Below are 121896 nucleotides of genomic sequence, written 5' to 3'. Positions count from 1 at the left end.
ATGTTTTGTATATAAGCAATGCTTTTTTTTTTAATTTTTACCATTCTTTTTTCTAAATTTCACATAGTGCTTCTTATTGTTTTATTTATTTATAAACTTTTATTTACTTTATTTATAACTTTATGCAACTATTTTATAATTATTTATATTAATTTAGTCTAAATATTTGTAAGCAGTTTGTTTTTTGTCTGACTTTCTTGATTTTCTTTTGCTTTCATTTTAACAATAATTTTAAAATAATGTTTTTGTTGTTGTTCTTCTTAATTTGCAGCACATACATCTTTATGTTTGTAGTTGTTTTTGTTTTTTTTTTTTGTATGCGCCGATTGCGTGTATACGTCTGCTTTTGTATATAAATTATTTACTTATCTAGTATACATACATACATATGTTTATTTTCTTTGAGTTTGTTGTAATAGTTGTTGTGTTTTTTGTTGTTCTTTCATTTATTTGTTTAACAAATTTAATGTTTTATTGGCTTTCTTGCCGATTTTCAGTTGCGCCGTTACCATTTACTGTTGATTTTGTTGTTGTTCTTATACAAACATCCCACACTTTGCAAGAAACGCTCGCGCGACCTCCACGCCCAGCCACCGCTCACTCGGTTCTTGACATTTGCTCTTCTCTTTCCTTCAAGTTGTTTCATGAATTAGTTAGTTGCGTTTTAGCCAGACTTAAACGCTTTTTTTGTTGTTATTTTTTTCTGATTTCTTTCTTTTTCGGCATTGTGTTAAGCGCTGAATTTTGTTGGTATATTTGTATAGATTCAATTTTATAAATATGTTTGGTTTTTATGCTTCTTTTGCTTCTCTTTTATACTTTATTCCTTGCACTCAATTTCTGCTGCAGCTTGTGGGAGTTAGTTGTTGTTGTTTTTTCATACTTTGTCTGCACTTTTTTGCACAAACTGTAAGCATAATTAAAAACTGCTTCAAATAATTTCTATGTACCGTTATCATTTCTATGTTTCTCAATTATAAGCTGTTCGCTATATATATATATATATATATTAAGTTATATATATTTATGTCCATATAACTGTACCGCTGCTACAGGTAGGCAATTGCATGTGTATGTGTGTGCATATGTTTGTATGTGAAAGTATGTGTGTGGCATGAGTTTTCTAACGGCTGTTTTGCGGTGAGCTGCATAACGGTTCATATTTTAACCATTTCCAGTTCCTTTGCCGCCTTTATGGTTAACGGTTGTTTTGCGTTGCTTATATTATACATAAATTGTTGCCTGCTTGGTTGCATTTTAGATTGGTGGTTGTGGTTTTTGGAGGTGATATACACATTTATATATACATTTACATTTATGTATATATATATTTAATAATTTTCTTTTTTTTAGGGGGAGGAGGGTGGTACTTCTTAACATTACACATCTTGGAATTTGGAGAGACGCGCACGCAAGTCCATATTTTCCTGTTTCAACTGTTCCACTTCTTGATGTAATGTCGAATTCTTCAATAAAAGCAAAAAAAACCACAAAAATGAGTAAAGATTGCATTAAGAAATATTTGACTGGCACTCACTTCTTTTTCCAGATATCTGGCACGCATCGCTATTTGGTTTTCCTTTTGGCGGCGTGCGTCACGTGATCGCTTGGCGGCAATGTTGTTCTTCCGGCGACGTGCCCAATATTTATCGTCCTTCAGTTCGTCGGGCACAAACTGTTTGCGTGATTTCTTGATCATCGGTTGCGGTTTGAGCTCTTCATCGGAGAATGCTCTGGTGCGCGGATCGAAATCTCGCCCCGACGATGCAAAGGAGAAAGCTGAAATGTCAAATACTTCAAGATTAACAATGCTTCACAAACTGTTCGTGGCAAACTAAATTAAGAGAAATGACAAAACGAAATTTATAGCAAGCAGTATTTGATAGGGTTAGGTGGACAATAAATTGTGCTTAGCGTTGGACTTATACGGGCTACAGTTAAAATTTTGTTTGGAAAACTCTTTCAACACTAAATCTAAAGCAAATGCTGGTCAACCAGAATTCTAAAAACATTACAAGTAACTTAAATTTGTTATAGAAATTCTAAAAATTATTAAATTCAATATACTTCTAAGCTAAATATAGTCATGCTCTTATTATTAAAAATTTCTGGTGTCTAAAAAAAAATTATTACACCCTCAAAATCAAACCTTTCGAGTTTTAAATTGATTGACTAAAAAATGATTTTTTTGAATTATTTAAATTTTATGTGCTCAGTGTAAATTTAAGCTAGTTCGGGGCGAGTTTTACGTAACACTTTTCTTAATAAAGTAATTTGTAAACTTAACAGTACGTAAACAATGCTGACTTGAAAGAAGTTCCTTGTTTTCTTCACCTCTTTTATATTCCTCTTAAAAATAACTTATCTTGAGATCGAAAGCAATAAGTCTAATTCAACTTTGCTTATTATTTTTCTAAGCTAAAACGATTAATTGGCTCAGCAAGATTTTCCTGACTAATTGCTAAATTAAAATCTCACCTTAGGAACAATTTATGCCAGTGACCTTTAAGCCAAGCCAATGACATTTCGGAGTGTATGTCTCAGATAGCTAAGTATTCACTTCAATTATAGGACTTTTGGATAGGATTGGTCAATTTTTACCGAGAGTCGTCAAAATTGGAATTTTTGCTTTAAGACTAACGATCTATTCTCTAACTACCTCGCTCTACCAATCTTTTTCTTGAAAACGCTCTCTGACTATCTCGCTCTATCTACCTTTTTCTACTTTTCTCTACCTCTCAATAAATAGCCTCTAACTAGCTCGTTCCATCGATCCATCTTCTCTTCCCTTTATGTATGTATATATTTTACTTGATAATACTCTATAACTCTTAATCTCACTATATCTCTTTCTTTGAGTCTTTCGCTCTCTCTCTCTCTCTCTGTCTATTTCAGTTATAAGATAAATATTGATTTTGTGCGCGTTGAATTCGCATAGTAATTTCAGTCTGACAATTTCGTAAATCATTTAGAACCTTTAAATTTTAATTACTTGCTAGAATAACAGGCACTACCTCAAGTATATAATGTACTTATATACATAGTTTAAAGATATGTATTATTTTTGTAAACTTACATATGTTAATAACTATTTATTCTATTCAAAAACATTTTGTATGTAATAGTTTTTTTTAGCCTTCTCTATACGACATTGGAAAATATCTCAAGGTAGGATTACTAATGAAATTTCAGCATAAAAAGGGAAAGGGTATTCAATCATAAAAAAAAAAACAATAAGACAATTTTTCAATAACACTTTGCATTTTGTTACTCACTTGACTCAGCCGGCGATGGTGGATTCAATGTTTCCGGACTTATACAATCCGATGGCGATGGGGAACGTTCACGCTTCGTCGTTATATGGCCGAGACCCAGCCCCAGACCAGCAGCATGGCCCAGCGAATCTGATCGATGCCCCAAACCACTTGAGTGTCCCAAATGGGAGCCGGGCAAGCCATCAGGTATATTGTTCTCCGACAAGAATTCATCCAAATCTGCATACTGTTTGTTGTTTATATATATATTTGTGGCAAGCAAGAAATAAGCAAAAGCAAATTATTGGCTGTTAATGGAAATTAATTTAAAATTTTGTGAAATATAACAAAAAATAAAAAACAACTTTTTTGAAAACATTCAAAATAGTTGGTATTCGTATTACACACATTTGCCGAGTGGACAAAAGAACACCCATATAATTTTGTTTATAAAAAAACGTAAGCGTAACTATTTTAGCAGTGAGCTTTAAGCAGCGATAGAACTAAAAAAATATGGAAAAATTAAAATTATTTATATTATATTAAACATGTAAGTGTGAGGCTAAGTGGTTGCTTCTGGGTTGTCGATATGAAGTAAAAAATAGCTACGTTAGAACTCATCCCTAAAACTTTTTGATGCTCATTTGATAATATTCCATAGGTATAACAGGTGGTAAGTTAAAAAAAAAAACATTCGTCTTCTAAGCCTAATGAAAGGGTTACTTTAGTTTGTTACCCATAGGGTTTTCAATTAAATTTAATAAAAAAATTAAACAGGTGGCAACACTTTTTTCAGAAAAGCATTCATTCTCTAAGTTTAAAAAGAAGATTGCTATAGTTTGTTTTCCATAGCTTTTATCAATTAAATTTGGCTAAAATTTTAAATAGGTGGCAACTCTTTTTTAAAAAAACATTCATTTTCTAAGCCTAATAAGAAGATTGGTTTAGTTAGTTACCTATCATTTTTATCAATTGAAATTAATGCAAACTTGAAACAGGTGGCAACACTCATAAAATATATTTTCATTCGAATTTTTGAAACTCTCTAGCTCAACACCAATAATTTCGAAACTTTTTCATTACTTATGTTTATCAAATTTACACAGGTGGCAACTGTCCGAAACTACATATATTTTCAGCACGCATTTTATATTTGTATATAGCTCAATTCGTATAACTCAATACCAATATTTGACTATTTCTTGGCTTTATATTTCTTTTACTTAAAATTTTCAAGTAGGTGACAACTCTACTAAAATATATTTTTAACTGAATTTCAGACCTTTTTAGATACTTGCTAATTTTCGATTTTTTTTTATTATGCAACTCTACTGACATATATTTTAAACTGAATTTTTAGACATAATCCATGCCAATAGTTGATCATTTCTTTCTATTATAATTATTTTACATACAATTTACAAATAGGTGGCAACGTTCTTCATAATTAGAATCGCGTAGGAAGCGGAGAAACAGCATTAAGCTTAATAAATTGGTGTTTTGAAATGAATTTCCAATAATTATGTACTCTACTAAATACCCAAAACTTTCACTTTAGTTTTTGGAGAGCCACAGCTCAAAAGATTTCAATTAAAACCAAACAAAGGTCCAAGTCAGAATTTCTCTATTACGTTTTAGCTTAAGCAGGCACATTATGCTATTTGTGGAAATCATAGAGCTTTCACCCAAAATATGATTACGTATTACTAAGCTTTTAATGAGCTTTCCAGTTTAGCGATTGCAAATTGTAACAGCTACATTTGTAATCAATTTTAGAGATACAACTGTTCTCATACAATGATTTAAATAGTTGTTTTGAAAGATTTGAACGCTCCACCTACTTTACAGTCGCCATACATTGAGATTCAAAGCGTTAATTGTAATTCAAGCACTGGGTTAGAAATTTTCCTTTAAATACGAATCAAAGTCTTATCACTTATAGTGACATGTAAATCCGTTCCATTATCAGCGTGATTGCCGCACTAACATCAAATTATATAACAAAAACCAACAACACCCACTTAGCATCAGAATGTCTCACATTTCGTTTGCGCGTGTTTTCGCTTTTTAAAATAAAGTCATCCTTAAGATAATAATTAAGTATTAAATCTCAAGCGCTGCATTAAGCAAGCTAAGAATTTAATGCAATTAAATCGCAGAAATGCACACAAAACATTTTAAATACAGTGCATACATACATACATATGTATATATACCGGTACTTTTCACACACAAAGAACACTCACGCTGCATTTATGTGAGTATGTATACATTGTAAGTAGGTATGCATGTGTATGTGTGTATTTGTTCTACTATTTGCATTCATCGGTGAATTATTTTATTTATTTTATATAAATTCCAATTTATTTACAATGCGAATTGCACTACGAAAGCTTGAAAGCTCATGAATTATGAAAAAGTAACACTGTGTAGTGGCTGTTTGTGTGTGTGCAAGAATGGTGAGTTCTCTGAAAGGCTTCTATTAAGGTCGTTGATCGCTAACGCACCGCCTTTTAGCAATTCCTTAAGTATTTTAATATTTAAAAATAGTTTTCCACACAAAAAAAAAAAAATTAATATTTTCTTCTCAAAATTATTTCAAAATATTTTGAATATTTTCTAAAAAGTACTTTTGATAATTTTTTCTTTTAATTTTTAAATATTTCAAAAAATGTTCCAAAAATAGCTTTTAAAACTTTTAAGAATACTTTTTTTTAATTATTTCAAAATCTTTTGAACATTTTCTTAAAAGTACTTTTTATATTTTTTGAATATGTTTTCAAATCTTTTTCGAAGCATTGCTAAATTTTTTAAAAAGTATTTTCAAAAAATTTTTTTCAAAAATTATTTTCAAAAAATTTTCTACATCTTGCTTAAAAATTATTCGATGATATTTAAATTCCAAAATATTTTCAAAGTTTTTAAAATTTTTAAAATTTTGCTGCAAAAGATTTCTAAATTACATTCAACAATTTTTCATATACATATGTTCAATACCTTTTCGCTTTTATTTTTTATTTTGTTAACAGTTTTTATAAAAATTTTCAAAACTTTTTGAAAAATTTATTTCCCTTATTCTTTTTAAAGTTTTTGTTTTCGTATTTTTTTCATATTTATTGAAGTAAACTTTTTCGAAATTTTTTTTTGCGAATTTATTTTCACAATATTTTTCGAAAATTTTTAAATTTTTTTCGAAGTTATTTTCAACCATTTTTAAAAATTTGTTCAATATGGTTTTTATTTTTAAATTTGCTGAAAATCTTTTCAATTTGTTAAGATTGTTTTCAAAAATTTTTCAAAATTATTTAAAAAAAATTTCTATATCTTTCAAATATTTTCAAAATTTTTCATATCATATTTAAAAAAAAAATTCTTTTAAACTTTTTAAAGGTTTTCACAAAGTATTTTTAGAAATTTTTATAATTGTTTTTCAAACTTTTGCGGTATTCAAACATTATGAACATTTTTCTGTTCTTTCAACAATTTTTCCAAAACTTTTGCATGGTCTTACAAATTTTTAATTTGTAATAATATTTATTCTTTATAAAATTATCGAAAACATTTGTAAATTTTTTTTTACAAAAATTTTGTAACATTTTTACAATGTTTTTCACATTTTTCCGAATTCGCCTTTAATATTTCTTTTCATACTTTTAAAATTTTTTTTTTTTAAATAACTTGTAGTTGTTGCAATTGTCTGTAGGCATATGTGTGTTGTACGCAAATTAGCATTTGAGATGAGACATTCATTTATGTAAATACGTATGTGTATGTAAATGTAAAGCACGCTTCACTACGCAGCAGAAATGATACTAACTTGTGTTACCTTAAGATCGGCATCGTATGGCAGAGCTTTGTCCCACAAATTCGGTCCGAGGAATGCGGTTTGTGCCTCCACATTCCAGAGATCACCCTCTTCTTTGTATTTGTCATCGCCGCAGATAACTTCTTTGCTATTCGATGAGGATTTGCCTGCAATGCAAAAAGGTAGTTGGCAGTGTGTATTATACAGCATGCTATAAGTTTTATTCAATACAAATTAATCAAGTATTTTATATGGAAAATGTAATTGGAAAGTGTGCAATTTCAGGCCTTAAATAATGTTTATATATAAATAAATTGTAAAAACTTGCACTTAATCAGTCCGATGACGTCTTCGTATAACTGGTGATTGCCACTTAAGTGTGTGCTTATCGCTCTAATATCATCATAAGCAGCTCGATATAAGTGATACATTTCATTACGACTCCTTGTGCAGACCGTTATTTATTTTAGTGTGTATTAACTGTCTGTGATTATTTGTCTTAACTGATTGTTGCCGATTGGCTAAAGATTTGATGATACTTCTAAGTTTTTTAAAATATAATAGAGTCTAACTAACAAGTGACTGACTTTAGTTAGGAGGTTTTGACGTCTTAGTCATTATCGTCATTAGTCTACAAAAACACTTGGCTAGAGTTATAAATAGCATGAGCTTTTGCGTATATTTTCTTTCTAGTATTTATTACAATTATATTTAGGCCATGTTCTAATAAAAGTTGTTTTTATAATACTGTCTATTTCGAACTACACACTTGAAATTAAATAATTTGTTCAAAATTTATAGCAACTTTTCTGTAAATGTGACACCCTTCCATTGAAAAGATAAGAACTTTTTGTCCTGCGTTAAATTCCTCGTGTTCTACAAATTCATACCTACAATTTCTATACAACAATTTCTTCATAAGTTGAGATCTCCAAGGTCTAATAGTTTTTCTTCTGGCAGTTAGCCATAAGTGTTTAAACGACTCTGCAAAAAATTGTATATATACTCGCAAGACACTTCTTGAATATTTCGAAACAAAAAAATATAGAAAATTATGCTACTCTTAACAAGAAAATCTTATCTGCATTAGATTATTTTTCGAAGAAACTGAATTTGAATTCGATTCAACGCCAACCTTTTGTTAGATTTCCCAGTAAATTTGAGGCTTGTCGCCGATTTAACAGACTTTAGCTCTTGAAAAAATGAGTCCGTTCGTTGCGAATGCAGGATTATGGTGGGAGAGACGTAGTTCTCTAAATTGGAAATTCAGTCCATTATATGACCCTATCGATAGAATCGTTAGTGAAATGAGAAGGGTGAAGAACGTATAGAAAGAAAAACTTGAATTTTCGAATGTCATTTACCGAATCTGATATACCAGAATCTGACGTACGACTGATTTTCTAGGAATTAAAGAGCACGAGCTCTGCAAAGGCAGAGATAAGATATGAAAATCTACGCCACTTGATATGAAATAAGTTGCATCATCTTTTATTAGGAAAATCTTGGTATTGGTAAATTGCCTATTGATAAGTAAATAACCAAAATATATCTACATATATATACATACAAATCTTTATATATAAAAATTACGTGTCACGTTGTTTATCCGCGATGGACTCCTACTTACTGAACCGATTTTAGTAAAATTTAGCACACTGCGTCCAGTACGAAAAAACTTTGAAGATAGGATAGTAAAAATCATAAATAAAAAATATAGTGAAAGCTCTATTAAATGGATGCTCTATTAAGCGGACTACTCTATTCACTGGACAGAAAGGCTGGTAACGAGACATTGAGAAAGCAGCCTTAAATTCGTTATTTCTTCGAATGAAATTTATTTGTATGAACATATTCAACATTAAACCTCAAGTACAATCACTTGGATTCTTATAACGAAAAAAACAATTTCGCCTTCATTCGTAAATAAAATTTTCACAGCATTGAATAGTTTATTATATGAATAATAGTATAAAATGTACACCACAGCAACGCGTGGCCGGATCCACGAGTATATATACATATATATATGTTATTTGGTTGAATTTTGGAGTTGCCACCTGGCTAAAAACGCATAGTTGGAAATTTAATGGAAAGCGTGCGCTAAATAAGAGAGATTTGAATATTAAACTAATAATATTATATTTTACACATGTGTATGTATTTTGTAATGGAGTTGCCACCTTTCGAAAAAACGTATTTTTTTTAAAACGTGCCTAACGGATATACAGATATTAAAGTACTCAATTTTAAATTATTTTAGGTAAATTTTGCAGCAGAGTTGCCACCTATTTAAATAATTTAAATTTAGAAAAATATTACATACAGCAGTTCAGTGAAAAAGACGAAAATCTTTTCAATATTGACATATTCGGTACAAATTATTTGCAATAGAGTTGCCACGTATTGAAAAATGCGCTTGGAGTAAGCACAGTTGCAAAATATGCATTCAAAAAATAATTGAATTAGCATTTAAAGTATTTTTTTTTGTGTTGCAGTACTTCAAACCCTGATTAAAAATAGTTTTTTTTTTTGGTTTAAAAATTCAAAAAAATATTAATCCCAAAACTTTATAAACTAATTAAAAAAATGTAATACTAAAATGAAAAAAATATTTAATCTCAAATCCGGATACAAAAATAAAAAAAAAATTTCCTAAAAACCGGATTAAGAAATTAAAACAAAAATTGAATACCAAAATGAAAAAATTTAATCTTAAATTCCGGATTGAAAAATAAAAAAAAATAATTCCTAAATTAGATTGCTACTATAACTATATAGTGTCAAATACCGTATTGAAAATTTAAAAATAAAAGATTAAGCCCAAATCTGCATTAAAGAAAAAAATTAATTTCAAATACCGAAGAAAAATAAAAATAAAAAATAATATAAAAAATTACTCTCAGGCCTATAAAAAAATAAAAAAAAAATTAAAAAAAAAAATTAAAAAAAATATAAAAAAAACAATTAAAAATTTAAATATGTACGAATATATTTTTTCGGAAATTAAATTTTTATTAAAAAAGCCGCTGCCTTGAGTATAATATTTCTTATATTGTTGGTTTTCTTTATTAAAAGAATGTTTTTATTTTAAAAAACGTGATACAAATTTTACTTGTACTTTTTTTATTGCTTAGTCCTTTCGGATTGTTAAATGCGGATCTATTTTTATGCACTAACTGACCGATATGGCACTTCAAATACCGATCATAATTGCTTAGGCGCTAGATAAAAAAATAAAAAGAAATAGCGATGATTGAAGTAGGTTAATAATTCAATAAAAGATGGCAAATAGCCACTTTAAATTAGCGCTAATGCATAAATCAAGACATTAACCGAAATGCGAATCGGCGCTAAGCGAAATAAGGCAAACGCAGGAGTAAAAGCAAAATACAAACGATGCATTTGCAAGCAAAATTGAAAAAATGCGCTGCAAATGCAAACATGCAGAAATAAACAACAAAAAGTAAATAAAAATTCACACAAAACAGTCAAGAGACAGCAGCGCCACGAACAGTGTAAATGCGCATGCGCAGCCATACAAACAATAACACGGCAGGCGCGCGGCGCACACCCTCCCAGCCACGTACAAGCGACGCTGCATATCAACACTTCACATGTGAGTCCAAAAGTCAGGCGGCAACAGCGCGCTGCAGAAAATCATTTCCGTATTCAAAAGTTACATCGTAAAGTACGACAACAACAAAAGCATTAACAAAAAATGAAAACAAATTTCGTTTGGCGCGGAGTGGGCTCGCTGTGGGTTGGTAATAAAAGCCAAATGACTGCACATACACGCAATACGCGCACATACATAAATATGTATATAACATACATATACACATATTTACAAACAACCACACACACACACACATGTGCGCTTGCAGAAAGCAATTGACCAAAACAAGGAAAACCAGAAAGCATGCAAGCGAAAATGATAAATTGAGCAAATGTGAAATAATATGTATATAAGTATTCACGCTTTTTGATATATGTATGTAAGTGTGTGTGTGTGTGTGAGCGGGCTCAAAGGGGGGCCATGCGGCACAATAGGCCATTGTAAAATCTGACTTGGGCTGACTTTCAGTTGAAAAAACGACGAAACGTTGCCAAGTGGAGTGTTGGAAAAATTACGGCTAGCAACAACAGTTGCAACAACAAAAGAAAACAACGAAATCAAATGGAAAATGAAAGTGAAATTTTTTTCGGATTTTTTCATCGCCTGGTTTTTATCGGTGCCAAAGCTTGTGTGTGTGAGTGTCTGTGTGCTTTGTTTACTTTGCGTGCCTCGCTATTTCTGAGCTTTCAAGCGGCCTGTGAGCGCGCTCAGTTAGTGCGCTTAGTTCGGCGCATGCGTGACCTATAACAATCGCGCGTCTTGCTATTTGAGTGTTTGCTGAAGTAATAAACAGACGAGTGTTATATTAACGCTGTTCAGCAGTTGAGTAAAAGCTTTCGGCCTCAACGAGAGCTTTTACCGCTTTTCGAGTGCAAACATTTTACATTGTCTTTCTTTTGGCTTTCTTGCCCTAATCTTTCTTCGCATTTTACTTTTAGCGCTCAGCATTTTTGCTCTGCTTCGTCTATAGTTTTCTCTCAGCAAGCTTATCATTACGAGTTTTGTGTATGGATTATCTGTGATGCGAATCTATTCGTGTGTGAAGCTAACGGTTTCAGGCGCTTATACTGCATACTTTATATACAGTTATACATGATTTTCATCCTCATACTCTTTTCTTCCTTTCTTGGTGCTTTTTTACGTCCAACTCTACAGCAGCTCTCGGCTAAAAACTTTTTTTTTCCGTTTTTTCCTTCTCTGTTCAACTCTGCTGTCTGCTGTAGTTTCAGCTTTAACTTCAGCTTCAGCTTTGGTTTCAACTTCAATTGCAACTCTGTATTCACCCTTTCGCCAGCTAAAAATTTCCGCTTTCTTATTCACTCTCACTTTCATTTGACTCCGTTGCGCTTTGGTCTTGCTTTGTTTTATTTTACCAACTGGTTGTTGTTGCTTTGCAAACTGGCTTTAACTATCTTATGCTTGTTACCGTCTTACTATCTCTGCTTTCTGTCTGTCTGTCTGTCTATCGGTGTATTACCAAATGTTGCGAAATCTTTGCTTGTCATTTGTGGTAAGTGTTACGATTGCAATTGAATAATACTTGCAACTTAGAAAATTGCATTCGCATTCATGCACGTTTGGTCGACTTCTGTTATATTTCAGGTGGAAATACAAGCATATTTTTAAGTATGTAAATATTTTTGACTTTGTATGGGAAGATTGGTATCCAAGTGCTCTTTCCATAAAATTTTTGTGAGTAAATGTCTAAAAGACTAGATTTCTCGTATTTCAATATTCTTCTCATACCAGCTTTAGTCCATTTTTGCATTGTAAAGTTATGCAGGAAACGATTATGAATTTTAAAAACTGATTGACCAAGTTCTCGAATGAATAACCTTAAAAGCATGAAAAAATCTTCTTTCAAAGTTTAAATCATTTACCCGCCTTTGACAGTTGACTCCCCACCCAGTCAACTGTTAAAGGCGAAGTTTGACGTTTGTCAATTAGAAAACCAGTTGCAGTCAAATTGAAATCGTACTGAAACGCTATTTGAACGGAGACATTTCAAATATTCCCACTTTTCTGTTTTGGCTACGCTTAAAAATGCTATAAAAGTAATAACTTTGAGGCGTTTTCACACTAGAATAAGTTGAACAAGATCTTAACACTGGTCCTATCTGCAAGGCAAGACAATACTCTGAAGTATTTCATGCTTTATGAAATTATTTTGGCAAACGAAGTATATTAATGTTTCAGATTTTGTCTAAGTTGCATGTTTTCCATTACAAAGGTTTAAAAAAACCACCATTATCGATGATACAGATTACAGCGATATCGTTTTTGTAGAGCGTTTGACTTTCGGCTGCAAAACAGGCTTCAGTTTAGGTAGGTATCTCCTCACTGTTGTTAAATATGTGCCCAGCGAGCATTCATTGGATATCTAAGATTAGGGAAAAGTCAGTGAGGGCGAGATTCAGAGTACATGCCTTCTATACTGTGTCATGGTAAATTTTTAAATTTTTGATATGATAGATACTCAGAACGTATGAACGCTTTTTGTGTTATTTACAGTAACTCCAAATATTCATCTAGCCCAAGAAATGGCTTAAATCGCTAACATTTTCACGTCACTATTTTCTACAACTTTCGACGTGCATTAACTCAGCAACAGTAGTTCATGAACTTAATCAACTTTTGCTGATGAAGTTCCATTAAGAACTAGTATACATAAATTGATAATATGCTGAATTCAATCGAAGTCGCAGATCACTCCAAGATAAATATCGCTAAGGTCATTCAAAAACAGTTTTTGTTCCGGAAGCTATTAATGCTGTGCACAAACTGATACTACATGAACGTAAAGTGATCTATCGTGGGGTTAAGACACCTATAAGCATTAGTGGAACTAGCATAAATTTAAGAATGCATAAACATTTGATTGCAGAAATTTTTTTTTTCTTCGTGAGACCTCACACAATTTGCTAATCGCTTAAGCAAGGATTGTGTTGATTGGTGAAAAAAATAATATAACGGTGCTTAAAAACACGTCTTTTACAAAGTGACCGATGATGAACCGTGGACTTAGGCGTATGAGTTCGAAAGTAAACAGCAGTCGACTGTATGGGTGTTTCAAGATGAGCCGAATCCAACAAGAGTAATTCACGAACGACGCACTTCCAAGCAAATATTTGTCTTTTTTTTTTTTGGTAAAGCTGAACATGTCGAAACCATACCACTGGAATATCGCAGAGCAGTAAATTCTGAGTGGTAAGGAACTAAAACCTGTTGCCTTTCAAAAAATCGGGAAAACCAACCGCCGAATGAATCAACTGCATTTTTGAGCACTCAAAATATCGATTTAATGTGTCATCCTCTGTATGGTCGTATCGAATGTCTACTTTTTATTCCCGTTCGTAAAAAATAAAGTAAGAGATCAACGTTTCTCAACACCTGAAGATGCGGTTGATGCGTTCAGACCGCATGCTTTGGAGATACTTCAATAAGAGTGGCAAAAGTACCTGGACAAATGGTTCAAATGTTTGCAAAAGTGTATACAACTTAATGAAGAATATTTTGAAATACAATAAAGCCTTACTTATAAAAGGCAACACCCATACCTTATCGCGTAATTATAGTCCATTTATAATATTGTTAAAATTGGGTTTAAATACAAAAAAATTAAAAGCTTTCTTTGGAGCCAAAATGCCTTTGAGTTGCTTTCGTAAGCTCTAATTAAAAATATTTTAAAAAAGCTTCCTCCGAAGTATGCAGAATATAGCTTGCTTTTCGAAGCTGTGCATTGAATATTTAGAAAAAGTGATTTTTTGTGTATTATAAAATACAAACGAAGGCTAACTGCAACTGAAAGAAATTTCTTTAAAATACATACATATATAGTATTTTTCAAGTTCTGAATTGACGAAAAGTAAAGGCCCTATTTGGATTAAGAAAGTGTAAGCTGCTTTTGAAGGTATTTCACTAAATATTTCAATAAGGTTTTCTTTTAATTTTATTAATAAGCAATTTTGTTAAAAATTTGCAAACGAAATTGCAAAAAAAAAGTTTGTTAAATGAAAAAATTTATCATTTTTATACTACGAGTTCCGCAAAAGTGAAAGCTTTTAAGTGGAAAAAGCTTAGTTTGCGAACGACTGTATTTTTTAAATGCTAGTGCGGAAAAGCTACTTATTTACTAATTAAATGAAACTTCTTAAAGGTTTCCGTAGAAAAATCTTTTTATAAAACTCATTTCACGATTTTTAAAGCTTTGACTAGCATAACAGCGCTGAAATTTCATTCCAACGCCCAAATAAATTTCGTGTAAAAATTGCTTTTAAGTTTTATATGCAAAATAAGCAAAGTTATAAAAATATTCATATATTCAAAAACTGTACATTTGGACATACACGCTTTTTGATTGGAAAATATGCAAATATCTCATGCCATATAAATATCTCCGTATTTATGTATATATTTCGCTTAATGCTAACATAAAGCCTTTCAAACAAGGCAATTAAGGCACTCATTTTAAACTTTCTCACTATTTAAATACAAAAAAATGCAAAAACAATAGCAATAACAACGAAACAACAAAGGCATAAGCAAAGACAAACACAAGCACAATGAAAGCAAAAGCAAAAGCAGTTTGCAGAAAAATTAAAATAACAACAACAACGCAATGCAAACAAACAAAAAACCAAAAAAAAATTACCGTTTGTTTTGCAAATGAAACCCAAAAATGGAGATTTCCTGCCTGAAAACAAAGAAGTAATAAAATATCGTAAATTAAAGAAATTTCACAAAAAAAAACACGGAAAATATTTTTGATGAAGAAAGAAAAATAAATAAAAATTCAAAAAATAGTTGGAGATGAAGAAGAAAATCGCCAAATATGCAAATATGAGCTTCAATGGAAGGTGGTGAATGAGAGTTGCCGAAATTTCTATACATTTGTGAGTACGTATGTATGTTTGAGTGTGTTTGTTGTATTAAGCAAAAACAATAAATAAAGAATAATGCGCACAGATTTACACGCCAAACAATATGTATAAAGAAGTAGAAGAAGAGATAATAGTAAACACTAAATGGCAACAATGAGGCGACACAGTTACAAAAGCTAAAACCCAAAACCAAAAAAAATAGAAAAAATAATAAATAAATGACTTTTCGCCGCAGAAATATGCACAAAAGATACACAGAGACTGCGCAGATTTTTTCATTGTTTTCCTGGTTGGTCGGACCTCCACTATATTTAGTAATTTAACACGCCATTTTGGTAATACAAGCGCCACGAAAAAACTAAAAAAACCTTAACTATGAATATTAATGTATGTATATATAAGATAAGTTTATATATGTGAATATATTTGACTGCTGATAACTTTTACTTTTATTTTCACTTTCACTGCGCACCTAAGCATGCGAGTATCAGAAAAAACAGTGTCCAAAAATGCGCCAAAGATGCTGAGCGAAGGGAACTGAGACAATGAGGAAGGGCCACAGCATGCAGCAAATGGCAACAGCAAGCAATGAAGCAGCGAAGAAGAAATGCTGGTGAACTGAATTTGTGTTATTTATGGACCCAATTTGGTGTGCATATTTTTAGCACACACTACAAAAGCAGCAGCAATTTAACCGCAGTTCAGAAAAAAGAAATGGTTGCGCATGTGCAGAAATGCCTCTCTCGTATCTTCGACAGAAGTAGAAGTTGCGAAAGTGAACTTAAAAGAAACGTCTTCGTTGATGCTTTAATCTTCCAACTGTATACAGATGTAGGCCATATATAGCATGTACAGTTGAAAATCAGACATCGAGACACTCTTAAAGTGCTGATGGCAAAACCTGAATCACATTAACCGAAGTTTTTGCTGCTTTTTGGGGAATCCAAATATGTACTTTTAGTATGTAAATAAAAATACGGGGTCAGCTGCTGATCGATTTCGCATTTGGGACGCATGAGATGGAAGTTTCGGAATATGTAAAAAGTAAAATTTATTTATAGCCAACAGTGATTTATTTATTTAAAATTAAGTACTTCTGCCTTTGGTTCTGCTATATTTACAGTATCCAAAATTTATGGGCTCCTTGTAATAAGAATTAACATTGGATCCGATATGTGTCTGACCCGAGATTACCACAAAATATTGTTAAGAGACAAAATGGGTTTATTTTGAAATCAATGTACTGTATAAGAAAAGAGAAATTTCGAGAAAATTCATTGAAGCCCAAGAAGACAAAAAACGCAACCTGATAGACAAAATTAGTATAATACGTTATGATATTCATTCTCAGTTCTTCTGTCTGATTTATATGTATGTGTGCAAGAACTGTCCGCTTGGTATTCGCCCAGTATTCTTCTGGGATCACGTGGTAAGATTCCATATTCATCTTCTAAGTCAAAAACGTTATGAGATAATCGAAGAATATATAACACAGATGATGAACTATCCTATCATCCCATTGAGGAACCATAAGAAAACATTTGTTTTAAAAAAGTGGTTAACCAGCACTAACGACTGATGTAAAAAATAATAATAATCGGAAATTATAACACCAATTTTAGAATTTATCATAGGTTATACTAACAGAAATCGGAAATAAAATTGGCAAATACTGAAAACATAGTATTTACTTTGAAAAGAGAAATGTTTTAACCTAAATGTCATGACTCACGTTGCTAGCAATATGAAGTTTAAAAAAAATACTTAGAAGAGGTCTTTGAAGAAATATATGTAATTACAAGTGATCTCTCAACGTTTTATGTTGAAAATGCTTACTCAATCCTTTTAAGAGAACTTGTAGCCATAGATCCGTTCTAAATTCGGAAAGCATCAGAAAACAGCAAATATAAAGTGTATGTAGAACGATTTAATCCTAATACTTTATTTATAACCAAAACCTCACACTATTTTAATGCGCTCACCAAAAGCAGCATTTGTTGGTGAATAAATAAATCCTTATTAAGAGATTGCACGAAAGCAAAATTTATTATTATAACATATCTTTTTCGTTTACATATATTTTATTTGTAAATTTTAGAAACTTTCGCGCTTTTGACCAAAAACATGCAAATTCAATGCAAATATGATTATCTGCTCATTTCCCGTGTCTTCAATAGGAAGCGGTACATTAAAGCGCCAACAAAAGATTTGACACAACAACAAAAAGAACAACCAAATTTATGGCTTATACACGCCAACAATAGAAACAAAGCACTTTATCTGCTCGCGTCATCAGCGAGTAGTTTGTGAAAAAGAGTGGAATATGCAGAAAAAAAGGCCGAGACAGCGGTAATTTTAACCGAATTTCGCATGCAATTAAAAATAATTTGCATAATTTTCGTAAATTTCGTAAATTTGGTGGCAACTAGCAACAACGCCTGCGCGAAAACGGAAAAAGAAAGGTTGGCCCGAAATTTCGTTGGCATTTTCACTTTCATTAGAAGCGCTCGAGTGGCACAACCGGTCAAGCGAGCGGTCATTTGGTCAGAAAGTGAACAAAAAACAACAACAACAACTAAATGCTATATGTTTGCATGTGAAAGAGCAGAAGTTAGCGCCAAGGGAGTGCTGCGCATGCGCGTAGTAGCAGCGCGTCGAACGCTCAACGCCGCTGGGACTACGACAACGCATTGTCTGCTGACGTTGCTCGCGTTAGTAGCCGGCGTTAATGATACAATATTGCGTGCGTAGATATGTGTGTGTGTGCTGAGTAAGTGCCCAGAAATAAAATGTGGTGGAAGTCAGAGGAGAAAAGTCAGAAAGCAATCATACCGAAATTAAAATAAAATTGTAATTTAAATCTTTTAAGCCGTTGCACATATACGCATACATACATAAAACATTTTTTGGTGTAAAAAATACATATGTATATACATACTTGTAAATTTGTGTTTGTATGTATTTCTTGCTCACTTGTAGCTTTTGTGCTCGTATTGGCATACTTATACTAATATGATATGCATACAGTCAGCGCCATAATTATATGTACACAAAAGCATATATGCATAATACATGCACACATCTATTCAGTTATCCATATGTATGTAGTTATATGTGTGTGTGTGTATGCGCTAGTCTGTTTTCATTTAGTAACTGTATTATTATGCTTTATGTTTCATATTAGTTTACTTTTGATAATTTTCATGCTGCCAGTCTGTCGACTAGCTACAACAACTAACAGCCAGCAACAACAACTACTGATATATCGGATTTTACTGGACCGTAGCAATAATGCGGAATTAAACTTTCACTTATTTAATGTTTTTTTCACATTTCAATTTTCTTGTTTTATTTTTTCCTGACTTTTTGGCGCTTTCGGAAAGTGTAGCATGTGAGTGTGTGTGCGCATGTGCAAATGAAATGTATTACATTTCTTGCTTACGTAATGTGAAAAAGAAAGGAAAAGTGTTCAGCGATACTGCACAGTTCTTTGAATGAGCGATAAGAGGTGGTACCTGTTGGCTATATAAGGCGCATAGAAGTTCATTATTATGTGTTCATTTGTCACATAATATATTTATATTTTATATTTTAATATAAATATACATACTTATATAATGATGTTATTATCATATTTGATTATTATTAATTAATATACTTAATTAATTAATTAAACTTGCTTAATTTTACTAATTTTTTATTATTCAATTTATTTTATTTTTTTTATGTAACTTCTTCCTCATTTATATTTTACTTTTAAAATTATTTTTTCAAATTTTTCTGTTTTTTTTATTAAAATAAATTATTATATTTCGTCAGCGTCACTTTAATTAAATAAAATATATTTTATATTTTTTTATTATATTTTATATATGTATGTATATTTTTTTTTATATTTTTTTTAGTAATTTTAAGTTTTAATGTTTTTATAAATATTAGTAAAATAATTTACTTCATATGCATTCTTATTAATTATTTATTTTGTTAATTATTTTAATTGTTTTGTTCTATTATTTTATAAAATTTACTTAACTTTTCTTAATCTAAATTTATTTTATATTTTTTTAGTTAACTTATTCTTAGTTTATTTTTTATTTGAAAAAATATCCTTCTAAAATTTTTGTATTTATTTTTAATTTAATTACTTTATTATACTAAATTTCTTAATTCAGTTTTATTTTAATTAAATACAAAACATATTTACTTTATTTAATTTTTTTGTTTTATAGTTTTTTCTTGAATTTTTATATTTTTTATTTCATTTTATTTAATTACTTATTCTTAATTTATTTTTTACTTTTAGAAATATTTTTTTTCCAAATTTTTGTACTTATTTTTACTTTAATTAAATTATTATACTAAATTTCTTAATTAAGTTTTATTTTAATTGAATAAAAAACATATTTACTTCATTTAATTTTTTTTGTTGTATAATTTTTTTATTTTTATAAACATTTTTTTAAGTTTTTGTGTTTATTTATACTTTTATTAAATTGCATTTCTTAACTCAATTTAATTTTAATTAATTATTAAAAATATATTTTCAAGATTTTATATTTTTTTATTTTATTTTTTGGTAATTATTTTATTATTTTCATAATTGTTATTAAAGTTTTGTTTTTAAATTTATTAATTTTTATTTCTTTGAGGAGAACTGAAAATATTTTACTTTTCTGTATTTTATTAATTTTAATTTAATATCATAACCAATAATCCAATTAATTTTTATTTCTTTAAAATATAATAAAATATTTAAAATTTTAATTTTATTTATTTTTCATATTATTTTAAATTAGTTTGTTTTTTATACTCTCGCAACAATGTTGCTAACGAGAGTATTATAGTTTTGTTCACATAACGGTTGTTTGTAAGTCCTAAAACTAAAAGAGTCAGATATAGGGTTATATATACCAAAGTGATCAGGGCGACGAGTAGAGTCGAAATCCGGATGTCTGTCTGTCCGTCCGTCTGTCCGTCCGTCTGTCCATCCGTCCGTCAGTCTGTCCGTCCGTCCGTGCAAGCTGTAACTTGAGTAAAAATTGAGATATCATGATGAAACTTGGTACACGTATTCCTTGGGGCTCCATAAGAAGGTTAAGTTCGAAGATGGGCCAAATCGAACCACTGCCACGCCCACAAAATGGCGGAAACCGAAAACATATAAAGTGTCATAACTAAGCCATAAATAAAGATATTAAAGTGAAATTTGGCACAAAGGATCGCATTAGGGAGGGGCATATTTGGACCCAATTGTTTTGGAAAAGTGGGCGTGGCCCCGCCCCCTACTAAGTTTTTTTGTACATATCTCGGAAACTACTATAGCTATGTCAACCAAACTCTACAGAGCTCATTTTTTTAAGGCATTTCCATATACAGTTCAAAAATGAAGAAATCGGATAATAACCACGCCCACCTCCCCATACAAAGGTTATGTTGAAAATCACTAAAAGTGCGTTAACCGACTCATAAAAACGTCAGAAACACTAAATTTTACGGAAGAAGTGGCAGAAGGAAGCTGCATCCAGGCTTTTTTTAAAAATTGAAAATGGGCGTGGCGCCGCCCACTTATGGACCAAGAACCATATCTCAGGAACTACTAGACCGATTTCAATGAAATTCGGTATATAATGTTTTCTTAACACCCTGATGACATGTACGAAATATGGGTGAAATCGGTTCACAACCACGCCTTCTTCTAATATAAAGCTATTTTGAATTCCATCTGATGCCTTCTCTGTATAATACGAGTATAAACATTAGGAACCAATGATGATAGCGGAATAAAACTTTACAAAAATACGGTATTTGAAAAATATTTAAATGACGAATAATGAAATCTCGATTATCACTTTACCATGCGAGAGTATAAAATGTTCGGTGACACCCGAACTTAGCCCTTCCTTACTTGTTTTTCTTAAAATTTTATAATATTTTAGTTTGCATAAAATACAAAAATAAAGAATTTTGCTTAACTTTATTTTATTCTAATTATTTTGTTGTGCCATTTTACTATTATTTATTCATTAATTTATATTAGCATTTGTTTAATTGATTTTCAAAACGTCCTGGTTTAATTTTTTTAAATTAATATTTAAATACTATATTTTTTAACTCAGTTAACTTAATTTAAATTGTATTGATTTTATATATTTTTGTTATTTTTATTTAATTAAATTTAATTATTCCTTTTTTTTAATCAAATCACAATTTCATTTGACTTTTTTATTTTTAATTCATATAGTTTAATACAAATATTTGTTTAAAATAATTAAATTTTAAATAAGAAATTACTTTAATTTAATTTTATTTTGTTTTATCTTTAATTTATTAAATTTGTATTATTTAATCTGATTCAATTAAACTTAATTATTTTTTCATGTTTAACCGTCTTACTTCATTTTTAATAAATTACGGTATTTAATTTTTTTATTTTTAAATTTTTGTTTAATTATTATTTTTTTATTATTAATTTAATTTCCTATTTTTTTAAATACATTTTGTTGCTAAAAATCTTCACTAACCCAACAGATCTCCCCTTCCACACATCTTGTATATACATGCATACAGATTTACATACTTACATACATACTTACATACATACATATATAGTACATATACACAAATCTCTATATGCCTTTCTTTACTCCACTGCTTACTCTTTACGACGAGTGCGCGTAATTGCCACAAAAAGTGTTACACTTTCTTGCCACACTTTTCCTTAACCATGCCAGTTCGCTTAGTTCATATGTGGCATACCAACACCAAGACCAACTGCATGTCATAACAAATGTGATGAATGGAGTGGCATGCAAAGCACATATGTACATATGTCATGTTGTATATGGAGTACAGGTATTTATTACACCATTTCACCAGTTGTTTGACTTGTTAAAGCAATGCCTCGTCTTGTTGTTATTGTAAATTTGTGGTTGCATGTACAACAAGCTTTCGCATGCAATATTACATAATCAGCTAGCGGTGATGAAAAGAGTTGCCATACAGACTTAAATACATACATGTATGTACATATATTGTAACATACATATTCCTATATATGCACGTATGTATACAGACATAGAATTGGTTTGTGCTGTTAGTGACTAGAAAGAATATGAAAATTGACACTGCGCATGCGCAGCAACTGTTGATTGATTTCAATGCAATTAATATCAATTACACGTACGTTTCAAGTTTTGAATATATTAACATTTCTCTGAGCTGCACTTCACCTGAGCAAAATTTGATGAAATATGTCCTTCCTTTATAAGTATGTATGTATAGTATGTACATATGTATGTACATATGTATGTATATCATAAAAATCTGTTTTCAAAATATTTTTTTTTTCATATTTATTGAACTTCGAAATTATTAAAACAGCACCTTAATATTGTTCTATTTTCGAAATTTTCGGAAATATTAAAAGTTTCGAAAATTTCAGAAATTTCGAAAATAAAAAAAAATTCGAAAATATCCGAAATTTGGAAATTTAAAAGAATTTCGGAAATATCGAAAACTAAAAAAATTTCGGAATTTCGAAAATTTAAAAGTTTCGTTTTTGGTCATAAAAAGCTGTTTTCAAAAATTTTTTTTTTTTAATTTTTTTTTCATATATTATTGAACCTCGAACGTATTAAAAGTACCACCCATCGAATTTCGAAAATTTAAAAAATTTCGAAAATGAAAAATATATCGAAAATTTGGAAAACTTAAAAATTTCGATAATTGCTACTTTTTGTTTCGGAATTTCAAAAATTTAAAAAAATTATTTGTGATAAAAATCAGAGTGAAATTATTAAAGAAACTAAATTTTGTTTTTGTACACTATGTATGTACATATGTAAACATAACTTCGTATATAAACTACGTACACACTTGTACATACATAAGTATTTTGTTGCTCGAAATGCAATTACCGTTCGAAACTCGTTTTCGTGTGGGAAAATATTCGATAAACGCGCAGACGACAACTGTGGAACAAACACAAACACTCACAGACACACACGCACGAGCACAATTATAAATAGCATTTCTTCGGCAATCAGACGGTGTGCGCCGTTTGGGCTTTTATTACAGTTATTACAGCAGTCGCTTCTATTTTTGTTGCATTTATTATTGTTTTGGTAGCGGCAAGGGGGGCTGCTAAAAGGGGCCGTTGGAAACTCTCACTTTCATTTCATTGCGATTTCAGGTTTACTCGTGTATGTTTGTTGTTGTTGTCGTTAATGCTGTCGCTGGCGCTGTCGTGATTATTATTGCTTTTGCTTTTTTATTTCGTCGTTTTCTTTGCTTTATTGTTGCTTTGTTTGCATTTTTACACCGCTGTTTTATCTTTTCCGGGCTTAGCGTGCTTACATACATACAAGTGTGTGTGTGTATGTGTGTGTTGTTAACTTTCTGTTTACCCGCCAAACTGGCTGACTCGCTTGGCTGGCTGCTTCGCTGATGCGCTGTCTGATTGCTCTTGCCACTGCTGCAACATTTTTTGTTGCTCTTGGTTGTCTTTGTTGTTGTTGTTGTTGTTGCCGTTTCTGATGCCGCTGTGATATCAGCGATGCTCGCACTGACATAATATTTGCAATTTTCTTTTCAAGTTTTATTTAATGCTTCTTATTTCATACATTATGTTGCAACGGAGCTTTCTTGTGGCAGGCGCTGCAGCTATGTAATAGCCACATGTATATACATACATATATGCGAGTGCGTGTGTTGTTTTCTTGAGTGCATTTAGACATATTTATAGTCGTGTACTTTCTTGTGTTGATTGAAGGTGGTAAATTGATTGTTTTATGACTGTTGAGTTACACTTGGACACAGAAATCTCAAATGAAATGGCGGATGTTTTGATAACACTGCGAACTTTATTTAACCGAGCAGAGTCCTAATGTGCCTTCAGACCGATACCAACCGCAGAACATATTAATTAAATGTTATTTAAGTTTTATATTATTTCCTTGCCTCCTAAGAATTTTAATATAAAAATAATATTTATTTTTTTTTACTTAAAAGAAAGTTAATTGGGTTCCTAATTGTATTTTTATAGAATTTTCAAAATAGTATGGGACTTCCCACTGTTTCGAAATTTCATAAGAATAAAACTAAAATGAATAAACTTTTTTCTTAGATTGCTAACACCTTTTCTATACTCGTGTGAAGCTTGATCTCGACATGTCAAAAAAATTTTATTTGACAGCTGTTTTTCAATGGAATAAAGGCTGGGGTCATTGATAATGTGAACCCATCAAAGGCTTGTCTCATGGCCAATGACGAGAACATCGGAAAAGTTACAAAAACAGTGTTGGAAAATCTTGTGTTCGTATCAGAGAGAAAGTAAAGGATCTCAATATCTTTAATGTGTTGACTCAATAAATTTTGATTAATGTTTCGGGTATGAAAATTGTCAATGTTAGACTCGCGCCAAAATACCTGAATATGTAGCAAAACCGAATAGATGTCGAAAAAGAGATGCTTGACAATATATTTGTAATGTAACCATCAGAACATCTAAGAAGACTGCGGTTTAGAAATATAACGTCGTTATAGTTAAACAATCGCGAATGGCGCTCCAAAGATTAACCGAAACCGAACAAACCGAAATTCGCTGAAATTCATTCCAGCCGAGGCTTGTAACAAACATACGAAAAGTGTATTTTGAAAAAGTTGTTTTTTGACAGTCCGGGTCATTTTTGATCAGGTGTCCAAAGTTCATTCCAGCCGAAGCTTGTGACAAATATACTAAAAGTGTATTTTAAAAGCACACATAAAGTATCTTTTTATTAAAATACGTGAAAAAGTAATTTTTTTTTACAGTACGGGTCAATTTTGATTAGGTGACCAAAGTTCATTCCAACCGAGGCTTGTAACAAATGTACGAAAAAGTAGATTTTGAGTACGATATTAAAGTTTATTTAAAAAAAAATACGTAAAAAAGTTATTTTTTTTACAGTTCGGGTCAACTGTGATCAGATAACTAAAGCTCATTTCAGCCCAGGCTTGTGACAAATATACTAAAAGCGTATTTTGAAAGCAAACATAAAGTATCGTTTTATTAAAATACATGAAAAAGTTTTTTTTTTTTTTGACAGTCCGGGTCAATTTTGATCACATGACTAAAGTTCATTCCAACCGAGGCTTATAACAAATGTACGGAAAAGTAGATTTTGAGTACGATAATAGGGTTTATTTTTATTAAATTAGTGAAAGACATTTTTTGGCAGTCCGGGTCATTTTTGATCAGATGGTACCGCTGAAAAAAATTGTATTGGTACAACTACACCAGCAGGAATAACATATGTTTTTAGCCAATCGACAGATCTTTATCAGAAAGCACTCTCCTTAACTGGAAAGCTCTTTTTTTCAGATTTCCCTTCCTTTGGTAAGCGCTTACATATGTAGCTTAAGCAGTCTTCGATTCGCCACTTCTCTGTTCGCTACCTCTATCTATCTAGCGAAACAAAAGTCTATAAGTAAAAACTTTAACTCAGTTAGTGAGTTGAATTCGGTGCAACAGAGCACACGAAAGCCTCAGTAAAGTAGTAAAACCAGTTTATGTTGTTCTTGTTCATGTTATATTTTTTTAACTGTCAAAGGCTATAAATTTAATTTATTGATTTTTATAACTTAAGAATTTATTAAAAATAAGCGCCCAGCCTATTTGAGAAGCCCGTATATAGTTTTCGTTCGCTCCTTTCTAATGACTAGTAAATCGAAGACTTCATTGAATTTATATATAGAATTTCGGTTGTAATTTATCAAGCTAATTTTTTGTTCCTTCAGCAATCTTTTATGTTGATATTTTAATAGCCTTAGCAAGTAAAAATCGGGACAGTATCCGATTTATGTGCCTTGTTTCAATAAGGTCTGCTCTTGTATGGTTTGTACACACCTCAGATGAGATTGGAGAATAAGAGTTTTGTAATTTGAAAAAATTTCTATATAACGAGTATCTACTTTCAAAAACAGCCGACTTGCTCTGCAGACTCACATGAAATGAGAGAATAACCCTTATTATTTCGAAATAATTTCTAGATATTCTTTCTAGGATTTCTGTATAGCCTTGAAACTTCAATTTAAAAACAAAAAAAAACATTATAATAATCTCAAATTAGTCAACTTTTACCATAAAAATAAATTTTCCGCACACGTTTGACCCACATTAGACCAACACACTTTCATAAAATTGGCAAAAATATAACATTTCTATCAGCTGATCCACGATTACAAACATACAATTTCCATTAAACCATTTGTAAATGGCCAAAATTAAAGCAAAAGTGAAAAAATGGTAAAAGTAAAGCTGAGAAAATACAAAAAAGTGCGGATAATTACAAAACCATAAGGAAGTGAAACGGTGTAAGTAAATAACCCACTTTTCGCACCTTCACTGCAGACAGATGAATGCCAGCACACACACATGTGCATATGTGTTCGTATGTGTGAGTCCAGGTAAACACGCGCCGCCACAAACGGAGCCAAAATAAATCAAAATGTGAGCAGTGAAGTATATAAAAGCAAAAACATTTGGTATCGAGACGCACTCACACACCCAAACATACAGGCACACGTACACACATGTAAGCGCTCACACACCATGACAACTTGACGATTTGCCCACTTGACGTCTCGATCGCTTGATGGTTTGATGACTTGATGGCTGATGTCTGTACAAAATTGGTGGCAACCGCATTATTGGCCACTTAAGCGCGCCGCAGCGTGCCGCGCCGCCGTCACACAGTAGCCCAGTTTCTTGGCTGCCACAAATGTTATTGTTTATTGTGAACGCGAAAATGCGAAGCGCAAAAGTGGAGTAAAATGAATTTTTGTAAATGCAGGCAAATGGGTAAAAGTAATTATGTACATACAGACATACATATATGGACACTTGCATACGCGATTTGTTGCATGCCTCAAATTGAGCGTGGCGTCTCCCACACTTAAACATATTATTTAATTTGAAAAACAAGGAAGTGTTGCACAAACGGCGCCTAAAGAAAGTCAGCAAATATGTAGTAAAGCCACAGAAGTCGTGATTTTTTTAGCATAAAAAGAGTTTTTTTTTTATTTGGTATGGTAACTACAAAAAGTCTAAAAGTAATGCAAATTATTATTATTATTCAGTTAAAAATAATTTTTGGCCCCTATTTAACCTCAGACTATTGCCGTCTAATTTTCTTAAGAGTCTATTCAGCACTAATGTCTATATATATCGGAGTTCCTCCACAGACAACTTCGGTCTCTATAACCGCCTTTCCATTCTACTCTTATTCTTTAAGAGATGAAGAGGATGTAAGTCGCCAGACCACTGCAGTATATTTCAAGCAGAGGTCTTTGTCAACGAGCTAGCCTATAAGGGATCACCAAACAGCTCCAGAGTTACACTTACGTCGAAAGCCAAGCAGCAATCAAAGTTTTAACCTCGTTTTGCATATCGATCAGAAGTATCTTGGAAAGCAAGGCAGCAGTGAAGTGTCTCGCAAGAGATTGCCAAGAGTGGTGTACCCGTTGTTACAACAAAGGTGATCAACATTGGATAACCTATACATTGCCTATACGACGAGTTGGATAGGTGTATGGCAAAGGAAATCATAATTCGATTGAACGACCTACCTGAAATTCCAAAAGTCATATGGAAAACAGTATATCGGAAATGTAAAAAGTTCCAGCTGGCACTCGATAGAAGAGACTTTGGGAACACTATTGAAATAGACACTAGTCACAGATGATAGCGAAACAAGCTTGCACCTGGGGCTGATAGATTGAGAAGACTGCAGAAAATGCCAAGAGCAAAGCCTCTGGGAAACAATGGACCATCTCTTTTGCATTTATTCTGCATTGGTAAGGCTACGTTTTAAGCATTAGGTGGCCCGAAGGTATGAGACACTGGAAGACTTGCCGATAGTGAGCCCGCAGAATCTATAGAAGCACTCGTCAAGTATAGGCATCTTAAAGGATAACTACACTTCATAGACTTCGTAAAGGGACTCGACTTGGTATCGCAAAGGACCAAAACTGCTCTATGTGTGGCTCATTATTCTACCAGATTACACTAACCTATATCGGATATCCGTTATTAAAAAGCGATTTTCTTAGTTTTACAAAAAACGTTTTATCTTTAATAGTTTGACTCAGTTTATCAATATAACCAAATATTAACTCTCCGTTGCATTATATTTCAGACTAAAGTTTTATTTTCAAAAATTGTTCGATCATTTATATTGGTTGTCAAAAAAGTCTTGCGGTATTTTCGCTAGTTGGCGCAGAAAGCGCTTAGTTCTAGTTTTCTTCGTCGCATCGGGTCATGCTATACCTTTTTGGAAGGCTCATTTCACGCGCTAACACGTGTTTGATTGATTGTCGTTTCTTTTAAGTCGTTCGTGAGTTATAGCGTCGCAAACATGGAGCAAAACAAAAAGAAAATACGGCATATTTTACAGTACTACTACGATAAAGGCAAAAATGCATTTCAAGCCGCCAATAAAATTTGTGCAGTTTATGGACCCGATACAGTTTCCATTTCCACCGCACAACGATGGTATCAACGTTTTCGTTCTGGTGTAGAGGTGGTCGAAGATGTGCCACGCTCTGGAAGGCCTGTCGTCGAAAATTGCGATAAAATCGCTGAATTGGTCGAAAGAGACCGGCATAGTGGTAGCCGTAGCATCGGTCAAGAGCTGGGCATGAGTCATCAAAAATTCATTTTAATTTCAATAAAAAAAAAAAATTCAATAAAAATACCGCAAGACTTTTTCGACAACCCATTATTTATCGAAAGTGTAAAAAAATTATTACTACACATCGTCACCTAAAATGCAGAACACGTAACATCACTTTTCATAGTTTTACAGACGAATGAAAACATTATACTAGAAACCACTCTACAAACCAAAATTGTAGTTTTGGTTATAAAGTAGTTATATATTGGTTATCACACACTCATATTGAAACAAAATTAGAAAAATTCCACAACGGATTAGTAGGTATTTATCTAAAATTATCAAGCAATAAACCCCATGTGTCAAGGAAGCGTCAACTAAGACGTTGTGTTTATCTGCACTGATAAGCGACCGAAAGACGCTCTAAATGCTATGTAAGTATCCGATGATAATGATCTGGCAGAACTAATGACACAACCGAATGCAAAAATTGTCAACAGCAGACATAAACACACAGCCAAAAAAATTTATTTATAAATAACAAAAAAAAAAATTAAATAAAAATGTACGTGGAAGCTCCACACAGCAGCAAATTAAGATTCGCCGCGTTTGCGCTTTTAGTGTGCGCTGCGCATGCGCCACCGCCAACCAGCGCGTCGCTTGCATGCTAACAAACTTCTGGGCAGCGGTTTGCATGTTAAAAAACACTTTCACTGATTTCGTATTTCGTTGTGTTGCCTTCGTTGGTTGATTGTTGTTGTTGCGTTGTTTTTGTTTTTACTTTTTTTTTGTACATGCTACCATGTACATACATATGTATAACGTTGTGCGCATGTGCAATGATTATATTGTGCTAGTTGTTGTTGTTGTGGTGCTTCTTTTTCTGGTTGGCAATTTGCACGTCGCCGCGTACGTGTTTGTTGCCAGCGCAAGCACACCAGTTGCTGGTTGTTGCTGGTGCGCCACATTTCTAAAAGATTATGCAACACTTTATAGCCGCTATAACTGACAGTTTTAGTGTTGTTTGGCTTTTTTGTTTGTTGTTGTTGTTGGTGGTGGTGGTGGTGGCATGGCTCATTACGCGAGCTCGGTGCCATAAAAAGACTCAGTGTGTGCATGCGGATGTGTGCGTGTTTGATAATTTTATGTGCAGCGAGCGTTAGAGCCATTGTTCCAACGCGTGTGTGTATGTACGTGTAACTGTACATGAATGAGCGCCCACTATGCTTCTGCCTTCAGCGATTCTTGCCGTTAACCCACACACAGTAGCGCGCTGCTTATCGGCGTTACCTTTTGACCGACCGCCACTCACGTACCGCCGCGTTCGCTTTGGCCAGCTTTGATTATTGGCGCGCAATTTTTTTCTAATCTAAAGTGTGTCTTTGTTTCGTTTTGCGCTTTGCTCGTCAGCTGTGCGCTGTCCCGCCAGTTATTCAGCGCTCGCATACAACAACAATAACAACAACAGCGCGCACAATTTGCCACTAATGGGCGCTTTGGCGATTGACAAGGCCCGTACGTGCGGTGGCGTGGTGGCGCGTATCAATTGCGCTCGCCGCTCGGGCGAATGTGACACCTTACAAGCTTGTTGGCTTTTTGGCGCGAGTGCGCGTTTACTGTTGTTGCTGCAGCCCATTCGCATTGTTAACAACGCGGTTACCCACTTACATGTGTACATATCTTTGCTTATATGTAAATAAATGCGTACGCTCATGCCGTTGTATGTGACGTTTGTTTATGCAATGTTTTCTTCTTTTTTGGCTTGCTTTTCTTCTTTCAACCGCTTGACTTGGTTTCAATTTGCAATACAACAAAAATAAAAACAATGGGTGCTCATTCCTTCCGCCGTTGTTTCTTTGGGTTGTACGTGTCTTTTGGTTTATTTGTTTTTTTTTTTTTAATAATTAATTGCAAATAATTCATTGCCAATAATTCTAAATACATATCAAGAGCAGAAATGTATGGCTGTGCCGTATTTAGATGCAGAAGAAGTTACATGAAGTTTGTCATGAAGTTGGTAACAACTAGAAGATCACCTTACAGACCCTATAAAGTATATTTCGCCACTTAAAATGCAAAATAACGCAACACCACTTTTTATTAGTTTACAAGCGAAGGAAAAACGATGTAATACATAGAAACCACTCGTATTGAAAAAAAATTTAATTTTGGTTAAAAAATGGTTATATATTGGTATTAGCTGTGACATATGTATGTAATATGATGTAGTGAATCGTAACCAATAAAAACGTCATTTTCGATTTTTTTGATGATATGTTGTTTTGCATTTTAGGTGACGACATATACATAAATAATCATACGCAAAATAGTCTCTGTGTTTTTGAGTTAACGATCTGCAATTTTGAACACATCCTTATCTACCCAAGAATCTATTTATTTGTAAAAATCGTCGATAGGGGATCACTATAGCATATAACTGCCATCCAACCTGATGGATCTGAAGCAAACCCTTGTATAGAAAATTTCTATATTTATATATACAATATCCGTATGAATATTTCAGTTAGAACTCATGTATCGTATAGCTGCCACATAAGTTAGATATTTTTATATCCGTTAATGTTATAGGATATTCACCTATGAAGTGGGTCGTAACTTGTTTACCGTAGTTTATGTTTTTGCTTGTTGTTGTTATTTTTTCTTTAATATATAAATTTCTTTATAATTGTCTCATATCGTAAACATAATTTTTTTTATAAGTTTCATGGGTTTCCGGGTTTCAAAAAATCTATTTTTTTTATTATCTTATTAAATTGTACAACATCTCTAGAATATTGTCGTAAACTTTCAAATTGATCTGAGTAATTGTTTCGGAAATACAGCCTTGAGAACTTGTACGCTCGACGCTAGCTAGGCTAACTGCGTCGTCTTTGAACTATGTTTTTGAAGTCAGATCTTCATGAAGTTTTCACAGGTCTTTGAGATGCAATTCTTAAAGACTTGGACGAAGTATTTTTTTCCGATTACATCTCGAAATTTTCATTGAAATGTAAAATTTTTTGTAAAAATGTCAGCGAAAAATACCATTTTCAGTTATTTTTCTTTGTAAAAGTTGTAAGTTAAGGTTTTAACTAAAACACGTAGTTTTTTAGTTTAGATGATCCTGTAAGCAGTTATCCAGCCAAACGAGGGCGCATCATTTTTCTGAGGGATCACCGGAAATGGCGTTGCAATGGCCGAGTTTAAAATGTTTTTTTTTTTTTTCAAAAATTTCAGAATTTCTTTGTTAATAGTATATGTTTGTAACAACAAAAAATCTGATAAAATAAAAAAATGTTTGAAAAAATGCTGTTTTTTACCTAAGAAGTATATACATATCTCATACATACATATATAGGAATATTTTCAAATTTTATTTGAATGTTCAGGATATTTGAACAAAAGTATTGTAGAGTGAACATGAAAGCTTATTATTGTGGAAATTTAATGACTTAATGAAAAAGTTATTGTTACTCAAGATCAAAGTGCAATCTTAAAGCGTTAAAGATAGTTTTTACAATATTTTACATTTTTGCACAAAATCATATTAAGAGCCCAAGGCTTACTAGACTTTTTTTGGATTTTTTTGTACGATATTTTCGCGATATTTAGTGAAATAATAAAATTTTTTCCTGGCCCACCCTAATATATATATTATGCATACATGCTACTGTATCTGTCGCTACTTTATTGTATTACTTTTTGAACTTGCAGCCAGGCTAGACTGTCTGTGACAGGGATTTGAATATTCTTAATTATATTTACCATAAGTATATATTTAAAATATATATATATATATATATATATAATTCATTATTTGTATGCTTGTATGTATGTATGTGTGCTTTGAACGTTTTATGCACTTGCTGGGTAAGTTTCTAGAAGCACATGTTCTACATACGCAATAATTTTTAAGAAACCCAAACAAGTTCGACACTCACATTGAAAATAAGTTCGCCAAGAGAAAAAAATCGTAAACATAAATTAGAATCGACTATGAATTAGCGTTTAGTGAATGCAATCAAGTCTTTTGATCTTAATTTGCAAAAGCGAAATCAAAGCAGACTGGTTGACGATTGTTAATTTTTTTTAAAGAAGTTAAATATAATATTATTATTATTTTTTTTTGATTTTTGAAATGTATGTATAAGTGTCTAAAGTCGAATAAAAATTAATTTTTTATTATATTTATTTTTTTTGGTTTTAAATAGTCATTATTTTAATAGTTTTATTATAATTACAAATATTATTATTATTTATTTTATTTGATTATTATTATTATTAATATTAGTATTTTATATACCAAAATGAAAGCGTTTTAAGCTGCAAAGTAGCCATTTATAATAAAAGTATATATACGTAAGTATGTATGTGCATATCGACATTTCCACAGGCGTTTATTATAAACAATGCGCGATAGTGGAGCGTGGCGAATATACAAATTCGGCAAAATGAGGAGTGGCTGATCGGCAATTAATTCGGTGAACGCGTTCACGGCGCCGTTGGGCATACAAATGACAGTTGTACGCTTTTTAATCGTTTTAAAAATGCTTTGATTTCATTTTTATTAAAAAAACAAATTGTTGCTTTTGCATATTCAATTCATAATAAGATGGCGATTATTGTCCATTATAGCACTTTTGAACAAAAGATTTTCAAATTGAAAGCGATAATGGAGCGCTGTGTTAATGGTTTCAATTTCTATTACACAAAAGCATTAAAAAAAAAATATAAACCAATTTTGCAAAAAAAAAATCTGTAAAATATAGGAACAACAAAATTCGATAAAAATTTACTTTCCACCTAGAAATTTTTGATTTCTTGAATGTATGTGTATATGTTTGTATGAATATGAATGTAGTCGATTTTGTTTTAAGTAAACTTTAGTTTTAATATTGTATTATTTTTAATTGTAATTTACTTATAATTTTAATTTGGATTTTACTTTGGTTTGTAATTATAATTATAAGTTTGATTTAGTTTCAAGTTTATTTTTAATTTAAATTTAAATTTTGGTTTTAATTTTAATTTTGATTTCACTTTAATTTTAATTTCAATTTTAATTGTGATTTTAATTTTAATTTTAATTGTGGTTTTAACTTTTATTTTAATTTACTTCTTCTTTTAATTTAAGATGTAATTACAGTTTGAGGTTTGGTTTAATTTTAATTTTGATTTCACCTTAATTTAATTTCAATTTTGAGTTTTACGCTAACTTTATCTTCTTTTAGTCTTAGTTTTAATTTTAATTTTAATGTTAATTTTAATCTTAATTTTAATTTTACAGTTAATTTTAATTTTTATTTTAATATTAATTTAAGTTTCTATTTTGATTTTGATTTTACTTTTAATTTGATTTTAAGTTTGATTTTAATTTTAATTTTGATTTTTTTTTAATTTTATTTTAATTTTAACTATATTTTAGTTTAATTTTAAGTTCTTTAAATTTTGATTATAACTTCAATTTTAATTTAATTTTCATTTCAATTTTAGTTTTAATTTTAATTTAAGTTTTTAGTTTAATTTTAATTTTAATTTTAGTTTTAATTTAATTTTCATTTCAATTTTTGTTTTAATTTTTATTTTTATTTTAGCGTTAATTTTAATTTTATTTTACTTTTGATTTAGATGTAATTTTAACTTTAATTTTAATTTTGATTTAATTTTAATTTTAATCTTAATTTTAATATTAATATTGGTTTTAATTTTAATTTTAATTTAAATTTTATTTTAATTTTAATAATATTTCTAATTTTTATTTAATTTAAATTAAAATTGTATTTTATTTTAATTTTAAATTTATTGTATTTTAAATGCCCGCGCTGCGGTTAACATGTGAAGGGTAGCGCAAAGTCCACTACATACATATGTATATGCATACATATGTATATATTTTACATAGCATGAAACAAGAAATCAGCAAAATTCGAGTCCAAAAATGAAATTGAAACTGAAACAAAAAATTCGTCAAAAAACTGCCGAAAAAGTGAAAGTTTTTATACGCTCGAATTTTTCAGATGATGTTGCTAAGTAAGCGGCGAGCCGGCGCTGCGCTCGCTTCGACTGCGTTCACGTCAACGCAGCAGCGTTAAAACCAGCAAGTTACACACACTCAGACTTATGAATTTTATATACATAGCTGCCTAGCATGCTGTGCGGCGCGCTGAATGGGCCGTCGCTGCGCATGCGCCGTAACGCGTCACCGCTTAATGAAAGTAAAAACGAATGATTGTTGCGAGCTGTCGCTTAATTCCGCTTTTAGTGCTTGTAGTTTTAAGGTCTTTCACGAATTTTGACTTTATTTAGCAGTTTCTTTCTTCGCCGCTTTTTTGTGTGCTGTGTTTTATTAATTGATGGCGCTGTTGTCTTGCTGCGCCACTGCGCCTGGGAAGCGCTGAAATAATGCGTACAAAGGGCTGCGTGACACGGAAAGCCGAAATCGTAAGCGCTTAAAATGATATACAACAAATGATAAGCGCGTTTCGGTGGCGCTCGCAGTGAGAGTGAGATATGTACATACATATGTGTATAGTGTATGTAAAAGTATAGGTAAAGGGTTGTGCAAAAAATCTAGGCTCGAATGAGTAATTATGCTGTCATTAACGGTAAAATTTTGCTAAATTATTTTTTATGTTTGCTCTTATAAAGGGTTTGAAATTAAGGTATATTAAGTAGAAAGTTTATTTTTTTTGATATTTCTTCTATATCATGCGAAAAAATAATGGCAAATTTTAGAAAATTACGGTTGCTATTATTGATTTGGCGTATTCGACGGCAAAGTGAATTTTATTTTAATTCAAGATTATTAAAGGTATTGCAAAACAAGTAAATATACTCAATATTAAAATATTTTTGAAAAGTTGCATGCGATAATTTTCTGATTTTTTGCTTTTAAATTTATTGCATGCGATAATAATTTATTATTTTATACCCCGAAGAGGATATATAAAGTTCGTCACAAAGTTTGTTACACCCAGAATGAAGCGTCGGAGAGCCTATAAAGTATAAACAAATGTATGCAAATGATCAGCGTGACAAGCTGAGTCGATTTACCCATGCCGGCCTGTCTGTATATAAACGAACTAGTCCCTTAGTTTTTGAGATATCGATCTGAAATCACTCACACGTCATTTCCTCACCAAGGGGCTGCTTTTTTGTCGGAACCACCGATATCGTAACCCTATATCATATAGCTGCCATATAAACAGAACGCTCAAAATGAAGTCCATGTATGGAAAACATTTTATTTGACGAGCTTTAATCCGCAAATTTTGCGTGAATTATTCTGCAAGGCAACGCTACAATTTCCGAAAAAGGGTTAAGATCGGACGACTATAGCATATAGCTGCCATACAAACTAAACGATCCAAATAAAACTCTTGTAAGGAACATTTTTTTATTGGACACGATATCAACACGATATTTGGCTAAAGTAATTGCTGAAGGCAACCGCACAATTTCCCAAGAAAATTGTTCAGATCGGTCCATTATACCATAGAGCTGTTAACAAACTAGCCGTTTAAAATCAGGTTCTTATACGGAAGTTTTTGTTTTTTTTTCTGAAGCGTAATATAGCTCCAAAGAGTTAAAGCTTTCCATGTTTTTTAAGAGATTATTTTTTATTAAACTAAATCATAAGCAATTTGCCCAGCTCCCAAACTCACTGCCTTTTTTGCTGTATTTATTGACACAAAAAATATATTTTTGATTGCAAAAATCCCCGCTAAATATTTAAATATATGTATGTATGTATGCATGTGCATTTGCGGTCACTAAGTATACATTTGAATATCAATACAAGCGTTTTATTTGCATACATGCATAGCAAGTGTTACGACTCTTCTATGTACCGGCGGCACAAACCAAACGCATTTGTTTCCTGTTTTGTGCTTGAAGCAAACTAGCCAAAGAAACAACAAAAATTAACAAAATAGGTAAAATAAAAAGTATCTAAGAACAATGCCGCTCAGCTTTGGTTAAATTGAGCAAAAAAATCGCATGCAGCACGTGGCTCTTGTGTGTTTCGTGCAAGCAACCATGTGCTCGTATGTGCAGCTATGTGCTCCTCGCTTATTCTCTGCGCTTGTTTTTTAGCACGAGCTAGCCTTAATCCAGCTTTGTGCCACTGCCTTCTTATGCCACAGCTTATTCTTGTCCACGTTTCACCTTTGTTTTGTGCAACCGATTGAATATGCTTAGACTGATCGTGACATTCGACAAAGTTCAGTGTCATTTCCTAGTTTCATGTTCTCAAAGTCTAGGTTGTTGCATTGAACGCCAAAGGTGTTGGCGGCTTTTAGAGGCGGTACAATCGATTTATTTGCAGAAAAAATGATATAGTTCTAAGTCGAAAGTATGCTAACAACATAAGTCGCTTATTTTTGCGAGCCTAGCGAGTTGCGATCATAAATACTAGTAAACAAATAATCACAGTCAAAATACTTCAAAAAATTAACCGGAAAGAAATGGGGGTGGAAGTAAATAATTGCAGCAAGATTAAAAAAAAAAACCAGGCAGATTTTGATGTGAGGTAAGTGTTCTTTTGCCACCTGCTTATCGCAAAAATTAACTTCTAAAACGGTTTTTAAGTAAGTGGTGCGTTTTTTTGCCACTTTTTTACAAAAAAATAATGCTCAGAAAAATATTTACGAGAGTTGAGTGTTCTTTTGTCATTCATTTGTCAAAAACATAAACTTCCGTAATGAATTTTAAGTGGGGTTAGTGTTCTTTAACCGTTCGCTAGCCAAAATATAAGTTAAACGATTCTTATGTAAGTTGAGTGTTCTTTTGCTACTCGCTTACAAGACAAATTACAAAATAATTTTAACTCTCATAATTTCTTTTTTGTCTTCTTTTTGTTTTGTCACTCGCTTATCAAAGAGACAAACTTTCAGAGGGGATTTTATGTGAGTTGCATGTTTTTTTGGCACTCGCTTACCAAAAAATTAATTCTAAAAGGATTTTGAAATGAGTTTGAGTGATTTGTTGCCACTCGCTTGCTAAGAAAAAACTGAGTGTTTTTTTCACTCCTTCTTCCCAAAAATTAAGTTCCTGATCGATTTGTATGTGCTTTGAGTGTTCTATTGCCACTCGCTTATCAAACGAAAATCTTCACAACGATTTTATCCAAGTTCAGTATTCTCTAGCCATTCACTTACAACCAAGAGCTATATTATTTGCCAAGAAATACTATAAATGGGGCTACCTGGGATAGGTTTTTATTAAAAAAGTATAAATATATTGTGATTATAATTCCAAAAGATATTAATTTCAAAACTCTATGACAAAACCTCGTATTTTTTTCCATAAAATCGCTGAAATTGTATGTATTACTTAAAAATTTTCTAATATTTCTACGAAAAAATTTTCGCGGTGATCAAATAATTCTTATAAAACATTTGAGAATCATATCGTAGTTAAGCTAAGGGAAAGAAATATCTCCAATTTTGTGGCAATAACTGTTATATTTTTAAGATTTTTTTTTCAACCTTAGAACAAATTATTTTTAACCGCTAATTAGATACCTGTCACGTGCAGTTCTTTACTAACTTCGAGTGGATATAAATATGAGGCGATCATGAGCGTGTTTAGTCGAGTGTGAAAAGTCATAAAACAGATGGCAAAATTATGTTCAAGAGAAAAGAAATAAATTGAATTGCTGAGTGACAAAATTTAGATAACTAAAGTCAAAATTGTGCAAAATTTAATATTTCACTTTTCGCGTAATATTTTTTCCCATTTGAAAGGTATAGCACATAGTTGAACTTGTGGAACACTAGAATGCTTGGATGTTACTTCACACCGCGTAGCACCCATGAGTATAAGTAACATTTAAAATTTATTTCCCACTTTACGAAGACGGTTTTGCCTGGTTTGGAGGCTATAGCTCGCAGTTGAGCTTGTGGAACACTAGAAGTCAATGAAGACATTTTAGACTGAAAAGCAGTCATTAGTAATTATAAATTACTACTTAGCTTGTTCTATAATATTAAAATTATAAAAATTAAAACTTATAGCGACTCGTTAATGTAATTACCATTGAGATATGAGGCATGTTGCTTCCACAGCTGTTGCACTTGAAATTGCGTCCAGCGGTTATTATCGTCGATATTATTGTTATTGCCATTTGTGTTATTATTGTTGTTGCCAACACCATTGGACACATTGCCGTTGTTATGCGTCAAGCCCGCGCCGTTGCTACTGTTGTTATTGCTGTCGTTTGCATTGCCGCCATTGCCATTGCTCTGAGCGTTCTGACCGCCGCCGCCCATAATGCCCACCAAGCCGTTCAAGCTCAAATTGTTGTTCGGCGTCGCAGGATTATTATTATTGTTGTTGTTGTTGTTGCCAGCATTACCACCACCAGCATTGTTGATAGCAATCAAATTGGCGGTATTGCCAACATTCGCCAGCACATTGCCATTGCCGATGCCGTTGCTATTGTTAATGTTGTTCATGTTGTTGATGTTGTTCGCCGCCACAGCGACCACCGCCGCCGCGGCATTATTCACATTCGCCACATTCGCTAAATGTTGCAAGCGATGATGCAACAGCTGACTGCTCGGCGGCAAACTGCCAACCAAATTGTTGCCCAGCGTATTGATCGTCTGTTGCAGCTGTGTGTTGGCAACATTTTGCATTGTATTGCGCAGATGCAAATGCACATTGCTGCTCAAGCTATTCACCACGTTCGTATGTACGCTGTTGCTCGTATTGCTGTTGTTGTTGCTCGACGTGTTGTTGCCGTTGCCATTGCCATTGCCATTGCTTGCCGGATTGGCGGCCACAGCGGCTATGCTGTTGACAAGATTACTTGTGCCCACCAAATTGCTGCCAAGGCTGCTGACAGCGGCGGCAGAGAGACCAACATTACTGTTGGCGCCACCAACAACACTGCTGCCAACACTGCCGCCGCCCGCGGCTAACAGATGTGGCAGATTGTGTACGACTTGGAGTGGCAATGAGCTGAGCGGCGGCAGCGCGCTTGTATGACTCGGCGACTGCAGATTGCCAAGCAGTTGTTGTTGTTGTTGCTGCTGCTGCTGTTGTTGTTGTTGTTGTTGTGCATGTTGCACATTCTGCAGCAGCTGCAGGTGCGCCTGATGCTGCTGCTGTTGGTGTTGCTGCTGTTGTTGTTGTTGCTGCTGTTGCGCGCTCTGTAGCGCGCTGTGTGTTTGGTGCGCATGCGCATTGCCAATTTGTAGCGCTTGCGTTAGATAATCCATGCTAAGAATGCTTGTAAGTGCGCAAATTCATTCATTCATGTGCAAAGCGGTGCGCGCGTGCAATGGCGTGAGTCGGAGTGCGCGTGCGCACGTGTTAAAGTTCTGGTAGCGGCTAAATTGTCGCTAGCTTGTGCGCATGCGCAGTTGGAAAGGCAGCGCACGTCTGGTGGTTTTTGTAGTTGTTGCTTTTATTTTTTGTTGTTGTTGTTTTCTGTGGCTTTGTTTTTAATAATTTTCTTTTTGTTATAATTTTTTTACTTTTATTTTGATTTTTTTATTATTATTAAGTTTTTATTTTTTATTTTTCATTCACTTTTCTACTTTAGTTTTCATTCTTTGTTGTTGTTTTTTTTTTTTTTGATTTTTGCTGTGTACCATTATGTATGCTTGCGCTTGCTACCGGCTTCACTTTGTTGTTGTTCTTTTTGCTTTATTTACTGTTTTTATTTTCATCCAATTTATTTTTATTTTATTATTAATTTTTTGCTTCATTTACTTTTTACTTTATTTACACATCACCGGGCCGTTTGCTTAGCTTGCGCTTGTCTGTATGTCTTGCCGCTTCGTGCTTGCCAATTCTAGTCTGCATAGCATTAACAACAAGCATATGCGCCACGCGAACACTTGTTCTAGCTAGCTGCGAGCTATTGTTTGTTGCTGGCGCGTCGTGCTGCTGAGTTTTTGTTGTTTTATTTTTATTTATTTTTTAATTTTTTTTTGATTTTTTTTTAATTTCTTTTTGTTCCTTTATCTACGAAAATTGCACCTGAACTTGTGTCTCTGTATTCTTTATATTATTCGGCTTTATTTGAGCATTTCAGCTTTTCTTGTGCAGACACATGTTTTTAGTTTTATTTTCAAATATTTGCATTAATTTGTTTCCTTTATTTGTTGTTGTGCTTTATTTGCATGCCATTTAGTTAATGTGCCGTCCAAAAATTTTAATAACTAATTTAAATTTATTCTGTTTATTTTTAAGTTTTTTTTTGCATACAAATTATTTATTTTATTATTTTTTTTTTTTCATTTATTCTAATTTTTTTTTGCCGTTTGCTCACTCACATCACGAACGGGCATTTGTTCAGCTTTTTTTTCACTTTTTTCTTTTGTTCTAACTGCACTTTTCTGTATTATTTGTTCTTCTAATTTTTTTCGACTTTTATTTTTATTTTTCGCGAAATAATCGTGCTTTCGCATACAAATGAGATCCTCGGACGGCAACTTGCCGTGACTAACTTAAATTTAGAACAATTTACTTTTATTTTATTTTATTTCGTTTGATTAATTTGGAATTTGTTTTTCCTCCTTGGCTTCCCACCTACTGTCACACTCAATTGTATTTCACTTGCTCAAAATAGTTTATCTCAGCCCTTACTGTTCGCCGTTTTCCGCCTTCAACTTGCACTTGGCATTTGCTTGCGTCACTACCTTGGTCTAGGGCAAGTGCTTCGCCGCGTACATTTCAATTAGCTGAGATCGCCTGGTGTTAAGAAAAAGTCTGACCTTGAGAATGTATCACTAACCGCGCACAATTAGACGAAAGAACTTTTAGTTATTCGCTATTCTATTTGTTTTCACTCAGATCGTTACGCTCTCAGGCCGAGCAGTGCGGTGTTTGGTGATCGCGCGCCGCGTTTTAGCTTCGCCTATCGACACAATTTGCTTCACTTGGCCACGCTCAATTTGGGTTTTCTTTTTTTTGTAGTTTTTTCGTGCTTTTATGAATTCTATTCTTTGTTTGTTTACTTTGCTTTGCTGCCTCTTTGAAGCTAAGCTGACTGTGTTGCATTCGCGACAAGGTTGATTGTTTTGTTAGCGCTATTTTTTGTACGATTCGACTGTTGTTTTTGTTGTTAATGTGGGTGCCGATTTTAGCGCTGAGTTCAAACGCCAGTTATCACTATATCATTTCTTAATCACACAGAGTTGCTTATCTTGCTTTGTTTTGTCGATTTCGTCAATTGAATTGGCAATGCTTCTAAGCGTTTGTTTTGTACTAAGGCATAGAGATCTTTAGTTTTTTACTTTAAGCCAACACACTTAACACATATGCACTTCTTCGCTATGTACAACTTCTCACGTCCACTTCACCTGCTACTTCGAATGTTGCACTTTAACCGACGCATATCACGGGGATTAGCGCTAATAACCGTAATTTTCTTTTTTTATAAAACACTACAATTGAGTTGGCGCTTAATTTCCGCAATCGCTGCTCGGTCTCAACTGATAAGCGCACACTTAAGGATCATTGTTTAGATAAAGACTTTCACAAAATTATGAAATCAAATTCGTTGGAAAATAACTGTCACCGTTATCTACACAAAAAGTGATTGGGAAAAACTGAAGTGAAGATGTTTTACAGCAAATTTCCCGCACTGTCACCAAACTTTCGGCCACTTACAGGCTACAAACTAAGTATTAACGTGTTACCGCGTTGCGGGCTCTGTGTTCGAGTTCGATATCGCGTACGCGTTCACGCTGTCGCTGCTGCCGTTCGATCTTCCGCAATATGGAGCTGGAACCGGTGCCGCCGGAATACGAATGAAGAGTGAGCGCACGTTTGCACACCGCAAACCCACCGAAAACGCGACGCTCAAACAAAGCCAAACACAGCGCACAGGCGTCGATAAAGACAACGCGGCGGCGTTGGTAAAGGTAATGGTAATGCTGTTTCTATTGTTGTTGCTGGTTTGCGAATGGCTGGCTGGTTGTGCTGTTTGTTGGTGTTTTAGCGCAGAGCGCGCTACCGTCTGTTTGCTCACAAGCGCTTGCTTTCCAGCTTTTCACTTTCGTTGGCTTTGTTGCTGTGCTGCCTGTTGACTGTTTGGCTCTTTGGCTTTGCGCTTTCCTGGCCTTTCGCTCGCAAATCAGTCAGCCATGCAGACAGCAGCTAACACGGCTAGTTAGTCAAGCCATCAGCCAGCTTGTCTGCTTTGCATTTCTTCTTTCACACATTTTACTCGCTCCACACTACAAAGCGCACAGCCACTCGTGGCTCGCTTGAGCTTTAACGCCGCGCCGGAGTGCTGTAGTGTGGCTCACAACCAGTTTGAGCCAAGCGCATGAGCTGTGAGGTAGTAGCCAGCTTGTAGCGAACGGTAAGACATCTGCGTCACATATTTCGTACTTCCACATGTTCAACGCCTGGATCGCTCGGTTGTCATGTATACATATATATTTGAGAGTGAGCTTGCGTGCGGTTGTGCACTTTATTTGGCCCAAGTGCTGATAACTGTGTGGCTATTAGAGTGTGGTCTGCAAGTAATCATGTTGTTGCAACTTCTTTCTGCATTTCTTCCAAGTCGATCCTGCTGCATAAATATATACACACTTCTTCTTTATATGTAGGCATATACTCATTGCATCGTGAGACGCTTCTCATGTACTCGCTTGAGTACAGCGGCACGTATACGTGATATCTATTTTTGCGCGCTATTCGCCACGCTAAATTGTTGATGTTGTTATTGTTGTAGTTGTCGCTGTATTGTCGCGCGCTGCATGCGGAAGCGCATGGCTGGTGTTGATTTCTCACTTGTTCAGATATTCATTTCATGTGTTTGGATGTGTGCTCGCTGTTGTTATTTTTTGTGTGCTTTTGCACTTGAGTCTTTTTACTTTGGTATTTGCTTTGCTTCTGCATTTTCTTTCGCATTTGCTTTTGTTTTGACTTTGCTTTAGCTTTTCCTTTTCGCTTTGCTTTTCTCGGCGCCGTTTGCACACATTTTTTTATTTGCATCTTCGCACTCTCACTCTCTTTTACGCCGCACTCACTCATTCGCGTGCGCTTAATCCTCAAGTGAGTGAGTTTTCTGCTTTCCGTGAAGCTTTTTGAGCGTGTTTTTTTAAATTGATCGTCGTATGCAATTAATGAGAATCGGCTTAATGGCATTTTTTAAGTCGCGCTATTAAAAGTGCGCATATTTTAATTGCTGCTTCGTTGAGGCGCATGTCGCGGAGCTTTTTTCTTGAGTTCTTTTTTTTATTGGCATACATTTGTGATAAGCAACATGCATGCCCTTTGTTGCTGACACAGATTTGTTTTCTACTTAACTTCTAACCTATCCCAATGGTAATTACAGCCATAAGTTGCATTTTATATAATTAATGGGTTTTAGAAAGATTTCGTGGCAGTAGCGAAGTTTATTAAGTGTAATGAAACTACATACATATGTATGGATTTAAGCATATTTAGATACTATAAAATCACCGATTAAATTGGCGAAATATCTTAATTTTCATATGAAAAATATATCATAATTTTGTTGGATTATAAACAAAAGGTGTGATCTTAACACAAATCAAACGATAACTAGCTCGAAATTTTGCTACCTGAAAGCCAGCTTAGACAAAAGTCACTCTGTTTGAATGTAGAGAAATACTTATATGCCTATAAGTTAAGTAAATCTGACGGAGTTACATATTCGTGATGGTTACGGACGCTAACAGGCTTACAGATAGATCTTTGAATTCGGTCGTTCGATCTCTTCCCTAAAATCCTAAAGCATATAGTCCGCGGAAAGAACTAGAACTAGCGAACCTATCCATTGTCTGTTTGCATTCTGCCCTTGGACTTTTGGATCTCCAATGAGCACAGCAAGCGCTGGTTAACAGGCAAAACTTTTTTGGCTGTAAGATATCTCTGACCGAGAGTAAACCCAAGAGGTCAAGTCACTCTTCACTGCCGTCCTACTATATGAGGCATGGACGATGACAACATCTGATAAGTCGGCGTTACAAATTTTCGAAAGAAAGCTTCTGCGGAAGATTTATGAGCTGTATGTGATATACGACATTGACATTTTTCAGTGAATTAAGGGGGTAGTCTCATGTAATCACTTCGAAAAATCGAACTACTTTTTTTTCTGGGGACTACTTTGGATTTAAAAAAAAAATATTAAAAATGTAAAGAACGAAAAAAATTTATTTCTGTACATTTCAAAGTACAAATAAAAATATATTAAAAAATTAAAATGATTGAATTTTGTTGTCGCATAAAAAAAATTTTCCTAAAAAGTGGTAAAATGTATGCGTTCACATGAGAGTACCCCCTTAAGACGAATTGGTCGATCGATGAGAATCTGGTTATCAAACTTTAGCAGTTTATGGGTAACACAAAGGACAAATTTTCTCTCTCCAAGTGAGATTCTTTAAATTTGGTTCAACGCCACAATCTAACATAACGTACATATATGTATATTTTGCTGTGAGTATAATATAGAAATTAAAATCTATCAGCTATACACGATAGCATTGCTATGTCAAGCGGCATTAAAGGAAGTGGAATTTACTAAGTCTATTTGTAAGGCAGACTGAGTGCACAAAAACTAGACTTTGTCAATGCATATAACGCGTGAGTTAATATATTATTATTTATATATCCTATGTCTTCGATTCGCCACTTCTCTGCTCATGAAGTTAGCGCTTAGCTCTTCAATACAAGAAGGTAAGCATATTGTAATTATTTTCCATTACTGTTCTTTGAGTTACTTCAGTTGTTTTTCGATTCACCACTACTCGAAACATAGCAAATCGAAGACAGCCAAGATTCTGTGTAAGAGTTTTCACTCCAAAAAAAAATTCAAAATTTCAGTACTCTCTGGTTAAAGAAAAAAAATATTAAAGACAAATTAAGGTCTCCGAATTGAACCTTATTTCGACTAATGTTGCATTATTTTTATTGTAATTGAAAAAAAAAATTAATTAAATATTTACCATGTTCTTTTTATAAAGTGTTTGCGAAAATTCACTTTCATATATCTTTAAGTGTAAATAATAATGAATGAGTTCGTCGATCATGAAATTGTGTTGATTATAACATTCGGGTATTTAGTTATCACTCAGCTTACCTGCAAAGAGAGAGACCGAAATAATTTGATTAGTAATGATTACTTTATTAAATACTGGATTGTAATGAAAATTCAAATATAGTCACCTAAAATCCATGTATCAACAAAAAATCCAAATTCAGTTTTTTATTAGTTTCGATTCTGTACAACTTATTACATATATGTAGCATAAAATTTTCAACTTCCGCTGTCAGATATAACCATTATATAACCAAAAAATAACCAATATATAACCATTTTATAACCGAAACTCAATTTTTTTTTGCAATATGAGTGGTTTCTATTACATCGTTTTTCCTTCGCTTAGACTTATGAAAAGTGGTGTTGCGTTATTTTGCATTTTAGGTGACGATATTTCACATACGAATAAGTGGTGGTAAGCAAAAAAGTCGATATACTATATATATTTTTTTAAATTTCAATATCAAAGTATACAGTTTTTAATAAAATAAGTCGCTTCCTTGGAAGCTAGATAGCAAAAACATATTATGAATTGAAGAAGATATAATTTTGGAATGTTTTAAAGAGACCAAAACTGAAAAACATATACCCCTTATGCTTCAAGAAATTTGCCAGAAACAGGCAATAGATTTACTTCCAAACTATTTTTTTCTGTTTAAGGATTTCAGAGTAAAAAAAAAAGATGACAATGACAAGATTAAAAGGCAAAAGAAGACAATTAAATAGTTTCAGGGACAAAACTTTTCAAGAAGTCCAAATATAGTGTATCAATATTTTGAGAAAATGAGAAAAAATACTAAATACAGCTGCATCGAATCGATAATACCCTACACAGGTGCATTTATATTGTATTGAAAATGTATAAAAAGATCATAAAAATGAATTTGATCGGTCAGTTTGTATGCCGCTACTTACTATAATGGACCGATTTTAACAATTTCTTCAAAGATTATAGCGTTATCTTAGAAAATAATATGTATTGAATTTTGTGAAGATATCTTGTTTGAATTTTATCGGACATTTTGTTTGGCAACTATATCCTATAATGATCCGTTATCGATTTTGCCATATGCGCAGCTTCTTGGGTAGAAAAGGACGTGTGCAAAATTCCAGATCGATTTGCCAAAAACTGAGGGACTTCTTCCTTATTGGCGTAGACACCGCTTACGCGGTTATAGCCGCAACTGAGGGACTAGTTCACATATTTATTTATTTATTTATTAAAGGAAATACAATTATGAATAATTATACTACCTATAAAATATAACAGCACTAGCGTCAGGGCCTTCGGCTGAGAGATTAAATTAATTTGTAGTTCACGTATATACAGATAGGCGTACTTAAAGTCGGGATTTGGTTAAAAAATATGTACTTGTATTATGACTTAACATGAACGAAAAATACTGCTAGCAACAACAACAATGATACATAAAATGACAGCCTCTAAAAACATCAAGCTCACACAATAAGGCGGGAAAAAAACCAATCTCAAATAATAACATATATTAACCACAACTTTAACGCCGTTGCTAACTCGACTTGAAGATCACAAGCTATAAATCACAAATGAAATCGAAAGCATTACAGCAACAACAATGCTACAAACGAAAGTATAAGACTATGCAGAAAGCCAAAAAACACGGTTACAAAAAACTGGCAACTGTTTAAATAAACAAAAGAAACAAGACAATAAGACGGGTACAATATGAGTTAAGCAGCCAAAAAAACTACACAAAAATTCAGCCGAAAGTTGTAACACCCAAAACAAAAAACCTAAAAACAACGAAGCTGCGCAGTGACCGCCGCAGACCTGCCCTGCTCCAAACCGCAACGGCGCAGCGCAACGCTGACGCCGACGAGTTGTGAGCTTGCCAGCCCCTTAAGCCAGCAAAACCAACCGAAATTCGGAGACAGCAACAATGCTTGCGCTGTAGGCGCTGCCGCAAGTCGCCGCCAACCACGCAGACTCACCAGCGTTCACTTCCTTATAGCGGATAAAACTCAAATAATACGAAAATGCATATATTTATTTTTGGCACTTTTGCTTTGACACCTCATTCGCATGCGATGCTTTTACTTAAGCCTGCCATTTGGCTTCACCTTTCTTTTTGGTAGTGAAGCATTTTTGTGGCTTTTTGTTATATTTTGAATTTCTCTCTTTACTAATTTTGGTTATGCAGTAATAAAAATGAATCAAAAGATGAGGCCACAAAAAAGCAATTTTTGAATATTTAAAAATTTTGACTTATTCGCTTTTTAATTGCTTTTTATAGTTTAGCTCTCTTCTTGTGACCTTCGCCCGGCTTTGTTGTTGTTAGTACGAAATGAACGCTCGACTCGTTGGGTGCAAGTTGAGCTCAGAGTATAGTCAGCGCAGAGTGCAGTCAGTCATGTCCTCTCACCTGCATTGGGCCGGTCTTGGCCGGTCAAAAGTGCCAAAAAGACAAAGACTTAACCAGCAAGTAGTCAAAACAAAGAGTGTATGCATGCAGATAAGCCAGAAATGAAATGAAAGTTTCATAAATTTCAGAGATAACAAAAAGCATAAGCGACACGCGCGGGAAATCCAATAAAAATGTTAACATACAAATATTTATCGGTATTTTCATACACACATACTCTTATAAATGGCTTTTATTATTTTTGTTAATTTTTTTTATAGCCAATATGGTTACAAAGGAACCAGTTAGTGCCTGCAGCCATGTTTAGCAGCTGAACTGCCATCTGAGCCATTCAAATGACCATAAGTGTCAAGCTGGGGCCAATTATTATATTATCAGCAACAACAAACAGCCAAAGGTATAACGAAAGTGATCAGTAATCGATCAAAATAAAGAAGACAAAAAGAAATGAAGTGAAATATGGAAATCAGCTGTGTACTGGATTAATATTTTTTTGAGAGATTGAACCATTAGTAAAATTTTATGTTCTTCTTTTTACGAAGTTATCTTCCAAAATCGCAATATTTTCTTTCGAAGTTCGAATTTGAGCTCATTGAAAAAAGTTATTTCGATACCACCATCGGAACTACCCGGAACTACCCATATTGGATCACTTTAGCGTGTGGCTGTCATACAAACAAAATAATCGGAATGAAGACATTGTATGGAAAGCTTTTTCATTTAATGAGATATCTTCACGAAATTCGGCACGGATTATTATCTGAGGCAATCTTGCAAGTTTTGAAAAAATTGTTCAGATCGGACCAGTATAGCATATAGCTGCCATACAAACTGAACCATCTAACTACAGTCCCCGTATGAAATACTTTCTTTATTGTCAAGATAGATTCACGAAATTTGGCATGACTATTGTTCAAGGCAAAGGTTTTGTAATCTATAAAAAATTAAACTGATCGAACTTATATATCAAATTTCATAGATGTCGTACAAACTGACCGACTAAAATAAAGTTCTTGTAAGGAATCTTTTGTATATGTGAAGGTTACTAAAACTTTGGTGTAGAAAGTTCGGAATAATACAGGAAATCCAGAACATGTTGACAGAGTTTGAAGACGTAAAACTTAAATTCTAAAATGATAGGTTACGTTAGGTAAATAAGCTGATATCTCGTGGGGCCAAGAAAAAACCCATTTGGATATCTAAAGACGCCTTGTGCTGCTATTTTTGAAGTAGATGCATACCTCGCTAAAAGAAGCTGCACTTTGGAGAAGTATATTTGCTGCTTAAAATACACTAGAGTGGCTAAATTGGCTGAGACTCCTCCTCTAATCTTACTCTTGAGCTGGTATCCATCCATTAAAATAACTCACTGAGCTTCTTTTCCAGCAAATCCGGCTATAAGTGGATATACATAAGTGTCCTTTTCGAAGATATGTAAATGGTTAAGATGCCGCTGGGAATAGGTGCTGTGATGCAAGTTATCAGAAATGCAATTTATGTTAGAGCGGATTTTGGAACATCTCTCTCTCTGCGATTCTTAATGTATCCAGCTTCCCGGAGTCTCATAGCAACCATCACAGCACTCAATCTGCCGGCTATATCCACCGGTGCTTTATGTAGAATGACATTATTTGCCAATTAGCTTTATATATTTACAGTGCAATTTCTAATATTGATTTTTTTCTAATTTTAGAACTGTGGTAACTTTATTCTGTGACTATACGTTAAATTTATGAACTATGCTTAACGACAAAGCTATGAATAACTTGGTAAATATAATGTCTCACACACTATAAATATATAGCTATGTATTCACAGCTAATTTTCAATCAATTATTTGTAATAGATTTAATCTTATTGATTAACCGTTGTTACCCTATTCTATAAATAATTAAAAGTATGCAGACCTATACATGCATGCATATAAAAGTTTAGTTGCAATTTTTCTAATAACCGCAAAATTGTCAACAGCACATCAGCGGCTAGAAAAGCTTGCATTGAAGCAGAATTTCAATTTGAAAAGTAACTAATCATATTGATGCATTTTAATACATCAACCGAGAGAAGCCTAAACAGCAGCAAATACCAAATTATGCCATGAAAAAATCACAAACAAAATCTCGTTAGAATATACCAACATATGCCGAACCAAAAGGCATCGATAGCCTACAGTGCGCCGTTCTATGGCACAGCCTTTCTTCTGCGAGAGCTCATATGCTGTTCATATCGCTTTTGAATTTTTTGCCGGCGTTGGTCATTTTGTTAGCTCAGGTGGCTGGCATTGCTGGTCAATGCATTCGCGCGCTTCTGCCAAAATGCATTTGCAGTGACAGAATCCTCAAAAAATAAAAAAATAAATACAAACAAGCACTAACAATAACAAAAACGGTGACATTTAAGGTAGTAGGCTCTATACTTAGCGAAGAAGTATTACTCATATGAGGCTTTGGTCGGTACGAAAATAAAAAAATATATGTACATACATTAAGGGGTTCGTCATGGAGCCACCGGCTTATAATAATATTTAGTCTTTTGCATATTATAAGAGAAATAAAAATTTGCCAGAAATTTATGTATTTTTTGATATTGAAAAAATTAAATTGAGCCTAAAAAATAATTTAGATTTTTAAATAATTTAATTACCTTTTTCTACACCATTTAGACAATATACAATCAATATATGTATTGAAATCACATTTATTTAGATTTTTTAGTATTTTTTTTTAAGTTCATTCGCTTCTTTCATTCTCGCATATTGAAAACCATACAGTCTCGAACTGCACATTTGCAAGTCAAATTGGGTATGAAGTAGTAATATACAAATGTACAGGTACATATGTATAACATTCATATGCCATTCTTAGCGTCGAAGCATTAGTGCTTTATAATTGACATTTTTATTTGCCGTGAAAATGCAAATGAATTGCGAGCGTTGTAAGGGCAATGTTTTACCTAAGCTCAAATATAGTAGACTCACTTCCTAACTAAAACTCCATTATCAATTTTTTATAAATTTTATATTGCCGATTTACGATTTTTTTGTAAATTTTTTAGTTTACATTTTTTGATACATTTTTGGTTTTTCTATATTTTATAAATTTTTTATTATCTATTTTTTTAGTTTAACATTTTCCATTTTTATTAATTTTATATATATATTTTAAAAATTTATAAAAGTATAAAATAAAAATTTTTAAAAATAGAAAATAAACATTTTTTTCATGGAAAATATACAATTAAAAATAGTATAATCAAAAAATTATAAAAAACATAAAAAAAAACATTTTAAATAAACAATTATTTTATTTTCTACATTTTATATAAATTTTTTTATTTTATGTTTTTTTTTTTATTAATTTTCAACTTTTAGTTTTTTATAAAGCTTTTATTTTCTATTTTTTATAAATTTAATTTTTTTTCATAAATTTTTGTTTTTTATCTTTTTTTAATTTTTTCTTATTTCCGTATTTGTTTTAATTTTTACTATATTTTCTATTTTTATAATAAATATTTATTTTTTTTTATTTATAAATTTTTATAATTTTTATTTTAAAATTTTATTAAATATTATATTTACCATATTTATAAATTTTATATATATTCTTAAAAATTTTTCTATTTCTATATTTTTATAAGTTTTTTATTTTCTGTTTTTATTTCAATTTTATATAATACATTTTTTTATAAATTTGGTATATTTTTAAAATTTTCTGTTTTTTTTTTGTAATTTCCAATTTAATATTTTTTTAAATAAATTTTATGATTTTTTCTTCTTCTCGCAAATGTTACGCCATAAATCTTATATGCATTGTCTCCTAAAATTCACCTTTCATACACTCACGTTTTCGTTCATCAATTCATTATTGCCATTCATTGACTACCATTCGCTAAATACCGACCTTCCGACCGAACCATCTTTTTACGATTTTTGTTTTTGCCTTTTCCATAACTTTACGACATTTGCAAATGGGCAAATCCTGCCGTGACGGATAGTGCATTAAATGTGACGAATTTCCAGAAACGTTCCGCTTCTTGCTCTATTCGACTAATCAGTGAACCATTTCATTTAACAGAAGCACCTAAGTACAGCACAAACACACATGCATTGCGGCTACTCGGAAGCAGCTAAAAATATTCTAAATAAATATTAATTAGTGGAAGAAACTGTAAATGCGATACGTGAAAATGTAAAGCGAGTCTCTTCACTGTCTACTCATTATTACTGTTAATTGATTCAGAATGATGGGCTGATAAGGAAGTAAAACGTTATAGTCACATAAGAATGACTTCCGTCAAAGAAGAAAGGTATGAAATAGAATATTACTAAAATCACTTTCAGCAGTTATATAATTTTTTACAAATACATATTTCATATTTGGAAACTTTATGAATAAACAATTATGGACTGCGATATTTTCTCGTGCCGATAAAGAGCTCGCCGAAAAAAAATCTTCTTATATGCTTTTTCGTTACAGAAAATTACTCTCCATATCAACGAGTGTTGAGATATATCTAGAATAGATATATATATATGTATATATTTATATATGTATATAGAGGTAGAGTAAAGATATATATATATATATATATATATACATACATAGAGATATATCTAGAATGTCGAAAACTCTGACTTTTAGAGGATCACACAAAGCTAAGATATCTCTAATCTAGCCATACCTCTGTCTTCTCTTGTCCAGCGGATTTTTTTCTTAATTTTACAACCTTCACGGTTGTATCAACGATGAATGTAGATAGCGATGTACATTGTTCCTTATCGATTATATGTAGTTTGATTATTTATTATTGCTTCTAAAATAATTATTACTGTTTGATCCAAACTATTTTTAGATAATAAAGATGAGAGGGATCAGAAAATTAAAGCGGTCAGCTGATTAAAAGGATTGTGAAGGTTTTGAAAATTCCAAAAATTTTGTTTTTTATCTCTCTGTCTCTCTGTCTATATCAGTAATGATTTTTTTAAGTATAATCCTTTTTTTTTAATTTTTGTATTTTCAAGCAGAGAAATACTTCTAACCGCCAGGCAGCTTTTGTTGGAGGTATTCCAAGAGATCGGCTGCGTTATCGATGGGATTCAAAATGTCCAAAAATTAATCCCCAATTATTAAAGTAAATTAAATTCTATAAAGTTCACATTTTTTACAGTTTATTAATTAAATAAAATGGATCTTAAAAAATTTACGAAAAAACGCGTAACCCCCTTAAAACGCATGTAGAAGATTAAGCAGATTAAAGAAGGGTTCTACGTTGTGAAATCAGAAAAATTGTTTTTTTTTTTTAATTTTTTTGCAGAGTCACATAGACGCGTGTTTCAAGAATCCGTACTAAAATTTGGCAAAAATATTGAGAATTTTTACTTTAAAAAATATTTAGTAATAAAAAAGTGCAAAAATTGATTTTTTTTTCAAAAGCTCTTAAAGTTTACATTTTCTTTGCTTTTTCCATAGTTCTTATATCACAAATGCGAATAAGTGTACAGATTTCGAAAATATTATTCGTTTGCTTTAAAAATTTTATGTAAGGGCGCTATGATTTGTAGTATAAGGCCGTGTCGCCAATGCCCTACCACCATTGTCCGGTAGCCACCTTCCCTCCTCTTAACTTGGATCATCAAAAAAATTATTATAGCTTCAATGAAATTCTTTCGCCACTGAGCGTAGTATTCAAGCTTTCACCTTTTAAAAAAGCAGGTTTTCTAGCCAACAAGGTATAATTCGTCCTTAACTCGGAGGCCCAATCGCAATGCTAAAAATCTAACAGTCATCATAAAAGAACAAACCGCCGATTACTACAATATTTTTCAATATCAAAATAGAAAATTTACGATTAAATCACATAGACGTTAAGCTTAAATCAAATTATGATTACATACATTTATGCTAAAATTAGAGTAGTCTAGTAATACAATTATGCATTGAAAACACTTTGCAAAAATAATTGAATGCCAAGGTGTTGCGGTCATTATCACGGCGTATGAGCGGAAGAGCTATTATATATATATGTATATTACACATGTGTATACATATATGTATGTAAGTATATGGCTAAGTATACGCTATAAATTCTCAGCTTCAGCTCGCATAAGCTAACATAAGTGCGTCATAAAAATGCTCTGTATAACACTGCGAGCGAAAATTGGATATTTCAGATTCAACAATTAAATGCCGCAGCTAAAGAGCGCCAGCTAGTCAAGTGATATTTGTTTGTTCATGGGTAATTATAGTATATACTATATATATGTATATACATATACATATATATATATGTATTATAGACAGCTATACCTATGTATAAGTATATTTGTGTATAGGAGCGTACGTGCAAACGCAAATGCAATATCAAATACGGATCACGTGGGGAAAAAGGTGAGTAACGGCTGATTAATTAAAATGCAACGCTGACAGCCACAGCGGGCGGCGACTGCGACAGCGCAGTCAGCGTAAACTGCACCAGAATGCAGTTCTAGTGATTGCAATTGAGAGCGTAATACAAATCTAATGATCGCTAGAAGCTGTTAGACGCTCATCGCTCGCAGAGCAAGCGAGAGAGCGAGTGCATGTACATTCAGAGAGCAATTTAAGCATTAAAATTGATATTAGAAAAGCAATTCAAGCGGAGAAAAAATAATTTATAGTAAATATAATTTTGTTAAATGCTCCTTCGGTATTTACCTGCATTGCCGGGTGCCTGAAAGCGCGCCTTCAAACTGTTCAAATGACTTTGATGCTGCTCGTTGGCCATGACAACGGCCGCCACAGCGTTAGCAACATGTTGAACGGATGCGGCAGCAGCGTTTGCATTGCAGCTGCCCAAATTGTTGTTACCGCCACCGCCACCACCGCCGGAGACCTGTGACAGAGCTTGCGAATCGGAGGAGTTACCGCCGGCGCCAACACCGCCGTTGCTAGAGCCACCACTGCCACCACCGCTGCCGCCACCATTGCCAAATTGGCGATGGTAATGTTGCTGGTTTTCATTGTAGAGGCGCTGGTAGCAGGATAAGGTGGGTATTGTCCATGAGTTATTGGTTTTGTAATGGAAATTGCCGGAGCCGAAGATCGAGTGTGGGTTGGTGTTGGCGGTGGCATTGGATGCGGCAGCGGCGGCGGCCAAATTTTGTGTGAGTGTTTGGCTAAGTGCGGACAATTGGTTGTGGGCGGCTGCCACTGCGGAATGCTGATGTTGTTGTTGTTGGTGGGAGTGTTGTTGCTGTTGCTGTTGCTGCTGTTGTTGTTGGTGCTGCTGCTGCTGCTGATGGTGCTGGTGATGCGATTGCTGTGTATGTTGCTGCTGCTGCTGTTGGTGTTGTTGTGTTTGTTGTTGCTGCTGCTGATGCTGATGATGGTTATGTTGTTGTTGCTGCTGCTGCGCTTGCTGCTGCTGCGGCTGGTGTGAGTTTTGCTGTTGCTGGTTATGATGCATATGTTGTTGTTGTTGCTGATGATGATGATGTTGCTGCTGCTGCTGTTGATGCTGTTGCGCCTGTTGCTGCTGTTGCTGCAGCTGCTGTTGTTGCTGTTGCGCCTGTTGTTGCTGCATATTGTTCCATTGTGCTGCTGCGCTGCCATTACCGTTACTATTCACCGATTTCGACGAATCAATGCTGCTAACGCTGCTGCGATTTCCCTCCATCGATGAGCTGGTCATGCTGCTGCCGCCTTCATTGGCGCTGCTATCACTGTTGTTGCTGCTACTCATAGCAGCAGCGGCATTCGAATTCAATTGCTGAAAATATTGATTCAGCGCGCTGTTTGCATGCTCCTGGAAGAAGCTGTTGCAAGTGCTCGTCTGCGACGTCATGTTGGCTGTGGCTGTTGTGCGCAACCGACGGCGACTGTGAGCTCTAAGTGTGCCTTAAGTTAGCAACCGAAAATGTTTAAGCCAACACACAAGTTTTGGTTGTTATAATTATTATTATTGTTGTTGTTTTTTCTGTAAAACGCAGTATTTAAGTGTTGCAAACTATTAGAGCGCCAATAAGACGCGCGCGCACTAGTAGTTGTAAACCAGAGTTGAGGTTGCGTATACGCCTACGCGGCTCGCACATTTTTCACGGTGAATTTGTTGGGCGAAGGTACGCAAATTTACTTTATTATTCCTTTGTTTTTATTTGCTTTTAAGCGATTTATTTTCACTTTTTGCTTTATGTTTTTTTAAGTGCTTTTTAAATTTGTTGTATTATCACACTGAACACATCTGGAATCATGTGCTATAATTTTGTTTCTTATATTAGAAAATTGTAGAAATTGACCAACAGTGTTGCCACATAATTAAATTACGCCACAAGCCACGAAATAAGTGTGAATAATGAAATAAGAAGCACTGAAACTTTCATGTGTGTTAGGAGTTTATGAGTATGCTTTGAATTTGTGTAGCCTACCCGCAGGCGCTTTTATTTGGAAATTTATGGAGCAGTGTGAAACGATGTCTTTGGTTTATGGTTGATGAATATTAGACCATTATGCAATATTTTGGGATCAAATTAATGTTAGTATAATTTATTATAATGACTCAGTGATTAGGTTTGAACGTAATCGCAACTTTTGGAGAGAAATTATAACTTCAATTTAAAAAAAAAATATATATATTTAGATCAACTTGTACCCTAGAAAATGTATCACATTAGGCTTTATAGCATTGTAGAGATCATTTCATGACTCACAAAAAGTTTATATTACGGGTTTTTGAATCTTTTTTAGATAAACTTGAGCTTTTATATGTTACATGAAGCTTTTATTATTCTATATTTAAATTTAATTGTCTTAGTAAGATTCTCAGGCTTAATGAAACAGCGATTTTTCATATAAAATAAACTTATAGACTCATAAACGGATTTAATAATAAATTTTATACGAAGCTTTTTCATTTAATAACAAGGAAAGAGCTTTAAAAGCTTTGACTAATTTTACAGCGTTCATAATAAATTTCAGTTGAGCCCTTTAACACTTAATACCTGCCGTAATTTAATTTTATTAACGCTCTTACAAAGAAGTGAAAGCTCGCAAGGCTTTCAACGAGCTTAAAAGCTCAGAAAACATTTTTTTGTTTTATTTCAGTTGCAGTAAAAATTTATATAACAGTCCAAGATAAGAGTAACTTCTATAAATCATGAAATGATTTGCAGTTAACTACTTTTGCTTCTACTAAATAAATGTAGAAAGCTCTGAATTGCTTTGGTAAAGGTTATAGTGGCGTTAAAATTTTTGTGTGCTTAAATTGAACCAAAAACTGTTAAAACTTGTTTAAATGGCTTTTTAAAAATATTTTTTAAATTTTTTTATGACTTTTAAACTTAGCAATTATTCAAGCAACTACAACAACAAACCCATAAAAAGTTCACTGTGAATTTCACAAGCCACCCACAGTGTTCTCATGAAAAAAAACCTACAATCCGAAGTGATCGCGTGCCTCTCCATGTGAGGTGTTCTAATTGACTTTTCTCCACATTTATAATTATACTTTTAAGTCTATAAAGAATGATGATTCGTTTCACAAGGTACAAAAACAACGAAAACCACAACAAACAGTAAATCACGCTACAAATAAATAAAAAATGTATTATTTGTAAAGCAATATAAAAATCTGCCTATGCGAGCGTGTATATCTGCTTCAAGCGATCGTCAAGCGAGTAGGCTGAGTAGTATATATAACGCAAAAACAAAAAAAACCGATAAAAAGTGTCGTAGTTGCGGTCACGTTGCAGCTTCGCTCTTCACTGAACTACTAATTGCAAATCATCTTGTTTACTTTTTTTAAATGAAGTGACGCATATCTGAAATGGGCCTTTTGAAAAATGTATTTCGGATGAGTTGTTGTTGTATGATTTATGCACCCCGATACGATACAATGGCCTCTATTAGTTTCAGAATGTTTGTATATATGATTCTATATATGTAGGTATGTATGTGTGTTTGCTTATTTGCATTTTCTTAACGCTGAACATAAAACAAAGCAAAGCAAAAACTTTTTCCAAATACGATCCATAACTTAAGAGGTGGATGATATGCAAATTAAATAATTGCACTCAATTCCCTATATGAAGTTGTGTCGTTCCAGCGATGAAAACTTAAGTTAAGTTACGAAGTTGATCTCTAGCTTTGCTATTTTGTGTGTGATCGTCGTTTGCTCAAAAATATCAAGTTTTCGGTTTGCTTTTGTTATTATTATTATTTTTTGCCCGCTCAAGAGTTGAAAATAGTTTTTCTTTTTCACTAAATATTTAGTTTATTTTTATTTTTTCCATTGCTGCGCGAATATTTTTATCAAAATTTAAAACACTAAATTTTAGTATTTTCGAAAACTAATTTCGAAATTTTAGGCTTAAATTTGATTTTTGTTTTACTTTTATTATATATTTTTTACACTTTTGAAAAAGTAGTGCTTATGATTTTTTAATATTTTGCATTTATTTATGAATATTACTTTCGCATATTATTTTCGAAAATTTTATTTTGCTCTTGTTTTGATTATTATCCGTTTGCCTCACTATTAAGTATTGAAAAAATATGTTTTCGTTGTATAAATATTGAATTTTTTGTTAGAAGTTTGGAAATTTTATTTTCGAAATTTAATATTGAAAATTTCGTAAAATTGCTTTTACATTTTCTAAGTATTTGCTTACACTTTTTGTAATTTTTTGAACTAAAAATTTGAAAGTAAAGAAATTTCGAACATTGTTTTCGAAAAAATTTGTTTTTACTTTCTAAGTATTTTTTACACTTTTTGTAATTTTTCGAACTAAAATTTTAAATTAAAATAACTTCGAACATTATTTTCAGTTGACTTTTGTTTTTACTATGACTTAATTTTTTACACTTTAGCAATTGAAAGTTTTGGCTTTGTATTTCAATTACGAAACAGATGTGACTTTTCAAATGAAATTTATAATGTTTCAAAATATGTTTTTGCATAGTTTTTAATAGAAAATAACTTATTTAATATTTTTCTTTTTCTTTTTCCTTAATTTTTTTTATTTATTCTTATCGAAAGAGTATTTTAAATACTGTTCAAAATTTTATTTAAATACTGCACAAGATGTGTTGTACATTTTAAGAATATTGCCATTTTTCACAGAGCGTTTTAGTTACATTTTCATTTTAAATTCCAAAACATGTTTTTCAGTTTTCGAAAAAATTAGTTTTATTTCAGTGAATTTTTATTAAACTTTCACACCATGAACAAAAATTTTCATAATATCAAATATTATTGTGTTTTGATAAACAAAATCATTTCAGTTTGAATATCTATTGTTTTTCTTTTTTCAAATTATTTTTCAAAATCGTTTATCAAAATTTTCGAATATTATTATCAAAAATTTTCAACAATTTTTTCGGTATTTTTTCAATATATTTTTAAAATTTTTTTCAATACTTTTTTCAATTAGTTTTAAATTTTTTTTTATTTTTCAATACTACGTATTTCCACATCCAAGCGGCTAAACAAAGCAATTCGTATTTTTTCCGTTTTTCAAGCGTTATCCACAGTTTTGTAAAATTCGCACGAAAATCACTCACACTATTTCCACAGATTATAATTTATTCCACACAAAATTCTGGGAATTACATTTCGAGCACACTACATAATTACATTTCCACTGAATCGCATTGGCGATATTCAGATGTATGCATTTCTTTCTTTTCTAAATGATATATTTGATATTTTACATAAAACGTTTCCACCGCTGACCGGTTGCTTAGTCAAGCCAGCACTTCTATGCAAGTTTCGAGATTTCTAAACAGTGCACAAATGCACACACACACACTCGTTTGTTTCGAGAACGTTTATGTTCGAGCGTCTCAACACATTCGGCCGATCATAATTGGCGACGGCACTTGAATATTTGTCAAGCAAAAGTTTCTTGTGTTTTCCGCGATTTAATTTTCCGCTAAACGGCCAAACTACCGTATGTCAATTCGTCAAAGTGAACGCGAAACGACCAAATGCCGGCCTCAGCACTAGCACTGGCTCGTCGTAGTCACCCAGGCGGGCTAGCAGCCTGGCAAGGCAGCAAGCAGCGACCGTCAACGGCAAGCAGCCAACGCAGCCGCCGAGCTGGTACCCGGGCAGCAGGGTAGAACAGAGCGCTGGAGCACTGTAGCACTGGAGCGCCAAAGCAGCGCAGTGCAACTGCAAGCCACCCAAAGCGCAACGCGGCAGCAGCACATCAGCGGCAGCGTTACCAGCTAGCATGCGGCCGTACAACGTGAGCGCCACTTTGCTCCAACAAACAAATAAGAACCGAAGAAAAGCAAAAAAAAAATCATTGAGCCCTATGAAAGGGTAGCTAAGTGAGGCGGTGGCGGGATGATGAGGGCGCTTTTGTACGTACATTTGTATGGCGTGTACATTTGTACGAGCGCAGCGGCAAAAGCAAAGCGCTCATTGCATTAGAATGCACAGAAAACAACAGCTAGGCATATATAGTAAACATGTGTATATATGCATGTATGTCTGTATATTTCTGTGACACACTGTACAAATGGAATAATTTGCGAAAAGCAACTATATCGTCTAATAAGCGTTTGCAAAATAGCTATGTAAGTAGGGTATGGTAGCATATTGAAGAGCAGCGTGTGCATAGCAACGCATAGGGCAGACATAGCATGAGTGCAATAACAAGACAGCCGTGCAAAGTACAACAAATAATATGCAAAAGAGGCTGTCCGTAATCAGTTCGAAAGCGTGCCTTTTGCATTTGGGGGTTGTTTCCAACACATACGAGTACATTAATGTATTTATGTGCTTTAGTGTTGGTGTTTTTGTTGGCTTTGGATTTGCCGTGTTGCAGGCGATATCACTGGCTACTCGTTGTGCTCATGCGCACACAAATCACTGAAATACTGAAACACGCAGCAACTGGTGTGATTGTAACGGTCACGAAGATATTTATTAAGCGAAAATTAATTGAAATAAACTACATATAATTTGTGAACAAATTTGAAATTAAATAAATTAAATATTATTTATGAAGATTAACCAATTTATGTATATCAACAAATTTTTGTATATTTATACTAACAAATAAATATACTAAATGTGCCATTTTGGTCGACCACTTGTTGCTATTTTTGCGCTAGAGACATTATTCCATTTGTGTAAATCGAAATTTCCAGAACGGAAACGAGCGAACCATTGTTGTGCTACGCGAACGGATACAGCATCGTCTCCGTAAACTTCACAAATTACATTGGTGGCTTGCGTGACATTCTTCCCTTTTTTGTACAAAAATTTTCAAAATATAGGGTATTTTTGTCATTATTTTCAATCATTTTTGAACACCTAACTTGTTTCCCTTTTCTTTTTTCAAAACTTCCCCGAATTAATTTTTTTTTTTTGATAATTGAAGATTAAAATCTCTTTTCAACACTATATGACACATGACACAATGTGATTGATAGCACTGAAGAGTAGTAACTGCAACGACATCTATTGACAAAATACGAAAAGACTTTTTCGACTACTAAATAAAAATATATACAAGTATAGTATAGTAAGTTAGATTTAAAAGTCTATGTCTGTAGTCTGATTTACTTGAAGTATAGGCAATCGTGGATTTTAAAATTATTTGCCATTTGTGAACAAAATTCATAAAATATTATTAAAATAATTGGAGCACGCTGTGGGGTAGTAAATGCCGGACTGCTGTTTCAATGAACTTATTTGTAGGGGTTTTAAGTTATATTCTTCAATCAGCGTTTTAAATTTTCAACGGTTGCTAGTTCTTTCTGGTAGACTATGAGTTAGATTTATATCATGCTTTCTTCTTGAATGTCCCAAAACAAAAACGCCTTGCATCTTTCGGAAAAACTAGCAGAAATAAAAATTGAATGTTAAAATGATTCTCGTTAACTTCAACGTGCTATACCGATAATTGAAATTAGACACTAGGAGTTTTTTTTTGGAAAGAGCCTTCTTTAGCAGTGCCAATGACAACCTTAAATTCACAGAAAGTTGCCTGTTTTTCAAAATTTAACTTTACTCGTCCTTAAACTAAAGGAACTCAACGTAATCATTTGGCCGTCATCAAAGCTGCATGTTGCCATAATAAAATCGAGATATGTTGAAAAAATAATAAAGTACAAAAAGGAATAAGTTGACATACTTCTGCAACTCTGGTGGTCGATCAAGGATATTGAGTGACTATAATGCTTGTCGTAGAGCTTGTCCAAATTAACCCCAAAGGAGGCCAATCAAGTCACTAACAAGCCAACCAGTGAATGGACGGCCAGAAAAGCTTTGAAAAATATTGTGTTAATCACTTCTATTAAGCAAAAGAAACCTGTGTTTACCAAAAAAAAAAATATTGCTTCACGAGCCCAGTTCTGTCGGGAACGCAAAAATTGGTTAGTTGAGGATTGAAGACGGGTTCTGGTCTGATGAAATGAAAATCAAACGTTACCTTTTTGATGGTACAGTAAAGTCATATTATTCTCATCGACCCAACGAGCAACTCCAACAACATCAAGTTAAAGAAACGATGAAACATGGCGGCGATGGTTTAATGTGAGCATGTTTCAGTTGGTGGAACGTCGGTACAATACATAAAATATGCGGAATAATGAGAAAGGCAGACATTCTTAATATTTTACAAACATAAATATTTGCCTGAATTTGTCGCTCAGAGTACATACCCAATAGAGGAAATCGTATTTGAACGTGATGGATATCCGAAGCATACGGCTAAAATAGTAAAAGAGTAGCTTGAAAATCAACTATTTAGCCCTTTGAAATCGAATTGAGAATTTGGAAATATTGTGAAGCGAACTCTGTGCTAACACGATTATCTCCCAAAAAACTTGAATGAGCTTTGGGACGTGACAAGATAGCCAAGACAAATATTCCTCGTAACATGTTCGAAAAATTGGTGGAAATTATAATAAAATCAATAAATGGCGATTTAAAAAGAAACGATCTTTAGTCAAAATATTAAAACATTAAATTTCTAAACACTAAACACTACTGCGTACTCAAGTTGAGGTGCATAAACAGCCGACCGGTATTGCTCGTAACTGCATGTGCACCAAACTTTACTCAGCTGATAGAATTATAATTTAAATATGCTCGAATCTCCATCAAATACTTTCATAATTATTAAACCAATGTTTCAACGGAAGATTTTCTGGGAATTCAGGTCCAAATTATTAAAAGTTTGTAGCCAAATGGTATAATATTGGGTAGTCGAAAAAGTTTTTTCGTATTTTGTTAATAGATGTCGTTGCAGTCGTATATATCCAGTTTTACCAATCAAATTGTGACATACCATATAGCGTAAGAAAAGTGAGATTTCAAGCTCTTTATGACAAATAAAAAAAAGGTTGCGGCTGTTCAAAAATAATGAAGAAATTCGCTATATTTTGAAATTTTTGTATAAAAAAGGAAAGAATGCCACGCAATCCACTAATGAAATTTGTAAAGTTTACGGAGACAATGCTGTATCCGTTCGTGTAGCACAACCATGGTTCGCTCGCTTCCGCTCTAGAAATTTCGATTTACACTGACGACATAATGTCTCTAGCGGAAAAATAGCAAAAAGTGGTAGATATTTTTATTTATTTATTAGTATACTATAAATATAAAAAAAGTAAAAAAGGTGAAGTTTGATTAGAAATACGAAAAGATTTTTTCGACTACCCAATATATGCTGAAACATCCACCAAATACTTTCATAATGATTATGCCAATGGTTTAAAGGAAGATTTCCTGGGAATTTAGATCGAGATTATCAAAAGCTGTTAGCGAATATACAAACAATATACAGAAAATGTTATTTTTATATCAGTCTAATATAGAACTGACTGGCAATATGAGTAAACTTATCTAATTAAACAACAAACACAATGTCTAATGTAATACTCTTGTAAATAAACTACTAAATTCCCACCAAATGTTTACTTTTATTATGTTCCCAACGTCTAATGCAATAAGAGAAAGTGACGTCTTTGAAAAAAAACAGTAATATCAGACTAAAAATAAAAGTGGATCGTTAGTTTTAACTATTCCCACCAATTATGTGTGAGAAAACCGCTTTCAACACAAACATAGATCCACGAATGTACAAATATATGACGTATGACGCCACATTAGAAGTACATTTGCACAAATAAATGCAATAAACAAGTAAAAACTAAAAAATACACAAATAGCCGCAATCGACTACGCGCTGCAAAAGAATTCGAGAAGCGTTAACGTGCAATCGGCTTTGGAGCTTGCAACGTGAATAAATTGGCAGCATAAAAAATTGTTTTCTTTCAAACTCATTTACAAACTCATCAAAAATGTAGGGAAAATTCCGTAAAAAACAAACGCACAAAAGCGCCGCGTACATACTTAACGGCATTCTTTCCGCGATTCTCACATTTCAAACGTGAGCTAAAACGGCCAACAGAGCCGGATACGTGTCTACCACATGTGAGATGGAAATAGCCGAATAAGACTCGAGCGCCGATGACGACAATGTGGATTTTCGATTTTTTATCAAAGAAAAATATAAAAACAAAAATATAAAACACAAAACCGAAACTGCAGTGGCGGCTAATTGACAACACAATAACAACAACAAATTGTGCGAATAAATAACATGACATTACAGAATGCAACAAGCCAGCATAAAGCCAAACAAATAACAATAATAAACGCGCAGCAATAAACGTCAGCGCCAACGGCTCTGCCGCGCGACGAGCGCCGAGCGCTTTGTGGAAGAGAGACAGCGTCGCACACACGACTCACCTACGCGCTTCGGCAAAGCAAAGCAATGGCAATGAGCTAATGCTGGTGCTTGCGTTGGCAGCACACCGTCGTCATTGTAGCGCAAAAGCACGCAGCAGTGCAGTCGGCGCAGCAAGTCACGTGGATTTCGCTGTGACCTAAAGCCCATTGTCTGGGAGCGCCAGTCGTTCTAAGCACGTGTAACCGACACATTCAGCACACCTCCTCCACGGCGCAAACCACAGTCACACACACAAACACATATGAACATCCGAACTCGCACTATCGGCTACTCAGCCAGAACGTCGACGCTTCGGGCTGTGCGGGCTGCGGTGTTGCCTGTGACGCAGCGGTGAGAACAAATGTGGCTGCAGCAGTGAGCAGAGTGTGGCAGTAACGGCAATTAAAGCAATCTCTACGGCAACTGTAAATGTGTTTAAATGGTGGTGAATATACGCAGGGGCTGTTGGATATGAAAACAAATACACTGCAGTTGACGATCGGTAGTGCAAATAACTACTGGCTGACGTATTTGGACATAGAAAAGAGCGCCTATAAGTGTTTTCGAAATTACTTTAATGCAATTCATTTCAAAGCAATTGCTCTGAGCTGAGTAGAGAAGAGCAGAGACGTGTTGTTGATCGATTGCTACTGGAGGCTTTTGTATGAGTGCACGATAGTCGTATGTCATCGTGATGTTGCCCGAATACCTACATATTTGAAAGTAGTATATAATACTATTATTTTCGTTTTCTTCAAGTTTTTGTAAAAGAAAAAGCAATGGGCTTATAGTACTTGAGCAAATCAAATACTGATGATGGTGCAAATTATTCACCATAAATAAAGTACTTCTGCAAATATTAGAAAAACAAAACGTGAACCTCGGTTGAACAAAAGCTATTATATAGTTCACAGATGTATTTCTTATAGCATAAAAGAGCTCAACAATTTTTATCTTGATTTTAATAGTTCAGTTTGTATGAAAGCTTACGGGTTTTTCAATAGGGGCAGCAAACGAAGGTATATTTTTCCCCGCTCTTTTAACATTTCTCTTCAGTAAGATTAGCCACTTCATCATGAAAATGTATATGGTACGATCCAACAACGAGTTGAAATTATTAAAATTTTATACCGAAAGTCGAAGTCAGTGGCCTCAACTTTGAGAGCGCTACGTCCAATTTATTGTCGTCATAATCGTTCTGTCAGACAACTGAGCGTCTAGTGGAAACATTTTAGTTCACAGGCACATTACAAAATATTCACGAAGTGCCGTAGTGTCGATAATATTGCTGCTATCAATTGAGGAAGACCCAAATCAGTCTCTCACAAGTCGTTTTCAATCGTTGGGCGCTTCTGTGACGTCGTTGTGGCGAATTTTTGTGAACTGATCTTGGCCCACATTCTTACAAGATCACATTGACGCCAGAACTGAAGCCGCTTGATCACCAGAATCGTCGTACATACATATGTTCGTGAATTGGCCAGAGCCAACTTGAAACTGATCGAGATTTTCATCAAAATATCATCTTCAACGATGAAACTCATTTCTGACTGAATGGCTTCGTCAATAAGAAAAATATGCGTTATTGGTCAGGCAGCAATCCATACGTTCTCCATGAGTAACCATTACATCTCGAAAAAATTACGGTTTGGTGCGGTTTATGAGCCGGCGGCGTCATTGGGGCGGTTCTTCTTCCATGATGATCAAGACCGGCTCGTTACTGTGAATGACAATCGCTACCGCTCAATGATAACCGAATATTTTTGGCTCAAATTGGATGATATAGACTTGGGTAATATGTGGTTCCAATAAGACGGCGTCACAAGCCATACAACGAATGTCACAATCTTTTTATTGAAAACCAAGTTCAGTGAACGTGTTATCTCACGGAATTGTCCAGTTAATTGGCCACCACGGTCGGGCGATTTCATGCTGTTGGATTATTTCCTGTGGGCCTACGTCAAGCCACCGGCGATGGATGAACTTCGTACTAAAAGCCATCGAAAATTGGGTTCAGCGTCTGCACTGCAAGCGTGTCTGCGGTGGCCATGCAAAAGAAATCGAATTCCATAAATAATGGCATCGACTGTACTTTCACAGGAATAAAGTATTTCATTGATGTCCCTTTTTTGTTTTGTTTAAAAAAACCTTTTGTAGCGCGCTTATTGAAAAACCCGTTATAAGTTTTAATAGACCGTTTTGAACAATTTGCTCGGAGATTGTAGCGTTGCCGAGGATAATAACACATTAATAGTACCATGAAAAATTTTTGTCAAATTTGATTGCTCAGCTGTATTGCAGCTAAATGCTGTTGAATCTATTCAGATAGTCGTTCTCTACATTTGAACACCTCCCATTATGAGATCACTCTAGTCTGAGAATAGTTTAAGTTCTTAGTAGATGTTGGTATAACTTAGGAGAGGTCACAGTGCAATCCTCATTTATTTATCAATCTGGCTAGACATGTTTCGTCATTTACAATGTGATCTCAAGTGGCATATGTACATATTTTTAGAGCCTTCAGTATACATCATTGATTTTGCTTGCATTATCTATCTGGTATCAGAATACAGTCCGATGTTTTAGAATATTTAAGGTTTTAAATAATGAAGTTCACCCTGTTTCCAAAGAAAACGGTAAAAGGTAACCAATTTATAGGTTTTTCGTTTTTAAGATATTCTCCGGTGAACTCGAAAGATTCTAACATCGCGTTCGTAGAAGCTGTACATTAGGTTAGGTTAAGCTATGCTAATCTGGTAGGCCAATGAGCCACGCATAGACCGGTTTCGGTTCTTTGCGATACCAGATGGAGTTCAGTTAATAGATCCATGAGGAGTAGTCATCTTTTAGGATGCCTGCGCTGGACATGCATTTTTACAGAGCTGTATAAAACGAATGTAAGACACCAAAGGGTTATAATCTAAGCTAACAAAACCGTAATTTGTGCTTAAGTGAAAGCACTGTGCATAAGGCTCTACAGTTGCCGATGCGTTTGATTATAGATTGAGCATTTGGAGTGCTAACAGAAATGTATAATCCATAAGCCCCACTGCTTTCAATTAATACTGGTCTAAATATACATAAGTTATGTAATTTGGTGCTACTATAAGATAAAATGAAATAATAAGCTTACTTATTTTAGCGAAAGTCTTCAGTTTGAGCTTCCATAACACCTCAGCAGCGTAAATTAGTTCCAATAAAATTTGCTGCACTCCACATTGGTCAGTTACAGTTTGATAAAGCTGAGATTAATTCCAATAATATAATATTTGGGCTTCATAAAAACATATATATATATATATATATATATGTATTAACGAATGTACACATATTTTTGTCTTGTTTTGTAGGCGCTTGAGAAAACACCCCAACCTACGACAACGCAGGCTTATAACTTTTTCGCTTCCAGGTGAATATGAATTACACTCTGCAATATTTTTATTAATTAAAGAAACTCATCAAGTTGATTTCCAATTCCGACTTTGTCGAAGATATCAATTGCAGCTAATTACAATATAGTACACGTAGCGGGTACACACACATATCTATAACCACAGAGTTAGGTACTTACATGCGTACACACCTTTCCTGAAGCGTTGGCGCAGCGGTATTAAATTTCCAATTCGTTTTATGTTGTTGCGACTTTTTCCTGTATTTTTTTTGTTGTCATTTAATTTTTTTTTACTCATGTTTGCTGGTGTCTTCACGTTTTTCCGCAACTGATAGGAAATATGAATCGGCGCAATTGTTTGTTTGGCAGCAAAAGTGATTTTCATATACACTATATACTTGTAAATATGTATAGCATATATATATATGAATTTGTAAATATGTATATATAAATATGAGTACTCATATTATACTATATTTTATATCGTGCATGATTTGAAATATGACACAATTATATGTTTGTATGTGTGTCTACTTCGTCTCCAATTTAATGTTATGTCTATTTTTATGCCAATTATTCCGCCAAAATAGAAATTTTTCACAAGCCCTCGTCTTACAAAAACAATAATAAAGCTATATAAACCTTTTTTTAATTTTTCTAAAATTTCTATTTTATTATTAGTTTATATATATCTACGTCTGTGCATAAACTCACGTGACCATACAACTAAACGTGACAGCCAATTTCCATTACAATTAAATACAAAGTATTATTTTGATTTTTAGTCTATAATTGCTGCAATGATTTGGAGTTAAGTGATGATACAAGCGTTTGGTTTTACCGCGTGATTTCGTCAGGTGTCGTGGCAATATTTACATTTGGTGGGGATTTACTGCTGCTAGTTGGAAGTCACAGCAGATGGCTAAGTTAATGAATCTTATATTTTTTAGACATAACAATTAGTATAAAAGGGTTTCAATCGAAATATGAAGCTTGAAAATGGAAATTTGTAAAAATTTGAGTTTATGTTCGTGGTTTCAGAGAAAACTTGAGAACACGTTATAGGGGTATGAGTTTTTTTTTAATAAAAAAAAAACATTTTGTTGTTGTTGTCGTTGTAATTTTTCCGCAAATAGCTCTCTAACCAACACATTCAGTAAAAATAGTGTATTTATCAATTTTGATACAAAAAGTGCTAATAGCAACATTACATTACAATAATCAACCATATCATATCTGAATATCTGATGAATTGATCTAAGCACAATAAAAGTAATGCTAGACAACTTACGATACTCTTACACATAGTTTTCTTTAGAAACATTAATAATGTTCGGAATAGCAATTACGACAGTTTCGTCCCGCAACACTTCTGAGAGAGCGTTTGACAGCAAAATACATTTGTTCGTGACGTCATAAAGAAGGCAGGGGAAAGCTTTGCTTATAAATAACCGTTTTTTCAAACAGCTGGCTTAAAATGAGATAATACTTTTTAAATAATTCATAATGAACAGGTTTATTTCCAGAATTTAGGTGAGATAAAAATTATCCACAAGCCATTATTGAGACGCCGTCGCATTCCCAAAAGCTCCCTTTTTGTTGTGCTCTACAGACGAACAGAAGCATTTGTTAATATTAATTTTAGAAATGAAGCCGGTCATAATATCACTAGGAAAACTACGAAGCCAAGATTAATGACTTTTTCGTACCTGAATTGAAGAAAGTTGATATAAGTCACCTTTGGTTATAGCAAGAAATTGAAAAAAAACTTTTGGTGAGCGCATTTTCTCGAGTCCTAATGTCTGCGGCCCCCAAGTACGTGCTATTTAACACCGCTGGACTATTTTTTGAGAGGTTTTGTGCAGTTGTTTGTCTACGCAGACAAGCCCGAGACGTTTAACGCCTTGGAAGAGAATGCATTGGAAGAGCCATTGAAGTCATATATGTATATGTAGTAATGCGCCTCATTCTCTTCCAGGGCGCTAAGACGCCCAATTTTCGACTACATTTTGCAGTCTCTTCCTCTTGTCAAGGCCTCAATTGCTGCAAAATATAGTCGAAATCTGAGCGTCTTAGCTGAAGATTATTATTCAAGCCAGCTACGGTGGTCATTAGCTCGAAATCATTTTCAAAACATAATGGCAAATAGCTTTATAATAAGACTAAATTCTTGACAAAAACATTAAATTATATCCATTTTGTTTCTGCTTGAAAAATCCAGCCTTTAATATGAAATTTCGACAGTTATTTTCCCTTATGACGTTGCGTGTCGTAATTTTGTTTCTATTCCCTTAAAGTCGGGTGGAAAATCTGGGTTGGCAATAAACATTGACAATGCAAGTAAAAATCTCGTCTTGCTATTTAATTGCAGTAATGCCGGCAGAACCTGGACTAGAATTAAATGCCTTCCGAGGTGACTCCGTAAAATGCCTATATCACTCTTTGTAAATAGAGTTTACATCGAACATTATTGAAAGCTTATCAAACGATGAAAAAATGATCTAAGAACTGAAATTACCCAAACAAATACATATTCCCAAGAAACAATCAATTATTCAAATTAAATTTCTTATTAACTAAGGAAAGTTTTAGTCGTTCGGTGTAAATATTTAAAAATAAACACGATGCTAAAGTGTAAATATATGCCTTTTCCCACATTTTTTTTATACCGCCAAAGTAACATCGGAAAATTCCATTAACATTTCAGCTTTCAGCCAAGAACCCAGCACAACTTTGAGGCTGCGAAAAAAAGTAACGCTTGCTGAATAAGCTTACACGAAAAAATGTTTAAACACACTTGTACCTGTGCCAGCAGAAGCTTTAGCTCACTTGCCAGTGCTACTTTTCGACGCCCGCTCGCAGCCCTCTAACTGTGAGTCACATTCGCTGTACACGCGACAAGCCGCTAACCAGCGAACCAGCCAATCAACAAAACCGCTAATCGACCCTGCTGACATGCGAATATTTCAATGTACACACAACGGTACAGGTGTTTGTCGCAGCACACAAACAAAATGCTTTTTCTGGATATTAATTAGACGAAAAGCTTATCAGTGCTGGTTGTATGAAGGCGCATGCGCACGTTTTAGTACGTCATCTATATGTATGTAAGGTATGTAGAAATTCGGTACTGTTGAAAACTTCAACTTATAGGAAATTGATGTAAAATGACAGTAGAGTTTGGTTGGATTATGATTTGGGTTTTTTGCTGCACGGCACTGAAAATATTTTGGTTACTAAAAACGGGTTTCAATGAAATTCAGTCGTGAAGAAATTGAAAATTAGTCTATTAATTCAAATTTCAGTGGCTCATTTTCAAAACTTCAACAGACATTTTATAAACGCAGTTTAGTTTGTGTAAAATTTGTAGTTAGAATGTTTTTTGTCCACTATAGACTGCAAAAAGTAACAAGATCGATACAATTAAAGTCATGAAAGAAAGATTAGGTCTAGTTGTGTGAATTATTGGTTTCTGCGAAGGGATAATATTAGTTAAAGCCAAATATCTCGAAAGTCATAATAAAGAATGAATGGGAAACTATTAGCAGTTTCAAAACAAAAGCTTCCATCTCTGTCGTCCATAACATCACGGCCTAATACTCTTTTCTGTGAAACACAATATAGAAAATTAGCGGAAAAAAGTAGTAAGCGATATTTCTCTCCCTCATGAGTGAAGATTGAGCAATTTACATAGACACAAAGTCACTTATGAAACCTAAATTGTTCCATATCGACACCAATTAATGATGAAAACAAAAAAGCTACAATATTTTGGTGCATTTTTAAAATTATAAGCCTTGGATTGTAATTTATGCCCATTTTAGTGAAGATATCTCGTCAATAAAAAATATTCCATACAAGTACTTGATTTTAATCGGTCAGTTAGTAAGGTAGCTTTGTGATATAGTAATCCGGACTGACCAATTTCTTCGGACATTACAATATTACCATAAATAATAATCCGTGCCAAATTTCTTGAGGGTATCTCGTTAAATTAAAAATTTTTCCATACAAGCTTTTGACTACGCTCGTTCAGTTTGTATGGCAGCTATATGATACATTTGATATCATCGGTTCCGACTAATGATCAGATTCTTGGTGAGAAAAGAAGGTGTGCAAGATTTCCGATATCTCAAAAACTGAGAGACTAGTTCATGTATGTATATACAGACGGACAAACGAATGGACTGGCTAAGTTAACTCAGCAACTAAATATACTTTAAAGGGCCTCTACCGTTTTCTTTTGGTTGTTAGGAGAATCGTGGCAAACTTAATAAGCCCCGTTCAAAACATGATCTCATCAAGATGGGACCACGATCTGTACAGATCACTAGGTTAAATCCTTCAACAAGATCATAGGACATCAAAAAAACGTAACTCATGAAAAAGAAACTAATCTGTAAACTATCTAAAATATCAAGAAACTCTCGCCAGAGAGCTACTTTCTATATGAAAACGAACACAAGTATAATGAAATAAAATAAATCATCAACGCATCATCATAAACTCGTCATCATTGCCAATTGGTGAACACTAATGTGACAAATAATTGGAGTACAAAATCGAATTTAACTAAACTATATTGAAAGAAATAACAAAATCGAACAAAATTGCCAATTGATATATGCAGAGCCACCCACCCACTAACGCGCAAACTACCAATAACTTAGACGCGGGTAATGGCGAGGAGAGGGTTGGAACGCCAGCACTGAAATGCAAGCAGTGGTTGCGCGTGTAAATTGCACACAAACACAACAACACGAAATTCCAACCAACAGCCAAAGACAAGATAGCCAAGAACTGAGCGGCACACACTCTGAGCGTAAAAGCAGCGCTGCCAGCGTCACTGCGAACAGCACTGCATTGTAGTCAACGTCGACAGCAGGCGACGGCACACATTCCAGCACATTTGTTATTGCCGTGCGGCAAAGCTGTTATCACGTTTCGACAACACGTGCTTTTCCCCAACCAAAGTGTTTGATTACGAAAGGAGAGACTCGCACACAAACCCCAAAATGAACCCAACTGAGCTGAACAAATTCATTGAATAGACGTGCAGGCAAACATACATACATACAGTCATGCATGATACATTTACATTCATACATACATACGTGTATTGTTATATATATACATATATCTTTTCTCATACATATATACATACATATATAAAGACTAGCAAACGAGCGCCTGCAGTACACAGTCCGAGGAAAGCACAAATGTATGCCGACTACAAAGCAGCGCTGCGCCCTCGCATCAACATCTTTATATATGTGTATGTATGTGTGCATGTATGCAATGAATGCGAAAATCTCAATGCGTTCAAATTGGCGAGTGCAAGTGACGGCAATGCGAGCACGAGTGCGATTGGCAGGGGATGTGCGATTGCGGCGGCGCGCGGTGCGCAGCAATAACAATAATAAGTATGCAATAGCAGAAATAATTGTAAGTATGTATGTTGATATTGATATTGCTAAGAATAATAGTGTTTAATAATAGAGCGAAACAAGTGGAAATGAGCTAATTGCAAGACAAAGTCGATAGACAGCTATATAAATACCTATAAATACATGCATACATACATACACACATACATAAATACATACATATGTGTATAGAACTATGTGCCTATAACACAAAAGCATATATGTAAGCATGTATCTATAAATGAACATATATGTTTGTGAGTTTGTGTTTGTGCATTTGCATGTGGCAAAACAATACCGCTGTCACTTTTTTGCTTTTTTAAGTAGAAAATCAAAACAAATAGTAGCCAATCTCTATTTAAATATGCGCATATCCCTATGTAAATATGTAAGCGTTTGTATGGGTTTGTTGTTAAAAAGCGCACATTTTATAATGAAATTAATAAAATAATTTATAGGAAAGTGCAAATTCGAATGGAAAGGCAATTCAATGGTAGAACACGTGTTTCAGGGCGATAACTCTATGAAAATGACTAAGCATAATCGATCCGCTTATCAAAAAAGAAATAATATATACCGACACTTTTGTTTAACGGTAAGAATTCGTCGCACTTGAGCCAAAATAAGAGGTTATGTTAGCCACTATCAATACAAGAAAGTGTTTTTCATGAATTGGCTTTCTATTTAATAATTAAAAAATTATGTATTTAATAAACAACGACTAATTTTGAAAAATTTCGATTCCCTTGATACCGTGGCCGATTTTCAGCAGGATCTCGTAAAAAAATTGTCTTGCGGTGATGAAGTTTTTTCTGCTTAAAATTATCTCAAATCCAAAAGTCAAAAAACTTATCACTGAAGATGAATACAGGTAACGGTCGCAGCATTAGTCAAAATTTTGTTTTTTGCCAAAAATCGCTCCTTCCCCAAAACAAATTTATTTTGAAAAAATTTAGAAATTAATATTTGAAAAAATTTTTCAATGAATTTTGAAATACATTTTATACATTTTGAAAAAATTTTTAAATAAATTTTGAAAAAATATTTAAATAAATTTTTCATATTGATTTTGAAAAAAGTTTTAAATAAATATATAAGTAATTTTTTTTGAAAAAATTAATTTTGAGAAAATTTTTTAATTCATTTTTGAAAAATTTTTAAATTAATTTTGAAAAAAATTGTAAATAAATTTTTCATATTAATTTTGAAAAAAAGTTTGAAATAAATATTAAAAGTAATTTAAAAAGTGAATTTTGAGAAAATTTTTTAATCCATTTTTGAAATTAATTTTGAAAAAATTTTTTAAGTAGTTTTGAAAAAAAAATTTTAATTAATTTGGAAAAAATTAAAAAAAAAAAATTGGCTTATCAGTGCATTTCAAAATTCGAAATTATAATTAAAACCCTCTCGGCTTCGATTATTTTCTGACAAATGTATCTAATATAGTCGTGTGAAACAGAAAATTAATCGGTCCAGCAGTTTTAAAGATATTTCCCTCATCTGCTGTCAAAACAGCGCTTCGTGAAAAAGTGTTAAAAATTGTAAAAGCTGATTAATCGGCCAATTGGAAACTCAGTCTGACACATAGATGGCGCTACTAGAATGATATCCATATGACTTTTAGTTAGCCGCAACCTACAAAAGGTGCTTGTATGAATTAAACACCTAGCAACTTCTGTTATTGTAAAAAAAATCAATTAAAAGGTATTTCGCGTGTTTATAAAATATTGCTTTTTTAAGATACAAAATACAGTTGAAACAAAAACTTGGCTTGATAACGAGTTTCCGGCCACAGTGCCAGGAAAAGCAACCATCAAGGATGGATTTGTTAAGGTTAGACGTGGTAAAATGAAAACCGCAGACGGTGAACGCCCAAAAAAAGGTTGTTGCTGACGAAAACATCAAAATTTACAAAATAGTTTTACAAAATAGTTTTGGATGACCGCAGAGTGAAGACTCAAGAACTTTAAATTGTACGTGTAATAATCACATCATTTAGGAATATTTGCGTATGAAAAAGCTCTGTGAAAAGTGGGTGCCGTGCGAGCTCACTTTTGACCAAAACCAATGAGTAATGGATGATTCGAAGCAGTGTTTGGAGATATGTATTGAAGTTTAGTAAACCTGAGTCAAATATATGTGACAATAACTGAAACATGGCTCCATTATTTCACTCCGAAGCCCAATTGACAGTCATCCGAGTGAGCTGCACACGATGAACCCATTCCAAAGCGTGGAAAAACGCAACTTTCAGCTGGCAAGTGTTATTGTTCCGATAGAAGAACGAAATTGCCAAAAACCAGTCGCATTTGAAGAAAAATAAAGTGTTGTTTCACCAAGCCAATGTCACAAATCAGTAAAAACCATAGCAAAGATTCCATAATTGGGCTTCGAATTGCTTTCGTATCCAACGTGTTGTCCAGAGCTGGCCTCCAGCTACTATTTCCTGTACTCATGTCTCAAAAGGATGCTTGTTGGGAAGCAGTTTTCGTCGAATGAAGAATTGATTGCCGAAACTGAGGCCTATTTTGGAGCAAAGAACAAATCGTGCTACAAAAATGATATCGAAAAATTAAAGGGTCGCTATCAAGGTGATGAAAAGAGCTATGTTCAACAAAAAAAATCGAATTTGGTCAAAAAATGTGTTTTACCATAGTAAGCCTAGTCTTTTCAATTAACCTGCTAATGTAGCTAAATACAGGTAATGTTCGAAAAATAACTCAAAATGGCGCCTCCGCCAAAAGAATAATTTTTTATGAAAAAACTTACATTTCACTGTGTTTTAAAAAATCGAAATTATTCGCCCTTTATACATATGTACATATGTAAAATGAACACAAAGATTATACAAGTGAAGTTGAGTGAGGGTTAACTGATCTAAGCGTTTTGCTAAATGGACTTTAATTCTTTAAACTTATTTTTTCAAAATTTGTAGAGTTTTTCCTTGTGAGGTCTACCCGCTTATCTTAATAATAATAAATCATTCAATTAGTAACTAACTTTAGTAGCGCATGATATAGTAAATTGTACTTTGCATACTATTTTTATCATTTTTGTTATTTACATATGTAAATTTTATAATTTATATTTTTATTCATAACTATTTAGTCGAAGTTAATATAAGTTAAGAGGCTATCACTTAACTAAAGGCTTTTCTAATTATTATAGTATTAAATCGTTAAATTATTTTTATAATGGATGAGAACATTAGCTGAGGGTCTTAGTCCGGTGCAAATGAACAATAATATTTACAAAGCTAATCGCATCATTTGTATGGTTACACAATTACCCCTGATTCTGCTTCTGTTTTAAAGCTAGGTGTTAACTTGCAATTGTGTGGGATAGTAACATATAATAACAATAGAACCTTCGGAGGCTTATTACAGTTCAGTTGGATGAAGCTTTTTAAGTTCTGAAAAACTCATGGTATTAGCCTTATAACGGTAAAACATACTCGGAAGGGAGAGTTAAAATTAAACTATAGGATTGTATTTAATAGCGTGGAAATATTTATAAGGTTCTGAACATAGTGTTTGAGGAGATGAAAACAATCAACAAATTACACTATTTTGTAGTAATTTTTAAGACAATCCTTCATGGTCCGTGGAGCAAGAATTTTAAAATGGTGACTAGTTATGGCGGTGTAACTATTTATGCTAAGCTACTAGACGCGATATAGATTGTAATAGAAATATTCTAAAACAATTTCATAGAACAAGCGCTGATTGGATGCTTTGTCTATAAAAATTGTTTGTACTTGAGGATTTAAAACACCCTGGGTCATTGAAAAATAGTATTTTTCAAGATTTAATTCCGAAAAAAGTTACAAAATCTATTTTTTTTTTAGATTTGAAGCAATTGCTATAAAAATGGTTCATTGTACGGCTGAGGTCATGCCTGTAATGAGAGATATCTTTAGTTATAAGTAGCATTACAAAGCAAGGGTTGAGGAAAAGTGGCAGTCGTAAAGATAAAGTTTTTCCGAGGACCGAAAGAGAAGACTGAATTATTCATTGCTACAAAAATATCATCGAGTTTTTGTGAACTTAACCATTTACATCTGAAAACCTAAGTTTAGCTTTCCCGAAACTTTGTCAGTTGCTTTAGAAGTTGTTGCTGGCTTCTTAGAAAAGTTTATGATAAAGTATGGGCACCGCTGAGAAAATTTTGGTTAGGTATTTGCTCGCTTCGAATAATCGATGCTACATATTTAGTTTTTATAAGCAGGCTATATATTCAGTATCCTGGACTCATTAGTTCAAAAGGGTTCCAGTATCACATTTCTCGTACAAATTTAATATGGGAAAGGCTGCTACCTATGTTTATGAGAAAAGTTAATTCTCGAATTATTTTTGATATTTTTTCGACTATTTTAAAGCTTGTTCAAGCTTTAGTATGTTCTTTAGTTCAGATATTTACTTAATTGATTTATTATTTAGACTATATCCTCTTGTGAATGATTTCAGAAATCTGAATATCCGATTTCTTAACAACGTAAAATTTTTAGTTATTCTTTGACTTCTTCAAAAAAAATTTCCCAAAAAAACCCATTTTGACTAACTTGTGAGTGAGACTAACCTATTTAGCGATCTTCTAGCGAGTTTATCTGTTATAGGTCACTTTTTAACCTAAACTCACATTATTTATATTTACTCCAAAATATATTTGGAATCAGATTCGATAAAAAAAATACTAAAAAGTTTTGCAACTCGATAAATATTGCAGTTAGAAATCAAAAACTAAACGAATCATACGAATACCTAGTCAAGCAAGCGGTAGGCCAACAGCCATTCATTGATTTATTAATTAAATGTGTATGTACGTATATTTGCATTTTAACACAAGCGTATCAATGCACTAGGCTTTGAAATAAATTCAGTGTGAGTTGAAGTCAAAATAAGACTGGTTACTTAAGTGATGAAAATGTAACTAGTTTTAGACTAGTTAAAATTTTTATTGGGAACATTGAGTAAAAGTAATAAATGAAATATTTTACATAATTTTTCCTGTTAAACTTTACCATACATATACTCTATACTATATAGCTTCATAATTCCAAAGTATTTTTCAAGGAAGCATTTTTTTAACTAGTTTCTTGCCTCTGTGTGAAAACACCCAATAGTTCGCCTGTGTATTAAAATATAGTTCCATAACTCATAACTACGTTTGAATTTCTATTCTACTACCATTGTACCACAGTTAAACAGTAGTTTGCTTCACAGGCCTAGTAGCACCTCAATATGTACTACTTCCCTGCTAGTTTCAAATAAATCAAATTTACTATACATTCACCCATTCAATAGCATGAATGTGCAAATCTTTATTATTTGTTCTTGTAAATTTGTATTGTTGTATATATGTATGTATGTCATTGTATCTCAGATTTGAGTAGTGCGACGAAAATAAATTTACACGAGAAATGCAAAACTACGTCAGGGCAGCAACGGCACACCTCTGCGACATGTGACCGAAGAGGCGGATAAAAGCAACAGCAACAAATACAACATTATATTATTAGGCTTAGCACAACTATTCGCAAATTGGCAACAGAACAACAACAGCAGCTAGCTGAAAACGGAAAACGTCTAGCGACCAGTCACAGAGGCAGGCGGCCGGAGCGGTAGCATCAAAGCCGCATTGACGTAGACCGAGTAGGGGAAAGTTTAATTTAGGAGATCGTAATAAATTCATTGCTTTGTCTAAGTGTGTGTATGTGCAGTTGATGACCATTAGCGAAAGTCTGATGGATCGTTGCTCATCGGCTACTCAGAATATATTCTCAATTTATTAATAAAAATAAAATTAAAATTAATTTATATTCAAAAACTAAATTAAAGTTGTATATTTAGTAGTAACATTTTATAAATATATTATTTTTATTTTTATAAAATTTTTCTCATTTTGTTAACACGCCCCCTGGCTACTTGATTTCCTTAACTGCGGTCTCCCACAAAATTATTAGCTGCTTGCAGCTTTGGTTTGTTTTATTTATTTTTATAAAATTTATTTATAGGTGAGTATATACAGTTAGTTCGCTCGCAGCTTTTATTCCCGCCATTACTAACACTAACAGTGGAAAGCTTTCGCATGAGCTTTACCACACCAAACGGTTTAGAATATATTTACATAGTAGTTGCGTTAGTTCACGACAGAGTGTGTTGTGCCAGCTGCTGTTATAACGGTGACGAGAAAAAATGTGCACTGAGCTTTTCGAGGTGAAAGTGTTGTCAGTGTGGATGAATTTTTCCCAGTTGAGGGAATTACATTTCGCTTTGACTATTTTAACTTTATTTATTTATAAAGGTCGCTGTTGATAGAAGATCTGTAGAAATAAACATTTATACATATGTACATACAAGCAACTATATGACACAGAAAGACCTTATTGATTTAGTGGATGCACTAATGAACATTTCTGTAGAAATAACTGAAGGTTTTGAGATTTCTTTCATTGTCTTTTCACGGTTGAAATCGACGTGGAAGTGCTATTGCTCAATTATTGCAGAAAAATATCAAAACGGGGTTGTACAGTAGCGAGATAAAATACAACAAATTTCAGTTCAAGTCTTAAGTTGTCCTAAAACAAGTAAAACGTTAAACTCGGTTGCATACAAGAAGTACCAGGTTGTTCAATAAGTTTTGACGTTCAATAAGAGAGGGCTACTAGCCAAACATTTTTTTTTTGTTGGTACACTCTTCATATGAACGTATGTGAAGTTTCATTTCAATCTGTCAATTCATTCTTTGTTTACCAGCCATTTAGTGTCGCTGTGTCATAGTATTTTTTTACAATGGAAAAAATTCAACATCGTGCAGTGATAGAATTCTTAATTTGGAAGGTGTAGCACCAAAAGAAATTCACGAACGAATATTAAAAGTGTATAATGATTGTTTACCTACAATTAGAACAACAGGTTGCTGAATTTGAACGTGGTCGTGAAAGCCTTGAAGACGATCCACGTGAAGGCCATCCAAAAAGCGCATAAACACCAGAAATCATAGCCAAAATACAGGATATGGTTTTGGAAGATCGTCGATTGCCTGAGAGAGATTTAGTAGAGGCTTTACATATCTCATTAGGCAGTCATATTTTAAGTGAAATTTTGGGTTTTAAAAAGCTGTGTGCATGTGCTGCATTCGCTAACAATGGAACAAAAACATATTGGAATGCGACTTTCTCAGCAACATTTGGAGCGTTTGAAAAAGTATAAAGTGGATTTTGTTGCGTCAATTCATCACTAGGGATGAGACCAGGGCCTATAACCATAATTCTGAATCAAACCTAGAGGCTAAAGAGTGGTGTGAACCTGTTTGTTCCACTTCGAGTTCGTGTACGAAAATCGGCCAAGAAGATTATGACATCAGTCTTTTGCGATGCGACAGGAATTTTGTAAAGGGATTACTTGCAAACTGGTAAAACAATTAATTCAGAATATTATTGCAACTTTTGAGTCAATTGAAGGAAAAAATTCGTGAAAAAAGACCCGGTTTGCAGAAGAAAAAACTCTTTTTGACATTTTGACAGTGCCTGAAATCCATGAATTAAAGTTTGAATTATTAGAGCATCCACCGTAATCAACAGATTTGGCCGCCAGTGACTTCCATTTGTTTCCAGAACTCAAAAAATGTTTGCGTGGCAAGCGTTTTTCGTCAAATGAAGAGGTCACAACGGCTGTTGAAGAGTATCTTGTTGAAGAGTATCTTGCTGACCTTTCGGATTCCCACTTCAGGAATGGGATCCACAGATTGGAGGATCGTTGGAGCAAGTGCAATAGTGTTCAGAGAGATTATACTGAATAATAAAGTATATTTTAGTTTTCTTATCAAACGACAAAACGTATTGAACAACTTGGCATATTATAAATTATTCACCCAAAGTGTTCATTTTAGTCTTCTGCTTCACTTAACATATTCTGCTACAATTTCCGACAACACCCTGAGAAAAATCTATTAATCCATGTATTAGTTAATACGAACAGCCATTATGACAGGTAATTTCTTCCCCAAGCCTTAACATGATAAGAGTATAAATGGCAATTAATATTTTATTACCGGAAACTAATGCATAGAGCAATAACTGTTATAACTTAGTTCAACTATTAAGAATTTCCACACAATTTATATTATTGTAGTTATTGTGTCTGCTGACAAAAGTTCATACCTACAAAAAGAAGTATTTTTCCAAAGAATACAATGCATTATTCCACTTTATTATAACTGAGAAAAGGCGATAAGATATGAGTACTTAAAGAGAAATTTATCAACTTCAATTTGATTGGCCGATAATATTGTTTGATTGATTAAAGTGTAAACACACGGCGAGCAAACAAAAAAATATAAAAAAGTGGCAAAGAATGAGATGTTTAACATTCCTGCAACTAAGCATGATGAAGACATGGACTTGCTTGATATATTTATGGTGAGATATGATGATATACTATGTATGTATTTAATATGGTATATATGTATATATGCATGTGTACAAGCGCATGATAACTACCGTTAACAATGACAACTTTTGTTAAAAACACCTTGCAGACATTGGACTTTCACTGGCGGAAAGAATAATGACAAACTCATAAAAGCTGATAGCGTTCGCAAAGTGATGTGAAATTGTATGTGGTTTGAGGGTATTTTGTATGGATATTGAGAGCATTAAAGCAAAGTTTATAATAAAAAGAACGGAGAGTGGACATATGAGTTCGTAATGTACAATTATTAAACAAAAAATATCTAAGTGGCTGCAATATGCTGGTGAAATGTAAAGTTGAGTCATTGCGAATATTCAACAGTCTTAGAATTGTTCCATAACTTCTTCTCATCAAGAAGTTAAGAAAATTATTAAAATGTCCCTCTCCTTTTAAAATTTATGAGAGTTGACCGAATATAAGGAGTTCATAGGAGCTCATCACATAAGTCATTGACAAGTGATCATATTTTCCTGGAATATGAAAGGATAATTATTTAAACGTGATAAGTTGGAATGACTTTACTAGAGATCTTAAAGATATGATGGTCAGAACTTTTCCAAGATTTTTTTGTTTGATATCGAGGATAAAAATGTGAAAATTTCCGGAATTTCTCGATTAACTATCATAGTTTTTCATATTACAGGCAATTGACTCACTGTTTTCAGACCAGTATTCTTACTAACTCAACCTGTGTCGAATTCATCTAGTGCATATATCAGAACTCGACTTTCCAGGAGCCTGCTAAACAACTGAAGACTCAGCTCAGCATCTACGCAAAAAATTATGTATACTTGACTTAGTAAAACTAATCGAACCTGTAAGTGGTCAAAATTAGTCATATGCATACATGCTGTAGAAGGAGTACCAAGCTTTATAGAAAGTTAGACCTCAAATTAATCAGTAAATAAGGGTATTATAACTTCAGCTGTTATGTAAGGCTGCCATAAACGATAGAAAGCGTCGAGGTTTCAAGCAATATACAGTATTCTACACCAACTGGTTGAAAGAGCTATATTTTTGGATCGACTAAAGGAGCATTTTGCTAAACGATGTTCACACAATTCGATTCCAAGCAACTCTGGACTCAATCACAAAAGCAGCAGATGGATGGAAGGCCATGAAGCCCTTGAATTTATACTATATACTTATGTGTGATTATATGTCAAGCAATTTGGTGCCAGAATTGAATTCAAACTTCAGAGCTCATAGCACAATCACTTGAACCTTACTTAAAGATCCAATTCATTACTGCTTTAAGACAAGAAAAATGATTGTTCAAGTACCTGATGATCTTCATTAGGTACTTGCGCACTTTTTTGATAGCTTTGAAGACATGTGTATGTACATACATATTCAATATTCCAGACAGTCTACAAAAGATATACTCAAGACCTAACCTAACATTCTTCAGCAAACACTTATTCGATATGCTTGTAAAACACTTTTTATAAGAGAGAAGCAGCAAGCAATTCTATTAATTTCCATTACTGTAATTATTTACTTCCTTCACATTTATTTAAATTCTATCAGTCATCAAGCAACTCGCGCATATTGCGTTGTGTCTAATTTCATTGAGAAAGCAGTCATTCCTTCTATTCGACGCATTTTATTATTTTCCACCGCTCATTCCGGCTGCCAGCGGAGAATTGGACCGCTTAGCGTTTCAGCGCAAATTGTGCGTTAGCGCTACTTCGCCGGCTTGCGTAGCGCACAAACATACATACACGCGCGTACCAGCCACGAGCAGATATTTCATTCAGTAGCGCAGCGTCAGACAATTTTTCAGCCTTTTGACGATTTCATGTTTGATATTTAGAATGAATTAAATGCGTGACGCAGGCAACAACACACGCGCGCACACAGACATACTCGCGTTGTATAAATAATTGCAGAGAAGAACAACTAAAATAATAGGCGCACATTCTATGGCTATGGCGTGTGTTGCGAATGAAGGCAACAAAACTTGCTAATGCTCAGACGCACAAGACCACGCGAAAAATTAGCTTTGCTGACTAAGAGTTTGAGTGAAAAAAAAATTTAAAAATAAAAAAACTAAAATTATAAGAATAACTGCATGAGGTAGTTGGGGGTATGTTTAAGAAATTTTTACACATATGTACAAACATACATTTGCATGTGTTGCCAGCTCTCTGTGAACTTTAAACTTAGTATAGTATAAGGTATAGTGGTATAAGGCTATAAACACTGAATGATTATTTTATATATCACTGACAGTCATACCAACCTAGTCTTACTATTTTTTGTCCACAGTATGAATTTTAAAATTTTCAGTTCTAAACATTTAAATTTCTAATATTTTAAATTTTTCTTCTCAAGTATAATGTCATACAAAAATAATAATATATGACTAAAGCCACTAGCAAGAGTATGCGCACACTAATTTTCGTCTTTATTAAAAAACTTAAACTTCTCAAAGAATAGATAATTAAAATTCCCAGTTTTATTTTGTTGCTTTTAGTTTTTCCAATTTTCCTCCAATTTTAAATTAGAATATGTTTTGTTGTCACAAAAAATTTCCAAGTCAATTACATCAATGTGTCCTCAACAGTGCCACAGTGACTCACAATAGTATACGCGCACTAGTTTCGTCTGAATAACTCTTAACATTTTCCAAGTCTACTATATCCTCAACAGTGCCACAGTGAGTCATATAAATAAGTCCACAATTATATCGTCTTGAATAAAAAAATTAGAAGTTTTATTTTATTTTTCATTTAAGAAACTAAAAATTTAAATTTCTTTGTGACGCCCCAGATATATATGTAAGTATATCTAATACATTTAGTTGGCATATGGTTAGTTAATCGCTTGGGCAAAGTTATTTGTAAATTCTTTGAACTACAAATTGTGCACAATGGAGCATTGAAATAATCTCAAGTGTTTGCATTTCGATTGCGAAAGAAATGGAATTTTCGAAAGTTGCTGCCAAATATTTTCTGTAACTTATAACAACAAATTGAGGGTAAAATTGGAATCAAACGTATAAAACTAAAAACACATATTTTGAAATTATTTGCTAAAATGTAATTGAAATACAAATTTTTAAAACTAAAAATACATATTTTGAAATAAAAATACATATTTTGAAATTATTAAAACAGAAAAATAAAAAAAAATATTTTCTTGGCATTTGGAAAAGTGAAAGAACTGAAATATCTTTTTCAATGTTATAAAATTTGTAGACTTGTGTACGCCTAACATAATAATATTAGTAGCTGAATTTTTCAAAACTTTTGAAAACTACTCTTGATTTTTGAATTTTTGAAAAGTCCATTTATATGAAGTGAAATATTGAATGCAAAGTTTCTAGCCATTTAAAATATTAATAGTATAGTGAAAAAATTTTTCGGAATCCAGTTTCTAAATATTTCACAAATTTTAGAAACTTTTGAAAACTCATAATTTTTTATCGAGTTTCTAAGTTAAGTTTTAAGTCATTCAAATTAATATAACAATTATACAAATTTAAATTTTTTACAGAAATTCGAAAATTTTAAAAACTCTTATATTTATTTATTTTTTTTTTGAGTTCCTTAATGTATTATAGTTACATAAGAAACAAGTTTAAGTCACTTAAATTTAAGAAAACACTCTAAAAAATATTTCATGGAACCCAATTTTTGAAAATTTCTTTAAATTTAAAAAATCATAATTTTTTCATTCGATTCCTAAACAAACTTTTGAGTCATTTAAATTATTAAAACAATCAAAAAAAATTTTAAATCTAATTTTTGAAATTTTATGCGTTTTTGAAAATGTTGAAAACTATTATTTTTACTAAGTTCCTTAATGTAGTTACGTCAGAAAAAACTTTAAGTAACTTCAAAATATTTCAACACTATAAAATATATAATATGGAATCCAATTTTTTAATTTGTTATACATTTTTGAAAATCTTGAATTTTTTATCGAGCTCAAAAATATAGTAAAAATAGAAAATAAGCGTTTAATTCTTTTAAATTATTAAAAAATACAGTCTAAATCAAAAATGTTTGAATATATTTTTTAAATTTTTTTTACAAATTTTTGAAAATTTTGAATATTTTGATCGAGCTCAAAAATACAGTAACTTTTTAGTTTTTGTATATTATTATAATAGTCAATCTAAAAAATGTTTTAATTTTTGTAGAAAGTTTTGAAAATTTTGAAATATTGTATTGAATAGAATTTTGAGAAAAGAATAGAAATTGTATTTTTCGAAATAAAAAAACAAAGTAGGATAAAACTCAGAAGAAAAAAATAAAATATCAAGAATTGAAAGGAAAATAATTTACGGGCGATCTCAGATCGGGCAGAGGAAAGGGAGGCATGATAGAAGTTTTATGAATTATTAACGGTTTCACGCGGCAAAATAACGAGTTCCATAGAAAAAAGTCATATGACACAGTTGGAGGTAAGAAAAAGATCTATAAGTTTTGTATACCGACTTATCTCAAACCTCAAAAATTCTCACGTTAAAAAGCGAGTCCTCATTATTACTCCTATACCATGAACACTAAGGTGTTTTTTTTTTTTTTGAACTATTCATTTTTTTTAATCCCATAATGAAATTTCCTTGGAAATACCCTAAAAAAATCCCTGAAAATTTGAGCTCTTAATATTAACATTAAGGACTGGACCAAGGCATGTAAAAATTTTACATTAAAAATACACGACAACTATGATTTTTTAACTTTAAATTTTTATAGCTCAGAGGCATTTTACGGCATCGCTTTGATTTTAGACACATACTTGCATTCCTCAGAATTGAACACTCTACAAAAGTGTCCATTGCGACAAAATCGAAACTTACACCGACGAGGTAGTACGGGGCTCTAAACCTGATTTTTCCAAGAATTTTGCATTTTTTTTGTATATAGCTCGTAAATGACAAGAGCTATAGAAGAAACGTACAGACTTGAAGGAAATTTAATTTGCTATAAAAAAGGTCTGAGGTCAAAATCGCCGTAATTAATACTTCTCGAGATATTCGGCTTTTTAAGTAAGGCTTTATAGAATTTTCATAGATGGTATGTAATAGAAAATCTAGTTCATGAAGGGAAAGCTTCTTATTTGACGAGATATCTTCAAATATAAAAAAATGTTCAGACCGAATAACTATAAAAATGTATATCTCCCATACAAATTAATCAATCAAAATCAAAATAAAAACCTTTTTCTACCGTTAAAGCTATAAAAAATGTGAAGGGTATTATACCGTCGAAGCAGTCGAACTTAAAAATGATAGCTTCTTAAAAACTGCAAAATATTATAATTCACGTTTTTAGAGCACAGGCTTCACAAGCAAGCATTAAGGCTACTAGCGCACCTGTGCGTATGAGTAACATTTTCATTGTGGCGCCGTCATAATAATACACGCATTGCAAATACAAAATTAAATACCAGGCCGTAACACTTAATAGTTCTTTTTACGCAGTGCAGTAAGTTTAAAGTTCACTTGCAACGCGTTGAAATTGCAATTTTATAGTTTGTTGCAAGCGCCGCACTAGCGCTATGTCATGGCAACAAAAGCGCGCCCACGCAAACTGTGAAGTCATCACCAAATACACACCTGGAAGGTTAACGGTACATTAATATATACATAAGTCTATGCTCATAACAATAGCAGCAGCGCATTTGAAACCAACAGCAACAACAACAGTTGAACTATGACCTTTCAGCGTTAGAAATGAATTCGTAATTAGCGCAAAGTAATGCCTTGCACTGCTTGCATTTGCAAAAGCGCGCCCACAGAACGAGTGAATTGTGAAATAGTTGCACTATAACGGAAGTATATGTATATATGTAGCTATGTTGTATGTGTTGGTGGGCTAGGTGCAAAAACAATGCACTGAAAAGCGCTGCGAAATAAAAGCGCGCGACGCGCTTTAAATCGCGTTGTTTTGCAATCTTTTCTCTTCACTAATTTTATTCGGCTTTGCTTTTGTTTTTCATTCACCCCGCAAACCAAGTAAAAAGTAGTAAATATGTATCTATGTGTGCGTGTGTGTGGCTGTGTGCGAAGGGGTTGTGCAAATTTTCACAAATAATCATTAAACTCGATTACATCATGGCGTTGGCTCTAACATCGTATTACGCTAATTATTACTGTTGTTCTCTACTCGCTGAAGCATTGTTTACGAGCGTTTTATTCCACTGCCCGTACATATACAGTATATATATGTATATATATGTATGTGTCAAGGTTTTGTTATCTTCCGTGACTTGGCGCGCCTGCAGGCGTTCCGTAGCGGGCACTGGGAGTGAAGAGTGCATTTAAAAATGCATTAATTTGATGAAACAAATAAGTGCGTCTTGTATGTGTATGTGCTCATTAGGTAACCGCACAAACTCCCTTGCCAGCGTCCAATTGTCTATCGGTCTAAGCGGGTGAATGATTGACTTGCTGATTGACAGTGAATACTGCTGGTTGGTCATTTTGCAGTCCATTTTATTGCTGCACAGCATGACTGGCAATCAGCGTTGCGTTTAACGGCTTCTAAAATGCATTTCATGGCATTTGCGAAATGGATTGGTGAAATTTTGATATTTGTAGAATTTTTGTTCGCAGTTGCCGTTAATATTGGTGGCGTAATAGTTATTTTTGGAGATATCGGAGCTAATGACATCAGTGGTCTTACAACTTTTCCAGAAAAAAGTTTAACGCACAAAAATTAGTTGAATGGTAAATATTTTAAATATAGACACTTTGTATCTGGACAACAAAGGTATCTGGACAAAAACGCATGGATTTATGAATGGGATGTCGTGCTCTAAAAATGAACGAAAACCGAAAAAACGAAATTCGCTGAAGGCACTGAAAGCTATCCGAGGCTTCTAAAAAGTACATGGAATATTGGATTAAGCGTGGACATGCTTATCAACAATATTTTTTTTTTGTCAATTCCTTAAAATATTTATTTTTTTAATGTTAATCCGGGTCAAATTTGATCATATGGTATTGACAATACTCTTTAGAAGAGTAAGTAGATTAAATTTTTAGTCACCGACATTGCATTGTTTTAAGTGAAGTTATTTACAGGCCTAATCAAGGTGAGATCTGCCGCTAAAAATTACTAAAACATAGTAATTTTGAGTTCAATGCAAAACTGAGAAAGGGTTATATTAAAAAATTGACTTGAAACAAATATAAACACATTTGGCAAACACGATGACATGATATATTCAATGCAGAACAGTAAAACATATGTTCATTCTTCAAATTGTGGGTCGCCTGTTCCTCATTTAGCTTTCTAAACTATATCGACTAAATTTGTCAGCACTGATATGAGTAAAAAGTCTATAAGAGAACGTTGAATAATATCAGTTTTTTTTCTATTCCTACGGATATTGCACTTTTGCTTTGTAGAATAAGTTATGTAAAATGTTGATAAAATATCTCTTCAAACGTAAACGTTTGCCGAACACGCATTTGATTCCGATCATTCAATTCATATGAGAGCTATATGCTATAGTAATCTGATCTGATCAATTTCTTCGGAGATTACATCATTGTCTTAATTAATAACTTACGCCAAATTTCGTGAAGATATCTCATCAAATGATAACGTTCCCCATATAAACACTTTATTCCTTTAGTTCAGTTTAAATACAAGTATATGTTACAGTGGTCCAATATCGGGGGTTCCGACAAATAAGCATAGTTAGCATAGCATTTGATGAGATAAGGACGTGTGCAAAGTTTTAAGACAATATCTCAAAAACTAAGGGACTAATACATATATACAGACAGGCGGTCATGACTCAACTCGTCACGCTAATCATTGATGCTATGTACACTTTAAAGTGTGTCTGTTTGGTTTTAGAAACATAGTGGCAAATTTAATATACCGTTTTCATGGTATAAAAATATACATAAATCTTTAAGCATGACAATTTGTAAAATCACAGACAACTGAAGGCGTTTCCTTTAAGATGCTGTACTTTATCACTTAATTTATTCTATTTTATATCGCTTTACTTTATTATTCAATTTTATTTGCTTATCGCTGTCTTCAGTAATTCAGTATAAGGCCCAAAAATTAAATAAAAATTAAATAAAACACTTGCGAACTTGGACTCAAAATATATTTTGAAATATTTTATCCGATGGAATATATAAAAAAATATTGTGTCAAATTATCTTTACTTAGAGAGTACTATCTTTGCAACAACTTTGCTTCAACAAACCCCACTAAAGGATTTTATGAGAACTTTCTTGCAGCGAAAATAATTTCGGAGATTTTAAAACACATGAGGAACTTCTATGGTTGAAATAACTGTATATTTTGTTAAGGTGGGGATTTCTTCCAACATGTTATAGGACTCACATGTTATAAGAATCAATTTCTATATATAACAAGTAACTATCTAGTAACTAGGGATCACATAGCGCACATAAAAAGAAAAAGCTTGGGATCCGTACAAAAAAGTACTCGTATTTAAATCTAACAAAGATCGGAGGTATTTAATATAAGCAAATAACTTTCACTTAATTTTTTCTCTTAAAATTATCTTAGCCGCCGAATCAACAAAATCTATAGAAACTTATTGATTATATATTCTTAGGCATAGTTTCATTGGTAATAATATATTGAGGTACCACATATATTAACAGGATTCAAAAAATTAAAAAAAAAAAATTTTTAATTTTCAAGTTGATCCAAATAATAGTTTCGGAGATGCAGCTAAACTAATGTCGCGAATTTTTCACTTAAATTTTTATTTTTTTTGTAAGTAAGTTAAAGTTAAACACGCTCGCTTCTTTTTTCCGAGGGGTCACCGGAAATGGCGTTGCAATGGCCGAGTTTAATTTTTTTTTTTTAATTTCACAATTTCTTTGTTAGTTGCGTATGTTTGTAACAATAAAAAGTTCTAATAAAATAATTAATTTTTATATGAGAAAAATTTTGTTGAAAAACGGCAGTTTTTTAACCGAGGAAACCCCCTCAATAAGTACATCCAAAAGTGTTCTGTATTCATAACACAATAATATTTTTAGTTATTCCAGACATTCGACAAAGATAGTAATACTAAAAATTTTAGAATTCGTAAACATTAACACAAGATGTCATAACAACTTGCTTTATCAAGCAATTTTCTGAAAAAATACCTTACCATTTTTTATATTATACCGGAAGTACAATATTCAACCGATTAAGTATGCTTACCTGCAAGAAAAAACAAAAATAATTATTTAGATTTAAAATATTTAATTTTTATTAAGTAAATGAAGGAAATGGCAAGTGTTGTTGTTGCTATACAATTTCTTAGCGAGATAGCTGTCAAATCAGTTGTAATAAAAGTGCACAGATATGGTTGACATTTATAACACTGCAAAAATACATCGGAATGATTTTTCAATATCTTGGAAACTTCTAGTTCTGTGCGGCGAGCTTAAGCTTGCCTTTTTTACAGTGAAATATTATCGAAGTGTTAGGCACATTTCTGCTATGAAGAACGAAAATAAACAAGCTAAGACAACAAGCAGTAAGCACTATCCAGGCTACCTTGCGCTCAGAAGGAAGTTGCTGTCTGATGTAGTGTGCTTACCGAAAGCATTATTGCATCACATCAACTTACAACTGAAGTTGGAACAAATATAACGTCGAAGGTGAGGGCTACCGGCAAATGATGCGCGACTGTATAGTTCTCCAAGTGAATATAAGTCGTCTAAAGCCGACTATTGTGGAAGGTAAAATAACGCTACGACAAGGTAGTATTTATAAAGGTAGTTGCATAACCGAAATGCTATGAAAGTATCATCAGTATCAGTAATAACCTGTTCAAAATAACAAAGAAAAAATATCGAAATATTTCATTCAATTTCAACGCTTACATACATACAAATTACTCTGGCAATCAGCTGATTATACATTCATGTATCTAAAATACTTAACACAATTGATAAATAGATAAATGCCGTCATGTCGTGCGGCTTTACAAGTCATGTATTCATTTGCAAGTGAAAGGTTTTGCAATTTCGCGCAATACATGCAATTTGTTGTACTCATTTATAACGGTATTTTATTTTAAATAGCAGGTATTAGAAAAAAGTCAAGCAAAACATGTCAATTGTCAAATTTCGTAATCGTTTAAGTACAAATGAAAATAAATGAGATATTAAAAATGTTAATTGATTTGTGGCAGGATAGTCGGACTACGAAAATAAATAAAATAAATGTGTAAGGAAGCTTGTATTGGCGAGTTAAAGCAGATGTGAACACCTGTTTACTTGTAAGAGACTAACAAAAACAGCGAGAACTTAGTGGAAACATAACAAATTACAGCGTGATATAAGCAAATACACAGGCAAACAAGTGCAGACTTTCATATATGTATATGTATATGCATGTATATGCATACACATGGTACACACATATACATATGTATGTACATATGTATCTTAATCTGGTTAAAAAAATCCTATAATCTTTTTTCGCTTAGTACGCTGAAACAAAGGTTTTTAGACACCTCTAAGAAAGTGTTTCCAAGCCTTACGGTTTTCGATTTTTTCTTATTGCCAGTTAGAAAATTTCAAATCTCGCTTCCAAAAAATGGTGTAACAATTTCTTTTATGAAATCATTATCTTAAGATATATGGAGTTAACGTTATGCATAAAGCGCACTGAGCCTTCAAACAAGTGCGTTGCTCATACGCCGTGGAACCAAGTAAATGCTCAGTTGTGAAGCCTCACTTTAACTGCATATAAATTTTTAATGTGCTGATTTATGAAAAAATCATTGAGACCTTTTTTATAGGTCTAACATTTTTGTACTAGAAAATAAATTCATATTCAGAGTTGTAGGTTTACTTTTTTAAGTCAAAATATCAACAACATCTCATGTTATATCCGTGCACATTGCAAAAGAAATGTAATTTAGGCACGATTTAAATATAAAATAAAGAGTTTCTTTATAGTGGATAATGCTTCTTAGGACAAAAACTGAAACCTCAGGGGGCGTAAACAAAAAAAACTACTTTTGAAATAACACACACCCTAATATACATACATATACATATGTATATAGCATATGTTTATAGCAATATTTAGCTGTAAATGCATTCATATATTAATAAACAAATGATTCGCTGTTGCAAATTGCATGCACAGGCGCACATATACAGATAATATCTATGAAATACACAAACCAACACACACACAGCCGCAAACGTCATTATTGCAAATATAGCGTTGCATGTGACCGCCGAATAATCAAAGCAAAAATGAAAAAAAAAAACAAATCTTATTTATTTTCACAAACATTTTTGCTTTTAAAAGTACTGTTGTTGTTGTTTTTGCGCTGTCATTTGTACATTTTCGTAATTAAACTAAAATTGGTGATTTCATTAAATTAGCGAAAACCGCTATGCTTAATGCATTTGCACTCGCCCGATGGCACCAAAGTGGCAAGGGAAGACAAACAGCGGCGGCGACGGTTTGAAGAAAGCAAAACAACAACACACATTAAACAAATATCAACAATAAATATGCAAAGGAGCTACCTTTGTGTGACGTTGGTGGCGGTGAGACGTTGGTGGTCGGCAGGGAGGCTGAGTGTTGCCTAAGGAGTGACGGTGCTTGGGGTTTGGCAGTCATATGGCGAGCATTTTGCATTTAAATTTTGAAATTTTGCCAATTATTCCGAACTATTTATAAAAATGAAAACAAAAGTTTTTCTGCTGGCAAAGCAAAAAACACACACACAAACTCACACACACAAAACAAATATGAGTGTGCAATATGGCAGCGGCACGAATATAAAGGATGTGCGAGTAACAGTGCTTTGAAAAGGCAAAAAGTCAACATTGGAATTTTAACTTAATTTTCCACTAAAGCGCACACACACGCTTGCACATACAATGAAACAAATGTGCTTTGCGAAAAGTCCACAAAAGTCGCTTGTAAAAATTGACAGTAAAAGGCGAAGGAAATTTGGAGGAGTTAGTGGCCTGACACATAAATTAAATGCTAAGCAGCTTTAAGCCATCTAATGCTGACGTTCGTAATCTGCATTCTGTGAGTGGCTCGGCAAATTGGCCAAATGTGCGCCAAATGGCAACCATTAAAGATGAATAAGCTCGCACGGTGTGTATGTATGTGTGTGTAAGTTGGGCATAAAAACGGAAAATAAAGTGAAATCTGGCAATAACAGTTCGTTAAATATAACATGCAGGTAGTGCGTGCACTTTAAGCAAGGATTAATGTTCATAAATATGGCTTCATATATATTTTAGTGGGTAGTAAAGGAAATTTTAAAGCTGAGCAATATATTTTTTATGAATATTTAAAAAATTATGTTTTTCACATTCATCAGAGCAGCTTTATTATGAGAAAGCAAGAGATATAACATTACAATTTTGGAATATTTAGACGAGTTCGGCGGCTTCGCGCCGTTACAGTTGTTCATTGTTTAAGCAATGTTGCCAACAACATGTTAGTTTAATTGAAATGACGGAAAGGAGCGTTTTAATTGTTTTAACTCAATATGCATTTCTCTTTTCAAAAATATTATCTTACAGTGTTATTTATTGGTTTGTATCACTATGAATGAGAGATCGAAAACTTGCAGTTCATCAACTAAAATCAGCATAAGAAAATCATATTCATCAAACTGTGTGTTAAAATTATGAAATTCAAAGCAAATATTTTATATTAGAAGCGTGGTCTGGTACGAAAAAATTATTAAAATCGGTGCACCCATTTATGTATTATAAAAATTTTTTTTTCATGACCATATGTATTTCGGGGAATATGTGTCTCATCCAAATGAAACTCAAGGAAAATCTTTTTCAGATAATAATACAACGCCTCATATTTAAATGGTCATTTATTCCACCGATTTAACCGGCCTTGGAAGCACTTTTCACACGCACTTTTTGAGATGGCCTTCAGCTCCTTCAGCGAATTTTGTTTTATCTCTTCGATCGATTGAAAACAGGTTCCACGGAAAGGCAATTTCAGTTTGGGGAACAAGAAAAAGTTACACGTAGCCAAATTTTGGTGAAAATGGTGATGCTATTTATTGCGTTTTTGACTTTAAATTCAGTCACAATTGTGACTCGATGCGAATTGCATTGTGTTTGTGTAAAATCCATGGATCATTCATGCAAACGCCTCAATACGACCAAGTAGCACTTCTTATTGATCGTCTGTCCCTCCGGAACAAATTAATGCTGCAGCAAACCACGCATATCGAAGAAAACAATTAGCATCAACTGTTTTTTGATTTTTTAGTGGTTTTGGCGGCCAAAAAAGCGGTTTGAGGTTCTTTTTTTTACCTCTATTCCGATGATTCTTGAGTTGTTTGCATGTCAAACTCATAAATCTATGTCTCGTCGGCAGTTATGATGCTCTCCATGAATGTAAAAACGGAATTCCCAATCAAGCATGTCCAAAGATACCTGTTTATGTTATATTTATAGAAAAAAAAATTCAATTCGAGACGAGTCGAGCAAGAACGCGTTTCATACCCAAAATATCCACTAAAATCATTCGAAGGACTCGCTTGCCACCTCTCTAACACATGCCTGACGATTTTTTTCAAGCACCATATCTTTCCCCTTTATAACATTTTCACCATTTGAAAAGGTCGAAGATCGTCCAGGCATGTCTGCAACACCTGATCTCTCGGCCGTCTTTGTACCACTCGCAGGCTTGTGCTTTTGGATAAAACAGAATCGCCGTAGGCCTTTTCCAACATTCGCTACGATTCCGCACACGAAATTTGGTTAGATATATAAAAATTTTTAGACAAATTCGATATTTTTGTCTATTGTACAAATCGCAACTCACGACCGAGGTGTATCGACTTAAGCAGCAGCAAACAAGCTAGATATATACGTCTTTCTAACCATAATGTGATATGAACTTTAATGTTGATTGTATCAATCGTATGTTTTCCTACTACAATACACTTAATATAGTATTTGTAATGATTTCAAACTCTCTGGTTAACATTTTTCCCTCTTATCCCCAACATATTGAATTCCATCCATTTGGTTCAGTTTATATTGCATAAATCTCAATAGAAAACGTCTAAGCAAAATTAAGCTGGAGCGTTTCGATTAGCAATATGTCATCTTATAGTAAAAATATGGGCACATAACTTTAAATTATTATATTATTATTTTCCCAATAACATTAAAATCAAATAAGAATTATTGCAATGCTAAAAACTCGTGAAATTCCATAGTTATAACAATCTATATCAATGTCTGTGTTTCGTTCAGTCAAGTTCACATTGTTGTGCTAATAGAGAGATAAAACACAAAATAATTGAAATTTAAGAACTTTATACGCGTTTTCATTAAGGTGATGCACAACGAGGCATTTGAGCTAATTTTGTTATTTCCATAAGTAATTAGTAGCAAAAATAAATTGACATTAATTTTGGGTGTTTTATATTTAACTCTTATTTTTAATTTTTGATTTTAAGTGAAAATCAGAATTTTTTGCTTTTCTTTTGTCATATATAGAAGCACTTATAAAACAAATTATTGCCAAAAAATCACAACGGTAATCATTATAATATTCATTATTTATAAAATCACTTCTAAGGCAAGAAAAAAATGCTTTGTCCTAAATATTATTTTGTATTTTGCTAAAAGAGACAGAACCTACCCAAATGCTACCTTAATTATAACCAAATAGATAACAAAACCGGCGACTTTGTAAATATCATCATACGATGTAACCAAAAAATTGTAATGTCTCGCATAGAAAATTGTTAAAAAAGACGGCATAAAATACCCTTATGTGTGTTTTCCTCTTTCCAGAGACAGAGCTAACCACTATATTGAAGTTTTGAAGAAAAATTAACTAATTAAATTTGAAAGCAAAATTATATCTTAGCAATGGTTGTATTCTATATGTTTTTAAAGAGAATTGAGGAATTTAATATTGTTATAAGGAAAACCACTTTGATGAAGTGTAACTCAGTTCTTGATATGTTTAAGGGTGGAGCCTGCTTTAGAGGCTTAAAAGAATCGATTTTTTTTAGGAATTTTTTGGGAGGGAAAACAATAATTGATTACAGCGAAACTTCTAGGGTTTATAGTTATATATTTATCATCATTCACAAATTTTTTAGATACGAAATCTTTGATGTTCTGCCTTTGGGAAGCATTTGCCCTATGAATCTCGCATGTGCATTTGTCGAACGGCGGGCAGAATGCAGGTCGCAATTTTTATTGGAAATAAAAAATTCAAAGAGATTAATATTTTTTAATAATCTATCTTCTAGTTAAACTACGAAAATTCCAAAAAAAAGTGAAATTTTACAAATTTAAAAAAAATTATAAAACGTGGTTTTTGAAAAAAAAATTTATGTTCAAACTTAACTTAACTCAGTCTTTTTTAGTTTAAATAGAAGATAAGTTAATGCCAAAGATTATTTTTAAAGAGATTTAAGCAAAAAAAAAAAAATCGATTTTTTGAAGCTTCTTAAGCAGGCTCTCTCCCCTTAAGTCCTCTACTATTTTAATGTTTTAACAACACATTATTATAAGTAATAATTTAACGTTATTTCGATTCAAAGATAAAAAGTAGTTATAATAAACAGAAATATTTACAAATATTTTAAAATCTTAATAAAAATAATTTTTTTTTTAATTGCGCAAATCCGATGCCTTCAGGCCACAACTCTCATGCCACCAGATGCAAATAGATCTCATTGTTCTGTAGATACATAGCACCGCACATCACTAATACACTCGAAATATGCCAGGAATGTGCGTTGGCGACGACGTCAGCATCGAAGCACAAACAACATTTTCGTGCTGACGTATCACACATATACACGCATATGTATATACATATGTGTGTGTAGTTGGCTACATAGTTGCAAATAGATTTGCAAATGTTCTATTACTATTCGATTAACCTCAACCCCTTTAAAGCATTGCAGATACAAAAGTATGTTTGTATATGCATATAGTCATAGTCAGAATCACAGTTTAATCGGGCCTAGTAAGATAATCGAAGAGCAATTGCGTAGCTAAGTTGCAATTGCATTGTTAAAAACGGCAGCGGGTGATGAAGAGCATTGGTGTATGTACATATATACATATATATGAAAGTGTGTATCAGTCATATTTACCCAGCAATATATTCAAGATATGTGGTCAGCCTGCATAAGAGTGAAAATAACCACTTGAACTTCACTGCATTTTGAATTCTGGTTCATTATGGGAAGTGATGCCTACATTTCGGCGCATTGGTAATAAAAATATTTAGAGGTTATATGAAGAAAAAAAAAATAAAATATGACTCATTGGATGAAATTCGCTTAAAATATTTTTTTTAGAATATTCGAGAGTTAACAGTTTTTCGTCGCATATAAATTGGGGTCTATTCGGGTACTTAATTAGATCGGATATATTTCTGAAATAACTAACAACTGCATGCCCGACGATTAGACCCAAGGTGTGCTTTACCCAAACCTTAACAAGAGAGACCCCACAGTCTGCGCCAATTGCCCTGGGGTAAGCCTCCTTAATATCGTATATAGGGTCTTATCGAGCGTTGTGTGTGAAAGCCGAAAGCCCACCCTCAAACAAAGACGTTGGACCCTAACAGTTCGGCTTTAGAACTGGAAAATCTACAACTGACCAGATATTTATCATTGGCCAAATTTTGGAAAAGGCCCGTGAAAAGAAGATCGACACATGCAACCTCTTCGTCGATTTTAAAGCCGCCTTCGACAGCATGAAAGAAACTGCCTCTATGCCGCTATATCTGAAGGTGGTATCCCCAAATACGGCTATATAACCTTGAGCAACACCAAAAACTCCGTCAGGATCGGTAAAAACCTGTCCGAGACGTTCGATACCAAACGAGATTTCTGAAAAGAGAACTTCTTCAACCTATTGCTGGCAAAGAAGAGCTGTACGAGATATAAGAGTCAGCGGCTGCGCTGGCTATGTCATGTTATCTGGATGGAAGAGAGCACTCCTCCACTCCATTGGAAAAATCAGGTGGAGAAGAAGGGTTTTTCAATTAAGTATAACACCAACAATTAGACTGATATTTTGCCATATAAGAGAAAATAGGAACTAGTCCATAGCTTTTGTACCGTCATATTTATTCTATGCAGTGTTTATTCAATAATGTTTTATTGTTATGTACGATTAGATATACATGAAATGTGTACATAACAAAACATATCTCGCATTTTTTTGTTGCTGACAAAAAATGTCAACATTCCCAGCAGGAAATTTGTAGAAGTCGTCTTTTGCCTCTTTATTATTTCGACATTTTAAATATTACTAAATATGTATAAAATGATTATATAAAGAAATTTAAAAAAAAAAATATTATAATATTAAAGGAAATAACTACGTATTTTATTTTATTATTATACTTATTTATTATAGTACACTAAAATATCGATTTGAAAACTTATATTATAAATTTTGAATACTTTGTGAAGTTATTTTGAAAACAAGTCGTTGAAATGCTGTATGTAATTATATTTAATTCAACAAAACCAACAAATTCGGAAGAGTTTATAATTCTCAAAATTTTCCTACTGCACCACCCGCTGTTGCGAAAAGTTGCAGCTGTACATAGCTGTTCGCATAGCTGCCACATTGCACGCGCTATTGCTGCTGCTAAGCGTACAAGCGTTGCACGTCTAATTGAATTGCCAACGTGTGTTGCCAACTGCTTCGCTACATTCCCTGGCAACGCACATAACTAAAAACAATGGCAAGCAACTGCGTACGCGGCGCTGGGAAGGGGAGCGCAAATGTGCAAACAATTTTGTATGCGCGAACGAAGCAATTTGCTATTAATTTGCACATTTAACGAGCGAATACTGTAAAGACACCCTGTGGCGCTATGGATCTTTAAGCAGAAAAATGCGAAGATTTCTGTTGAAAGATCGATTGATTGACTGTTTGAAAATTGCATTATTCATAAAGAAGATAGCACAACAATGGTTCGCTCGCAACCACTCTGAAAATTTCGAAATTTCGATTCACTGATGAAATAATGTCTCTAGCGGAAAAATCGCAAAAAGTGGTCAACCAAAATGGAACATATTTGTTTATTTATTTATTATTATAAATAAAAAAACAAGCTGAATTTTTATTAGAAATATGAAAAGACTTTTTTGACTACCCAATATTACTTCACTACTAGGTTATGTTACCTGTATTTCTAACTATAATGAACTCATCACTACATGGGATTTCTCTAGTGAGCGTGTAGGTATCACTCAACTCTTTAGCTACTTGTTACTTTCAATTTCTTTTTTTTTATTTTTTCCTTTCAATTTTATTTATCACTTCACTTTTGCCTTTATAAAAACATCTACAATAATATTCCTAGAATATACTACTTACTACCGTACTTCATATCGGTAACTAAAAGTCAGAAACCGTAATCAATTCTTCGTAACTTAGCTTCGTAAGTACATATAAATATTTATATTCTGCCTTAAGCATGCCGAAGTACTCGTAAAGACTTGTAGCTACCGCAAATACTTTAGATATGAAAGGGATAAGTCACAATATCTATTTAACTTAGCCGCACTTTAAATAAACAGGAAAGCTGCTAGACAGAAAAATTGCGAGTAAAAGTACCACAAGAATGCAGGGTAATCCCAGTTGAACATAAAGCCACACATAATTAGTGTTTATCAAATGTAATCTAGAATACATATTTTTAAAATATGTCTGCAGTTTAGCTCTATACAGCAATAGACGTTGCCAACTCTTGCTAAGTCCAACCATGCATACTAGAGAAATACCTGCAGATAAGCAAGTAAAGTAAAACCAAAAAGTCAAGTTATTTCTTCGAATTTAATATAACGGTTTAAGTGCTCAAATATTCGCAAAATAAATATTTAATTAACTCAAGTAATTCCCAAGGTCTGGCCATGTTTGACTTAACAAAATAAATAAGTCGCATTTTTGTTTCTTCTGGTTTTTATTTTATTTTTAAACAATAACTGTAGATAATTTATTTAATGTCTGAATCACCATGAGAGCTCTTAAATCAACTTTACAGCTGAATTTTACGCTTGCTTCATATTAGCGAGTACCAAGAAATATATTCTAATAAACAATATTTAATACAGATATTTACCTACATGTATGTGAGTGTTTGCAAAGTCGACGAATATGCAAAGTCCAAATTGAATAAGTAAAGCTTACTAAGTTCTCGAATATGTTACTATAATAGTGACTTCTCAGTTCATTCCATTGCAGTTTGCTCTCTAGAAACAAATGCAGCTGAAAGCTGAAGGCTATTGTGGCATATAATTTAATGTTAAGGCCAAGTATTTGGCTTTATTATAAAGATAAGGGTTTGCCAATACGTTTTAAAAATTATTTCGGGCAAGTGACCGCCTGGATTGAATAATTTCCAATCTAGAGGCCGAATTTTCCAACACTTGCTGCAGCAATTGAGACCGTATGTCACCAAGAACGTGTGAATTTGTTTCCGTGTATATTTCCACTAAAGCCGTAGGTGGGTGACTTGACTACATTAATTACAATTCCGCCTTATTGTAGGCAACATTATATCTTTTATGCCATTTTTGAATAAAAGTATACTAACGTCAACAAGTATGGCCGCATTAAAAACCTAATGTCTAAAATAAATATGAACGAAATTTTATAATAGAAGACTAACCTTGATAAATCCGTTTGTTGCAAGTTTTCACTTAAACACATTAGTAGGTGTCTTGGCTAAATTATTTACAAATCCGCCTTATTGCAGGCAACATTATATTTTTTTGCGCTGTTTTTTGAATATTTTGAAGAGAATGACTAATATTGTACTAATGTCAACTGTAGAAAAAGTGGTGAACATATATTTAGACCTCGTTCGAAAAATTAATTGTAGAAAATAATGTTATTCGACCAGATGGAGAAGGACCTGGATACACTTGGAATCTTCAATTAGTGCGGAACAGCGAAAAGGAAAGGAAAATAAGAATGCTATTCGAATAATAGAAAATAATAAATTCTGAGGTCTTTCTATAAATATGCGACTGTTGTAATTTCAACTCTGTAAAGACGTACAATTCCTTCAAAACTCAAAAAACATGTTATATGCTGTAAAACGTGATCTAATTAGAAACTATGAAAAAAACAAAACACGTTAACTTAGAACCATTCTTGTATAGAAAATAGCCCGGAACAATTAGCTCCAACAGTTTATCTTTATACATGCTTTTCTCGAAACAGCTTTTTCGAATTTCCTGCAGTGCTAACTCGAAGACAATTGATATGACTATCATGAATTTTTTTTCTGCCTCTTCTGTATATAAGTCTATAGGTTGTTTGGTCTGATCATAAATTGAATATTGGCAGGTCAAAAACGACCAAATTTTGGGATAAAATTCAATCTTATAATTAAAATTTTTAATTACTTCTTTGATTATGGAGAATGTCTAATGATTTAACAAGTGTTTTTTATTACAGTTCACTCCACGGAGAATCTCTGAATCACTGCAGAATTGGAGTGCCTTTTTCAGCACCGTCACTGATCTCATACAACTCAAAAAATATTTAATTTTGTTTATAAAAAATTCCACTCTGTATTGTTGAAACTTGTATAGATATTCTATATATTCCCAGAAAATTGCGAAACAATCGATACAGTAGTTATTTATTGAAAAATTTCCAAAAATCGATGTTGGTTTACGCTATCATGCTAGGCCTCTTAAGGGGTAAATTTTTAAAAGAGTCGATTGGTTTTACATTTTTTTAATGTACATATATCTATGAATACACTCACAAAACATCATATCGATCCGGAGATGTTTCCAAAGTTACACGAAACTTTGAAAAGCGTTTCAAAGCGCTTGGAAGTACAAGGCCAAACTTTAAACGCGTTTTTCTCAAAATGGTGTTCTCAAAGTCGTTGACATTATACGAAAACGGCTAAGCCGATTAGTCTCAAACTTTAATACCGGCTTGTAAAATATAATTAGTATATTTTTTAGTAATTAAACGAAAAATTTTTCCCACCGATAAATATATAATTTTATATAAACAGTTTAAGTCAGGAATTTTGGTCAAAAATCGATTCAAATAAATATTTTTACTAATGTAAAGTTTTAAAATACCGTTAAAGGACACCATATTATGTGTACTAATATTTGGATCAGTAAATTTAAAAGTTTTCACAGAAAAAATTCAGGAAAATTCGCTTTTTTTCGGACTTCTCACTGTATATAACAACTTAACTATGGCTAAATAGGAAATTGTAAAAAAAAAATATTCATCATAGTTTACAATTTATTTATATAACTAACTACACCGTAAAATAGTGCCAATAAATAATCCATAAAAGCTGAGAAGATCTAGACAATAAAGAATATCACTAAAAGCAACACACTTTTCATTCTCTTCTAGTCAAGGTCCCAACATGTAGTTTATTTGCCTTGCTCAAAAGCTGTGAAAAGGTACACATGTCAACAATTATACTTTATATACTATGTATACATGTGTTGGTTATAGTAATAGATATGTAAGCATTAATATAAATATATATGTATGTATATATTTGTTATTTATGCCGCGCTCAGAAACGTGTCAACCTCTCGTAGTGAATTTTCAAGGTGAAAGTCAAATCCACTAAATTTAAACTAACAATAATTTACAACGTATTATATATATGTATCTATGTATTTATATATTTATATACATGGTATAGTACGTGTTTAAATGCGCGGGCGTTGAAAGCGTGTAACAAATGAAATTGCCAAAACTACGAACATAACTCAATTATTTGCAATAATTTCCGCAAACTAATTTTCGGCGATGAAAAGTACAACATGTTTGCATGTCAAACGGAGACCAATTCAAATTGCACATGAGTGGGAAAAGGGAATGTTATTTTCGGTTTGTTTATACACACATACATATACATATATAGATATACTGTATATCAAATCTATACGATTTGGCAACGCTTGAGTGTCGCAATAGCAGCAGAAAAATGCCCAAAAACAATTAAAGTGTCTAAACTTAAAGCGCGTGAGTAAGCGCTTTGCAATTATTGAATATCAAAAGGCAAGCAAAGCCAGTTTCATACCCCCTTCAATGTATGGGTACGTGTATGTATGTGAGTGTGTGTATACCTGCTTGTTTCCTGCTTTACGAACTTCTAAAGGTACAAGTTGTTCGTGAGCAATGACAATTAACTTGACATTTCCCAAGCTGCCGCACACACAGCAAATGCGCGCAGAAAATAAGAAAATAATTTAAACGATTTTTTTCGCCCAAATTATTGCCAAATGTCATTTCTTCAACTTAATAGCTAGCGATCGCTAAGCTAACGACTGGCGAGCAAGCAACCAAAATTTGGGTGTATATAAATTTTCACAGCCAATCTGTCGTGCACGAACCAATCGAACCAAATGGCTTTCAATATGACAGAGAACGCAGAGCAGCCACAGACGGCGGCAGTTGGTAGCCCTCCTCCATTTGCAACACACAAAAACACATACATACATACATAAGTATAATAAGTATATATAAGTATGTGTGCACACCTTGACTGTTGTTGGTGACAATCAGTCAGTCGATCTGTGACAATGCTCATGCTATATATTGGCAGCGTTAAGCTGATGTCGTCGATTTTTTGGACGGACGATACGCCAGCGCTGTAGCATTGGCAGCGTCAAGATGGCAGACGATGTCTGGCGCATGGCCAAAATTTCTATTCACAACTACTCGATAATTTCGGTGCACAAGTCCATGACACACACACACCAATAAACACACATACATACATAAACACATACAAATGCATATATACATATGTATATATGTTTATGACCACTCCAACAATTGTCGTGGCGCACCAGCTTAATGGGAAATGCCATCCATCTAGCCACCAACAAGCCGCTGAATGGACGCGCAACCTGCAGCATTGCCAAAGAGCCAGCATAAATGACGCGTCGTGTATGGGAATGGTAATGGAAATGGCAAAGAAAGCCACAAAGCAGCTGCATGTCCAAATGAAAACGGAATGAAGTAATAATTTCGACATCGCATGATACACATTTATATATACAACTGTATGTATGCATAAATGTCTGTATTGACTGCCCATTACAGTCAAATTAAATTGAATGATTTTATGATTTCATAAGTGCTTTTCAGTAACTAGCAGTCAATTTGCATATTTCATTGCTAATAAAGTTTAAGGGGTTAGGTTAGTCAAGGATTTTCAAAAATTTAAATTTGAATTTTTTTTAAATTTTGATTTGATGATTGATGACTTGTTGAACACATTAGGAACCTTAAAATAAATTTATCAATTAATGGAATGGTGAAAATTGTTTCTCTTCTAATCGAAGCAATCAATCTTCAGATTTGAACATTTTTAACGATTTTTTCGAAATTACAATGTTCAAATTGATGTTGATGGTATTCGGAGACTATCACACATATTTACTTGAAATGTTACAGGGGTAGTTTCCTAGTAATATTATCTAGTAAGCTTCCTACTAATTTTTAACTATTTTGTAAACTTTTTATAACTTAATTTCCGCTAATTTCTCGGTCTAAAAGTTCAGGTTATACGTTATAAGACCGACATTTTGTGAAAAATTTCGCGAAAAACTACAAATAACTCAACTTACAAACAAGTTTTATGTTGTTCAAGAAATCATTTTTTAATTTGTTTGAAATAAATCGAGTTCCTTAAGGTCCACTTGTACAAAATGGTATCGAATATTGGGTCAGTAGTCGCCAGTTTGAATCAAAATTACAATATAAACTATTTATAAATATTCAAATACATTTTTTTGGAGAGTCAGAGAGAAAAAATATTTTATTCCTTTTTTATTATTCTTGTCTGAGGACGCTGGACTGATCTTATCTCTCTTATTAAAATAAAAAAAAAAAGTTATTTTATGTATACGTCTCACATCCCTCAAAGAAAAAAAAACAATATGCAGCCTTAAGAACTATATAGTATATCTTGACTTTCTTTACCAATCAACCGAAGTATTTCCGGCAACGTATACCTAGCATTAGTCAAGCTTTCGCACCTCATCCCTGACATTATTTAAATGGCAATACTTGTGGTATGACCAAACAGCAAGCTATCCAACCATTTTGTATTATTAATACGACGTCAGCACCGGCACTCGACGACGAAGCTGTATAATATTTTCTGTTTAGCATTTAGCCTTCAGTCGGCTAGAAGACGTCATTCGAATGTGTAGTTTTATTTTCATTTTTATTTTTGTCAATTTTCCTAGGCATTTTCCATTTAGCTACATTTATATATACATATATACACATAGAGGTATAAGAGAGTATGCAGTTTTTCGTTTCGCTTTTTGGTATGACTCAGTAGAAGGGTATTGTGAAATAAAGTCACTTTCTAAAGGAATTCAAACATATAATACTTTCTTATTGATTACATGTATGTAGTAAGCAAGCGCTCCAAAGCTATTTTGTATTAATTTTGGATATTTGAAGATCAGATTTGGGAAATACATATGAAATAGATCTTAAGTAAAATTCACATTCGAACTCCGAAATAGCAGTAATTTTTGGGGAATTTTTGTTTTTCAGTGAAGTAACTGGGAAGCGACTTACGAACTTTTTTTTAATATTTTTTATTGCTCGAAAAAAGTGCTATTAAAATTTCTCAGCTTTTTGAAGTCGACAGAAGCCCTGTGAAACCTATAATTTGCATATCAGAATATTTATCGATATCGATTAGTAACATGTTCAGAATTCTCTCTATAAGCTCCAAGCTCTGTTTTTTTAATATTAAAAAAAACAGTTCTCTTGTGAAAGAGCTAATCGGCTATGTTTTGGGCCCAAAATTAACCCTCTCAAAATTGTACCAATATGTGTTCAGAAATAATCCACACTTCGCTCAGATATACATATGTGTGTAAACACTCATATGTTTCACCTATTTGCTAAAGTTATTTTATGCCAGCTTCTCCTAACAAGCGCAATGAATTCATCATATAAGTACAGGAGTATACTAATTAATTTATTGTTTAGCAGTTTTCGTTTATACCAGTTATTTTATACCAGTTTTTCTAAACAAGTGAAACAATTTGCTTTTACCTAGATACGATTACACAAACTTAGTTGTTGCTACGCAGTTTTATTTTATACCAGTTATTTTATACCAGTTTTCAAAGAAAGTGAAATAATTTATTCTTACCTGGACGTGATTATACTAATTTATTTGTTGTTTAGCGCGTTTTATTTTATACCAGTTTTTCAAAGAAGTGAAATAGTTTTCTCTTATTTGGACATGATAATTCTAATTTATTTGTTATTTAACAGTAAAATTTTTTTATTCCATTTTTATCGAAAAAAAGTGGTATAATGGCTTGCTCGGCTATATCGATATGTTTATGTCAATCTTATTTTGTACTAGTGTATTTGTTTTACACCAGTTATTCCAGACGATTTTTTAACCAGTTTTTAAATTTCTGTTATGATTCCGCCAGATTATTTCTTTTGCACCATTATTATACACAAGTTTTTTCGAAACAATGACATATTTATACCGGTTTATTTGTTGTTGTTTGCCAGTATAGTTTTATGCCAGTTTATCTTAAAGCTTGGTATAATTGCTTGGTATACTATTCCGATGTGTTTGGAGTTATGTCGGTTTATTTGTTTTATACCAGTTTTAAATTAACAAGTTATTTGTTTTATACCAGTTATAAATTAAAAATTTATTGGTTTTATAGCATTTTGAAAATATTACTTGCTTTATACCAGTTTATTAACTAAAAAACTATTGAACGAAATAGTTTGAATATAGACATTTAGAATATAAGACATCTAAATGGTAGAATATATGCGATAACTTTTATCAAGCGTTCCTCTCTCATTAAATTATTGCCTCAACATTTTTCTGTGCTTAAAGCAGCAAAACAGTATAAAATTTTCATAGCGTGTGTCTAGATCAACTTCATATTTAATTTATTCATATTATTAAGCTTTCGACCTAATTTGTTTGAAGGCTTAAGTGAAAGCTTTCAACGAACTTTCGTTCGCACAATCTAACAATTTGAGGGTATTTGTATTTAAAGTTGCAAATACAATGTCAAGGCTTGATATACAATTTTTCAGCGCAATCTGCTTTTTCAGTTCAACAAATTTCTTCAAACCAAATTGACAAGTATAAATTTGTATTAGTGCCTGATGAGCTTCGCTCAAATTGCCACAGCAGCTTCCACATCCCTCCGCTCTCACCATTCGTGTATACCAGCTAAAATGCAGAATCATCAATTGACCCGCTTCAATGTCTTCGTATACGTGTAAATGTCATCACATAATCCCGAGTTTACTTGCAATGAAGATTTATGGCAAAACACTTTCACTGAGAGGACTGCTGACTGAAGCCCTGGCAGCCGTGGAGCTCCAACCAGCTGCTGGTAATTTGTGGTAAAAGAAAATCATTGTTCGTATTCATTTGTATGTGTTAGTAAATCTAATAAATTTCGCTTGTTCGGCAAGTTGCTGAATTGGAGCGAAAGGTCACCGGCAAAGTGATTGGTTTGTTTAAAGTCAATGCTACTGGAAACACGTGGATGTCAAGATTGATTAGGAATGTTTGATTTGACTTTTAAAAAGTCAGCGTCGTGCTTACATAGAGAGAGTGAGTTAGAGAGTAGTGTCAATTTGTAGTATTGTAACTATTGCTACAGTGTAAACTCAAGTAAGTTAAAAGCTAGAACCAAACAAAGGTTTTTGCTCAAAATTGAAGAAAATGCTTCAAAGTTATTTTGTCTCTCAGTAAAATATTTATATCCTCAAGCATTTGGAGCGTAAACAGATCTCATTAAATTGCTTTAATTTCTGTTGAATTTCTAAAATAAATCTGATTTACTGCTAAAAAATTAATCTTGACAAGATTTATAAGTATTTTAATTTCGCAATGTCACAAAAATAACTGCAACGCTTTAACTTTCACGCTGTCAGCAACACCCCCTGCAAAAAACATAAGCGAAAACAAAAGCAAACACCATTTTGACGGCCCATTGTCTCTAGCGCAACGCCTCTGCAATTTACAAAAATATCTATTGCTTGGAATTTCACCGCGGCAGCAAATAATATTTCAAAAATTCTCGCTTAGCAAAATATTATGAGAAATGCATTTTGATGACAAACATTTGCGAATGAAATTGCGTCGGTTTCTAGCTGAAGAATACATATCGCATATTAATTAGCTTGCACATTAGGGTGGTATGTACTAATAGCATTTTTTTAGCATCTTTGGTAGCAAATTATTGATTACCGAAAAGAGTGAAAGCAAGATCGTTGCCTTACAGATCTATTCCGGCTTTATAGTGACTTCTAAATTGATTCCATAAAAAGGATTTGCGTTTCCTTTAAGCTGACAATAAAATACATTCAAGAAACATATGAAAAACGGTAACGAAATTTCACGAATGTAGCTTTGAATTGTTTCGTACTTGATATTTAGAAATAATGGAGAGGTAATCCCAAGAATATTTTATTTTTTTATATCTATCGCTGAAGAATTATGCTGATAAAAGTATAAACAAAAACGATTTTTAAGCTTTTTTTTAAAACCGAGAATATTCAGAATAGGTTAAGTATAGAAACTGAGCACCCGAGAGATTACATTTGGGTAATATTTGGCCAAACAAAATGTTGTAAAATATTCCCTAAAATTTCAAAATCTTCTCTATTAATCTTAAGTATCACCAAAGTTATACTGTAGGTTTAGAGAATGGAAACACCAAAACATGTCTCAAGAATTATATATTATTTTCTGAAACCAGGTATATTATATGAAGAAGAAACTAGAAACAAATAGATAGATACAGATTGGAGGCTGAGGACAAAGAGAACCTTCCACTTCGCCCTAGTGCTCACGTCTGGTGGCCAGCTGGACATTCCTCAGCGGATAAGTCCTTAGATACTGTAACTTCTCACTATCCACGCATGACTGTAGGGTAATAAAGCTGGAGAGAACTGAGGAACCAATCTGCAAGTTGCAATTCTGTCTGTCGGTCCACTCAGCAAAACCTAGGGAGCCATAAGGTATGATTTCGAAAAAGATGTCCTTCGAATACTTCCGACGGATGCCAAAACTGATGGCCCTCGGGCTTCAGATGCGTTGGATACGACAGGTGGAGATGGCGGCCAAATGACCATGAAAACGACCCGAGTCTTTCGGACATAGTGAGCTTTGGGGGCGATTGGTTAATTGGCGACTCCGTCCTCAGCATCGAACAGCTGTTTCATAAGGTGCGCTTCTGAAGGATGCGATTCCTCCAAATTAATATCCAACAAGCGAAGGCTTCCTGAAACATGATCCAGGAACCGTGTTGACTAGTAGTCATCTCTGGATTAAAAATGAATAGTCATAAGATGCTGTTGACCAACGATGCAGGTAGAACCAGAGCCTGTATGAAGGTTCGAAATGAATTACCGGTAATCTAGCGATATAACCCATAAAACTCGAATCATATCTCCACAGCCACTAACTTTTTTCCAAAATTCTTCGTTCCACCTACTTGAGTTTGCCACCTTAATGCCGAAATGCCGTTAAACACCTTCACACCCGCATAAAAGTGAATATTTATGGCGTTGGAAAATATGTCATATTAATTTTATTACCTCAATTATCATTATTATTGTTACCGTTTGGAGCGCAGCGAAAACATACCACAGCATGGTTCAAAGTTGGTGCGAAATCGCTTTTGGCCACCGGCCAATAAATTTGAAGTGAAATGAAAATTTCGAACGAATCTTTAAATTCACTCAATGTCACTTTCATTCCAAGCATCAAATTAGATAAAACACAAGTAATGTGGAATGAGAACTGCGAGCAGGTTGAGCAGGGGGGCTGACTAGTAGGTACAACAAGGGAATTTGATGAACTGTCGCGCTGTTAGACAAACGGTCGTGCGTTGGGGGTAATTCACGAGCGCGCTCATCAAATATGTAGCTTGCCACTGCAACTCTGCGCCGATTTATAAAACGCTTTTGCGAATTATTTAATGCGCAGCGCAAAATTGATTGCAATTGCTACTTTGTGAGCACGTATGAGTGTGTCTGTGTGCGTGTGTGTGTGTGTAGTGTTGTGGGTGCTTTGTGTGGTCGCAAATGAGTTTTCACTTTCCGGCTTTAATGAGCCGCAGTCGCAGTTTTTGGCAAATTGCGCAAGTTTTAGTACTTTTACTACAGAATTGCTACAATAATCATTTGATTTTATTAATTCTTCAGATTTTATTGTAATACTTGCGGTGTTTTTAGCCAAGCAAACCACTGACACATACACTTAAGCAGTTGGAACTATGACGCGGTGCAAGTGGTTCGTAAGTACCACTTACGTAAAATAAGTTTTTCTATTTTATAGTTATTTTAAGTATTTTTGTATTTTTAAATTCATATTTTTGCGGTGAAAATATTTTTGAAATAATGATGGGTAAAATAGATGCATATATTCGGCTTGTGAGCTCAAATGCATGAAAAAATGTTCTGTTATGATTTTTAAAACACTGAATTTTTCATAAAATGAAAATTATGTAAAGGCTCGAACAAAAGGAACGATGTAATGTTTAAATAAAATAAAATACATAAATTCAGTCAAAATTGATTATATTGGGTAGTCGAAAAAGTCTTTTCGCATTTCGTAATGGCTATATAGAATATATTTTTGGTATACAGATAGTTTTACACCGTTTATGATTTCAAAAAAAATGTAATTTATATATATATATATATATTGCATACATTGCATACATCCACAACTTACAACCAAACACCTTTTTTGGAGTTCCTACTGGAGACCGTGGAGAGTAGATTCGGCTCCGTTTACACCAACATAGACTGACTATGGAACGACTTGGCGCATTTTATGTCGAGATCTCAAATTGAAAGCGTAAAAAATATAGCTTGTGCATGAACTGAAGCTGCTCGACGTTGACTCGCTATATGGGGCTTTTTAAAAGTTCCAAGGAGATTCGACGCTTTCGAGCCAACTTTTGTTCAACGATTTGTCCACTCCCACTTTTGCCTCATTAGCTATGTAAACAAGCGCATTTGCGACGAAAGGCAATCTGAAGATATTCAAGAGCTGCCATATCATACAGAAAAATCAACGGTTTGGTGTGGTCTATAATTCTTCTAAAATGATGCCGATGAGAACGTAATCGTCAATGGCGGCCGTTATCGCGCTATGATATCCAACTTTTTGATGCCCGAAATGGGAGCTCGTGATCTCGGTGACATTTGCTTTCAACAAGATGGTGCCACTTCCCACACATCGCTTCAATCAATGGATTTATTGAGAAAACACTTTGGTGAGCAGATATTTTCACGTTTTGGTTCGGTCGATTGACCACCACGATCATGTGATATCACACCGTTAGAGTCTTTCCTGTAAGGATATGTAAAGTATAAAGACTCTGCGGACAATTTTGATTCAATTCAGGCTTTGCCAGTCGAAATGGTTCAACAAATCATAGAAAATTGAACTCAATAGATGGACCTTCTGAGACGTAGCCGCGCCCAACATATGAAAGAGATAATCTTCAAAAAATAAATGCGAAAGAATGTTCCCTCGAATAATAATAAACATTTCCCATTAAATAAGCACATTTCTGTGTTTTTTCTTTAAAAAATTAGGGAACCTCGAAGTGAATCACCCTTTACTACTTAATATTTATTGACACAGTATTTCCAATTAACAGCTTTTAACAAAAATACTATATTCAATTCACGCTTAAAAATAAAATGATCGCCAATTAAATCGTTAAATAAGTCAATCGCTTCATTAACTCACTCACACTAACAAGCAACAATACATATTGAAAGTAAACAAACGTGAGTAATAAGTAGGCATATTTGCAGTAGGCATAAGTGGCTTGAATATTGTTGTGCGAAATTTGCAAGCTTTTCGCCTTTCATTACCAACACAGCACTCACTTAATTAAAGCTTAACAACCTAACAACCACAGGGCCAAACATACATTTCTATGAGTGTATGTGTGTATATATGTGAATGCCACGAATGTGCAAACTGTCTGCAATTAAAATTTGTGGAGTGTTAATTCAACACTTTAGTATAATTATAACTCTTTCTTATTGAGTGGGTGTAACGAAGAAGAAAGGCAAGTGTGCGCCAACAGAAATTAAACAGAAACCAAACTAACTGAAACTGGAAAGCGTCGACTAAACTTGCAACCGAGCGCAGAATTCGACTTTAATTATGCACTTACTAGCAAGTGAAAATGTACAAGTTTACTTATACAAGACAAATTTGCTGTACTAGCCGCTTAAATGCATGTATTTGTGTATGCATGTAGCTTTGTGTGTATGCATGTACGTTTGTAAGTATGTATGTGTGCAATATAAGTCTGTGTTTGCATTCAATGCCCGTGTGTGTGTTCGGATTCTGCATCACGCCAGCAATGTGCGGTTTAATGGCAGGCGAGCAGCTAAGCAACCGGCAAACTGTGCAAGCAACTAACCGCTACCGGTTTGCACTGGCAGGTACTCCTCTCCAACTGACAAGCCAACGAAGTTAGTTTGCACTTTTCCCGATGATGTCAGCATTTCCAATGAGTTTTACTTGTGTTTGCTAAAGTTTACAACGTTTTAGATCCCTTAGATTTACTTTGATTTATGCACAACTATTTTTCTTGCACTCGAAACCGCAACAAAGTATCTACCCAGATACGCTACGTGCATATAGGTGTGTGCCTAGTTGTGTGTGTGTACTTAAATACATGTATTTGAACTATTATCATTCTTCGTGGAAGAATTTTGCATTGTTTGAATTTTGCTGCACTTCATTTTCCAAACAAATACTAAGCAGAAATCGGGCCATCAGTGGATGGGTTGTACTCGTAAATGCAAAAGATGATATTTTGAGGTTATGTGAACGTACTTTACCTTTACCCTTACAAATATTAAAAATTCCTTACAAGAACTTTGATCGGTCAGTTGGTATGGCAGCTGTAGTATATGCCATAATGGTTCAATCTAAATAATTTATTTGGAGATTGCACCATTGGTCACCAAAATTGGTGAAGATATCTCTCAAATAAAAATGTTTTCCATAAAAGCGCTTGATTCCAATTGTTCAGTTTGTATGACAGCTAAATGTTATAAGGGTTCAATATAGGCCGCTCCGACAAATGAGCTGCTTCTTGATAAGGCTGGACATGTGGATCTTTTCGGATTGATATTTCGAAACTGAGAGACTACTTCGCGTATATACCGACAGACAGACATGACATAGCTAAATCGACTCAGTTCGCCATGCTAATCATCATATACATATGTACATATTATTGGGTCTTTGATCTTTCTTTCCGAATATTACTCTGTTCAGGGTATAAAATTCTCATTTAGTCTCTTATCGAATTTTTCGATACCGAGAAGAAGCCAGAATGCTGAATTTGAATTGTAATATTGAAGTGAATTCTAACACTCACTACTAAAAGTGTATTTCGAAGATACAATATGAGATACTAGTAAATTTCTGGAATATTTTTTCCAAAAAATTTATATTCTTCCAATATCTCGATACAAAACCGGTTAATAACCAAAATTGGAAGAAAAAATCTCGGCTACTAACATTGAAAGTCTTTCGTCTGTAGACTGTATTGCAAGCAGTGAAAGCGAATATTATTCGACTACCTTTTGGTGACTGTGACAGCTGTCTAATTTGAAATAATTACAACTGCGGCATCACATCTCGAAATGTATATTTATACCTCGAACCTTACCTCTAAACTTTACCTGAAAGTTTTTTTTATGAACCTGTTGAGAATTGCACCGGAGTATACTAAATAAACAAATTAACAGAAGCAAATATATCATATGAGACATAAATCACTGTTCTAGCTCATTAACTAACTTACAAAGTAGCATGCTACTACTGCCATAGCAATACTTCTAAAATATAACATTTTCACACATTTTGAGTTAATGTTATAGTAATTAAGTCTAATATTTTAAGATTTCTACTAAGTAAATATTTAAAGTATAAAGTGGAAACTAATTATGCGATGTGTTTACTTTTCGCATAAATTCTTTTTTATAGACGTTTATTTAATTTTTTTTAATTTTGATTTTATTTTTGAACTATTCATCTCTAACTGCTACGTGACTTCACACCTCGAAAATCTCTGCCAGTCAATTGATATTTGGACGAGTGAAATTTATGGCATTCCGGCAGAATTTACGACTGTCATAACAAATGTTGCACATTCAAAGTTTGCTCCGTGCATTTCGCAAACATTTTTCATTTTTTTTAGGGTAAAATATAAAAAAATTAAAAGTTTAACACTGCCAGTGAAACAGTTCGAAATTTCATGGTGAAGAAATTTGCGAAAAATTGTAATTCTTTAAACGTACCACATGCTTCCGGTGCTGTTGGACACATGCCGTACAGTAAATGAACTTGTGCAATAAAAAATGGCAAAGCTGAAGCTTTTCTTTCATAGTCGTTAAAAATCAAATTGAACTGAAACTTGTTGGAAATAAGATGTAACTACTTTCCCAAAATTCGTTTTTTTGATATTATTAAAGGAGTTAAAATAATGTATATAATATAAATCATCCCAATAATCCTGGTCTCGCATTATGAAGTATTTCGAGGTTTGAATGGCGATTCTTTTTTAAAAATCTGCTTTTTATCATACGTATTTTTAGTAAAAATATAATCAAATTCAAAAATTATACATTTCTGCTTTGAGTCATGATCAGGTTCAAAATCTAGTTCTATAGCTTCTCCTTAATCTAAATATTGCTGTTAAACTTGATAATAAACTATGTTCTTTAAAAGTATCACAAAGTATTTTTTAAGACTAACGCTAATTCGACGAGTATTTATGTTATACATTAATTCGTTAAGTTTGTTCGAATTGGAACAATTGTTTTTTTTAGATTTGTACAGAGAGTTTTTATGTTCTTGTAAAGTTTGATCTCCATATATTTTTAGTGTGTTAAAATATTTTATAAATAAATATTATTTATCAAAGAGTTTGCTTGTAATTCTCTGCTTTCAATGAAATCATCAATGGAATTTCACGTAATCGTTGAAAATATTGCAGAAGTATTTTGTGAAGTCCACTTTATAACCAACAAAAGTAAGTAAGTGCCACAAAGCATTCATAGAAGATCGTGAAGTCTCATGTGAGTCATTTATCCACCTCTATTAATAACGGTAACATCTAAAAAGTTAAAGAAACAGTGCTTGACAATCGTCGTATTGACATTATAAAGAAGGCCAACCGCGGCTTATAATCAAAGAATCGATAATGGTTTTAAGCGTTATATTGGCTCAGGATGGTAATCGCTGTTGAGCGCAACAATAAATATTTCTAGTAAAATTTATGTAAAATAGTAATTTTTTGAGGTAAAGTATATCTAACCTCGTTATCAATTCATCGATTCACTATGTGATAAGACGGGTGTGATGCTAGGTCACAGCGGAATCGTAGGCGACTGTAAAGCTGACGAGCTGGCAAGGAAAGGCACCCAGCTTCCTTCAGTAGACTAGAAACGAGTGGTGGCTCCCATCATCGATTCATACGTCCTCGCAAGATCATTTTGGCTCAAGATCGATCATAAGAGATTCAGTGAGCTTCCCAAGGTCGATCGTAAGGAATTTAGTGAGCTCTTTCCCGCCTAATCTTGATCCAGTTGTGGGATTTCTAACTAAGTCTCTCTCCTGTTGTGGGAATTCTAACAGGCCACACCATTATCGGCGTCCAGGCAGTAAGTTCGAAAATCTTACTGAACACCAGCTGCAGAACTATATGGAAAAAGTCGAGGTGGAAATATTTCAACACTTCCTTCTTGATTGTCCAGTGCATAAAAACTTGGAAGCTCACACTTTCATATATCCCACCGAGCTGATGGGTATGCGAATAAATCGTCTGTGCTAATTTGTACTGACGACGAGCAGCTGTGCTGTCATATAAAATCATATACAAGAGTTGTGTTCTATACGGCTTCACAAAGGACAGCATGCAGGAGTACAAATGCCATATTCGTTTCCACGACAGTCCGATCTAAGTAACCGTAACGGACCTGAAGTTGACCAAGAACTGTCAACTCCGCACCATTCCTCGAAATTACTTCAAGAATGTTTTCTGCCGCTAAAAGAAATATTTTTTTTTTCATTGTTGTTACAAGTTCGATCTCTTTATCCGTCATCGAACCTAACCTCCTAACCGGCTCAATATTGATCAAATAGTATAAGCAGAGTATTTTTTAACAAGCGAGAAATGTTTAATCTTTATCTGACTATTGTGAAATTTATGGTGCCTTGCAATATTTTCAAAGCTCTCATATTTATTTGAGAAATGCTGATTGATTGGGTGGTAATAACTATACAAATAATTATGTCAATTTTTCATAAATAAAATTTATTATTTTTGTTTTATAAAATATAATAGAAAATAAAAGACAAAATTAATGGAAACCATTTTAAAACACACAGATTTCTTTTATATACACAAAAAGCTGGTAAGCCCAAATTAAAAAAAAAAAATTATATACCTACGAAATGCTTGCTCTCTGCGCTATTTTAGGCGGTTTACTGAACTGGCAAGTATTGTAAGCTTAAATTAATCAGCAATCACATATAATAGATATTATTTCATAAACAAATAATTTCCGCAATCCAAAGTCATTCATATATTTCCACAGAAACTTTAGCGAACATTTAAATTATAAACAAATTAACCGAGCATTTGAGTGATTTAAGCCGCCTATCAACAGTAATATGGCATTTAAATAAATAAATAAAGATTTTATTTAACTTGAGCAAAAACACAATTCATTTAAGCAATTTTCAAATTATGCTAAAATATACATTTTATGGTTAAACAGGTCGGCGAAAATATAAAAATGTGGAAGCTTATAAATTTCTGCCAGAAAAGATAGCGAAAATGTGTAAACATATTTAAAACCGAAATTATATACAAAAAATCGCTGCGCAAGCATTGGAATATCACTTTTGAAAAAATTAAATAAATATTTTTAAAATAAAATATACGAAAAAAATTCGCTTCGCCCACACATCGATGCCACAAATTAGCGCAATTATCCTTCGATTTAATAAAAATGTAACACAAAAATATTTATTTGCTATTTACCAAATATTTGCATAATTTTATTAAAAAGCTGAGTGATAGCACGATGGGATGCCGCAAAAAATTCACTCATATGCGCAAATATCAAATCACGCTAAGCAAACACACACACACACACACCTAAGTATTTACATTTCCGCAATCGCACAGTATGCATAAGAACAACAACAAGTTGCACTATAATCCATTTTGCAATCGCGCTGATTTTCACACTGTGCGATAAGATATGACCAACAAAAAACAGAAATCAGAAAAACTAAAAACCAAAACCAAAAGCAACAAAAACAGCATGTATACATGTGAAAACTATTTTGTGTATGTGTGTGTGCGATCCAACGCAAATGGTTGAAATGAAATTGAAAATTAAAATCATGTGAGCGTTGAGCAAATTATTATTGGCGCTGTTGTATACATACATACATATGTATCGTACGAATAAGCAAATAGAAATATAAAAATAGAAAAGCAAACTTAACTAAACAGCGCTGCAAATAGTATGTGAATACACCACATACATACACATACATGCATATCCCAAAATAAAAATAAACTTTCATGAGCAGAAATGAAATAGCAAACAGTGTGAGCACAGAACGAAAGAACTCAAATGTGATGAGTGAGCGAATGAAGCGAGAAAAATAATTTAATTTAGCTCTTCATTTTATTTTCTATAAAAAAAACTATTTATGAAATCTTACTGTTATTTTGGTTAAAGGATGGTAGATAACTGAAAGTTTTGAGGATATAAAAATGTGATAGAATGCTTTTCTGGCACTTATAGAACTTGAAAGATTTTTGAAATTAGCGCAGAGCATATTCTCATGGGAATTTTATCATTAGATGTAGGAAATTACACAGTTCAAGGTTCTCTGTGGAAAATTATTTCTTAACAGAGTAAATAAAATTTATCGGTTTTCTGTATTCTTAATAATGTCTGTAGAGCCTCTTGCATTTGTAAAATTCTAGGTAAAGCTGATTTTTGAGATATATAAAACATTCATTTAAAAAAATAACGAGAGAATTAGATAAATGGTTTTATTAGTTCGTAAATTTGTCATATGTTGATTCACAACTGAAGCTTTATTAGAATAAACAACTGATTTGAAATTTCATCACAAAAATTAGTCTTAAATTAAATCACATGGTCTAGGTATCCAACCGCTGATAATATGAACCGATCAGCGTCAGTCACCATTCATTTCACAATATAGTTGTGATCTCACGAGCTGTATGAATTGTTACGGCTTTCGGGTAGAACCATTTACCAATACTAGCTACTGTTACTGTTGAAGTGAGAAACCGCAAAATCACGATTATAGAAACTATAGCGAATATGATTAACGCCACAAGTATACTTCTTCGAATATATAAAATACAAACGTATGTTTTTACCATTTCATACCTTCATCCAGTATCCTTTGTCTGACAAATGATCAAGTGTCAAATAACGGGTGATCCAAGTAGAGGTACTTTTATCAATAGCCTTTTTTCGAAATAACGTGTGAGTTGTCTCAAGCTATCATGTTATTTTTCTGTAGTATTGTTTGGCATTTCATCATGGAAAGACTTTCGCCTGAACAACGTTTACAAACTTTCAACTTTATTACGAAAATAAACAATCTGTAAAGAATATGTTTCGCGCGCTTCACTGAAATTATGGTCCACATAATCGGCCTACTGAGAAATAGATTCTAAACATTATCTCTTGAGACCCAACGATGTTTATTTGATAATATTCGACCGAATAGATCACTTCCAGCAAACAGTGAATAAAATGTAGCAGCCGTACCTGTGAGTGTACTCGAAGACCGTGGAGGGTTCACACGGCGCCGGTCACAGCCACTCGGACTGACGTATGGAACGACTTGGCGCATTTCACGTCGAGATCTTAAGTCGAAAGCATACAAAGAAAATGTGCATGAGCTGAGGTCGTTCGAACTTCCCAAGCGACATCGCTTAGCTGTAAGGGCTCTTGAAAAGTTCCAAGAAGATCCGACGTTTTCGAGTCAAGTTTTGTTCAGCGATGAGGACCACTTTTGTCTGAATGGGTATGTAAACAAGCAAAATACAAGCAAAGACCAAGAGGAATCTGAAGAGATTCAAATGCTGCCATTTTAATCAGAACAAACAACGGTTTAGTTTGTTTTTTAGAACGGTGGAATCATTGGTCTAAATTCCGGCCCATGATAGCCGACTAATTGATGACTGAAATTGCAGCTTGTGATCTCGGCGACATTTGGTTTCAACAAGGCGGCGCCACAATCAATGGATTTATTGATAGAACACTGCCTTGAGCAGATAATTTCACGTTTTGAGGCGTTCGATTGGACACCAAGATCATCTGATATCACATCGTTTGACTTTTGTCTGTAGGGATATGTAAAGTCTAAAACATATGCTAACGATTTCGATTCGATTTAGACCTTGGAGCAAACATCACGCGTATAATTCGCCAGTTACTAGTCGAAATGCAAGAAGGAGTCATCGGAAATTGGACTCTACGGATAGACCAGTGGAGTCGCAGCCACGGCCAATATTTGAAAGAGATAACATTTAAAAAATAAATGCAAACGAATGTTCTTTTGAATGATAATAAATATTCCTGATTAAATTAAAAGTTGCTGCTATTTTTCTTTAAAAAGTTGGGTACCTCGAAATGGATCACCCTTTTTACGCTGCTATTATTATTTGGTATTGATATATATATATATATATATATATATATATTTCCAAAGTTAATGAAAGGAGAATCTGATTAAAATATCATTAGCCCTCGGGTGAGGACAATGTATTTTTGATATACAAATTTTGCGTCAGCCGGTAATGAGCTAATAAATTATTATATCTTTTTAAATAAATCTGTATTTAATTTGATATTTTACATAAAAATAAAATTCGAACAAGATAGTGAAGGCCTCCAAATACTGAATAATTTAGCAGCACATGCATAAAAACCACATTAGTTCCGTCTGCATGTAACTCATAATAAATTAAAATAAATTTCAAATTACAATAAAATTTAATTGAATTAAATTTTCTGCTTTTTAAATAAAATACAAAAAATATAATTCAATGGTGATCACATGCGCGCCAGATAAAAAATTAGTTAATCTGCTGTTGCAATTATTTCACC

General features: G+C 33.3%; 1 protein-coding gene across 14 annotated transcripts; it reads right to left on the bottom strand.

Moving 5' to 3' along the window:
• Positions 1-264: 264 nt before the first annotated feature.
• LOC120779004 (putative uncharacterized protein DDB_G0286901) lies at positions 265-60590 on the bottom strand. 14 transcript variants are annotated; one of them, XM_040111116.1, is made up of 7 exons: positions 60179-60590; positions 55337-56874; positions 15330-15371; positions 7072-7226; positions 3276-3501; positions 1538-1794; positions 265-1466 (listed from the first exon to the last, which is right to left on the bottom strand). In XM_040111116.1, the coding sequence occupies exons 2-7, from the start codon at positions 56463-56465 to the stop codon at positions 1380-1382; spliced, it is 1896 nt and encodes a 631-aa protein (XP_039967050.1). In that variant the 5' UTR covers positions 56466-56874; positions 60179-60590; the 3' UTR covers positions 265-1379. The 14 variants fall into 14 exon arrangements, with proteins under 14 accessions (XP_039967050.1, XP_039967048.1, XP_039967053.1 ...); XM_040111114.1 differs by having other exon boundaries at positions 60329-60590; XM_040111119.1 differs by having other exon boundaries at positions 55337-56861; positions 60329-60590.
• Between the last annotated feature and the right edge of the window lie 61306 nt (positions 60591-121896).

Source organism: Bactrocera tryoni, chromosome 5 (assembly GCF_016617805.1).
Source record: "Bactrocera tryoni isolate S06 chromosome 5, CSIRO_BtryS06_freeze2, whole genome shotgun sequence".
In the NCBI taxonomy this organism is placed as follows: Eukaryota; Metazoa; Arthropoda; class Insecta; order Diptera; family Tephritidae; genus Bactrocera; species Bactrocera tryoni.
The sequence above is the reverse complement of the archived record's forward strand: the minus strand, read 5'-3'. Positions and strand labels throughout refer to the sequence as shown.

Bases quoted from the DNA above. Each gene is read 5' to 3' on its own strand.
- LOC120779004 (XM_040111108.1), bottom strand. From the start codon at position 40,435: ATGGATTATCTAACGCAAGCGCTACAAATTGGCAATGCGCATGCGCAC. The intron at 15,372-39,246 runs GTAATTACATTA...CTTTGTTTTCAG, and splicing joins ACATGCCTCATATCTCAATG to GCAGGAAATCTCCATTTTTG. The intron at 3,502-7,071 runs GTTAGTATCATT...AACAACAAACAG, and splicing joins CCGATCTTAAGGTAACACAA to TATGCAGATTTGGATGAATT.